The sequence below is a fragment of the Rhinoraja longicauda genome, chromosome 30, assembly GCF_053455715.1.
Source record: "Rhinoraja longicauda isolate Sanriku21f chromosome 30, sRhiLon1.1, whole genome shotgun sequence".
NCBI lineage: Eukaryota > Metazoa > Chordata > Chondrichthyes > Rajiformes > Arhynchobatidae > Rhinoraja > Rhinoraja longicauda.
Window position 1 is genome coordinate 27585833 of NC_135982.1, and position 126389 is coordinate 27712221.

At 42.8% G+C, this 126389-nt stretch overlaps 5 protein-coding genes across 15 annotated transcripts in view; 2 read left to right on the forward strand and 3 right to left on the reverse strand.

The window, feature by feature from the left end:
• The window catches only part of ccdc30 (coiled-coil domain containing 30), an 85171-nt gene extending 56036 nt beyond the window's left edge, over window positions 1-29135 (reverse strand). For 5 of the 7 annotated variants that reach the window (XM_078425682.1, XM_078425684.1, XM_078425678.1 and 2 more), the window contains exons 1-9: window positions 28616-29135; window positions 12611-12796; window positions 11781-11901; window positions 10498-10682; window positions 9783-9872; window positions 8482-8565; window positions 6022-6175; window positions 5274-5390; window positions 2910-3025 (exon numbers count right to left, since the gene is read on the reverse strand). In XM_078425682.1, coding sequence (XP_078281808.1) covers window positions 2910-3025; window positions 5274-5390; window positions 6022-6175; window positions 8482-8565; window positions 9783-9872; window positions 10498-10682; window positions 11781-11901; window positions 12611-12796; window positions 28616-28690 — 1128 coding nt within the window. In that variant the 5' untranslated portion in view covers window positions 28691-29135. The remainder of the gene's footprint in view (window positions 1-2909; window positions 3026-5273; window positions 5391-6021; window positions 6176-8481; window positions 8566-9782; window positions 9873-10497; window positions 10683-11780; window positions 11902-12610; window positions 12797-28615) is intronic. The other 2 variants (XM_078425681.1, XM_078425683.1) reach the window with 2 other exon arrangements.
• A 333-nt stretch (window positions 29136-29468) lies between these two features.
• On the forward strand, window positions 29469-47763 carry utp3 (UTP3 small subunit processome component). 3 transcript variants are annotated; one of them, XM_078425155.1, is made up of 16 exons: window positions 29469-29641; window positions 32580-32673; window positions 33398-33454; window positions 34119-34175; window positions 36214-36316; window positions 36824-36898; window positions 37403-37524; window positions 39448-39600; window positions 41038-41109; window positions 41204-41244; window positions 41661-41757; window positions 42230-42409; window positions 43780-43901; window positions 44813-44879; window positions 45899-46006; window positions 47513-47763. In XM_078425155.1, the coding sequence occupies exons 1-16, from the start codon at window positions 29634-29636 to the stop codon at window positions 47600-47602; spliced, it is 1446 nt and encodes a 481-aa protein (XP_078281281.1). In that variant the 5' UTR covers window positions 29469-29633; the 3' UTR covers window positions 47603-47763. The 3 variants fall into 3 exon arrangements, with proteins under 3 accessions (XP_078281281.1, XP_078281282.1, XP_078281280.1); XM_078425156.1 differs by having other exon boundaries at window positions 32586-32673; XM_078425154.1 differs by lacking the exon at window positions 29469-29641 and adding an exon at window positions 29763-29791.
• Window positions 47764-51127: 3364 nt separating this feature from the next.
• ppcs (phosphopantothenoylcysteine synthetase) lies at window positions 51128-55244 on the reverse strand. The gene is made up of 3 exons (XM_078425109.1): window positions 54670-55244; window positions 52714-52817; window positions 51128-52004 (listed from the first exon to the last, which is right to left on the reverse strand). The coding sequence occupies exons 1-3, from the start codon at window positions 55202-55204 to the stop codon at window positions 51672-51674; spliced, it is 972 nt and encodes a 323-aa protein (XP_078281235.1). The 5' UTR covers window positions 55205-55244; the 3' UTR covers window positions 51128-51671.
• Window positions 55245-58095: 2851 nt separating this feature from the next.
• Window positions 58096-73660, forward strand: zmynd12 (zinc finger, MYND-type containing 12). The gene is made up of 8 exons (XM_078425292.1): window positions 58096-58211; window positions 60190-60331; window positions 61643-61814; window positions 62824-62993; window positions 63747-63869; window positions 64706-64832; window positions 69734-69879; window positions 73373-73660. The coding sequence occupies exons 1-8, from the start codon at window positions 58096-58098 to the stop codon at window positions 73532-73534; spliced, it is 1158 nt and encodes a 385-aa protein (XP_078281418.1). The 3' UTR covers window positions 73535-73660.
• A 1321-nt stretch (window positions 73661-74981) lies between these two features.
• Window positions 74982-120307, reverse strand: rimkla (ribosomal modification protein rimK-like family member A). 3 transcript variants are annotated; one of them, XM_078425634.1, is made up of 6 exons: window positions 120165-120307; window positions 118266-118662; window positions 84722-84952; window positions 84026-84112; window positions 82663-82866; window positions 74982-82186 (listed from the first exon to the last, which is right to left on the reverse strand). In XM_078425634.1, exons 2-6 carry the CDS (start codon window positions 118426-118428, stop codon window positions 81690-81692), a joined length of 1182 nt encoding a protein of 393 aa, XP_078281760.1. In that variant the 5' UTR covers window positions 118429-118662; window positions 120165-120307; the 3' UTR covers window positions 74982-81689. The 3 variants fall into 3 exon arrangements, with proteins under 3 accessions (XP_078281760.1, XP_078281761.1, XP_078281759.1); XM_078425635.1 differs by lacking the exon at window positions 120165-120307 and adding an exon at window positions 119844-119861; XM_078425633.1 differs by lacking the exon at window positions 120165-120307 and adding an exon at window positions 118848-119133.
• Between the last annotated feature and the right edge of the window lie 6082 nt (window positions 120308-126389).

Here is a 126389-nt window from a genome sequence, read left to right on the forward strand (position 1 = left end):
AGATCAGCCTACTATGAGGGACCTTATCAAAAGCCTTACTAAGATCCATGGAAACAACATCCATCGCCCTACCTTCATTACCTTCTCCAAAAACTCGACCAAGTTAGTAAGATGACCTGCCGCGTGCAAAGCTGTGCTGGCTGTCCCTAATTAGCCCATTCTCTTCCAAATGGGAGTAAATCCCATCTTGAAGAATTCTCTCCAATAGCTTCCCTGCCAATTGACGTGAGACTTACTGGCTTGGAATTTGTGAATTAAAAAATATATTTTTCAGTATCAGCATCAGGGGCAAGACTGGCATTTATTGCCAGGCATACTTGTCAGGTCCATATAATGGAGCAAAGCAAGAAGCCACCTCCAATGTGTCAACCTTGCTTGTATGAAACTGGATTCAGATGTGGGCCAAACAAGTTAGGACAGAGTATCTTCATTATCAATGAACATTATGTGTAAATAAAAAAATAACTGCAGATGCTGAAGAAGGGTCTCGACCCGAAACGTCACCCATTCCTTCTCTCCCGAGATGCTGCCTGACCTGCTGAGTTACTCCAGCATTTTGTGAATAAATTATTATGTGTAAATACTTGTATATCTGGGTATATCTTAATTTACATTAAATTCAGAAACACTTTTGAATTCGATTGTGTCACTCAATTTCAAATTCCTTTGATTATTGGCCAACTGAGAGCATAACAATGCTATTATGATAATTATATCTGACGCTACAACGCCAACATTATATGCCCTAAAAATCAGCTCTATACCTCAGCCATAGGGGCTGCTCAGATTGATGAAGCCAAAAAAACAAATTCGCTGTAATTAAAATATAGTAAACCCTCATTATATTGGGCATTCGGAGAGGGAACCATGTCCGTTATTACCAGGGAACCATGCCCTGAGTAAGGGATTACCGAGTAATAGAGTCACATTGCACAAGTGGTAGAAACAAAGAACTGCAGAGTCGTTAATACACAAAGGACACATAGTTCTGGAGTGTCTGAGCATCTGTGGAGAACATGGATAGGTGACGTTTTGGGTTGAGACCCTTCTTCAGACTCTCGGTCTGGAACTGGGCCTGGAATCCAGGTGCGTTGATGGCCCCGGTCTGCTGGCAGTCAGTGGAGAGGTGAGGATCGGCGGAGTCAATGGTCGTGGCCCGCGGGTGGCTGGAGTGCAGGTAATGGTCGGCGGCGGCAGCGGCAGGCACGGCCTGGAAGCGGCCGAGGAAGCTGTGTGGGTCGGCGTTGGCGGCAGTATGACCGGCCTGGAAGCGGCTGAGGAAGCTGTTTGGGTCGGCGTTGGCGGCAGTATGACCGGCCTGGAAGCAGCCGGGGAGGCGGTGCGGGCCGGGGGTGGCCTCGGCAGCCCGGCCTGGCGGCGGTGAAGGTGGGTAGATCATCCTGGATGGTCAGCGGCAGCTTCGGTGATCCAGGTTTCAAAGAGACCGAGGAGACGTTGAACGTTGGCGCTGTGTCTCCTGACACTGCTGCAGGTGTCAGCCTTGTGATGGTCGGGTGGGTGGCACAATCCAGCAGTGGGTCTTGACCCGAAACACCTAGACATGCTCTCCCTGCTGAGTTACTCCAGCACTGTGTGTCCTATCTCGTTGCCCAAGTGTTGATAGAAACAATTGCTTGTCAATTTCAATGTCCCTGCAGTGTTACTAATTAGCGGCCTGTGTTCTTAAAATGACAGTGGTGTCTGAAAACAGTGGGGACAGTCCACCCACTATAATCAAAATCCATTATAAAAACATCCTTAATAATGAGGGCTTACTGTATTTCAAAAGGTTTCCAAGTAATAAACAGAAAAAGCAACAGGAAAAGAAACAAAACAATTTATATTTTTAAAAGTTCTTTCCTCATTTATGAATATTTGTGTCTTTAGTTAAGGAGTAGATTTTCTTCCTCATTGTTGATAGAGGAAGGAAACATTATATCTTATCTTTAAATAACTTGTCTAATATTCATTTAAGTAAAATCAGATGTTCTATTAGCAGCCAGTATTGTAGGTCACTGCCAACTACGTGGTCGAAAATCTACTCCGAATATCTATTACCTATAGGATAGTCAACACACCTTCTTACTGAAGGGTCTCAACCGGAAATGTCACCCATTCCTTCTCTCCAGAGTTACTCCAATATTTTGTGTCTATCTTGGGTTTAAACCAGCGTCTGCAGTTCCTTCCCACACCACCTCTTACTGTCTCTTCCATCTCTACAATTCAATTCCCTTTCGCATTTGCAACCTTTCTCAGGTTTCCAGGTCTTCTTCTCAAATTATGTTTTCTTATCCATTTAATATCCTCACTTTACTGATGTTAGTCATCAAACTGATTCCTACTAGAATTTCTTCTCTTTCAGAGTTTCAGAACTGAAATTCCTCGTTTCGTTCAGGTCTTTTCTCTTAAAATCATTAAAACACAAGTGTTACCTATCGCTGGTTGCTATCATTACCTCTAACTCTTGCCTCAGTGTGAAATGTGAAATGTGTGGCTTCACTTAACAATAAAAATCTTAATCTAGAGATATGTTGCTGGCATACGTGAACTCAATTTTCTAGCTTTTCTGGTAAACTTCAACTTAAGGACAATATATTGTCTTTAAGTGGCAAAAGGAATAAAATTCTCCAAACTATATAATGGTCAGGGACAATATTTTAGATCACAGCTCAGAGTATTACATACAGTACATAAAGTTTAATCAGTCATCAGTCTGAAGAAGGGTCTCAACCCGAAAAGTCACCCATTCCTTCTCTCCCGAGATGCTGCCTGACCTGCTGAGTTACTCCAGCATTTTGTGAATAAATACCTTCGATTTGTACCAGTATCTGCAGTTATTTTCTTATAAAGTTTAAAATGTTCTATTGCACTGGAAAAGGTGTTTGACTATAATGGTGCAAGTGACTTACTGTTTCTAAGAGAGATTTCCGTTCTATATCCAATGAGCGTACACGACTTCGTAACGACAGAATTTCCTGATCCAACATGATGTTTTCTTCTTTTGCTTTGTTTAGTTCCCTGGAATCTGCGATAAAAACAAGGACATTCGAATCTTTTTCAGGCCCTAACCCTTCCTCAGACACTTCCTTCACATTTGCAAGAGGTTCCTTCCCTTGATCAGACACTTCCTTCCCTACCGATGTTGATTGCCTCATTTCCTTCGACTCTTCCTTCACTTCCCCTGGTGATTTCCTCCTTTCCTTAGACTCTTCCATTGTTACCTCAGGTGGTTTATTCTCATCTGCAAGAGCTTTCTTCTCTTTCCCAGCTTTTTTCTTCTCTTTCGCAGCTGCATTTTTCCCTTTCTTCTTCCCAGACTTTTGCTTCTCGTCCGTAGTGAATATTTTCGAATCCACACCAAATTTCTTCCAATCCATATTCTCTTCTTCTGCTGGTTTCGTTCCATTAAACAGTGACCCAAATAAAGAAGGTCTATGCTTCTCAGCCATTTTTTTCTCATGTATTATCAGCCAGTTCCTGCTCTGCCATAAAACAAATTCCCTTCTGTTATACCTGAAGTCTTCAGCATTTGGCTTGATGTTGCACCTTGCTCCAAAATATAGATATTAGCGTATCAGCGGAAAAGACGTAACATTTTGGGGCAATGTTTGGGACATTATTAGCTTCATGATTGTCATTAGCTACGTAGCTGGGGGAAGTAAACACCCAGCCAGCAAAAAATTAAGACCAAAACCTTTGTGTTTAAATTAACACAGCCATCACGCTGCTGTGAGGTCATGCTTTATGATGCAAAAGTGTTCTTTCTCCTTTTCCTGAAGACTGGTGATATTTCACGTTAGGTCCTCCAAGTGTGCAGTGGCCACGTTCAGCAAGGGATAGATAAAGGTTTTGTTACATATAGTTTATGAGTACTTCCCAAAAGAAGAGTTAGCATCTGAGGCCACGAGCTAACAAATCTCCACCACCATGTAAAAACAAATGAATGGCAAATTGCCTTATAACTGGCTCAATGAAGGTCTCTGGACTCCATGAAACCACCCAGCTCTACAGACAAACAGAGGTAAGGTAGGTCTCACTTTTAAGGATTTTTTTCCAACCCAAGCAATTTTTCTTATTTCCTCTCCCTTATGGTACTGTGAATCCTGATCCATTAACACTGGTGTCTTTTCAGTGTCTTAGACAATGGGCCTTCTTCGAGTTTGAATCTAACTATCGAGTGTTATATGGGCAATTAAATCCACAACGTATCACGATCAACCTTAATCTAGTTCAGAGCTGAAGTCCATGGCTGTAAAAGAATTGTGAACCCTGGCTAGTTTTTCTCATCCTTTCCTAACCCAAATAAGCTGAGACCAACTGGAGCTCAACTAGAACAGAGGGAAAAAAACAAGCATCAGGATTTTTAAATCAGTTCAACACATTAAAAAAAATTACAAAAATATTACACAATGGACAAAAGTTTGAGATTAATTACTCTAAAATGCTTTAGAAAATGAATAATTGAATTGCCTTGAATTTTTGACGCTGTATTATGATGTAGTACAATTGTAGAATTCCACAATATTCTAAGGATAATTCCACATGGAACTGCAGGAGTAGATTCAGGCTATCCACAATAAGTTGCTGTGTGACAAAGCATTAAGGAAATGTAGTTTATGGACACTTCCATAAAAAGATTTGTCTTTCAAGGAGCCAAATCTTTTTTCAGGGCTATCAGAATAACAGCATAGAAACATAGAAAATAGGTGCATGAGTAGGCCATTCGGCGCTTTGAGCCAGCACTGCCATTCAATATGATCACGGCTGATCATCCAAAATCAGTACCCCATTCCTGCTTTCTCCGCATATCCCTAGATTCCCTTAGCCCTAAGAGCTATATCTAACTCGCCCTTGAAAACATCTGGTGAATTGGCCTCCACTGCCTTCTGTGACAGAGAATTCCACAGATTCACAACCCTCTGGGTGAAAAAGTTTTTCCTCATCTCAGTCCTAAATGGCCTACCCTTATTCTTAAACTGTGACCCCTGGTTCTGGACTCCCCCAACATCGGGAACATTTTTCTTGCATCTAGCCTGTCCAATCCCTTAAGAATTTTTATATTCTAAATTCCAGTGAATATAAGCCCTGTCGAGACATTCCTGCAGGCCTGGCTCGCCCACCGCAGAACGAGGAACTCACCCAGAGAGAGAAAATCACTGGCCCCAGCCCCTGCTCGGCCCTGAACACCGGGAATGGGAGAGGAGGATGGAGGGAGATGGTGGCGGATGCTGGACAAAAGGCCCGATGAGAAAAATCAGGGGTGGGGGTCTTACCTTCTGCGCACTCAAGGTCGGCTGTGGGGAAAAGCCCGGGGAGCTGAAGAGGGCCGTGCGAGGATTGGGACGATCGTAATGGAGGCCACCGGCCTTTGTGGCCAGCTGCAGCTGGGACTGTAAAAACGGTGCCAAAATGGTGACTCTTGCATATTGACTCAGTGGGCTGTTCTACAAACTCTGTACTAACCAGGGAATTGTGCTTAAGTATGATAATAGTCTTACTGATCTGTGTGCAATATAAAAGTGTTTCACTGTACCTTGGTACTCATGATAATAAAGATTTTTTTTTCCTCAATTGTCTCTGTCCCTTTAAAGTACCATTGCATCTCCAAATTCCTTGAGTGTCCTGTCATTTCCCAAACCTTTATTCACTTTTCCCATAACATGACATCTGAATCTTTCCAATTTAGTTCCCATGATAGCAAAAGGTCACATATGGGGCCTATAATTCGGGGGTGCAGCGGCACAATGGTAGTTGCTGCCTCACAGTGCCAGAGACCCGGGTTCGATCCCGACTACGGATGCATCTGTATGGAGATTGTACATTCTCCCTGTGACCGCGTGGGATTTCTCCAGGTGTGATTACAGTGGAAGAGAAACAATATTGCATGACAGTTCATTTGGGATATTTGGCATGATATCAATTTTTTTTAGTTTGCCTGTTAAATGTTTCACAATTTTCACATATGCTGTGGATGTCACAGAATGCAAAGATTTGAGGTCAGTGGTTTTAATTCACACCTACCACTATTGCCGTGTACTTTTTTCTCCATGTCCAATTCATCTGTTAGTCGACGTATCTCCTCATGTGCCATCTGTAACCGCTGCGCTGCCTCATCCACGTCTTGTTCTGCTCGTTCCCGTAACTTCTGCTCTTTCTGCAAGTCAACTTCATGGGTCTATGGAGTTGATCAAAGAAAACCGAGCTTCACAAGAGCCGGATAGATTTATGTGAAGAGTGATCAACATAGAGTGAAAGACAAGAAACAGAAACAAAACCCTGTAAAATCACCTGTGTACCAAATATCAGTAGCAGTCTGACAGCAAACTGATTCTACATTTGCAGTTATAACTTCTGCCATTTGGAACCTGCTCAGTTTACTATTATTTCTGAATAATTTGCTGCTTAAACTCTGAGCTCAAATAGAGATGATCAGTGTTAGAGAATCAGATGCAATGGTATTTTGGGTTAGGATTCAAAGTCTACATGTGGTGCAGTAGCTGAATGCAGGGTAATGCAGCACATGCAGCAAATGGGACCTTAGAATCAAAATGCGGTCATTTCTGGTGATTTTACACTTTAGAATAAAGCCAGTTGCCCAGTCTTAGTTGATCAGTATTGGTATTAGACGGACACCCTAGTCTGTTAAGAATGCGGAGTAGATGGAGGATTAGTAGGAGAGGATAATTCCATACATGCAGAATCTGGTTGTTACACAAGACATGCTAGGACCTGTTAAATGCTTCAAGAACATCTGGAGTTACACGGTATTCCATGTTTCAGACAGAGCAAGGCAGTAGAAAGATCACAGGATCCCTTCAAACAACATTATTGCAGGGAAGCACACAGCTGCTAACAATGGTGGACCTTAGACAACAATAAGGTTTGTTTTCTGGGAGAATGAAATCAAAGAAACACGATTTGCAGCATCAATTTTTTTTTAAATTTGGTTGTATCCTCAGACTATCTTTTATTGGACTTCACTGGCTTTATCTTGCACTGAAACAGTCTGAAGAAGGGTCTCGACCCGATACGTCACCTTGTCCTCTCCAGAGATGCTGACTGACCCGCTGAGTTACTCCAGCTTTTTGTGTCTTACATTGGTAGAGTGCAATGGAGCACCACACTGATCACACCAGCACATTTCTTTTACTTTTCTTGCCAGTGCTTAAATATGAATTTACCACATTCTAAATGAAATTATTTCTATTTCTCTAATACATTTTTTGAAACAACTGAGAATACAACCTCTTGCCTCCTTGCTCCCCATCATCCAGAGACCCAAACACTTTGTACACTTTAAGCTATGATTTATTTGTGCTGCTTTCAATTCAGCATTCACTAGTTTACACTGTGGGAGTTTACATAGGGGAGACCAAACACAGTCTGGATGACTACTTTGCTGAGCACCTCAAAGCAGTCTGGAACCAAGTTTCCAGATGCTTGTTACTGTAATTCTCTGATCCATACCCACGTTGACCTCTCTGTATTGTCTTTTCCAAAGGTTAATATAAAAATCAAGGAACACATCCCCCCAGTTTCTGACCAGTTACATTATAGTCTTCTGACAAACATTTGCAATAATTTCAAATAATTTGCTTTCCCTGCATTTCTAGCAGCCATTTCACAGTGAGCTCAGATCATTATTTGCATTTACACCTCCTTCAGACCAACGTTGCTTTAGACGCCCCTTTACCCTCTCCTTCAACTTGCACAATCTCTTTTGTCATTTGAACTCTCTGCTTTCCATCCTCCCACACGTTCCCTTTTCTCCACCTTTTCTCTGCAGCTTAACACTCATTTTATATTCATTCCTCCTTCTGCTGCAAGGTGATTGACTGAAAAGTTTAGGAATTGGTGACGTTTCGGGTCGAGACCCTCGGGTCGAGTCTGACGAAGGGTCTCGACCCGAAACGTCACCCATTCCTTCTCTCCAGAGATGCTGAATGTCCCGCTGAGTTACTCCAGTTACTTTGCGACTATCTTCGGTGTAAACCAGCATCTGCAGTTCCTTCCTGCACAACTGAAAAATTAACCCTGTTTCTCTTTTGATAGATGATGCTCAACCTGTTGCGTACACACAGCATTCTGTAGTTTTACTTCAGAGTTTTGAATACATTCATTTATGAAGGGTGGACAGTGGAGCACCAGCTCATGGAAAGGCCCAGTTCATTCTTTAATACAAAAAAAGAGTCGTCAGCAGCAGCATACTTTAAACCAACGTGCAAACTCTTATCACTGTTAGTACAAATTACGATTTTCTAGTTTTAGCACTTCAAATTAATTAACTTTAACAAAGTGCAACACAGCTGCATGTCTCTTTGCTTTCAGATATTGGAATTTATGAAGGGAGAAGATATTGATTCCATGAAAAGAATATATTAGTTGCAGCTGGTGTATGTTTTGCTGCCTTGCTCTGTGTAGACACAGCCAGTTCATTAAAAGGTATATTCTGGCTCTGGGCTGAGGGTAGGTGAGACCGACAGTTATGTCTTTGGAAACACTGTGTGCCTGCTGACGGATACCAAACAGCTTCTTCCACGGACTTGGAGGTTGAGATATAGGAGCCTTTTGAAAGAATAAGGTAAACAGTTACAATTAAAAGTGGAAAATCAAAGAAGGAAGATAGAAACAGCTTCTGATAAGAATGAAATAATAGGCAGGCATTAAAGCCATCTCTTAAATAACGAGCCAGTTGGCAATTTAGGACTGAATTTCTACTGTCCAAGTTAGAGTCATAGTCATAGAGTGATACAGTGTGGAAACGGGCCCTTCGGCCCAACTCACCCACACCGGCCAACAATGTCCCAGCTACCATAGTCCCACTTACCTGCACTAGGTCCATAACCCTCCAAACCTGTCCTATCCATGTACCTGTCCAACTGTTTTTTAAACTATGGGATAGTCCCAGCCTCAACTACCGCCTCTGGCAGCTTGTTCTATACACCCACCACCCAACAAATTGCTGGAAGTAATCATAACCTGACGCAGGGTCTCGATCCAAAACATCAACAATTCCACAGATGGTGCTCGACCCACTGGGTTCCACCAGCATTATAAGGAGACACAAGAACCTGTAGATGCTGGAATCTTGATCAAAAAACAATGTGCTGGAGTTCCTCCAGCAGTTTGTGTCACGCTTTTTCAGTTAATATTGTGTCTGAATATTTTCCTCACAAATTTGTATTCCTTTCTCTTTCCTGGGTCGGGCAATGACTCCTGCCAGAGTATATAGATCACACCTGTCCTCAGCACTTCAATACAGGGCCATCATACATGCACATAGCTAAACCTTTAGCCAGTCAATTGAAAGACCAGTGTTCTTGATGTTTCGGGGTCAGGACCCTTCAGGTCTGAAGAAGAGAACCGACCCAAAATGTCACCTATCCATTTTCTCCAGAGATGCTGCCTGACCTGCTGAGTTAATCCAGCACTCTGTGTCTGTCTTTGACAATTTGATTGTATGAATGAGCTCTGTCGGGAATTCTGCAACAGCCATTTAATTAGAGCAAACTTCAACTACGTTGACACTGTTAAAACAGCAGGTGCCAGTACCAATGGTGATATTTGTATAATAAGGGTAATGTTCACTCGGAAACACTTACTCTTCGCGGTTTAGAAAGGGCAGCGGATGACTCTCCACGCAGCACAGTACATCGCACAATATTTCCAATTTATTGATCAAAAGCCTTTTTTCATTGCCAAAAAAACGAGTGTTAATTCCACGGTAGACAAAGCGTATCAAAGGAGAATAGGGCATTGTTTTCCACAAAGGGTGAGCATACCTTTGCCATGGTTTCCTTGGTACGTTGCATGGATTCCCTTTGCTGTTTCAATTCCTCCTCCATAGTTTGCTGCATCAGGCCCAACTCTATCTACAAGACAAAATGCTTCAGATTACGGACAGATGCACAAATCGTAAGGAAGTCAATTTGCCTCCTGGTCTATTTTAAAAATTCTAAAGCATTACGTGGAAAGAAGCAAAATAAAAACATTAAAACCAGGAAATGGAGTGAAACAAAACAAGGAGAAGAGGAGGAATGTCTTTAGCCAGAGGGTGGTGAATCTGTGGAATTCATTGCCACAGGCGGCTGTGGAGGCCAAGTCAATGGATATTTTTAAGGCAGAGATAGATAGATTCTTGATTAGTGCGGGTGTTAGGAATTATGGGAAGAAGGCAGGAGAATGGGGTTGAGAGGGAGAGATAGATCAGCCATGATGGAATGGCAAAGTAGACTTGATGGGCTGAATGGCTTAATTCTGCTCCTATAACTTATGAACTTCTGAAAAGTAGATGTTGATTTCAATGTTCTTTCTGTGCTAACACTGCCTTGTTTAACTTAAGTCACTGGCTGGAAGACAACATATTCCATAGGGATCCGGAAATTAGCAGAAGACTAAATTTTTGAATTATTATTCAAAATTAGTACGCCAGAATAGGACCAAATTTCTACTTGGCTTTTACCTGCATGCCTTGGAGACAGTGTGACAACTTCTTACCTGTACCTGCATCCCCTGGTGATTTCCTGCAACGTTCTCCACTTTGCTCTCTGCTGATTCCAGTTTTTCCAGCAGTGTGGCACGCTCCACCAGGAGATAGGCCACTTGTTCACTTGGGCCACTGTGAGCGATCTCAGCTAGTCCTTCCTGATCCAACATCTCCTCCACTTCCTTGACTTGTGTTTCTGTACATGCGTCAATCCAGAAGTATTATTGTTAGTGGTGAGATTGAACAAGATCTTTCCTATGAAAATATGTATTGGGAGGGAACTGGAGGAGGGTACTGACTAAGTGCTGGCAAATAGGATTAATTTAGATCAGTCTGAAGAAGGGTCTCGACCCGAAACGTCACCCATTCCTTCTCTCCTAGATGCTGCCTGACCTGCTGAGTTACTCCAGCATTTTCTGATACCACAAATAGGATTAATGTAGAAGGTAGACACAAAAATGCTGGAGTACCTCAGTGGGTCAGGCAGCATCTCGGGAGAGAATGAATGGTGAAGTATCGGGTCGAGACCCTACTTCAGACTGATTCAGTCTGAAGAAGGGTCTCAACCTGAAATGTCACCCAGTCCTTCTCTCCCGAGATGCTGCCTGACCCGCTGAGTTACTCCAGCATTTTGTGTCTACCTTCGATTTAAACCAGCATCTGCAGTTTTTTTCCTTCCCATAGGATTAATATAGATATGTACTTAATGGTCAGCATGGATGTGGTGGGCTAAAGAGCCTTTTTCTAAGCTATATTACTCTGTAACTCTATGTATCACCTAACATTATGTTCCTATTTGCTTTGCAATCCCTCTCCACTGACAAATGAAGCATTATTGAAAATTGGCGACTTCGTGAGTTGCACCAGATCTAATGTACAAATGACTCCGAATGTTCTAGTGCACAAGTAACTCTGGATGTGCGCATTCAATGGTTTGTGTCAAATGTCTAACTTTCACAGGCATGTGCAACCATTTGTGCAAATGCAGGTTTTCGAGTTCAGAGGTCTCAGGTCCCACGATCCTTTCTACAACTGCCCACTTCTCCTGAAAGCTTTCCATTGGAATAGGTTGTCTCTTCCTTCAGTGTTTCTATCCTATCACAAACCTCTCCTGATCCCAATTTATCCTTACATTCCCAACATATTTACCAATTGAATAAGAAAAAGGAAGTGAAAAAATGAGAGCATGCTATCTAGAAGGCGACAACTGCCATTTCTAACTGTAAAACAATCACAGAAAAAAAATATTCATATTATGCGTCAAAACAAGTTGAGAAGTCACCCATATTCTGACCTAGCTCCAGCTGCAGTTGTCGTAGTTCCGCCCTCAGTATTTCATTCTCCTGCTCATACTCGGCGGTCACTGCTTCTCGCTCCACCGACAAGTTACGGATGTGTTCCACGTAATTATCCACCTACAGAAATAATTCCCATGTCATTTTGAAGGTAATCGACAATTTGTTTTGTAGCTTTCACACTTAAAATTTACCAAGCCTCATATCCCAGCTAACCACAAGAACAAATGGGATATACGTTTTAGCTGAATTTTGAAAACAGGCATTTAAAAAGAGAAAACGGGAATTTTAGTAGCAGAGGGAGATTAAGTGGTTTTGGTAGTTTGAGAGTATTCTGATAGATCAATATGACTTTGTACATGGTGAATGCTGAGGTTCAGAGAAACCTAATAAAACTTGATCTTGTAGTTGTGGCATAGGCCCTGCGTTTCAAGGCATATTTTTGTAGACAAAGTCAACTGCCCTGCCCTGCCCTCGTCAATACAATTTGTTTGCTGAGCCCAAGTGTTTTATTCTTTGTATAACTCTGCCCTCTTGGACAAATAGCTCACGCACATCTGCTTTCCAGACTTCTGGTCAGATAAAATAATAGAGGCTTGTTTAGCTTAGTTTACAGATACAGCATGGAAAAAGGCCCTTCGGCCCACCGAAAAAACTGAGCTGGAGTTGATAGCACTGCCTGAAAGAGGAACTGAGAAGTTAATCACCATAGCTAGTGCTCTCAGAAAAAGGTATGGAGATGTTGTTACAAGGCAAACGGTCACGTTTTTTCTTCTTTTTAATGTCTACCAAGAGATCAAGACTGTGTCACTCTTATGATAGATCTCACCTCTGTCATCTCGGCGTCCTGTTGTTTTTGAAACACATCCAGGTCCTGTTTGGTGGCCTGCAACATGGCCTCAGATCGCTGGTATATACCCCAGAGGTGGCACAGATGCTCAGTTCTGCTGCAAGCTTTAATGTCAATTCCATCTTCCTTCAATCTATTCAATATATCTTCCAATTCCACTTTCTCCTGAAAAGACATTGCATGAATCAGGCACAATTTGTTCATTGGAGAAGAGATATTTTATATAGTAAAGAACCTAACTCTCCCTTCAGTATAACATTATATTAAAAAGATGTAAAAGATATTATCTCTCCATGATCATAATATAATTGCCCTTCGCCAGTTAATCTTCATGTAAAATTTTACAAGATTTTCATGACCTCATTTGAAGAGCTGTACAGATACCCTAATACTATATTCCATTGTTTATATACCCAACTAGATCCTTTCCCAACAAATACTTGATTGGAACTGGAGATGCCAAATGTAATGGAATTCAGAAGAATGACATTAATTCACCACCCTTTGACTAAAGAAATTCCTCCTCATCTCCTTTCTAAAGGTATGTCCTTTTATTCTGAGGCTAGGGCCTCTGGTCCTAGACTCTCCCACTAGCGAAAATCCTCTCCACATTTACTCTATCCAGGCCTTTCACTATTCGTTAAGTCTCAATCCGTCCAAACGAGGTACAATCTGAAGTGACTCAGATTTCTTATTTCTGATTTTACTACTAAAAATGATTTGCAGTGAATAAGCCCCAGAGAACAATACTTACGGAAACAGTCTGTGACACTGCCATGCTCCAATGCAACCCCCTCTCCTGCCCAACACCTGTACCTTCTCACTACATAGCACAGTAAATCTAACACTAAACACACTGGATGGATCCTGTGTGTTACCATGGAGCAGCTTTGTTTCATCCACACTGCAGTAGTGGGGGTGCTATTTGGACTAGTAGCAACATGCTCTTCTACTTTGTTGAAATCTAAACCCTATACTTTTACAATGCTAAAATTAAATAATACATATCACTGGCAGGGTTAGTGCAGCAAGGGGCATTTCTGAGCACTTTGATTTAAGCCTGCTAACTCCCTAGCGTTGTGCCCTCAGTTTGCATTGACACTTCACATTATAGAGCCAAAGAATGGAGCTCCACACCCAATAAAATAAAGTTCTAAAAGACAGAAGAGTGGGGCAAAGGAAGAAAGATTGCTGAATCCCAGTTGCCAACAATAACAGCTTTAGAGCAGCACAGTATTTTGGAACTTTCTATAAAACAATTTTATCAAGGCTTTAAATGCATTACCATGTATCCCAAGATTCTTTCACCTCCTTTCTCTTTTATGGACTGATACAAGAAGAAATGGTGATCCTTTAATTGAAAATTACAAAAATCATCAGAACACTATTTTTCTCTTTTATATAGATAGTTGTAATTCCTCTGATTTTTTCCTTTCTTGGATATTTTCTCTCCGACTTAGTTTATTCTCTGTGGTGCCCTGCACTAATCACGTATTGTCTTTCTGCTGATTGGTTAGCACACAACAAAAGCTTTTCGCTATACCTCGGTACACGTGACAATAAACTGAACTAACTTCTATGTAGGACAATGTCTCAGCTAGATTCTCCAATATTAGTATTTAACAAATACAAAAAAAAGAATTGTTTATGTTGCACTTTTCTTACTTTTCTACACTTGCTGTAAAAGGTATCATTGTATTAAGTACCTCTGAAGTGTTGTCCACAATGTCTGCACTGATTCAGAAAATGGCTCATCACGTGCAATCAGAGTTGGACAATTAAGGCTGGTTTTGCTAACAATTACAGCCACATCCCATAAATTAATAAAATAATCTGCTCTAATGCAGGGTGCACTGCAGACCTTTTCAAAACAGCAAGATTTCACAAACCACACGAAGATAAATTGATCAAGAGTTCATAAGTTCTAGGATCAGAATTAGGCCATTCGGTCCATCAAGTCCACTCTGCCATTCAATTATGGCTGATCCCTGGTGCAGTCTTCGGAAGTGATGACCACAAGGTACAAGATCTATCTCTCCGTCCCAACCCTATTCTCCTGCCTTCTCCCCATAACCCCTGACACCAATACTAATCAAGAATTGATCAATCTCCACCTTGACTTGGCCTCCACAGCCGTCAGTGACAATGAATTCTGCAGATTCACCACCCTCTAACTAAAGAAATTCCTCCTCCTCCTCAAGAGGTCAGGTGAAATGCTTTATTTCTCCTCAAATTGTACTATGGAATCTCAGTTCAGTTTAGTTTATCTGGTATTTGTTTATTATTGTCACATGTACCGTGATACAGTGAAAAGCTTTTATTTACGAGGCATCCAATTAAATCGGCTAATACCTTCCATGAATGCAATCAGGCCATGGACAAGTACAACAGGTAGACTAAAGAGAAAAATACCAGACTGCAAAATACTGTTACTCAGCATTGTGGCACAACAGTTCCAGAGAAAAAGTCCAATATCTGCAATGAGGTAGATTGGAAAATCGGGACTGTACCCGAGTTTGGAAGAGCTGCTGATGGGAGGGGGGAAAAGAAGGAATGACCAGACTGAAAAAGTCCTCGATTATGTCGGCTGCTTTCCAGAGGCAGTGTGAAGTGTAGACGGAGTCACTGGTGAGGAGTCTGTTCTGCAAGATACACCCACAACTCTCTGGAATTTCTTGCGGTCTTAGACAATGCTGTTGCTTGGGCAAAACAATGCCACCCGACAGTTTGCTTTCTATGGCGCATCTGTGGAAGTTGTAGACATCCCAAATTTACTCAGTCTGTTGATCCTCAGTCTCAGAATCTTTTATAACTCTTTGTGTGATCAGTTTAAGATCTAATCAAAAGGCAGCAAGTCAAACAGCATCCAATTCCCTCGGTATTCTACTTCAGTATTGAGGTGAAATTACCACTTTAAATCCCTTCCTTACGAAGGCACGGCGTGTTCTCTAAAAATACATCGTAAATCTAAAAACCAGACAGCAGTACAATATTAAAATTAAAGCAGAAAATCCTGGAAACAATGACCGTGTCAATTACTGTAGAAAGAGAAAGAGTTCACCTAAAAGAGAGACCTTTTTGATCCAGGATCCTTCATCAGAAATGGGAAAGAGAGAAACAAATTATTATAGATCACAGAAAAAATAGTGAAAGGGGAACGGTAGAATAGGGAAAACTCCCTAGTGAAATAATGCAGGAGGACATAAAATGGTAGTTAAAAGACAGTTAAAATCAGATTGTGTGTTTGTGCATGTATTATGTTATTAATGGTAAGGCTGTAGGATATGCAGAGCAGAGCAGAGCAGACTATTAAAAAACATTGAAAAAGTAAAAATAGAAAAAAACTGGGCTAAAATGAAGTCAGGCAAAAATGGCCAATTCTAGTACATGGCTAAACGAAAGAACTAATTAAAGCTGGAGAGTTCGATATTGAGTCTTGCAGGCTGTAATGTGGCCAGACAACTGATGAAGTGCTGCTCCTGAAGTTTATATTTTGTGAAAACTGGCCATTTTTGCCTGCCAGCATGTTGGCTCAGCTTTTCCTTTCTTTTGTTTAGTCTGGCCTGCTGGGCAGATCCACAGAGCGTCACTCATCTTCGTGAGGTCAAAGAATGAATTGTAAATGCTGTCTTCTTTAAATAGCATGGTTGGGGGGAAAACTGAGTTAGTTAAACCTGGTTGTTCTTTGAGTTACTAAGCATTTTCATTTTTTCAGACGAGTAAAAATCGTAGTGAGGATGAATTTTGTACATTGCTGCACAACTAATGTTATTTGAGGCAACGTTATGGCAGAAGAAAGAAACTGGGCGAAATGAAAAACCTGCAAAAGGAAGTGAATTACTTAATGAGTATTAAGATACCTGGAAAATGAGCACAATATTGCTTTAGAGTAGGTCAATTATTAACAAAAGAGGAAAGGAATGTAAAGGATTATCAAGATCACAGTGATACACTTTGTGGTTTGGTGGTTGGCAAGTACACTGCTAGGGTGGTCAATGGTGGAACAAATGGACATGACAAATTAAGTATAAGACAGACTTTAATTCTGGATGGAGAGGGCGTGGCTGCGTTCTGCAGCTGTGGCTCACCGGCAGTCTCTCTGTCTTTTTTTTGTTTTTTGTCTTTGTTATCGTTTAAATGTATCTTTTGATTTATTTTTAACTCTGTATATGTGGGGGGTGGTGGGGGGGTGGGGAAACCTTTTTTTCCAATCTCCTCCTCAACGGAGATGCGACCTTTACCGTGTCGTATCTCCGTTCGCGCTACGGCCGAACACCGTGGAGTCGGCGGCCTCCAGCTGGGATCGACCTTGAAGACTCCGGTCGCAGGGCCTGGACTTACCATCTCGGAGGCTTCGGCCGTGGGCCCTGCAGACCGCAACATCAGGAGTTCGCAGGTCCCTGGCTGGCGACCGGCTTTCGGGAGCTCCAGCCGTAGTAGCTTCGACCGCCCCGAAGCGCGAGGTTTAATTGACCCGCTCGCAGGCCCTTCATCGCCCTGCGTGGTCTGGCCGCGGCACTTTCCATCGCCCGGTGGGGGCTCAGGACCTTCATCGGCCTGCTCGGCTCGGCCCTGGGACTTTCCATCGCCCGGTGGGGGCTTCAAAAGTTGGGAGCCTCGATCGCCTCGTGGCATCACTAGGTTAATTCCCGGAATGGCGGGACTGTCGTATGTTGAAAGGCTGGAGCGATTGGGCTTGTATACACTGGAATTTAGAAGGATGAGGGGGGATCTTATTGAAACATATAAGATAATTAGGGGATTGGACACATTAGAGGCAGATAACATGTTCCCAATGTTGGGGGAGTCCAGAACAAGGGGCCACAGTTTAAGAATAAGGGGTAGGCCATTTAGAACGGAGATGAGGAAGAACTTTTTCAGTCAGAGGGTGGTGAAGTTGTGGAATTCTCTGCCTCAGAAGGCAGTGGAGGCCAGTTCGTTGGATGCTTTCAAGAGAGAGCTGGATAGAGCTCTTAAGGATAGCGGAGTGAGGGGATATGGGGAGAAGGCAGGAACGGGGTACTGATTGAGAGTGATCAGCCATGATCGCATTGAATGGCGGTGCTGGCTCGAAGGGCTGAATGGCCTACTCCTGCACCTATTGTCTATTGTCTATTGTCTATTGAGGAGGAGATAAGACTTTTCTTTGCCTTCCATCACAGCGAGGGTGTGCCTGGAGCAATCACTGTGATGGCTGTTTGTGTTAAAAATTGTAATTGTGTGCCTTGTGTTCTTTAATGTCTACTGCCGGACCCTGACGTGAGAGGACGCTGGCGCTATTTGTTCGCCGCTTCTCCGTCAGGACAGTTCGTTTGTTTGTTTTTATGTCTTGACTGTGTTTGTAAAGCGTCTTTGAGCATCTGGCAAAGCGCTATAAAAAATAAATGTTTATTATTATTATTATTATAATGTAATGTTCAACTGTAACGGCTGGCAATTTTTCTCCGTTCTCACATCACTTATTGGTACCTAGATATTAAACAAACCCAGAGACAATACTAAGGAATACATGGTAAACACACAATGCTGGAGTAACTCAGCGGGTCATGCAGCATCTCTGGAGAGAAGGAATGGGTGACGTTTCGGGTCGACCGAAACATCACCCATTCCTTCTCTCCCGAGATGCTGCATGACCCGCTGAGTTACTCCAGCATTGTGTGTCTACCTTTGATTTTATTTTTAACCAGCATCTGCAGTTTTTTTCCTACACTAAGGAATACATGATTTACTTGTGAGTCAAAGTTATTGAAATCTGTCTCTGCTGGATCATATTATCACACTGCCTTAACCATCAACAGATCACTCAACTTTAGTCTCAGAAGCTCCAAGAAATACAAACAGAGCAAAATTCAGAGATCCAGCAAAACATCTCCAGAGAACACACATAATCTAACAACCCGTGTAGGAAAGAAACAAACTGTAGTATTCAAACACATTGGCAAACCATTTCAAGTGATAGAACCAGTCATGAACGAGTTGCAAGTCCTTAGACAAGTCAGGACTCGTTAATTAAAGTGGCTAAAGGATATGTTTCAATTTCTTAGCATGCTATGCAACATCTACATGAGACTAGCTTGCTCAACAATGTGCTAATATTGTCCTGTGATTCAAAACACGTACACAAACTACGCAAACAAAGGATTCTTTGAACATTCCCTTCACAGAGAAAAAAGATCAGATTCCAAATCCATTTATTGAAGGAAATATATCATCACCCACTGGTTAGCAAACACTAGCTACCAGTCATTTAAAGATTAGCAATCATGTTTAAAATTTTTTGACATTGCAATCAAATAACTCAGCATTCCTCAAAGGTTACCATGGACAATGCCTCCACTGTTAATGAGAGAAAGCCAAAAGATAGTTGGGGGGAGACAAATTTGGATCGACTAATAAGGGTAACCAAGATTCTCTGCTGCAGTTTTCACCTACCATGCCAACCATTGAGACATGAGCTCTCTTTATTCAACAGCTTTGTCTTTGAGGTCGAGTTGGATCTCTATTTGCACCATTAGCAATCCCCCCTCCCCTCCTCCTCCTAGGGTTGCCAACTTCCTCACTCCCAAATACGGGACAAGGTAATGTCACCGTCCCACGCCCCACATGACCTCACCCAGCCAGCGGCCACGTGCTCCCGCTCCACCAATGACGGCCGCCCGTCCCGGGCGGCCGCCATTGGTGGAGCGGGAGCACATGGCCGCTGGCTGGGTGAGGTCACGTGGGGCGGTGATGTCACCTACTAATATGGGGCAAGGGCGGTCCCGTACGGGACAAACCAATTTATCCCAAAATACGGGATGTCCCGGCTAATACGGGAACAGTTGGCAACCCTACCTCTTCCCCCAACCTGCCTGACCTTACTGCTGTCCAAAGTGCAGCAGTTCTCCCTCAGTATAGATCTGCAATGACAGACTACATCTATCTGTTCGTTAGAGTCAAGAGTGTTTTATTGTCATGTGTCCCAGATGGAACAATGAAATTCTTACTTGCAGCAGCACAACAGAATATGTAAACATAGTACACTGTAAACAAAATAATAAACGAGGAAAAAATGTTCAGTGTGTGTATATTTACGCCTACAGTCTCTAGATTGGGACTTAAACAGAAAACAATTGGCACTGGTTTAAATTACACACAAATTCAAACTAGACATTGGTAGGGCATGCATTTGGATATTCTTTACCCATTTACACTAAGATGGTATTCAAAAATAATTCCATCAAAGTCAAATTGACTTTGCTTATAATGCAAACTGGATAAGAGCTACTCCAGAATTTTGTGTCTATCTTCGAAGGAAACGTTTAACCCAGCTGCAAACAATATTAAGCTGTAGTTGTACATCTTCCAGGCGCATGCTGAACAAAAAGAGGGTTATGAGATCATTGTGTTCTTTAATGTCTACTGCCGGACCCTGACGTGAGAGGACGCTGGCGTTGATTATTCGCCGCTTTTCCGTCAGGATAGTTTGTCTGTTTGTCTGTTTGTTTCTATGTTAATTGTATTTGTAAAGCGCTTTGTGCATGTGTTAAGGCGCTATATAAAATAAATATATTATTATTATTATTATTATTGTGTCTTTGAGGGTATTCACAGTATCCGTCCAAATATTCTCATTCCAGAATATTTTCTACAGCCCTGTGTTTAATGTTCCTTTTCAATTCAACACCTTCTTGTGCCCATTGCCTTTGATCAACTATGCTGAAAGCTCTATCTTATCTTTTTAGGCAGTCACTCGGGATCAGCGAGAACTTGTTTTCCACTAGAGCACTTGGCATCTGTCAACCAGGTGCTTTTCAACAATCAAGAGGCAGCTATGCTACAGTTCCAGTCTCTGCATGTTTCTAACCAAGTTCTTGGTACAAGCCCTGGCCCATCTGAACCATATTCCAAATGTCTTCGGGTCATTGGATCGAACAGCAAAAACAATAAAATTCTGACAAGGTGAAAAGAGATGGAATGATGACATTCAGTAGCAGAAGTCAGAATATAATTGAGTTTTGCAATGTCTGAGGGAGAGACAAGTGGGTACAAGACTATTATTTTAAATTTCATTAAGAGCAATTATGAGGCTATGAAAACAAAGCTGGCAAAAATGAACAGGCAAATCAGTTTCAGTGATCAGTCAACAACTTATAGTGCAGATATTCAAGGGACTTTCAGAATATACAGTGTGGATGTATTGACCAACATAAATTAAACATTCCAAAGGGATATTAAATAAAAGAGTTAAAGATAGCAATAAAGTTAGACAATTTTTATAACTTTTATAATTTTGACAAAATTTTGACAAAAGTCAGAAAATTGGATGGAGCATTTAAAAAAGCAAAGGGTGGCTGAAACATTGCTAGGTATGGACAAAAAATGTAGGTTTGGGAGATACAAGAACAGATAAAAGAAATTTATATAATGATAAAAAGAAAAGTCAACAAAATGGGCATCAGTGCGAAAAAAAATCAGTTTAGGAAATTAATCATGGAAATCCAGGAGATTACAAATGATTTAAATATGTTATTTGTTAATCATTATAAATATTTTAATTAGTTTAGTTTATTGTCGAGTCTACCGAGGTACAATGAAAAGCTTGTGTTGCGTGCTAACCAGTCAGCAGAAAGACAATACATGATTACAATCGATCCATTTATAGTGTATGGATACATGATAAGGGAATAATGTTTAGTGCAAGGTAAAACCAGCAAAGTCCGATCAAGGATAATCCGAGGGTCATCAAAGAGGTAGATAGTAATTCAGCACTGCTCCCTGGTTGTGGTAGGATAATTTGGTTGCTTGCTAACTGCTGGGAAGAAACTGTCCCAAATCTGGTGGTGTGCGTTTGCAATGATGATACAAGTGACATTCCACAGAGAGCTGCAAGTCAAGAATAGGAAGGTAAGGGGGAATTCTGGAAAATTATAATCATCAGGGAAATGTCACTGAGCAGAACATTGTTCCTGCACACAGCCAACTTCCCAGGACCTGATGCCTTCATCCTCAGCTCTTAATAAAGCAGAGAGTGTTGGGTGTCTAGAATAAGCCGCTAACAGTGAGGCATTAAAGAGGCTTTTAGACAGGCCCATGGATGTGCAGGGATTGAAGGAATATGCATCAGTGCAGGAGGAGGATATTAGTTTATCATGGCATAATGTTCAGCACATAGATTATGGGCTGAAGCACTTGTTCCTGTGCTGTATTGTTCTATGGTCCACGTTGATGTCTACGGCTAAAATGGAGAAAGCATCAGAGTACGCCATCTGGTGTTTGTTAACCACAGCATGCCAGCCTAACTGTAATGTCCCGTCAGATCTGTTAGTCTTGTGTCATGTTCTGTGTTTAGATTCTCATTTCAGGTCCCTTGACCTCCTGCCATTGTAATTGTCAGCCCCGCCTTGATTGTTTCCACCTGTGTGCCCTTACCTCATGTATATATAGTCCACGCCTCCCTTTGTCCTTTGCCAGTTCGTATTGTGATTCATGTGCTCTCGGTCGTAGTATAGCTAGTAAGTAATTTTTGTAACTAATGTTTTTGTAGCTGAGTAAGTTTAGAGTTTTTGGTTCGAATCGCAGTGTTCTTTAATGTGAAAATTAAAGAACGCCTTTATTTTCTCCAAATTGACTCTTGTGTGTGAGTCGTGCGTTTGAGTCCGGTTCCTGTGTGCCCCAGAGCATAACAGAACGAACTGGCCATAATATGGACTCAGCCGACTAAGATTTGGAAATCAGCCCTTGCCAACCAGGGCACTAAGATCCAGCACCAGGAGGAGCAGCTGCGCTCAGTCAGTCACGGGGAGCGCGAGCTGAACGATAGACAAAGCGAGTTCCAGTCATCAGTGACGACCCAGATTAACCACCTCGCTGTACAACTCCATCAGGTTCTGGCTCGTCTCGACCCAACCTCGGCAGCTTCTCCACTGGCTCACGTTGAACCTTCAGCTGGCCATCTGCCTGCTGTTCTGGCCACGCCCGCGAACCCCACGCTGATTCTATGCCTGGCTTCACCAGATAAGTTCTCTGGAGACTCGGAGAATTGTAGATCATTCCTTGTACAATGTGATCTCCACTTCAAGCATAACCCTGCACACTTCCCCTCAGACCAGGCCAGGGTAGCATTTATTGTGTCCCATTTGACGGGACGAGCCGCAGCATGGGCCACTGCGGAGTGGTCTCAGGGCTCCACAGTCTGTCAGGATCTAGACCTCTTCCAAAGAACATTTAGCAGTATTTTTGATCACACTTCCTCTGCTAAGGAAGCTTCCCGAGTCTTACTGCAGCTAAAACAGAACACTCGCCCAGTGATAGACTATGCCATTGACTTCCGAACCCTTGCAACAGACAGTGGGTGGAATATGCCTGCACAAGTGGATGCATTCATGAATGGGTTGTCGGAGGCTATAAAGGACAGACTTTCACCTTTTGAGTTACCCAGTGATCTAGAGACATTAATTACCAGGGCTATTCGTGTCGATAACAGGATAAAGGAAAAGGAAAGACACCAGGCTGCTGATCGTCCTCCCAATCACCAGGGGCGCTCCTCCGGGTCAGCCGTCGGAGGAACCCATGCAGCTAGGACGAACCAGGCTGACTCCGGAGCAGCGACAGCGCCGCCTGAAGGACGGAGCCTGCTTTTACTGCGGTCAACAAGGACACCGTCTGGCCGACTGCTCGGTAAAAGGGGGTGGCTCACCAGTGAAAAGGAGGACACTGGTGAGCCAATTCCCCGTTTCGGACTTACCTCCTCGACCTCTGACACAGGCCACCCTCACTCTGAATCAGCAAATTGTGACTCGGGGGGTTTTGATCGACTCCGGAGCCGACGAGAGTCTCATGGACTGGACTCTAGCTCGATCGTATAAGGTTAAATCTGTGCCCTTGTTGCAACCTATTGTGGCGAGCGCTTTAGATGGACGTCAGTTGTTTGAGATAACTCATCGTACAGAACCTGTCAAAGTCATGTTCAATGCTAACCATGTGGAGATAATGTATTTTCACTTGTTTGACTCAGCTCAACATCCCTTGGTCTTTGGTTTCCCTTGGCTGCAGAAACACAATCCTCAGATTGATTGGCGATCTGGTAAGATCAGACGATGGGGGGTTGAGTGCACACAATCATGTCTTGTTGAACCAGTGAACAAAGGGGTGAGTTACGGGAAGATCGGGGCGGTTTTGGGAATAAATGTTCTTAAATCTGAAGAAATAAAGATTTCTAATGATGATGATGACTATCCCGATCTGTTGAAGGTTCCACCCTGTTACCATGAACTGAAGGAGGTGTTCAACAAGTCCAGGGCCACCACCCTACCTCCTCATCGACCTTTCGACTGCGCTATCAACCTGCTGCCGGGGGCCCCTATTCCCAAGGGGCGACTGTACTCCATATCCGGCCCCGAGAGGAAGGCGATGGATGAGTACATTGAGTCCTCCCTGAGGACGGGCATTATTCGCCCGTCCTCCTCGGCAGCAGGCGCGGGGTTTTTCTTTGTGGGCAAGAAAGATGGGTCACTTCGTCCCTGCATAGATTACAGCTTCCTAAACGAGATTACGATCAAGAATCGTTACCCACTTCCTTTGATGTCTTCTGCTTTTGAACTGTTGCACAAAGCCAAAGTATTCACTAAACTAGACTTAAGGAATGCATACCATCTAGTGAGAATCAGAGAGGGGGATGAGTGGAAAACTGGGTTTAACACCCCTAACGGGCACTACGAGTATTTGGTGATGCCGTTCGGGTTAACCAATGCCCCCGCAGTCTTCCAAGCTTTTATGAACGAGGTCCTCAGGGAATTTCTCAATGAGTGTGTTTTTGTCTACCTTGATGACATTCTTATCTTCTCTCCAGACATACAGTCTCATGAGCGTCATGTCAAGTGTGTGTTGCAGAAGCTCTTAGCTAACCGTCTGTATGTGAAGGCCGAGAAGTGCGACTTACACGCAGACACAATGTCCTTTCTGGGCTACATTATATCGGCCGACTACATCCAGATGGACCCTGGTAAGGTCAGTGTGGTGGCCGATTGGCCCACCCCCACTAACAGAAAGAAGGTGCAACAGTTTCTCGGATTTGCAAACTTTTACAGACGTTTTATTAGAGACTTCAGTGCTGTTGCTGCTCCTCTGCACTCTCTCACGTCTTCCAAGACCCAGTTCCAGTGGAATCCTCAGGCCGAAGCCGCCTTCCAGCGCCTCAAAACATTGTTCACCAACGCTCCTGTTCTGACCATCCCAGATCCCCAGAGACAGTTCATTGTGGAGGTGGATGCCTCCAACGAGGGGATTGGGGCGGTACTTTCCCAGAGAGCGGAGAAGGACAACCGGATTCATCCCTGCGCCTACCTGTCACGTAAGTTGACCCCCGCAGAAAAAAATTACGATGTCGGAAACAAAGAACTGCTGGCGGTCAGAGCCGCATTGGGGGAGGGGAGGCACTGGCTGGAGGGGGCCGAGCAGCCTTTTCTGGTATGGACAGATCACAAGAACCTGGAATACATCCGTAAAGCCAAGAGACTCAACTCACGTCAGGCCAGATGGACTCTGTTTTTTAGTAGGTTCAACTTTTCTCTGTCTTACAGGCCCGGTTCCCAGAACACAAAACCAGACGCCCTGTCCCGACTTTATGACCCTGAACCTGATACCAGAGAACCCGAACCCATCCTGCCACTTAACCGTGTGGTAGGAGCGGTGTCTTGGCAGATCGAAACAGATGTGAAGCAGGCTAATGATGAGACTCCAGCACCGAGTGGCTGTCCTACTAACTGTTTGTTTGTTCCTGTGACATTGCGCCCCCAGGTAATCCACTGGGCTCACACGTCCCTGCTCACATGCCATCCAGGTGCCAAGAGAACTGTTTTTGTGGTTAAACAGCGTTTTTGGTGGCCTTCACTTGAGAAGGATGTAGCTGAATATGTGGCCGCCTGCCCTGTCTGCAAGGAGCAAGCCCTCCAGACAACCCCAAGCGGGCCTGCTGCACCCACTTTCAGTCCCTCAGAGGCCCTGGTCCCACATCTCCATTGACTTTGTTACTGGGTTGCCGGCCTCCAAAGGTAACACAACTGTCCTGACGGTGGTAGACCGATTTTCAAAGATGGTACATTTTATCGCTGTGGCCAAGCTCCCCTCTGCCAAAGAGACGGCAGAGGTAATGATGTCTCACGTTTTCCGTATCCATGGTTTCCCTACAGACATTGTCTCGGACCGAGGTCCTCAGTTTGTGTCCAAGTTTTGGAGTGAGTTTTGTTCCCTCATAGGTGCCACCGTCAGCCTGTCTTCTGGTTACAATCCGCAATCCAATGGCCAGACTGAGCGGATGAACCAGGAGCTCGAGACCTGCTTGCGCTGTCTGATCGCGCAGAACCAGACCACCTGGAGCGACCATCTCATCTGGGTCGAGTACGCACGCAACACGCTTCCTACGGCTGCCACGGGACTCACACCCTTCCAGTGTGCCTACGGCTATCAGCCCCCCTTGTTCTCGGCTTATGAGGGTGAGGTGACGGTGCCTTCTGCCCACGCCATGATCCGACGCTGTCGCCGAATCTGGGACGGAGCTCGGAGGGTTCTACTCCGGGGTCAGTCCCGGATGAAAGCGGCAGCCGACCGCCACCGCAGATCCGCTCCGTATTATCGCCCAGGCCAGAAGGTATGGCTGTCTACAAAGGACTTGCCACTTCACGTCCACGCCAGAAAGCTGGCTCCAAGGTTCGTGGGTCCATTTCCCATTTCGAAAGTCATTAACCCTGTTTCGGTCCGTCTACAACTCCCCAGGTCATTAAGGGTTCACCCTACATTCCACGTCAGCAAAATAAAACCGGTCAAGGAAAGTGCACTCGTGCCCGCCTCCAAGCCCCCTCCACCCCCCCGGCTCGTCGACGGTGGTTAAGGCACTTCTTGCAGTCCGCAAGAGAGGTCGCGGTCGCCAGTTTCTGGTCGACTGGGAAGGCTACGGTCCTGAGGAGAGGTGCTGGATTCCTGCCAGCTTCATTTTGGACAAAACTTTGATCAAGGACTTTGACAAGACTCATCCTGACCAGCCTGAACTGTCGGGAGTCGGTCCTAAAGGGGGGGGGGGGGGGTACTGTAATGTCCCGTCAGATCTGTTAGTCTTGTGTCGTGTTCTGTGTTTAGATTCTCATTTCAGGTCCCTTGACTTCCTGCCATTGTAATTGTCAGCCCCGCCTTGATTGTTTCCACCTGTGTGCCCTTACCTCATGTATATATAGTCCACGCCTCCCTTTGTCCTGTGCCAGTTCGTATTGTGATTCATGTGCTCTCGGTCGTAGTATAGCTGGTAAGTAATTTTTGTAACTAATGTTTTTGTAGCTGAGTAAGTTTAGAGTTTTTGGTTCGAATCGCAGTGTTCTTTAATGTGAAAATTAAAGAACGCCTTTATTTTCTCCAAATTGACTCTTGTGTGTGAGTCGTGTGTTTGAGTCCAGTTCCTGTGTGCCCCAGAGCATAACACTAACATCTGACTGGGGTGGCATGTGGCCAGCAGTCGTGATGGTGGAAGTGAATTCTTCTGGGAGATAGGAGGCATTTTGCAGCACTTCACCGCTCGGTGTTCCAGGTGGTGTGAGCAGGAGTTGGACAAGTCTGTCATGTCCGGGCACCATGAAGAATTTAATTCAATGAAAGACTCGCTTGTTGGGCTTCCCAAATAAAAGGAACTGTCCATGGTTGAATGTTTTAGAGGAGCACATTTACAACTCCAGGCTCACATGCTGAGAGTGCAGAGGTTTGGTGCAGCCACCAGGCAGAGAAAGCCAACAAATTAAAGGGCTCCGACCATAACATACTCAGAGTTTGCAACTCTTGTGAAAACCCCCTGAGCTGTCTAGCCATGGGAATGATGTGAACAATGATGTCATGCCAATGTAATGTAAACCTTGAACATAAATGGAATGTTCTGTCTGGGACTGCGATTGAAGATTTATGAACGCACTGCACTATTCATAACATTTGTAAAGTATAAAGCATATTTTTAAAAGAAAAACGGCAATAATTACATGGATTGAATCAGCGTGCAATTAGCAATAAATTAAGTTAACCACAACTAAGAAAATGCATCTGTTTTAATGAAATGAGACACTGTCTGGAATATAAATTAATTTGGAGACACTAGAAACTGCAGTTGCTGGCATCTTGAGCAAAATACTGGGTACTGGAGGAACTCAGCAGATCGGGCAGCGTCTGTGCAGGAAATGGACAGACGACATTTCGGGCCGGGACCCTTCTTCAGATTCAACTTAAACGTCACACTTTAGTTTAACTGACAATTTAGCAAAAAGAAAACTATGACCTGATTAACAAAGTGAATTCACCAGTAGCAACGTGTATGTCCTCTCAATACCTCTACCTTAAGAGTAGGTGTTAATCAGAATTTCCATTCATTGATTCTTATCATTATTCGTGTGGGAAAATCCCGACCTGAAAAGTCACCCATCCATCCTTTTCCTCCAGAGATGCTGCCTGGCCCAGTGAGTTACTCCAGCACTTTGTGTCAATCTTTGGTATAAACCAGCATATGTAGTTCTTTGTTTCTACCTATCTGGATTGGGAGTTATGAGGCACTGAAGAATCCCAGAATATTTTATGAACCAATGTAATAAAAATGAATTGCAGATACTGGTTTATATCAAAGACAGGCACAACATGTTGGAGTACCTCAGCGGGTTTGGCAGCATCTCTGGGGGGGGGCATGGATAGGTGATGGTAGACACACAATTCGTGAACACAGTGATGAAGTACTCGTCAGGTCGAGACCCTTCCTCAGACTGTGTGGGGACTGAAGAAGGGTCTCGATCCCTCACGTCACCCATTTCTTGTTTCCAGAGATACTTCCTGACTCGCTTAGTTACTCCAACACTTTGTGTCTATCTGCACTGCAGTTCCTTCCTACACATGGATAGGTGATGTTTCGGGTTGAGACCCTTCTTCAGAACCTATCGGTTAGAACACTTTCAGTGGAAATAGGTAGAAAGGAAATTTGATGTTTACCTCGCCACCGCGCTCCATCTCCCAGCCTTCAAGCTCGGCGGCTGAAGAAGGGTCTCGACCCGAAATGTCACCCATTCCTTCTCTCCCGAGATGCTGCCTGTCCCGCTGAGTTACTCCAGTGCTTTGTGTCTGTCTTCAGCTTCTCCTCCTCCTCCGGGCGGGCGGGCGGTGGGGCGGCCTCATGGTACCGAGACACGGGCACGACAGGGCAGTCACAGCGGGGGCTGCATGTGCGCGGACAGCGCTGTATTCACACTAAGCAATTGGTGTTGCTGTTGTTGTGCGGGGCCGGGGGACAGCGCTGGCTTCACACTAGGCTGTTGTTGTTGTTGTGCGGGGCCGGGGGACAGCGCTGGCTTCACACTAGGCTGTTGTTGTTGTGCGGGGCCGGGGACAGCGTTGTCTTCACACTTATCGGGGCCGGGGCTGGGGCCGCTGCTGCTGCCGCCGTTATGCGGGCCAGGGCCGGGGTCGGGGCCAGGGACATGTCGGGCCCACCCGCGGCCGCGGCCCCGTCACCATGGCAGCCGGCACCTCCCACCCGCACACCCCGGGGGGATTCCACCTCCATGCGACATCTTCCAACTGGCACAAATCCACATCATCCCCCTTCCCTACCACCAAACAGACACAGATATCGCGTGATCACAGCAATCCTGCTTTAAATCTGTCACTTAATGTCTTAAATTCCTGCGAAATAGACAGCAGGAGAATACCTTCACCCCTCTACCAAAGGCAATGGAATCGCCCTCGGCCAACCGGAAGGGTGTCCGGTGCAAAATAATTCCGGGTAAATAAATAAACACGAAACAAAACCAATTCATCGGCTATAAATCCAACTTGTGACCATTAACAATGAACGGGGGCGATTGCCAGGTCATGTAGAATCGGGAGGAAGGTGGTGAGTGCTATTTGAAAGCCCTGGTCGAGCTCTGTGTCGCTTGTAAAAGGCGGGGAGTGATCGTTCTCCACCGGGACGTGTTAAGGAAGGGGACTGCCTGCCTGGCTGTTGGGGACCATGCGACGGTAAGAGACGGGACGGTAATAACAATATAATAAATTTATTTGTCATGTGTAAGTTGGCACAGGGTCAACGGTACAATGAATGTATTTGACAAGACAACGGGTCACCTCAGCAGTAATATTCCAAGGATTTAAAAAAATGACATTAGTAAGGTAAAAATACAATATTAAAAATAGGTAAAAAGACAATATTAAAAATAATCAACATATATGATTTGAAATGTGTTTGAGTTCAGAAGCCTGATGGCCTGATGGTAGAAACTGTTCTTAAGTCTGGCGGTACACGCAGCCTTACTGGGTGGGAAAGATAGAGTACGGAGTGGGAAAAGAGAATCGATCTGTGAGGGGAGAGGGAGAAGGAGAGGAGAGGGAGAGGGAAAGGGAGGGGGAGAGGAGCGAGGAAGGACCTGGAAAGGGGGAACTGAGGTCAGAGAGTGGCATCGTACAGGCAAGGGATAATGTTTAGGAAGGAACTGCAAGTTCTGGTTTAAACCGAAGATGAAGGATCTCGACCTGAAACATCACCCATTTCTTCTCTCCAGAGACGCTGCCTGTTCCGCTGAGTTACTCCAGCTTTTTGTGTCTATCTTCTATGTAAACCAGCATCTGCAGATCTTTCCTACAAAGCAGCCAGTTTGTGCTTAGCGCAATTCCACAGCCCTGAGTGTAATTACTATTTTTGGCGTGTTGGCACGTCTGAAGATGGACACATAGTTCTGGAGTAACTCAGCGACACAGGCAGCATCTCTGGAGAGAGGGAACAGGTGATGTTTCGGGTTGAGACCCTTCAATCTCAAGAGTCCCTACCCGAAATGTCGCCTGTCCATTCCCCTCACAGATGCTGCCCGACCCACTGAGATCCTCCAACGCTGTGTTTACTCAAATGCCAGAATATATTCCTCCCATTTTCACTTCTTTTAGTGCTCTCCCTTAAAATAGTATTGTGTAAAAACAGATGGGGCCACGTTTTATCTTCAGCTGAAAGACTGGGCAGATTTCCAAAAGTACAGCATCATATTGTTGCCTTTGATTTTTTGTGAATGAGACTTGGACCTGCATCAAAAATGTTCAGGAATTGCAGTTGATGTTCAGGAAAGAAAAGCTGATTGTGGAGCAGGATTAAGGGACATCAATCTTTCTGCCCTTTTGTGGGGAATTTCTATCCATTTATGACAGGGGTTTACGAAGGGGAAATCATGCTTGAGGATTTACGAAGGGGAAATCATGCTTGACAAATCTACTGGAATTTTTTGAGGATGTAACTAGGAAAATTGACAGGGGAGAGTCAGTGGATGTGGTGTACCTCGACTTTCAGAAAGCCTTCGACAAGGTCCCACATAGGAGATTAGTGGGCAAAATTAGAGCACATGGTATTGGGGGTAGGGTACTGACATGGATAGAAAATTGGTTGACAGACAGAAAGCAAAGAGTGGGGATAAATGGGTCCCTTTTGGAATGGCAGGCAGTGACCAGTGGGGTACCGCAAGGTTCGGTGCTGGGACCCCAGCTATTTACGATATACATTAATGACTTAGATGAAGGGATTAAAAGTACCATTAGCAAATTTGCAGATGATACCAAGCTGGGGGGTAGTGTGAATTGTGTGGAAGATGCAATAAGGCTGCAGGGTGACTTGGACAGGTTGTGTGAGTGGGCGGATACATGGCAGATGCAGTTTAATGTAGATAAGTGTGAGGTTATTCACTTTGGAAGTAAGAATAGAAAGGCAGATTATTATCTGAATGGTGTCAAGTTAGGAAGAGGGGATGTTCAACGAGATCTGGGTGTCCTAGTGCATCAGTCACTGAAAGGAAGCATGCAGGTACAGCAGGCAGTGAAGAAAGCCAATGGAATGCTGGCCTTCATAACAAGAGGAGATGAGTATAGGAGCAAAGAGGTCCTTCTACAGTTGTACCGGGCCCTGGTGAGACCGCACCTAGAGTACTGTGTGCAGTTTTGGTCTCCAAATTTGAGGAAGGATATTCTTGCTATTGAGGGCGTGCAGCGTAGGTTCACTAGGTTAATTCCCAGAATGGCGGGACTGGAGCAATTAGGCTTGTATACACTGGAATTTAGAAGGATGAGGGGGGATCTTATTGAAACATATAAGATAATTAGGGGATTGGACACATTAGAGGCAGGAAACATCTTCCCAATGTTGGGGGAGTCCAGAACAAGGGGCCACAGTTTAAGAATAAGGGGTAGGCCATTTAGAACGGAGATGAGGAAGAACTTTTTCAGTCAGAGAGTGGTGAAGGTGTGGAATTCTCTGCCTCAGAAGGCAGTGGAGGCCAGTTCGTTTGATGCTTTCAAGAGAGAGCTGGATAGAGCTCTTAAGGATAGCGGACTGAGGGGGTATGGGGAGAAGGCAGGAACGGGGTACTGATTGAGAGTGATCAGCCATGATCGCATTGAATGGCGGTGCTGGCTCGAAGGGCTGAATGGCCTACTCCTGCACCTATTGTCTATTGTCTATTGACAATCGGTTACACTGGCAGCAGCAAACAAGGCAAATGAGCTGAGACTCTTGCCTCTCTTCCTTAGAACCTTGATACACAACCAATTCAAACCAATCCATTGCAATGTTTAACTTGCGCACTGATGTAAAGAATGTCTGTAAAGTGAGTTTCAGGTAGTTTAGTTGAAGAATGGAGCATAAAAGTTGCTCCATCGGTGTTAAGAAACCTACTGACAACTATGTACTGACGACTTTATTCTGTAAATTGCTGTTGTGGTCTGTTAATAATTATGTAAATAAGTGCAAACATCTACATAAATACATTATGTGTTAGGGTTAGGTTTAACTGTACTAAAATCATTGTGCAAAGGAAGAACAGATGTTATCTATGTGTTTTAACTATATGTATTATTCTATGTAACATAACTCCAGAATTGGTAATATTGGTAATGATTATATTTTTAATTATTGGCTGCTTTGCAGATCCAGTAGAAACAAACCCCGGCTGCAGCAACAGCAGCAGGATGATGACAGCGATGACCTCCAAAAGTACAGCAACTTACCAAATCCCGATGCTGTGAGTATTAAAAACGAGAGTGTGTGGTAGGTAATCCTTCATATTATGTAGGTATGTAGGTTAATTGGCTGGGTAAATGTAAAAATTGTCCCTAGTGGGTGTAGGATAGTGTTAATGTACGGGGATCGCTGGGCGGCGCGGACTTGGTGGGCCGAAAAGGCCTGTTTCCGCTCTGTATATATATGATATGATATGATATGATTACTGCCAGTGATTTTTTACTTCATGTGTCTTTGGGTTTAAATGTGGAAGCAGTTAGTTTGGAATATGCTTGTTCAATGTAGATTTGATTCGTAAGATTTCACGATAGTGTGCGTGTATAAGCTTAGTGCAATCATGTGTACATTATCCATAGGAAAGCTTTTGCTCCAAAGCAGAAACCATCCATTTTGTCACTGCTGATGACCAAACCCAGTTATCCTCGTCTCAGGTTATGTTTTGTGAAAGACTAAAAGTGGGGTTTGGGAGTAAAATCTTAATCAGATTCAATGTAAGAGGCAGAGTGTAATTTGGAGGAGATGACAGGTAAAGACATTTTCAGAAGACTTTTGAAAATCTCATGCCTTTGAATTGCATTTTGTTTGCAAAATCATGGAGTGTGGACGGCAGTGGATATCTTCAAAACCTGAATGCAAGTTAATTTTCTGCAGTTGCGATGTTGAAATGTAAGTGGATGAGGAGCAGTTATGCTCAATGTGAAAGCATTTGTTTTTTTTTCTTGTAGAATTCCTCCGAATATTATAATGATGATGTTGACGAATTTCATGAGAAGAAACTTACGGTGAGTGTAAGACATCGCGTTTATATATAACCTTTGTAGTAAAGTAAAAATAAGTGCGGATGAAATTGTGTCAGCCAGTTTCCCATGATGTTCATTGTAACCATTAACGTTATTTATAAACTGTAGGTTAAGTAGGATTGAGGGGTTGATTTGGATAATAATTGAATTTCTGCTATAATGTTATTAAATAATGGAAGTTATAATTTGAAAGTGGGAGATATGTATGGGTCGACTATTTCTCCACAATGCTGGCTGATGTAACTGCGACAACAAGATACTACAGAGAATAAAATTATTACACGTTTATAATACAGTGCCATCATAAATGTGAGCTTACAACCTAAATTACATTTGTCACTCACAACATTGGGTATAGTTTGGAGCATATTAATAATATATGCGTGGCAGCGCAAGAAATTGATGTGCATTGTTACTGATTTTTCAGGGTGAAATATTGAGTGTATGCTAGCTTAAAAATACTCTGTATTTAGGGAATGTTGTAAGAGGAGAAGGAAGTCGGCAAGTATTCCACACAGTCATTCTTAAGGAACACCATTGCTCAGTTTGCCAAAAACAGGATTAACAACAGGAGTCCAAAGGTGCCTTGATGCTCTTGTTTGCAAGCCTTTGAAAATCTCGATAATCCTTAACTTTTTTGTTGCAGAAGCTGCTGGACGATGGAAAAGCACAAGAACATTTTAGTGATGACTCATTGGATGAGGTATGTATGCACTGTTCTGCAGGACTGATATAACACGGTTGTTAGGCATGTTTTTTGGAACGCCTTCTGATTAATTTCTAAATCCCCTGTCGATCGAGTTTTTTTTAAAAACAGAAATGTTTCTGTCTTTCCAACTCTTGGGAAAAGCACGATTTCATTGGGTAGAAAATAAGATTTGTATCGCAATTTTTACAGACTTGGAACCTGACAAAGCACTTTACTGTTGATAAAAGGTTTTAAACTCTTGTCAGTGTTGTAGGGAAACTAAAACAGACTTACACACAGCAACTGCTCGCATCCAGCAATGTGATAATGACCATATGATATGAGGGATAATAATGAGTCGGACTCTTGGGAGAATTTTCTTGCCCTTCTTCAAAATTACACTGAGGATCTTTTTTTCATTCATTTGAGAAGCCAGACAAAAATCTGAAAGATGCTATATTCTGCAACACTTCCTCCTCAATGTTATGCTGAAAAAGTAGCCAAAATTTATGTGCTTGTTTTGCAAAGGGTCTTGAGACCACTCTTGTCTCAGTAGTTTATACTTTCACTCTTTAAGGTACTATAAAGTAGTTGTTATGTTTGTTGTTAACAAAGGCTTTGATGAAATCGATTAAAATTGAACATTTCCTTTGTCACTAGAAATCTGCAGGTGTTGCGTTTCTGCATGCATTTTCAGCTGTCTGTGTGCAAAGTCGGCTGTATAATTTCTTGGCTGTCTGTAAATTACATGTAATGCAGCAAAAGTATTCTTTTCTGTTACAATTCTTTTCCCTGATGACAAATAAGATAGTGTTGCGTTAATCTTCTCTGCTTTATCTGTTTCTCGCCAGCGCCATGCACGGTGTAACCTCTTTCTTTTACTCTAGAGAGTAAAAACAAATATAGATTCAAGATTCAAGATAGCTTTATTTGTCATCCAAATTGGACGAAATTCAGTCACCCACAGTCCAACAACAAAAGCATTAAAATAGGCATTAAAATTACACAACCCCAAAAACACACAAAAAAAGAAACATCCATCAAAGAAACATCCATCACAGTGAGTCTCCTCCAGTCCTCTCCTCACCGTGATGGAAGGCCACAATGTATTTTCCCTTCTCCTGCCGTCTTCTCCCGCGGTCAGGTTGTTGTGGTTGCAGGCCGCGCCGGACGGTCCGCAGCGGGCCGAGCCTAAGGCGAGTCGCAGCCGCTCCCGCAGCCTCCGAAGACGGCCGGCTCCGCTGATGATAAGTCCGATCCGGGGCGGGCGAACACGCTGTTGCTGCACGTCGGGGCGGTCGTGGCTCCCGACATTGAAGCCCCCGCCCAGTAGAGAAAAATCCCGCGGCCTATTTTAGGCCGCGCCGGACGGTGAAATGTCCGCGACCCAAGCCCCGCAATCCGGGGCGGGCGAACACGCTGCCGCTGCTGGAGCTCCCGATGTCGGCATCCACGCGGCCCGAGTCTAAGGCGAGTCGCAGCCGCTCCCGCTGCCCCCGCCGGCTCCGCTGATGGTAAGTCCGATCCGCGGGCTCTGCGAACCGGAGCCCTGGAGGCCGCCAGCTCCAGGAGTTGGGCCGATGGTAGGCCGCAGCAGGAACGGAGACACGGCCCAGAAAACAAAGGTCGGGTCTCCGTTCGGAAGGGACACATATTTACAATTTTACAGTTTCCCCCCACACACACACACACACAGTACACAAACACAAAAACACGACATCACATCGACAATTAAGACACAAAAAAACAACAAAACACAAAGACAAATGGACCGCAGGTAAGCCGCAGCTGCTATGGCAGCGCCGCCATTTATAATAAATGAGAAAAAGTTCAGTGTTGGTGGTAGTTTTTACTGTGGAAATTGATCCTCCACTGAATTAAAAGCAAAAAACGTCTTCTGATTTTTGTGACTGATACTGTTCGCTGTATATTTCCTCCTTCCTTATTTCCCCTCGGTTATATGCAGCAAAAACGATATTGTTAGAAATTAATTTATTGACCATTAATTGGATCACATATCAGTGCTGACTACTTGCTGTGTCCTTTAAAACAGGAAGAGGTGATGCCCCTGGAGCTTTCAGATTCGGATGATGATGAGGATGAGGAGGAGGAGGAGGTTGACATGGACAGTGATCTCGAGGGCAAAAGAGAGGATGGTCAGTGCAGAGCTGTGATGTTATCAAATTCTGTATAATGCATCGTGGAACTAATTTATTTTGCAACCGTTAGCCTGGCCAGAGGCATTTGCAGAAAATTGGGAGAGAAGTATTTAGGAAAAGAAACTGCAGATGCTGGTTAAAATTGAAGGTAGACACAAAAGGTAGAGTAACTCAGCGGGTCAGGCAGCATCTCTGGAGAGAAGGAATGGGTGACGTTTCGGGTCGAGACCCTTCTTCAGACTGATGTCAGGGGAGGGGGCGGGCATCAGTCTGAAGAAGGGTCTCGACCCGAAACGTCACCCATTCCTTCTCTCCAGAGATGCTGCCTGACCCACTGAGGTACTCCACCATTTTGTGTCTACCTTCGGGAGAGAAATATTGCTATGTTGCATTACTATTTATTACTATCAATTAAAAATAATCAACGTGTGACGATACTGCTGCAAATGCTCAATCGGTTTCTTTGCAGTAAGACTGATTGTGGCTTCACTCTTTCTCCTCCAGGCCTACCCAGCGCGTTGTCCTGGGGACAGAAGAAGAAATCGTATTACCAGACCGACTACATTGATGAGATTCCGCGTAAGTTCTGTAACTTGCCATCTTCAACGGGGGAGGGAAACAGGTTTCTTCCTTGTGTTGTTTGCATGGATGTATTTCTGGTTTTGAAATGCACTGTCTCAACTGCATTTATCCCTGTCCTCAGAATTAGCACAAAATGTGACTTCCATTTTAGATGGGGTTTTTTCAAGACAGATGCCTGCCTTTGGTATTGTAGTAAGATAGTCAGACTTTTATGTTTTGTTTTAACGTGCTTTATTTGAGTCAGGCTTGTCTCTGAGTGGCACCGTGGCAATGCTCTGACCGAGTCTGAATTAACTCTTTGTTGCTGGGAGATGTGTGGAGAGATGTGAGCAGTTTAGGTATTTTTATCTCTTCCCTTTCAACATGAAAATCCACAGTGGAAAGTTTAAAGCCTTGGGCACTTTTGAACGCAACAATCTTGTGAGAAGGTCTGGGTATTTGCAAGGAGATGTAACGATGTATTGTGGTCTGACTTGACATTTGCTGTTGGCACACCTGCAGGTGGAAAGAAACAGGCAGAAGCTCTGGCAGAGGCTGAGGAGGAGGAACAAGAAGCCATAAACATTCAGAAACGACTGGCTGAGGATCTGTCCGAGGATGACTTTGGCCTCGACCTTATTCAGGTAACGATCAGGGTGCAGAAGTGGCCTTTGCACTAGATTGGAAATGCCTAGATAATCTGTGGTTATTATTACTGGGATTGTCTTCCTGCCTTTTCCTGACATTCTACTCCAATATTCCCCAGCACCGAGCTCCCTGGTGACTTATTTTTTAGATAATTCAGTAATGTTTGTCCTCTCGATGTAGCGCTGGCACACTCACTTTTAAAATTCATATTGCATTAAGGCAATCCTGGTTCTGCGTGGTTAAACGTGCTAGTTCAGCAGGAGAAGCCAGATTGTAGGCCTTTCCTGCGTTGTGTTCCTCTTACAGCTACTGATCCTCCCATTCTGAAATATACAATTATGGATATGTTGGGTATTTTCATTATTGTCTGAAGAAGGGTCTGGACCCGAAACGTCACCCATTCCTTCTCTCCTGAGATGCTGCCTGACCTGCTGAGTTACCCCAGCATTTTGAGAATAAATACCTTCATTATTGTTCCTCACATCTTATATCCGCATACCGTTGCAATATTTGAAGAGTTGTAAGTTCCGATCCATTTTACACAGGTTTTTGGCTCCAATGTGTTCTTTTAGTTTTGAACTGCAAATTAATTCTACCAAGGACTGACTGACTTCAATGATCCCTTGTATCACAAAATGCTGGAGTAACTCAGCGGGCAGGCAGCATCTCAGGAGAGAAGGAATGGGTGACGTTTTGGGTCGAGACCCTTCTTCAGACTGATGTCAGGGGAGGGGGCAGGACAAAGAAACGATGTAGTTGGAGACAGGAAGACAGTGGGAGAACTGGGAAGGGGAGGGGATGGAGATGGACAGAGGAACTATCTAAAAGTTAGAGAAATCAGTGTTCATATGGCTGGGGTGTAAGCTGCCCAAGCGAAATATGAGGTGCTGTTCCTCCAATTTGCGGTGGGCCTCACAATGACAATGGAGGAGGTCCATGACAGAAAGGTCAGACTGGGAGGGGGAGTTGAACTGCTGAGCCACCGGGAGATCAGGTTGGTTAAGGTGGACTGAGCGAATGATCCCCTGAATAATCTATCCAAAAGGGATCTTTTTTTAATCCCCCTACCCATCTTTTCTCAACTGCAATTGACATGAGCACATAACATTATGTGCTAACGCAATCAATGTCTTCACTGCTGGTTCTGACATGTCCATGACGGGGCATGCTTTTGTTTCTTGCATTTGATTTTTATTGCTGTTCCTACCATCTAATCTCAGTCAGGTCAGATTGGACTGAGAAAGACACAAAGTGCTGGCGTAACTCGGTGGGTCAGGCACATCACTGGAGAACATGGATAGGTTATGTTTTGGATCTGGACCCTTCATCAGTCTGTAGAAGGGCCCCGACATGAAATGCTGCCTATCCACATTTCCATCGATGTTAGACACAAAATGCTGAAGTAACTCAGCGGGACAGGCAGCATCTCTGGAGAGAAGGAATGGGTGAAGTTTCGGGTCAAGACCTTTCTTCAGACGCAGAATCGGAAGAAGGGGCTCGACCAGAAATGTCACCCATTCCTTCTCTCCAGAGATGCTGCCTGTCTTGCTGAGTTACTCCAGCACTCTGTGTCTTTTTCGTAAATCAGCATCTACAGTCCCTTCCTCCTAGAGATTGGACTGAGGTTGGCTTTGTGTGGGGGGATTCAGCGATGGTAGCCACTGACTGCTATCAATCCTGCAACATTTTCATGGATTTAGGTAACAATGTTTTCTATCAACTTGTGCACATTGAAACAGTGAACACTGGGGCGACGTACGGACGTTTAGGACTGCTGTTCTCCACCAAACGCCCCCACGTTTCATGTCGGGGTCCTTCTACAGACTGATGAAGGGTCTAGATCCAAACCTTCAGAAGGTCTGAATGGTTTGTTTTTTTAAAGGAAGATTTGATTCTTACTTGGAGTTTTCTCATCCTAGACATTTACCCAAGAACGGGAAACAGAGAAAGAGTCTGGAAAGGATCTGAAAATTAAAAAAGATTTGAATAAAATGTCCCAGAAAGAGAAGATGAAGCTGCTGAAGAAAGAGTCACCTGAGCTACTGGAACTCATGCAGGATTTCAGGGCGAAGGTCAGCTAAATTTCCAACATTGTTCATGTTTATTCAACTCTTTCTTGTATTTTTCTTAAGATTAGATGCCACGTAAATAAGATTGAAAATTCATAAATCACAGGCACAATAAAATAGTGCATTGTAATGTCCCAGAGGTAAAAATGTATTTTATTGGGCACTAATTTGCAAACCACAAATAATATTAGAATATTGAACAGCACAGCACGGGAAGAGGCCCTTTGGCCAAACATGACACCGAGACATGAAATGTTATTTCATTGATGGGAAACGCTTTTTCTGATCAAGATTTACTTGTATTCTGTGGTAGTAGTTCCCATTAGATCCTCGCTAGATATCAAGTCGCATCTGATGCATGAATAGAAGTTAATGTTTCCAAATTAAAAGATGTTGTTTAGCTGATCTACCACTGGATAAGAGAAGACTACTTAACATTCTGTGTATTAATGTAGGAGGATGCAATGAATTAAAGCAAAAGATTGAATTTAATGCACTGGAGCTGCCCCTTACAAACATTGGCATCAGTTAATAACTAGGGAATTGATTATTTTGTTATCAGGGAATACTTATATTAGCATTTTTCTTCGTGTTCTTTTCATAAAAATTCAGTGTTTGGCACCTTGATTTTGCATTGAAAAACTGAAGGATACAAGATGAAAATTGATTTTCTTGGCTTCAGGAAAGCAGATTTGACATCACTGCTCAGTTTATAGTTCTTCACAAAATTAAAAAATCAAATCTTGATAGTACAAAACAAAAGCTTTTCACAGTACCACAGTACACGTGATAAACTGAACTTAAATGTGAACATGGATAAGAATGAAAGATAAATGTCAACTGTCTTTACCTTTTGATTGATCGCCATAGCAATTTGCCACCATATTTCTTAACTATGAAAGTGTCCCTTAGTGATGGTTTAGACAAGTGATTTTTTCCCCCCTTTGCGCAAAAAGATTGAGGTTTGCAATTGTAGAAATATTTCCCATTGAGAGTTACCTTGGAAGAAAGAAAGTGGAACCTTTTTCTGTTTTAGTTACTTGTATTTTGCTGTTTAGTTTATTGTCACGTGTACCGAGGTACCGTGAAAAGCTTTTGGGATTAGTTTTAGTTTAGAGATACAGAAGGGAAATAGGCCCCCTCGATGCGCCGACCAGCGATCCCCGTACACTAACACTATCCTGCACACACTCGGGACAATTTACAATTTTACAGAGGCCAATTAGCCTACAAACCTGTACGTCTTTGGAGTGTGGGAGGAAACCGAAGCACCTGGAGAAAACCCACGGAGGTCACAGGGAAACGTGCAAACTCCGTACAGACAGCACGAGTAGTCGTAGTCGGGATGGAACCCAATCCTAAGGCAGCAACTCCACCGCTGCACTGCCATGCGTTTTACGTTTTTCTGCCAAGTAAAACAATTTCTGATTTATCTTGCAGCTTGTGCAATTGAGGGACGAGTTGCAGCCACTGATGGAAATGGTGCAGAGTGGTCGGATCCCAGCAGGGAAGGTATGATGAGAACATAAACATAATGTATGATCGGGCAGGGATGGGACGTGTGCAGTGTGACTTGATCATATTGTGATTTTTGTTTACTTCACAGGATGCCCAGTATGTGCAGACAAAGTACCATCTGTACATGAAGTAAGTTTATGTGCTGTAACAAGAGAATCTGCAGGAATAAAAACTGCAGATGCTGGTTAAAATCGAAGGTAGACACAGAATGTTGGAGTAACTCAGTGGGTCAGGCAGCATCCCTGGAGAGAAGGAATGGGTGATGTTTCGGGTCGAGACCCTTCTTCAGACTCGGGGTCTCGGCCCGAAACGTCACCCATTCCTTCTCTCCTGAGATGCTGCCTGTCCCGCTGAGTCATTCCAGCTTTTTGTGACTATCTTCGGTTTAAACCAGCATCTGCAGTTCCTTCTTACACAAATAGAAAATAAAAATCTCTTGTACAATATCTGAGTTTTACATTTAGTAAACAATCCAGAACTGTGAAGTACTGGACTGAAACATAAAACTATTGTTCTCTTATTAATGAAATGTGTTTGATCTATAGCTACTGCACAAACATTAGTTTTTATCTGGTATTGAAGGCAAAACGGATTCCAGTTCAGAACCATCCAGTGATCGAGAGACTACTCACCTACAGAAATGTGAGTATTGGACAACTTAATCATACCAAGTTCATTGATGTTTTTAACCTATTTGCTATTGCGTTCCTATGAAACCCTTTCCCTCGGGTTCATTTTTCCAAGGAACTGTTGTACTACATTGCTGAGAACTATATTCTGCACCCTGTATCTTCCTCTTTGCTCTTATTGTACTTGAGTTTGAACTGATTTGTATGTATGGTATGTCTGATTTGTTTGGATAGGATGAATTTCATAGCACTCTGGCTAAAGAAATTCCTCGTCTCCATTCTGGTCACTCATTAAGACGAGCCTGGAGAATTTCTTTAGCCAGAGGGCTGTGGAATATTAAATTCATGAGGTAGTTCACTCTTTTTCACCACGCTGGGTAAGATTACTGACGATCCTGATTGCTGCGGTGTGAGGTTTTCAGTTAAACAATATCTAAATGATGCTAACAACCAGAAGGTTGACAACGTGTGTTTTCTCCCTCCAGCTAATCAATGACCTGCTTGTAGTGGATACGCAACTATCATCTGATATCCAGCAGCATTTAATCCAGACTAATCAAGAGCTTAAATCTGTTACTGGTAAAGATCAAAATATCTCCAAACTGAAGAAAAAGCCGCCTCAACTGAGTAAACAACTAAAAACCGATCAAAGACCAAAAGAAAAGGCAAGTATAGAAGGGTCTGCTGTAGATTAGTACAGGTCCACCACCAGTTTTGGGTTTTTTTCTCCCTCCGGCACCCTTGGTTCCAGAGCCCTTCTGGATTATCCGTTTTGCCAGACCATCGGAGGTCTCGGTCCCTGAGAGGAGTCCAACGGTCTGCTGGGGGGCCAAGATACCGGCCTGCAAATTCAAATTCAGCATCTGAAGTCGGCTACGGGTTCCAGGAGGCAAATTCAACCCCCCTTTCCCTCCCCCCCAATCGGCCATAGATGTCCCGGTGAAGTCGAGATCAGCCGCCTCACCCCGGTCTAAGCTCCACATTTCTGCGGGGGGGGGGGGGGTTGAATTTCAAGTGCGCTCTCATAATTTTATCCAAGTTAAAGTAAGTGCTGGAAAATCGGTGGTGGACCTGTAGTTTCATAATTCTGAATGTTGGGGTGGAATGGTGGACAACTTAACAAATTATACAAAGTTTAAACATTTCCTACGTAGAATGTGATTAGCTGTGATTAGAATGGTAATCGGTGCTTTGGAGCCTGAAAATCTGATGAGTTAAATCTCAGATTTAATCCCAAATAGTTTGTGGCATTTCTGAAGTCAAAATGTCACATCAAAAAAATTCCCTCTGGGCAAATGTTTAAAGTCAGACTATACACTTGATTATTTTAAGACGCTGTAATGATTTCACTCTTCCTTCAACCCGATCATTTCTTTCTCACCTGCCATGGGGAGTGTTAGCTAAAAGTATACAATATACATAGTCTGGTCATGTTGGTATCAAGAGCAAAGAAAACTGCCATTAAAACTAATTGGACAAGATACAGTGGGAAAGTGATTGTACTAATGGGAGACTGCTTCAGGGATCTGGACCATTAATCCAGATCCTTTAGTTCTAATCACACTATTGAAATTGGGGCATTCAAATCCAGTTAATTAATTCTGAAATAAAATACATTAGCAGTAATAGTAAACTTAAAGTTGTTGGATTTTGTAGAAATGCAAGTAGTTCATTAGTGTTCCATCCTTACTCAGTTTGGCTTGTGATCCTCTAGTGGGTGATTCTCTGCTGCCCTCTGAGCTGAGCGAGCAATATTTACTTCAAGACCAATAGGGAATTAATGCCGATCTTCCCTGCAATACGCACAATCTATAATTTTAAATGGAAAAAAAATCAAAAGTTTGGATACAAGGCTAGGAAGTGCTAGTCATAATTTACAATTATAAAATGAATTGGAAATATTAAAATGATTTTCTTTATGATTTGGGAAGTTAAATGTTAAATTGGGGATCTTTCTGTAGAATTGCTTTGCAAGGATATATTCTTGTGCCTTTCCACCTGTCCCCTGAGTTGATGGATTCATGTTTTAATAAAGGTCATGGGTAAGGTGGTGTCCAAGGATTTGAAATATAATATGGTTGATAAAGCAGGCTTCCCGTATCATAAAGAAATGAAGGGGACTCTATCCCAGAAGAGAAAAAGAATGGAAGAAGACAGGTACGGCTTGTTTATGTGTGTACTCCAGCACTTTATTTTTGTAAGCCAGCACCTGCAGTTCCTGTGTCTCCCCAAGTTATTTAACGGGCAAAGCATTATACGTATAACATGAGCCTTACACAGTCCAAGCCCAAGGTAAATTGACTCCAGAGCAGATGAATGGTTATGACAGACAAACGCAGTGGTTGAAAGTGGATTTTCAAAAAGATATTAACGTGATATCAAAGGTTTCATTTAATATGGAACTCGTGTGTAATTAAAAAACTAAGTGAAAATTAGAGAGAAAAATGCTTTGAATGTTTGGCAGTAACTACCTCACAACATTCAGAACTGGGATGATTTTGTCCACTGAGTTATTAGTAGTCACAATTGTGGACAGTGCTACAAAGCGAGGCATTGTAAGCTGCAATCTTGCTTTGTTTTCTTAAATCATTTTATGAATGGAGTAAAATACAACCTGTTTCTGTTTTCTAATCTATACACAATTCTCCAGTCTGATTCCTTGGTGAGGCTGCAACTACATCACATCGGAGAAAGAACCGAGTTAGGAAAAAATGGAAAAATAGAAAAGGGAAAGAATGAATTTATTCTATTAGAATTTAGTTTCCTTTTAAATTAAAGTTTCGCATTGGTAATTGTCTCAGTTCCTTTAATTTGGAGATCCTACCTGCTTAAGTATTTTTGAGCTTGGGAAGTTTTGCTCTCATTCAATAACGTGTTGATTTGCTGCCCACATGCGGACAAAAATAACAGCCAGTTGATAAGCTACAGAATTCCAGAAACCTTTTTGCTGGGAGAGTAAATTCAGTTTTTAAATATCCTGTCCCACTAGTTTTCTCAAAGTGGCAAAGTTGGAGCTCCACGCCTAGATACTTGTGTCCCAATGCTTTAATAATGGGTTTATGTTTCAGTAATGAGAACACTGCTGTGGTACAAGAGGTGCTTGGTGCAGATGAAAAGAGAAAGATCAGTTATCAGGTATCTATCTCGTTTTGAATATCATATTATAATTTGCTATTTTTTGCTTTAGGGCTATTCTAAACATTTTTTTCTGAGTCCACCTTGACCTAATATTTAATAAAATTAAAAAATGACTAGTTCCTTAAGTTCGTTAATGGGGATTGATTATTCACGTTTTTTTAAATGTTAGTCATAATCTTGACATCTTTGTGAGAACTATTTATTTTTGTTTCGTTTCCACAATTACTGAAACTCTGATTTTTAGAACATCCAATTCCCACGGTGGGAATTGGATGTTCTAAAAATCAGAGTTTCAGTAATTGTGGAAACAAAACAAAAATAAATAGTTCTCACAAAGATGTCAAGATTATGTCAATGTTCTCAGTACCAAATGTGCATCATGACATCTGGTTCATTCCCTCCCTCTGCCCCCGACAGAATATTGAACTTGTACCCTGGCGAAACACACTATGCATTAAATGTCAGATTGACAGTACCATGAGCCCTAAAGATTCCTCCACTAGCTGCCTCTGTCTTTCACTTGAATGACCACCCATGTACTATTGTGAATAAACACTGGCTGCAGACTGACCATCTACTGAGTTTCAGTTTGATTTGCTGGAGATTGTTTTGGATAGCTTTGCACAGAATATTTTATTAAATTAAAATAATCAGTTATAAAGTCTGACAGAATGGAAACGGGCCCTTCGGCCCACACTGGCCAACATGTCCCATCTACGCTACTCCCACCTGCCTGCGTTTGGCTCATGTCCCTCTAAACCTGTCCTATCAATGTACTTGTCTAAATGTTTCTTAAACGTTGCAATGGTACCAACCTCAACTACCTCCTCCGGCAGCTCATCCCATACAACTACCATTCCTTGTGTGAAAATGTTACCCCTCCTGAATGATTCCTGTTAAATATATTCCCCCTCACCTCAAACCAATGTCCTGTGGTTCTCGATTCCCCACTTATTGCAGCATGTGTGACAAAACTTTCTCTGGCTGCTCATTAAACTTTGCATTGGCAATCACAGATGTCCAAGAATAGGGGTCTGACACCCAGGAGGAAGAAGATTGATCGTAATCCTCGCGTCAAGCACAGGGAGAAATTCAGACGAGCCAACATCAGACGGAAGGGTCAGGTAAGTGAAGTAGTTGGAGAGAGTTTGAATCCAGGGTTATCAATGTCCCCTAAACATTTGAAGTGTGGCTCTGAGTCTCCCAGCTGTGAGATAGAAACAAAGAGAATAGGTGCAGGAGTAGGCCATTTGGCCCTTCGAGCCAACAATATGATCATGGCTGATCATCCAGAATCAGTACCTCGTTGCTGATTTCTCCCCACGTCCCTTGATTCCGTTAGCCCTAAGAGCTAAATCTAATTCTCTCTTGAATAGTGAATTGGCCTCCACTGCTTTCTGTGGCAGAGAATTCCACAGATTCACAACTATCTGGGTGAAAACATTTTTCTTCATCTCAGTCCTAAATGGCCTACCCCTTATTCTTAAACTGTGACCCCTGGTTCTGGATCCTGAGCAAAAGAGGAGATATCAAATATTAAATTAATAAAACTAGTAGCTCCTTTATCATCGGCCCTCGATTAAATTTCCATTGAACACTAATGCTAAGGGAGCTAATCATGTAATACAGTGACTGTAGTTTAACATAATGTGGTATCCAATATAACTTAGCTTTAAATCTTCCACCAAAAAAATCTATCAAGTTATTAAAGCACTGTAAGTGAAAAATAAGCCAGTGCGAATATAGATCCAACACCACTAACTGATTTTTAATATCAGGGCAGGACAAAGCTGCCCAATTTATTACCTTAAACACTTCATTGTTAGTGCACAATGCACAACAAGTACAGCAACTTATAACTGGTGAACGTGCTGGGCTGGGCAGCCATGGTGAGCATGCAGCAAGTTCTCCAAATGTCTCCTTCACTGTTTCAGGCTCAAATTCCTGACTTCCTCTCCCACAGTAACTGTTCAAGGCAGCAGCTTGCTGCCATTTGAGTATTAGCGATAAATGCTCACCGGGCCATCACTGCCATGAACGTATTTATTTAATAGATTCCTTTGCCATTGAGAACAAATGATGGCCCAATTTTCACAAGGAATTTTACTCTGTGTTCTGTTGATCCTGCAGTGACAATCGTTTGTGAATGACTTTACTAATATTAGAAATTTATACTGACTTCCTGTTTCTAGGAACTAATTTGTAATTACGTCCTAAAATACTGTTCAGTTCGGAGATACAACGCGGAAACTGGCCCTTCGGCCTACCGAGTCCGTGCTGACCGGCGATCCCCGCACACTAGGGACAATTTACAATTATACCAAACCAATTAACCTACAAACCTGGACATCTTTGGAGTGTGGGAGGAAACCAGAGAAAACTTACGCAGGTCATGGGGAGAATGTAAACTCCATACAGACAGCACCTGTAGTTGGGATCGAACCAATGTCTTTAGTGCTGTAAGGCAGCAACTGTACTGCTGCGCCGCCGTGCCGTTCCGTGTTCTTGTAGAAATGTCAAAGTAGGGTTTTATTTCAGATTACCCACACATTTAAAGGCATATAAACCCACAGTATGTTTCTGACAGTGAGATCTTGCTTAATGTCACATTGTGTATGTCGCCTTGACAGGTGCGTGAGGTCCGGAGAGAGGAACACCGCTATAGTGGTGAGCTGTCGGGTATCCGGGCTGGAGTTAAGAAGAGCATCAAGCTTCATTGATCTTATCACCGAGGATCAAACATCTTCAACCTGGAAATTAATGGATCACCTACTCTGCCTCGAAAGTATTTAGTTTTTTATGAAAGACTTTGTTTTTTTACTGTTTATAAATTGTTAGTAAAACTGATGTACCAGTTAATGGATTTGCACATAATGTAATTACAAACTATTAAATTATATGTGCATTCAATTCCGTGTTCTCTTCCTTGGGAGCTAGTATCTAGGAAGGTCAATATGCTTATTTCTTAGTGTATGGGTGTTCCTGTGAACAAACTAATTTTGCTCCATCTGAATATTGCAGATATCAATCTATCCAAAGTCCCTTACAGTAAATGTCAGAAAGTTGTTTTAACTTTTTCAATTTGCACATCGTTTCATACAGCATGGAAACAGGCCCCTTGGCCCACACTGACCAGATGACCCATCTACACTTGTCCCACTTGCCTGCGTTTGGCCCATCTCATTCTAATCTTTTCCTATCCATGTAACTGCCAAAATGTATTTTAAATGTTGTGATAATACCAGCCTCAACTGGGAGCTTTTTTTCCATATACCCACCAACATTTAGAAAATAGGTGCAAGAGGCGGCCATTTGGCCCTTCGAGCCAGCATCGCCATTCGTGGTGATCATGGCTGATCATCCACAATCAGTAACATGTGCCTGCATATCCCTTTATTCCACTAGCCCTTAAAGCTCTATCTAACTCTCTTTTAAATTCATCCAGTGAATTGGCCTCCACTGCCTTCTGTGGCAGAGAATTCCACAAATTCACAACTCTCTGGGTGAAAAAGTTTTTCTTCTCACCTTAGTTTTAAATGACAGTTTTGTGTGGAAAAAGTTGCCCCTCGGGTTCATATAAAAACTTTCCTCTTTCATCTTAAACCTATGTCCTCTGGTTCTTGATTCTGCTACTCTGGGTAAACGACTGTGCATTTACCTTATCTATTCCCTCATGATCTTGTACACCTCTACAAGATCACCCTCATCCTTCAAGGAATAAAGTCCTAGCCTGCACAACCTTTCACCGTAGCTCAGGCTTTTGAGTCCTGGCAAAATTCTTGTAAATCTTCTCTGCATTCGTTCCAGCTCCCATCCTTCCTGTAACAGGGTGACTAAAACTGAACATATTGCTCCAAACGTGGGTTCACCAATGTTTGTACAACTGCAGCATAATATCCCAAAATACAACACCTCACACTTATCTGTATGAAACTTAATTAACCATTCCTCGGCCCACCTGACTAACCAATCAAGATCCTGCTGCAATTTTTGATAACCATCTTCACTATCTACGATGCTACCCACTTTTGTGTCATCTGGAAAATGTATTAATCATGCCTTGTACATTCTCATCCAAATCTTTGACATAATCCACAGCAGCAAGACCTCAGTCATAGGCCTCCAGTCACCACCCTCTGCTTAATTTCTTGAAGCCAATTCTCCCTGGATCCCATGCGATCTAACCTTCCAGAGCACCCTACCACGTGGAACCTTACCAAATACCTTCCTGAAGTCCATGTAGACAATGGCTACAGCTTTGCCCTCATCAACGTTTTTAGTTACTTCAAAAACTCATCAGATATGTAATACATGTTCTCCCACATTTTAAACAATGCTGACTATCCCTAATCAGCCTGTCTATCCAAGCCCTTCCGAAATAGAGGCACAACATTAGCCATCCTCCAGTCCTTTGGCACCTCACATGTATCTAACAATGATTCATATATCTCAGCCAGAGCACATGCAATTTCTTCTCTAGTTTCCCAGTGTCCTTAGCTATATCTGATCAGGCCCGGGAGATTTATCCACCTTTATGAGCCTTAAGATGTTTAGCGAGAGTCCACGTGACACTTCCATTAACTGCCCCAAGTCTTCACTTCTTTCTCCACAGTAAACACAGAGGAGAAATACTAATTTTGGACCTTGCCCATCTCCTGCAGCTTCGCACAGAGATGACTGCTTTGTTTTCAAAGGGGCTCTATTCTCTCTCTAGTCACCCTCTTGCCCTTATTGAAATCTTTCCCTTATAAATTCTCTTTGGGTGTTCCTGAATACCCATTAGACCCATCTCCAGTCCCCTTATTGCCCTTCTGATTTCCTTCTGTTCATCACTTGAAATACTTCAGTCTGAAGAAGGGTTTCGACCCAAAACATCACCCATTCCTTCTCTCCAGAGATGCTGCCTGACCCGCTGGGTTACTCCAGCATTTTGTGTCTACTAGAAATACTTCATTGAATACTGTATTATAAAAGAACAAAATTTAGATAATTAGAACTGGCATGATAAAATCATTCAAATTGTACTTGAGCTCTTAAAAAGTTCAGTTTTGGATATTCATTTAATAACATGGCATCTTTAAATCAATGGTTTAGGTGTGGACAGCTGTACTGTCTTGGATGGTTGAATTAAGGATACTAAACAAAATGTTATTTTCCCCCAGTCCATACCCGTCTCTGTACTATCAGAGCAATCTGTCTTGGTCAGAGATGTCCTCATTCTTCAGGAAACGGGGCTTCCCCTCCTCCATTATAGATGAGGCTCTCACTAGGGTCTCTTCTACATCCCGCAGCTTTGCTCTTGCTCCCCCTCCCCCCACTCGCAACAAGGACAGAATCCCCCTCGTTCTCACCTTCCACCCCACCAGCCAGCGGATCCAACAAATCATCCGCCAACATTTCCATCACCTACAACGGGACCCCACCACTGGCCATATCTTCCCATCCCCTCCCCTCTCTGCGTTCCACAGAGACCGTCCCCTCCGTAACTCCCTGCTCCACTCGTCCCTTCCTACCCAAACCACCCCGGGCACTTTCCCCTGCAACCGCACGAGATGCAACACCTGTCCCTTTACCTCCCCCCTCAACTCCATCCAAGGACCCAAACAGTCTTTCCAGGTGAGACAAAGGTTCACCTGCACCTCCTCCAACCTCATCTATTGCATCCGCTGCTCTAGATGTCAACTTATTTACATCGGCGAAACCAAGCGCAGGCTCGGCGATCGCTTCGCTCAACACCTGCGCTCGGTCTGCATTGACCAAACTGATCTCCCGGTGGCCGAGCACTTCAACTCCCCCTCCCATTCCCAGTCTGACCTTTCTGTCATGGGCCTCCTCCAGTGCCATAGCGAGGCCCACCGGAAATTGGAGGAACAGCACCTCATATTTCGCCTGGGCAGCTTGCAGCCCAGTGGTATGAACATCGACTTCTCCAACTTTAGATAGTTCCTCTCTCCCTCTCTTCCCCTCCTCCTTCCCAGATCTCCCTCTATCTTCCTGTCTCCACCTATATCCTTCCTTTGTCCCGCCCCCCTGACATCAGTCTGAAGAAGGGTCTCGACCCAAAACGGCACCCATTCCTTCTCTCCCGAGATGCTGCCTGACCTGCTGAGTTACTCCAGCATTTTGTGAATAAATACCTTCGATTTGTACCAGCATCTGCAGTTATTTTCTTATACTAATCTGTCTTGGTGCACTCACTTCAACTAACATAAAAACTCAAAGATGAGGAAAGATTGCAATGACTGGATAGGAATGCTTTAATTTCACCCATTTAAACTGAATGCACATTAAATACAACTGTGATATGTAATGACAATTATCATTTGAGGAAAATTAAAATGCAAAAATATACAATTGCATTCAGCGATCTACAACTTTTCTCATGTTTGAGGATTGATACTGTAAAATTCTGACTTAAGTTCATAACTTATTCACCATTGTTTCATTAACTATATTAATAGTTTTAGTCCCATCCCATTATACTGGTGCATTCTAGTAATAAAAATACCAAGATTGTGTTCCTTTTAGTCATGGAAAGCTTCACCTATTTACCAATAAAATGCCACGTTGCTTTTTATTAGGCGGAACTTTTTGAACGTGGCTTCTGATTGCTTTTAGTGTTAGCCTAGGTCACGTTAATTTTAAGTTTGTTTTTTAAAAAGCATGAAGCAGAACACCTGGTTGTCCAGACGGCTTTGTTCACATTGGCAAGATTTCATTATGCAGTTCCATCACGTCAGCAGCTTTTTTTTCGTACAGCTTTTGCATGGTAACTCATCTCCCATCTACTTATGTGGGATTTTTGCTCTTTTCCATAAAATTAGTATGGCATTCGCTCAAATGCTTCACAATTTTCTCTTCAATTTCATGGTGTTGCTGCACTTCGTTCTCCGAAAGTTTTATATCAACTTGAGAGTCCTCGGTGACTATGAGAACGTACATCCTCCGCGTTTCAAGTGTATTAGCAACAACAACCTGGTGTCTGTAGGTTGCTAAAGCTTTGCGAGCTCGAGCGAGCAGCTGTGATGAATCTGTCTCCAGTTTGAAGGACGTGACGAATGCTTGAGGAGCCCAGTCCTTCACTAGAGGAGTGAGCATCTTGGGAACCATTTGCATACTTAGCTAAAACAAAATACAAAAAAAAATGTTTAAATGTCCATGCCTTCCACTACATTACAATATTTTTCAGAAAATTGTTTGTTGCATCTCAGTGTTAATCTTTTCTTAAACTTGAGAGGTAGTCTAACTGGAAATGAAAACTAGTACAAATTCAATCCAAGTTGTCAATGTTATCAAGGTGTAACGATTTTGCATCTTGCATATGGACTCATTGGGCTGTCCTGTGCATACTGTACTGACTGGGGAGATTGTGCCTGTGTACAGCGATAGTCTGAAGAAGGGTCTCGACCCGAAACGTCGCCCATTCCTTCTCTCCTGAGATGCTGCCTGACCTGCTGAGTTACTCCAGCATTTTGTGAATAAATACCTTCGATTTGTACCAGCATCTGCAGTTATTTTCTTATACAGCGATAGTCTTGCTCAGCTGTATGGGAAAAATGTAGATCACTGTACCTGGTACACAGGACAATAACGAATCCATTGAACCATTCCTATTCATAATTAAAGCTCTCTCTTAACTGTACCAGATGTAGCAGACAAGGTTGTGCTGTGGGAACCCACCCATGGAAGACGGAACCTATCTGTATGGAGCTCAGAGATGTGTGGTGTGTCCATCACCATGCCCGTCGGAAACCAGCACCACTGCGTCGCTAATGTTTTCAACGATTTAAAATAAAATAAATAAAAAGATGTAGTCAGACGCTCACATCACCTGCAGAGGATTAGCCCCCGACTGGATCTTGTGCTCTGGCATCTCTGACGCAGGAATGAAGAAATCCGACACAGCTGCTGCGAGGTAGAACATGGCGTTTGGTCCTATAAAAAACATACAATGGCACACTACAGGTCATCCAGTAGATACTCCTGACCTAGCATATCCTTAGCAGGGTAGCTGTGGAAATTCGTCTTCATTCTACTAAATAGCTCACACAAGTTATTGATATTTGTTCTCTGTTCAGACCATTTTTTTTCAGCATCAGTTCATAAAGCTCATGGTCCAAACCAACATCAAAGGAAATACATAACAATTTTAATCACATCCGTCTGGAGGAAATGCTTTATTGTAACACTTATTAGTGCAGCAATACGTACTTTCAGTGGTAATGCATATCAAATGAAAAGTAGAATGCAATACTTCATATTCAAATCTGAATATTGCAAAAAACCTCATCAAATATTCACCTACTTTTGATCAGACTAAGTGCTATTTTCCCTCCAATATCCACCCGTTTTAATGAGTCATCAACTGGTCTATGAAAGCGTTGCAGATCTGATATCACATGAATATTACTGCCAACAGCACAAGTCCTTACTTTATTCATAAGCATATTATATGATGCTTTATATAATATTCTAGGCGTCTTGACCAAAAATGTCACCCATTCCTTTCCTCCAGAGAAGCTGTCTGACCCGCTGAGTTACTCCAGTGTTTTGTGTCTATCTTCCTTCTTACACATGCAACTGAAACATTCTATCACAACTAGAGTTGTCCTGAACTACTATCTTCCTCATTGGTGACCCTCGGATTATCTTTGATTGGACTTTACTGGCTTCATCTTACACTAAACGTCATTCCCTTATCATGTATCCTCGGTGTAAACCAGCATCTGCAGTTCCTTGTGAATGATGGGTAGGAACTGCAGATGCTGGTTCAAACCGAAGATAGACACAAAAAAATGCTGGAGTAACGCCGCGGGTCAGACAGCATCTCTAGCAAAAAGGAATAGGTGATGTTTTTGTAGTTGAGTAAAAAGGTAAAAAAAGTAAAAAGGTAGTTGAGGCCAGTTCATTGGCTATATTTAAGAGGGAGTTAGATGTGGCCCTTTTTGCTAAAGGGATCAGGGGGTATGGAGAGAAGGCAGGTACAGGCTACTGAGCTGGATGATCAGCCATGATCATATTGAATGGCGGTGCAGGCTCGAAGGGCCGAATGGCCTACTCCTGCACCTATTTTCTATGTTTTAAGTCAGGACCTTTCTTAGTGGCTCTCAGTCTGAAGAAGGATCTCGACCCAAAACGTTACCTATTCTTTTTTTCCAGAGGTGCTGCCTGACCCGCTGAGTTACTCCAGCACTTTGTGTCTATCGAGACTCTTCTTCAGACGTGAAGTTATATAGACACAAAAAGCTGGAGTAAGACGTGAAGAAGGGCCTCGACCCGAAATGTCACCCATTCCTTCTCTCCAGAGATGCTGCCTGTCCCCCTGAGTTTCTCCAGCATTTTGTGCCCATCTTAGCTCTTAGTTTCTCATGGGTTCAGAAAGCACAATCTGTTTCATTTGGCCAGAGGCGACAAGCTGCAAACTATATCATACACCTTGAATAATTCTACATGTGTTGGAAGGAACTGCAGACGCTGGTTAAACACAATAAGATAGACACAAGAAGGGTCTCGACCCATTCCTTCTCTCCAGAGATGCTGCCTGACCCGCTGTGTTTACTCCAGCATTTTGTGTCTACATCTCCTGTTTAAGAAAATAACTGCAGATGCTGGTACAAATCGAAGGTATTTATTCACAAAATGCTGGAGTAACTCAGCAGGTCAGGCAGCATCTCGGGAGAGAAGGAATGGGTCGAGACCGTTCTACAGACTGTCTAAACCAGCATCTGCTGTTCCATCCTGCAGCTTTTTGATGGGTGTATCCTTGTGGCGGATGATGTTGACCTACCGTTGTGGTTGAGGGCCTGGGCGGCCGCCCTGAGCAGGTAGAGGTAGTCGGACAAAGTGCTGAACTCGAGGGGCAGGAGGAGTCCGGCCTCCCTGACGGCCGCATAGCGCTGCAACGCCGGCACGATGCCGGGCAGCGCGGCCTGGTCGGCCTCGACCCTCCAGCAGCCGGTGCCGGCATCCAGCACGACCTTCAGCGCGTCCAGCAGGTTGAGGCCCGAGTAGCGGCGGGAGAAGGGGAAGAGGGAGCGCTGCCGGTGCAGGAAGACCACGGCGTAGCCGAGCTGGAGGAAGTGTTCGGCGGACACGGCGCCCCGCCAGCCGCTGCTGAAGTTGTCGAGGAAGCGCACGGTGCGCGACTCCAGCGGCACCTTGGTGCCCCCCGACGTGACCAGCACCAACCGCCGGCTCTGCGCCGCATGCCGCGCCGCGAACTCGCCCAGCGCCCGCAACGATGCGGCCGCGTTAAGCGGCGGCGCGTAGTCCGAGAAGAACTCGTCCCATTCCGGTCCGGCCGCTGCCGCCGCCGCCGCCATGACAACCCGTCCCACCTCAATCTCCGTCCGCCGCCATGACAGCCCGTCCCGCCTCAATCTCCGTCCGCCGAGGAAACATTCTCCCCCGCGGAACGTTCCGCCCGCCGCACGGGTTACAGGGAGGGAGAGAGTCCTGGAGTAACTCAGCAGGTCACAGAGTACACACACACACACACACGCGGCGTGGAAACGAGCCCCTATGGTTGATTACTGCGCAAACACCTCATAAGTACTTATCCCTCGCAGGCATGTGTCGCCCAACTTAAATCTTTACTTAATTCAACTCCTAGGGTGATGGTCGACAGCAAGCAATGTATGGCTATTGTGTTCCAATAAAAGTGGTTTAGTCTTGTGTGAGACATGCATGTTATGACATTTGGTTGGATTGAAGTGACTAGAGCAGTGATTAAATTTTGTAGTGTGCCTTTTTGACCAAGTTGAGGAGATCTAGTTGCTCAATCCCCTTTTTAAATGACTTAACATCAGGAGCAGCACGTGTGTTGGGTGGTAACATATTCCATTCCCTTATCGTCCTTGGGTAAAGGGAATATTGGTAACAATGTTTATTGAAATTTAGAGAGTTGATGATGTAGGGATCGGTATTTTGTCTCGTTTCATTGCAGTTGGTGCTCTGGGATTACGGAAGATTTGATGGCGTGATTTTGTGAATCTCCTTGTAAATTGCAATAAGTCTTAGCCTGATTCTGCGGAGCACTAAGGTATCCCATCCGAGAGAAGTCAGCATATTATTCACGCTTGATTTGCGCTTGTAGTCATTGTATACAAAGCGAGCTGCTCGGTGTTGTACTTTCTCCAGGGAGATCTTGTTGTTGTTGTTGAAAGGATCTCATACAGCTCCACAATACTCCAACTTGGGCCTGACCAAGGACTTGTGGGCGTTCTCTTTGATTGATGTACCACGTGCGTGAAAATCTCTTTTAAGAAGGCCGAGAGTTCTATTTGCTTTGTTAGACACTTGACTAATATGTGTCGCCCAACTTAAATCTTTGCTTAATTCGACTCCTAGATATGGATGATGGTCAACAGCAAGCAATGTATGGCTACCCATATTGTATTCCAATAAAAGTGGTTTAGTCTTGTGTGGGACATGCATGGTATGACATTTGGTTGGATTGAATGACATCTGCCGGATTTTTCCCCACTCACATAGAGCATCCAGATCCCTCTGTAAGGCCAATCTGTCTTCTGGTGTTTTAATCCCTCAATAAATTATGGCATCATCTGCGAAGAGTCGAACTCTGGACGAAACTGCATTTGGAATGTCATTGATATACAGTAGGAAGAGCAATGGACCCATGACAGTCCCCTGTGGCACACCTGATGTCACAGGAGTTTCAATAGACCTTCAAGAGAACTCGCTGATATCTCCTTGTCAAGAAGATCTCAATCCATTTTAAGAGGTTGCCATCTATTCCTACATGGTTGAGCTTGTACAGAAGCCGCTTGTGGGGAACCTTATCAAAAGCCTTACTGAAGTTTAATATAATCAGGTCAGTCTGACCCTTGTTATCGAGTGACCTGGCTAGATCATCGATGAGTGCCGCCAGTTGGGTTTCACATGATCGACCCTGTCTAAAGCCATGTTGGTGGTTTGTTAGTACCTTCTGGAAGTTAATATGGTCCATAATATGTCGGTTGATTATGTGTTCGAGAATCTTGCATGGTATGGAGGTCAGTGAAACTGGGCAGTAATTTGTAAGATTTGTTCTATCTCCTTTTTTATAGATGAGGACAATGTTAGCATTGAGACCTCTTGACCCGAAACGTCACCCATTCCTTCTCTCCAAAGATGCTGCTTAACCCGCTGAGTTACTCCAGCTTTTTGTGTCTACCTTCGATTTAAACCAACATCTGAAGTTTTTCTTTTCCTTCTTCAATCACACTGTTCATTAGAAAGAAAGGGAGGTTGTTTAGGTTATATGTGTATATATATTTACACACTTTTTTTTTCCATTTATTATATTGTTTACAGGGTACTATGTTGTGATGCTGCAAGTAAGAATTTTTGTTGTTCTATCTGGGACACATGACAGTAAAACATATGTATCCCTGTCATTAGCACATCCTCCCCAGCCAACAATAGACCATTGTGGGCTTCACCCTTCCTGAGGTCATCTGTTGCCAGCCCTGTTTTGTTCTGGCCTTCTCTATATTTCAGTATGAAGAAGGGTCTCAACCCTAAACGTCACCTATCAATGTTCTCCAGAGATGCTGCCTGACCCGCTGAGTTGCTCCAGCTCTTGGTGTCTATCTTTGGTATGAACTAACATCTGCAGTTCCTTCCTACACAGAGCTTTCAGCCCTGATTGCAATTTCTATTCAAAGTCATCACAATGACACGTTGATATCAAAACGTTTAGATTTCCCCTTTAATAGCAGCCTTGATTTGTGTTGCGTTAATTAGGTAGGTGAGGCGCTAAGGAGTGCGGCAGGCTCAGGGTCCAGCGGAAAGTCCCTGACAACGTGTCCCAACTCCCTAGCAACGTGTCCCAAATCCCTAGCAACGTGTCCCAAATCCCTAGCAACGTGTCCCATGTTCCTAGCAACGTGTAGCGTTCATAGCAACGTGTCCCAGCTTCCTACCAACGTGTCCCAAGTCCATAGCAACGCGTAGCAACTCCCTAGGAACGTGTCCCAACTCCCTAGCAACGCGTAACAACTCCTTAGCAACGTGTCCCAAGTCCCTAGCGACGTGTCTCGTCCCTAGCAACGTGTAGCAACTCCCTAGCCACGTGTCCCAACTTCCTAGCAACGTGCCCCAAATCCTTAGCAACGTGTAGCGTCCCTGGCAACGTGCCCAGTCGTCAGTAACGCCGCACTTGAGAGGCTGAGAGTGTTGCAGATAAGAGTTGACCTCCCGAGCTTTCGACATGTTAAGTACTGCTGTTTACCCGCTTGCTAATCCCAAGGGGGTCGTACTGGAGTGCGAGATATGCCAAAAAAACGCCCATGTTATGTGCTCCCGGTGCAGGGTGACTTTTTACTGGTAAGTAGAAGCTTTCTTAAACTAGGTGGGCAGCTGACCAAACAGAAGTAGCTTTGATTTGCGATGTGTTACAGTATATTTGTAACACATCTTTCTACCCTACTGCCATCAGGTTATGAAGCACTACAACCTCCAAATAGGCCCTGAACTACATGGCCTTGGGGGCATTGATTTGGTCTTTTTGCACCAAATCATTTGTATTTATATGTTTTATGAGAATGTGTGTGGGTATATATATATATATGTATATCAACGAAAATTGGAGGAACAATTAGGCCAGCAGTATAAATATTGATTCCTCTAACTTCAAGTAACCCTTGCTTTCTCTCTCTCTATGTCCCTCCCCCATCCTAGTTCTCCGACTAGTTCCACTGTCCTCCTGATTAAATGTTACTGAATGTGTGCCTCGTTGTCACCTTCCCCTCAACTAGCAATGTACCGTTCTACATTTCCTTTACCATCATCCCCTTGGATCTGTGTTTTCACACTTTACCCTTTCATAATCTCCCTCCACGCTGACTCTCAGTCTGAAGAAGGATCTCGGCACAAAATGTCCTGCTGAGTTACTCTAGCATTTTGTATTTATCTTATGTAGGAAAATCACTGCAGATGCTAGTACAAATCGAAGGTATCACAAAATGCTGGAGTAACTCAGCAGGTTAGGCAGCATCTAGGAGAGAAGGAATGGATGAGAGAAAGAATTGTATCTATCTTATGTGTGTATAGGTGCAAATACACACACTGACTTTTTTTCTCGTTTATTATATTGTTTTAGTGTGCTATGTTTACATATTCTGTTGTGCTGCTGCAGGTACGAATTTCATTGTTCTATCTGTGACATATGACAATAAGACACTCTTGACTCTTGTAGATGATGCATTAAAGAGTGCAGCTGGACTCCATTTCAATTTTGTTTCAAATTGCAATCACCAAAATGCCCATCTTACCAAGGAATAGAGTAAACAAATGCCAAATAAGATCATAAGTGATAGGAGCAGAATTAGTCCATTCGGCCCATCGTGTCTGCTCCTCCCTTCAATCATGGTTGATCTATCTCACCATCCTAACCCCATTCCCCTGCCTTCTCCCCATTACCGCTGACACCTGCACTAATCAAGAATCTATATATCCATCCCTGACTTGGCCTGCACAGCATTCTGTGGCAATGAATTCCACAGATTCACCACCACAGATACCATTATAGATAAGGCAATAAATATCATCAGATTTAATAATGTGATCACAGGTTGTGGTGTTGGTGGAGGTCTAATGTAAAAAAATATATTGCATAGCTAAAGTCAAATGTAATTATTTTTTTAGGCACTAGAAATATTTTTTTTATCTGGTAATGAATTACTGCCAAAGAATAAAAGTCTTGTTTTTGTAAAGACATGCATGAGCTTCAAATCTGATCAGATCAATTGAATGTGTACATAAATGCAAGTTTTTATTTAAAAGAAAACATTTCCAATTCTTATCCATTAAACTGGGTTGTTTTCTGACCTAAATAAAATATTAAAACTTTCTACTGATAAAGTACACATCTTTGTCACTTCCAGTCACTTCCAGTATTTATTAGCTGTGCCCACGAGTGAATGTTATATGGTCATAAGTGATAGAAGTAGAATGAGGCCATTCAGCCCATCAAGCCTACTCCACCGGTAGACACAAAATGCTGGAGTAACTCAGCGGGTCAGGCAGCATCTCTGGAGAGAAGGAATGGGTGATGTTTCAGGTCGAGACCCTTCTTCAGTCTAAAGAAGCATATTGTGTCTACCTTCAATTTAAACCAGCATCTGCAGTTTTTTTCCTAAATCTACTCCGCCATTCAATCATGGCTGATTTACCTCTCCCTCCTAACCCCATTCTCCTGCCTTCTCCCCGCAGCCTCTGACACCAGCACTAATCAAGAATCAAGAATGTTCTTTTGTTATGGATGAACTCTCAAGGTTAAACGCCTATTCCTATCTTCTCTCAGTGATATAGCTCACCAAGAGGCAGATTGGCATGGAATCCATGAGAAGATTTGCCAGCTTCTGATTCCGGTACGGACACCACTGCCTTTCCTTAGCTCAACAAAAGAACGAGAGCACGGTAAGGCACAGCTGGTGCAGAGACAGGTAAACACTGAGTACCTAGCATCTATATTTGTTTATTTTTCGATTTCCAGTTTCCTCTTGTCCTATCCACAACGTACTGACTTATGCAGGTGTGGAATATAGGTTCACTATAAACAGTAACTATTGAATGCATTTCTTCATATGTGATTGTGGACAGATTGTTCCCAAGAAATGTCAAAGTCATGTCAATTTACATATGTACCACTGCATTGACTTTTACCTCAGCGAAGTCCAAGCTGGTTGTCAGCCAATTTTGAAACAAAAACAGTCTTCCTGCTGTAGATATGGTGTTGAAGGCCATAAGACATAGAAGCAGATTTAGGCTAGTCGGCCCATCAAGTCTACTCTGCCATTCGATTCATTCTGATCTATTCCCACTCAATCCCATTCCCTTACTTTCTCTTCAAAACCTTTGAGTCCCTTACTCTTCAAGAACGTCAGTAGAAGAATAGGTCGGCCATAATCGAAGTGGCATCAAATCAATCATTGCTTCATGGATAACAGTCTCCACGCATACATGTGTCACATCCAGTGTGCACTGGGACAAATAACCTGTGTTCCCTGCTAGGAGAGCTTAAAGCAAATTTGGAAATGGAACATTCCTCGGTCTCTTAAACAAATGAACTGAGTACCACTCCTTAATGTGGACAGTAGAAAAAGTAGTCAGTGGTATTATAAGAATAATGTCCAAATTTGCTTTAAATTAAATTTTAAATCCTCTTTGAAGTTATAACTGAAGAATATATCTTAGACAATGTTCGAAGAATAGATTTAGAACATAAAAAATAATCAATTTTTCAAGCATTTTAGTTTAGAAAGAGAGTTTAGAGAGACAGGGTGGAAACGGGCCCTTTGGCCCACCGAGTCCACACCGACCATCGATCACCCGTTTACCAGTTCTATGTTACACTCCCTGCACCCTTGGGACAAATTTACAGAAGCCAATAAACCTCGAAACCGGCATATAGTTGGACTATAGGAGGAAACAGGAGACCTAGAGAAAACCATCACAGTCACAGGGCGAATGTAAAAACTCTGCTCAGACAGCGCCCATAGTCAGGGTCGAACCTGGGTCTCTGGTGCTGTGAGGCAGGGGTTCTGCCGATTGAAGATTGAATGATTGCTTTGCAGTAAACCCATGTGTAGTCCCATGCATGTAACCCTAGGCTACAGCTTGCTTGCCATCTTAATTCCCCACCCCACTCCCACCCTGACCTGCCTGTTTGTGGCCTCCTGTGCTGTTACATGGAAGCCCAACATAGAAGCTTGAGGAAGAACGCATCATCTTTCTAATGCCTTTGCTGCTTACAGAAACATCTCATTGATCTGACACGTACTGTGGCTCAGAAGCTTCTGTTTGAGGGTAAACATGAGAGGGCGATACCCGGAGCCCTGCAGTCCTTGCGCTTTGCAACCACTGTGTACGGCAGCCTCTCCGCTGAGCTAGTGCCATCTCAGTTACTGCTGGCAGAAGCTGGGATCGGTAAGAATATTTCATGTTATATGTGGTATTTATTCACAAAATGCTGGAGTAACTCAGCAGGTCAGGTTATGTGTGGGTTGATATGTCAGCTGGGAAGATCTAGAAAATTATTAAGTTGAAACAATGAACTGCAGATTCTAGTTCATACCAAAGATGAACACAGAGTGCATTTCTAGAGAAATAGGATGGGTGATATTTCGGGTCGGGGCCCTTCTTCAGACCTTTTCTCCAGAGATGCTGCCTGACCCATTGAGTTACTCCAGCACTTTGCGTATATCTTTAGAAAATCATTAAGACGTTATTAACTTGTATTAATTATTAAGGTTTTTTGACACGTTAGAAACTGGAACACTATGTTAAAGATGTCCAAGACATTAGAGAGGCACACTTGGAGTATTGTGTTCAGTTTTGCTCAAGATGCCATTCAGCTGGAAAGGGTGCAGAGAAAATGAACAGGGATGTTCCCTGGACTCAATAGACAACAGGTGCAGGAGAAGGCCATTCGGCCCTTTGAGCCAGCACCGCCATTCAATGGGATCATGGCTGATCATTCTCAATCAGTACCCCGTTCCTGCCTTCTCCCCATACCCCCTGACTTGCTATCCTTCAGAGCTCTATCTAGCTCTCTCTTGAATGCTTTCAGAGAATTGGCCTCCACTGCCTTCTGAGGCAGAGAATTCCACTCGATGGACTGAGCTATAGGGAGAGGTCGGCTAGGCTAGAACTTTATTCCTTTGAGTGTGAGAGGCTGGAGGGTGATCTTATAGCAATGTATAAAGTTATGAAGGGAACAGATAGTTGATTAGTGAGGGTGTCTGGGGTTATGGAGAGAAGGCAGGAGAATGGGGTTGAGAGGGAGAGATAGATCAGCCATGATTGAATGGCAGAGTAGACTTGATGGGCCAAATGGCCTAATTCTGCTCCTAACACTTATGAATTTATCAACTTATGAGATAGGGTGAATGTACAGTCAGTAATTTCAACATTTTGTGCACGGGATGCTGCCCAGGCCTTGGTCGACTAGATGAAGCTGAAGAATACCTCTCTCAGGCTCAGTGGACGGTGATGAAGACCAAGGAATGTATTAACGCCATTCAGTACAAGTTGTTCCGAAACATGGGCCTTTTCTACACCGCCAAGTGTGACTATGACAAAGCGCTCTGGTGCTTTGCTGACGATGTAAGTATTTGAGAAGAAACAGGTTGACAAAGACCAATGTGGCAGCACGATGGTGCAGCGGGTAGAGCTGCTGTCTCCCAGCGCCAGAGACCCAAGCTGGGGGGTAATTTACAGAGGGAGAATGAACTCACAAACCCGCACATCTTTGAGATGCGAAGGAAACCTGAGCACCCGGAGGAAACCCACACCGTCACAGGGAGAACGTGCAAACTCCACACGGACAGCACCCGAGGATAGGATCAAATACGGGTCTCTGCTGTGTGAGGCAGCAGCTCTACCTGCTGCACCACTGTGCAGCCCAAGGTAGCAAACTGAATTTTCTCTACAAGTAATAATGGTGCCTCCCGCATCATGAATTTGCAAATAACAAAGGCGTCTTTAGGAATATAACCCCTTTGTTCACCAAGCAGCCCTGGTTTACTATGTAATTAAATTATGCTTTACAGATTTCCAACGTGTATTTCCCTCATATTATAAACACTAGGAGTTCAGGGAGGGGGCAGATAATTAGCCTTAATGTAACATGCTTCCATGCACATCAAGAACAAATGGACACAGCATGGATAAATTTACAATTTAAACATCTGGCATAACGTCACAAAGATGAACTATTCTGCTGGCCCACCTCCATTTCTAGTTAATAGTCAGTCGGTAAATGTCATTGAATATGGAACACTAATGGTAGTTCATACAAGATAAGATGCCCTGTTTTCCATTTGAAAGAGACTAATTGCAGGAATTTACGTTTGACAGATCTACCATGCCACCCAGGTGTTCGGTGTGTCTGACATTCACACCGCTGGCGGCTATTACCACATGGCCAACGTGTTTTACCAACAGGAGAAGATGGATATAGCAGACTCACTGTACTCAGAGGTAAACACAGTTTAAAATTGGTCAATGCGGACCGAGCGCAGGTGTTGAGCGAAGCGATCGCTGAGCCTGCGCTTGGTTTCGCAGATGTAAATAAGTTGACATCTAGAGCAGCGGATGCAATAGATGAGGTTGGAGGAGGTGCAGGTGAACCTTTGTCTCACCTGGAAAGACTGTTTGGGTCCTTGGATGGAGTTGAGGGCGGAGGTAATTTAAAATTGATCAATGCAGACCGAGCGCAGGTTTCGGAGGTAAATGTCAGAATAATACAACCCAACACGATCAATGTGGACAAGCAAAGTGGCAACTTGTCCTGCCGACATGAGTAACTGTATAAGGCTGTACTAGTGCAGGACGAGAGCTTCACTGAGGTTATTGTCAGTATTCATTTTATTTGCAGATAGATACAAACAGCTGGAGTAACTCAGCGAGTCAGGCAGCATCTCTGGAGAAAAGGAATAGATGACGCTTCGAGACAAAACCCTTCTTCAGATTGGAGAAGGGTCTCGACCCGAAACGTCACCCCTCCTGACTCTCAGCCTGAAGGGTCTCGACCCGAAACGTCACCCATTCCTTCTCTCATCCCGCCCCCTCCCCTGACATCAGCCTGAAGAAGGGTCTCGACCCGAAACATCACCCATTTCTTTTCTCCAGATATGCTGCCTGACCCGCTGAGTTACTCCAGCTGTTTGTATCTATCTGCAAATAAAATTAATACTGGCAATAACCTGGGCCAAAAGGGCCTGTTTCCGCGCTGTATCTCTAAACTAAACTAAACTTAACTCAGTGATCAGACCGTGGCTTCTGAACAGCAGTTATGCTTCATACTTTCATTGCAGGTGACCAATATCTGGAAAACGTTTCTGGGTGTATTGGTGGAGACGGAAATACAAAAATCTTTATGGAAAGCAGGAATCAGTTCGCCAGCACCTGGCACCAGTCTCATAGACTTTACAGATGTTTTTGGTAAGTGCTCTTCACAATTGTCTGTTTCCTTAAAGTATTTGCATACCTGAGGCAGCCATGCCAGAATTAACAGTTACTGAAAGGACAATCCCTCCTACAATCTGGAAGATTTTTATTTTCAAATTCCCTCCACCTTTGATCAAAATCCCTCCATCTGTTAAGTTTAGTTTAGTTTAGTTTAGTCATCATCGGCGGTCCCTTAACACGAGTATGACTGCCCTCTGTGAGCACGCCCGTGCGTGACTTTGTTTAACGTGGGGAGACTGGAGCACAGACAGCCACCACACGGTCCTTGACAGATCTGGGTCAGGATCCAGTGGCGTGGAGTCCAAGACGACCGGGGACCCTTTCCTGCTGCAGCCTTCAGCCTCCTTCCCAGCCGTTGTGACGCTCCACTAAAGTCAGCCATCATCGCCCGCCTGTTCCGCTGTTGAGGTCTTGGTTACTTTAGTATTATGTACCGAGTTACAATGAAATTCTACTTGTTGCGTCCCATCCAGTCCCATCCATTCTACTTGATTACAATCGAGCTGTCCACAGTGCATAGATGCAGGATAAAGGGAATAACGTATAGTGCAAGATAAGTCTGATTACAGATAGTCCAAGGGCCTCCGATGAGATAGATGGTAGCTCAGGACCACTCGACAGTTGTGGATAGGATGGTTCAATTGCCTGTCTAGAACAAATGTTGAATTGGCAGTCCTATTGATGAAGACTACTCTAAAATGTCGCAGGAAAAGATAATTTAAGTTTGGTAACATTGTCAATACCATATAGCAAACAAATTAAATTGACTGACTTTGGACACTTGGCATGTAGGAGCATCAGACTCTAAGAGTGTAGGAGAACTTCAAAATGATGTGTTAAACCCCTGTCCCACTTAGGTGAATTTTTAGGCGACTACAGGTGACTAGACTGTCACCACACGGTCGCCGGGGTGTCGCCTGTACGGTCGGGAGTCGTCTCCAAAGAGTCCTAGCGTTTTTCTGGTCGCCACTGGATTTTGACAGGTTTCAAATTTTTTGGCGACTGTTGCTTTGACGCCAATGATCGTAGCTTGACGTCTCCTGACGTAGGTTGTCGCCAGGTGACGTAGGCTGTCGCCGGTGCTGACTTTGTTGAATTCCATTGGCGACTGCCTACGTCATCCGGCGACATGTACCGGTGTCAAAATGACGTGAATTGTCTTCAGTTGTCGCTGACGCGGTCGTAACTTGTCGCGGATAGATGTAGGTTGACTTCGGTTGTCGTAGGTTGCCGCCTGTGTGGTTGCAGGTTGTCGTAGGTGCGGTCGTAGGTGGACGTCCTAAGTCGCGACGATTGTGTCGCCGGTTGTCGGTAGCTTGCCGTAGCTTGACGTCGACTAGGTGGTAGGTTGTTGTAGCTTGTCGTAGACATTGTCGTGGGGGGGGGGGGGGGGGTCCAGTCGCCGGTTTTTCGGCAAACTGCTACGACTATGACAGTCGCCGGCAGTCGCCTAAATGGGACAGGGGCCTTAGTTGTTGAATAGCTAAAAAAAATCATATAGCCATATGGCACTGAGATTGGGGATTGAACCTGACCTCGGGTGCTGTCCGCATGAAGCTTGTACGTTCTCCCTGTGACCTCATGGGTTTTCTCTGGGTGCTCTGGTTTTCTCCCGCACTCCAAAGACTTGTGGATTTATAGGTCAATTGGCCTCTGTAAATTATCCCCAATGATTAGGGAGTGAATGAGAAAGTGGGATAACATTGAACTAGTGTAAACGAGTGATCGCTGGTCGGCATGGATTCTGTGGGCAGGAGAGCCTGAAGAAGGGTCTCGACCCGAAACGTCACCTATACCTTCTCTCCTGAGATGCTGCCTGTCCCGCTGAGTTACTCCAGCATTTTGTGTCTACCTGTGGGCAATAGACAATAGGTGCAGGAGTAGGCCATTCAGCCCTTCGAGCCAGCACCGCCATTCAATGCGATCATGGCTGATCACTCTCAATCAGTACCCCGTTCCTGCCTTCTCCCCATACCCCCTCACTCCGCTATCCTTAAGAGCTCTATCCAGCTCTCTCTTGAAAGCATCCAACGAACTGGCCTCCACTGCCTTCTGAGGCAGAGAATTCCACACCTTCACCACTCTCTGACTGAAAAAGTTCTTCCTCATCTCCGTTCTAAATGGCCTACCCCTTATTCTTAAACTGTGGCCCCTTGTTCTGGACTCCCCCAACATTGGGAACATGTTTCCTGCCTCTAATGTGTCCAATCCCCTAATTATCTTATATGTTTCGATAAGATCCCCTCTCATCCTTCTAAATTCCAGTGTATACAAGCCTAATTGCTCCAGCCTTTCAACATACGACAATCCCGCCATTCCGGGAATCAACCTAGTGAACCTACGCTGCACGCCCTCAATAGCAGAAGGGAAGTGTTTGCTCACCAGCAGAGGTCAGCATTGAGCAATCAGAGACAGGACCTGCGGCTGATCTTTCTAGATCTCAAAGCTAATTGTACCCTGGAACCTTCTGATCGGTTGACTCCAATGGAAAATACAAAGTGATATGTCAGGACAGCTTAACACATTACAGTGTTTCATCAATAGGCAGGATAATGTACTAAATTCTGTGTCATCCATCTACAGCCAAAAGAAGAGTCCACACTCACCAGGGTACCAGGGGTGAGAAGTTATGGCTACAATTACATATTGAGGATATTTCCACTCAAATAGTTACTTTTTAAGTCTTTATAATTTAGGTAGAGCAGTGAACCTTATGATATTAATCACGACAGTGTTTTGCTCCTTTAGCAGTTACTAAATGTAGAGGTACAGAACAAGTAGAGAGATACAGAACGGGTGGCTCGGTGGCACAACAGTAGAGTTGCTGCCTTACAGCGCTTGCAGCACCGGAGACCCGGGTTCGATCCTGACTATGGGTGCTGTCTGTACGTGACCTGCGTGGGTTTTCTCTGAGATCTTCGGTTTCCTCCCAAACTCCAAAGACGTACAGGTTTGTAGGTTAATTGGCTTGGTAAATGTAAAAATTGTCCCTAGTGTGTGTAGGATACTGTTAATATGTGGGGATCGCTGGTCAGCGCGGACCATCAAACCATGAACTAACTGACTTACACCCAAGTTTCTTGGGGCTAGTAGGCGGGTGCTTGTGTTTCGGTCACAGATCAGCTATGTGTCGGAACTAATTGCAGATGGTGGTTTAAACCGAAGATAGACACAAAATGCCGGAGTAACTCAGCGGGACAGGCAGCATCTCTGGAGAGAAGGAAAGGGTGACGTTTCGGGTCGAGACCCTTCTTCAGACTGAAAGTCACGGGAAAGGGAAACGAGAGATATAGAGATATGCAAAAAAGTAACAATGATAAAGGAAAAAGGCCATTGTTAGCCGTTTGCTAGGTGAGAACGAAAAGCTGGTGTGACGTGGGTGGGGGAGGGATTGAGAGAGGGGGAATGCAGGGTCATTTGAAGTTAGAGAAATCAATATTCATACCCCTGCCCAAGCGAAATATGGGATACTCTTCCTGCAATTTGTGTTGATCTTTCTAGCAACTGATACGGGGCTCCATGTTAATCTGCAGAGCACCGGAGCGAAGGCTAAGCAGGCAATGGCTTCATCTTCTGTGACTGATGAATTGGCGAAGAAACATAAACGCAACCAAGTCTCGATGCACAGGCATTAATATTCTTTAAAACTTTTGTGGTTCACCCATGCCATGCAATTATGCAAAAAGTATTCTTTAGACAATTATTTTCCTTCCTTTGAAGTGGCCTGTAAGATGTGGTTTTGTGTGGTTGACGGATAATGCAAACAATATCCCCTGCCCTTCCTCATACGGTCACAACTAAATTGAAGTATGCAAATTATTTATACATATTATTAATATGAACATAGGAACAAGACTCTTCTCCCGCAAGCCCACAGTTCCATTCATGTCATAACTGAACAATGACTTAACCATAAACACCTGCCTTTCTCCTTATCCCCTTAAACATAAAAAGCTGGAGTAACTCAGTGGGTCAAGCAGCACACTGGAGAAAACAAATAGGTGACATTTCGGGACAAGACCCTTCATAAAGTCATGCCAATAAGTGATAGGAGCAGAATTAGGCCATTCTGTCCATCAAGTCTACTCCGCCATTCAACCATGGCTGATCTACTGAATCTCTCTCACTCCTGATCCCATTTTCCTGGCTTCTTCCCATAACCCCAGACACCCGTACAGGCAAGAAAGGTCTCGACCCGAAATGTCACCTGTTCCTTCTCTCCAGAGATGCTGCCTGACTTGCTGAGTTACTCCAGCTTTTTGTGTCGATCTTCCGTTTGAACCAGCATCTGCAGTTTCCTCCTACACTCCTTATCGCTTAAAACAGGTTAATAATATCTATCAGGTTCAGATTCAAGGTTGCTAATTGGCATTTACAGAAGAGAACTCCAAACTTCTAGTCTTTGCGAATGGAAGTGCTACCTAACTTCTCACCTGAAAGACATGACTCACTTTTTTAGTGTATGCTCCCAAGTCCCCACCAATGGAAGCAGTCTGAAGAAAAGTCTCGACCCGAAACGTCACCTATTCCTTCTCCCTCGAGATGCTGCCTGACCCTCTGAGTTACTCCAGCATTTTGTGTCTATCCTCACCCTTAACAGTCTATACTTCAATCAATTCATTCCATCACCCTCTCAATTCTTGGGAATAAAATCCTAGTCTGTGCTATCTTTCCTGGTGATTCAACGTGCAGAGTTCAGATGTCATTTTTATATATCTTCACCATATGCTATCCTAGTCCACTGTTTACTTCCTAGGGTGTAGTGCCAATTAGAGCTTAGTTTTTGTTAGTTTAGAAAAGCCTTTCTCAGCATTTCTTCCACGAGATTCTGTTTTTAAAGACATTTATTTTTGTGTTGCTTGGTTCTCCTGAAGATGAAGCCAAGGAAGCAGAAGCAGTCAAGGTGTTGCATGCAATCTTTGACCTGCGAAACCAAGAGCTCCTAATGAAAAAGGGCAAAATTGGAAGCATTGCTCACGCCCTGGCCATGCTTTATTACCTGTTCCTGGACTTCAATAAGGTATGCTTCACATTGCTCTTTCAGGAGAATAACCCAATAGGTTGCACAAATCATTAGAAATTGATCCAAGTAGATTTGATTTGTTGAATAGAGCCAATTTTCGTTAATCTGACACAATTCATTAAACCTTCTATATGTCAGATAATCTAACATATTGAGCTATCAAATGTTATTATCTTGGAGGTAACTGACTTAGTCGACTGTCCATGAATGATGGGTATCTAACATTGTATGCACAACATATATCGATGTATATCTTTGTGATGAAAAAGCTTTCTATAACAAACACAATTTCATTATAAGATATAATGACAAAAAGCATATATATGTTAATGGAAAACACACTCTCTGTAGATGGTGAAGTGATATGAATGTTCAGCACAGACATTGTGGCTGAAGGTTCTCTTTCCGTGCTGTATTGGTCAGTGTTGTATGTTTATAGCACAATACCAGATCTATAACAGACGATCTGCCCGGTTCCCATTTTAGCAGATCCAAAACACCATCTCCTATACTCTCTGTGGATGTGTCCACTACACTATTGCAACTACTTTGGTTTACCCAGTCTATATGTAGATTAAAGTTGTTGAAGATTATTGATTTTCCCTTATTAGATGCAACTCTGGTCATGTAGTTTATTCAGTGCTCTAGGTTACTTACACCTACCCACTTAGGGCCAATATAGACAATTCCCATCAATGTTTCCTGCCCTTTGTTCTTCCTCACCTCCATCTAAAATGTTTCCACAGCTTGGTTTTCTAAGCCAAGGTCCTTTCTTCCTACTGCCTTTACCCATCCTCTATTGCCAGGGTAGCCACCTTGCTCTGCGGGCTCTCCTGGAGTGACGGAACAGTAGGTTTGACTACTGTCCTTGAGTATGGAGTTTGGGTGGCCTCCCCAATGCAACATTGAGCAGCAAACTGCTAGACACAGCAGAGATCTGCAGCAGCATGGAGCGATGCTGACGGCCATGGAACAGAAATGACCTTGACCTTGATTTCCATGGGACAAGGATCTGAGTCATTAGCATGAGGTAAAAGATGATTGATTTTGCAAAATAATCACGATTGAAATCCGTTCTGTGGTCATATTCTGCATGTTACACAGTTGCTGGCATTATTTGGGGATGCCTTACAGTGGAAAGAGAAAGGACTCGGGCAAACAAAATTCCTCCTGGAAACATTAGTTAAATTCACCAAAGAATGCTAAGTGTCTACTCCAGCTTAATCTGCTTTTCAATTGTTTTGTTGGAGTTGTGCAAAGTTGTGCTCATGTGTGGCCTAAACAAGGTTTCGTATAACAGTGGTGCAACTTTTACCTCCTTATCCTCAGTGCTCTGAATGTACTGTAAAGGACACTAACATAATGTCCCTGTTTGTGACATATTAATGATCCCAATACGTGGGTTAGTCTCTTTGAGCCAAATCTGTAAGCATTCTGTTAGCACACAAAATAGTTTTAAATAAACCATAAAGATGGGAATTTGGTTAGTGGATGGATAGATTTCATAGAGTGATCAGCAGAGAAACAGGCACCTCGACCCATCTTGCACATGCTGACCAAAATGCCCCAGTTAAGCAACTCCCATTTGCCCGCATTTAGCCCATATCGCCTCTAATCTTTTCCTATCCATGTGTAAGAAAATAACTGCAGATGCTGGTACAAATCGAAGGTATTTATTCACAAAATGCTGGAGTAACTCAGCAGGTCAGGCAGCATCTCAGGAGAGAAGGAATGGGTGACATTTCGGATCGAGACCCTTCTTCAGACTGATGTCAGGGGGCGGGACAAAGGAAGGATATAGGTGGAGACAGGAAGACAGTGGGAGATCTGGGAAGGGGGAGGGGAAGAGAGGGACAGAGGAACTATCTAAAGTTGGAGAAGTCAATGTTCATACCGCTGGGCTGCAAGTTGCCCAGGCGAAATATGAGGTGCTGTTCCTCCAATTTCCGGTGGGCCTCACTATGGCACTGGAGGCCCATGACAGAAAGGTCAGACTGGGAGTGGGAGGGGAGTTGAAGTGCTCAGCCACCGGGAGATCAGGTTGGTTAAGGCGGACTGAGGGAAGGTGTTGAGTGAAGCGATCGCCGAGCCTGCGTTTGGTTTCGCCGATGTAAAGAAGTTGACATCTAGAGCAGCGGATGCAATAGATGAGGTTGGAGGAGGTGCAGGTGAACCTCTGTCTCACCTGGAAAGACTGTTTGGGTCCTTGGATGGAGTTGAGGGGGGAGGTAAAGGGACAGGTGTTGCATCTTCTGCGGTTGCGGGGGAAAGTGCCCGGGGATGGGGTGGTTTGGGTAGGAAGGGACGAGTGGAGCAGGGAGTTACGGAGGGAACGGTCTCTGCGGAACGCAGAGTGTGTCTGTCCAAGTGTCTTTTAAATGTTGTTACAGTACCTGCCTTAACAACTTCCTCTGGTAGCTTGTTCCATACAGCCACCACCCTCTGAGTGAGTTGTGGTGCCCCTCAGATCCTTACTAAACCTGCCCCTCTCACCTTAAACTTATGTCACAATGGGTGACACAAAGGGTAGTGGGTGTATGGAACAAGCTGCCAGAGAAAGTAGTTGAGGCAGGGACAATCCCAACATTTAAGAAACAGTTAGACAGGTACATGGATAGGACAGGTTTGCGACTGTGACAAAATGCCTCAAAGCTCTTATAAAAATCCAAACAGAAAATGTTTGAATTTTTATAAGAGCTTTGAGGCATTTTGTCACAGTCACAAGAGCTAGGAGGCAAAAATAATATTACTGCTTAAATACTTAACTAAGGGGAAACTCTAAAGCAAACACTTGAAAATTCACTCTGGCACTGTTTACACAACCTGAGTTTGTTACATAACAAGTGTAATCCATCGAAAGAAGGCAAGAAATGTGGAATTGTAAATGGCTCAAAGTTGCAGCCCCGTTTCATCACTTCATTATGTTAGTGTCCTATTATATCACAACCACGAAGATGTACAAAAGTGCTTGGAATAGAATGCAATACTCCAGGTTTACTGAGGGAGGAAAACAATCCAGGAATTGAGATACAGCATGGAAACAGGCCTTTCGGCCCTCCTAGTCCACCCCGATCATTGATTACCCTTTGACACAAGTTGTATGTTATCCCACTTTTGCATCCTCTCCCAATACTAGGGGCAATTTTACAGAGGCCAACTAACCTGGAAACAAAGAATAGATGTTGGTTAATATGCAAAAGGAGTAACTCAGCAGGTCAGGCAGCATCTCTGGAGAACATGTATCGGTGACATTTCGGTGGAGACCCTTCATCAGACTGATTGTATGTGTGGTGGGGGAAGAAAGGTGGGAGAGGCAGGAGAAAGCGTGGCAGGTGGACACAAGCAAGGGTTTTTGGAATGAATAACAGCAGGTAGGTGACTGATTTTGTGATAAACTAAACTGATATTTTTCAGAGATCAGAGAAGCTTTTGTCTGCCTTAAGGGGTATTTTTGTAGGTTCTTCTAACACAGTATCTTGCCTTCATGTAGGCTACTGAATATGGAAATCTGGCTTTAGAAAATAACGAGTTGATCGCACAGGACGAAAAAGAGATCTCGACAATCCAACGGCTCCTTGAAATGGCTAAAACAGCACTTTCATATCCCGGAGGGAAAGGACCGTCCCCTTATGACTGGGCTAACACATGCTGAATGTTGTCATGTCAATGTGCCGGGATGTTCAGTTTTATTACCAAAGTGGAGAATCGGTTACACTACCAAATATTTACATGAAAGCGGCTTGAGGCAGTGCAATGTTTTAACAATATACGTATTAAAATAAACCCGAAAACTGCCGGTTTCTTTAACAAACGGATTGTAGCGTGCCAGGGGACGCAAGTTCCACCCGCGGCGGTCAAAACCGGTATCATATAACAAATGATGGCAACATACCACACAGACATGTATTTGGAAAACGCCAATATCTTTCACAGCTATCTCATAGGCACTTTTCAAGTCAGTACTTTATACAAAACTGATTTATGTATAGCAAAAAATCGCAAAGGGGGAAATACAGGAATTAACTACCTGATTTGGTTGAGGTGAAAATAGCCTTGATAACACTTTGAGATTGTACGTTCCACCCTGAATATCAACCAAAAACGGCAAACTATAATAACAAGTTTTTGTATTATAACCAATGTTGGAGTAACTCAGCGGGTCGGGCAGCATCTCTGGAGAAAATGGATAGGTGACGTTTCTCATCGGGAAAAACAGCCTGTTTCCGCGCTGTTTCTCCAAACTAAACATGGATAGGTGATGTTTCAGACAGTCTCGACCCGAAACGTCACCTATCCATGTTCGCCAGAGATGCTGCCTGGCCCGCTGAGTTACAATAGTACTTTCTGTCCTTTTGTGTATTAACCGGCATCTACAGTTTCTTGTTTCTACTGTTCATGCACTTAAAAATCATTGATAAGATTGGGGCAGCGGGGGGGGGGGGGGGCAGTGAGCTAAAATAAAACCTGGAGCTGGCTGTCTGGAGGAACGTTGGAAACAGATATAATGTTTAAACAAAGCCCCGACGAGCAAACTGAAAATCCATAACGTATAAGGTTAGAGATTAAGATCTGTAATTGGGAGGGGGAAAAAAGTAGCTAAATGTGCAGAACGGCCTGTAACGCAGAAGATTTCTATCAAATGTTTCCTAAACCGACCATTCGAGATGTCATGGCCGATCGCCGTCCAGCCCATTTTACCAATGATTCTCGACAGAGTAAGCATCTGCGGATTGTCTGCATTAATCCACAGGGTGCAGCAAGCAACAGCCCTGTAGTGATTGTTTTAAAAGAGAAACATAACCAACTTTAAGATTTAAGAAAATAAGGTAGCAGAGTTTCGCGGGGAGTTGCTTCTTTTCATCCTACCCATCTTTATAGGGATTTGCAACTCGATAGCATTGCGGGTGGTAGATGCAGATACTCTCAGTTTGACTAGCCCACATAGTTTTCCCATCCAATGTGGAACAAATTGACTGAAATTCGCCCGTGTAATCCAGTACATCGTAGATGGAATTTAAATATGGAAAACAAAGCACACTGGCTCTGAACACATTTGTGTCATACGGATCCAACGAAAATCCAAAACCAACTTCTCAGTTCAAACGTGAGTGTTTAATGTTGACATTTTACAAAAATCTTGGCGGAATGTTTTCCAAGAGGCTGTTTCATTGCAGAACACATATGATGCATCCGTATTCTACATAGCCCTTCACTTATCGTTCGATTTTTGTTAGAAAGCACAATTCAGCTTAATAAATGATTTTAGTTTCTATGAAACATTTTATTACATTCTAGAAAAAGTGAAACAGAAGTATATGTACAGTATTTACCATGATCAATGTAACTAACATCATAGCCGTGCCGTTTCAACTATATTCAAATACCACTTGAGGGAGTTTCACAAACTGCTAGATCCATAAAACATTCTATAAACTCGAATGTGATATTTGCAAAACGGCTTAGGCTAATACTTTAATAACATTCTTTAAAAAACACAAACTTGGAGTCATAGTGTTAAATATCGTTTAACAAATGTAATGTTCACAGTTTTTATTGTTGAGGTTTAACCCCACGCCTATGGATCTTTTTTATATTCGCTACTATGGGGACTTTGCATTGCATTTATTTAGTGCCATAGAGGCTGAAGGAAATACATGGTAGAGGTTGAGAATATAATCGTGCAGCATTACAAGCTGCTTCAAAAACAGGGTAGGGTGGGAGGGGTGATAAACAACCAGTAAGGTTCTCTTATCTTAATATTCTGCTTACATTCTGTATTCTTCACACATCTAAATAGATGGATCCTCAGTTGTCCTTGTATCCTTCATTGTTTGATTTCCTGCTTTTGAATCAAATCTTAAGTGAGATGAATATTTTAAAATATTAGGATAAAGGTTACCATACATTTGTATTTTCTGTTATTTGTGTAGTTCAAGTCACAACGACTTATCCATCTACAAATGTAATAAAATTCCAGTTGGTTTATTGTTACAAAATCCACAGAGGAAGGAAAGTACAATACTGATCTTAAGCATTCAGCTTACTCCCATTCAAATGATAATTAAACCATTACCAAGTATTATTGATCTCATTAGTCCTTCAAATTTTCAAACAATGCATGTCAACCATTTAACCACACTCTTAATAGCTGTACAATCACAAAGCATGCATGTGCGCTCTTCTCTCACTCTCTGACACACACACACACACACACACACTCACACAGAATAATACAAATAATACAATTGGTAGCCCTTAGCTGAATGAGATGGCTGTCCAAAAAGAAAAGATTGGCCAAGAGCTTGTTTCTTCATGGAAAAAGGAAAAGGTTGTTTGCATTAATGGACAGAGATACTCAAATCATCAGAACACAATATCTTGACATACTTCTATTGGAAAATAAGTTACCATTTGATTCATTACACCTTTGGGCTGCGGTCACTCAGGTAGGTGTCAACACAAAGCTGTACAACCAGGCTGCACATGTAGCACGTAATGTGGAACCAGAACTTTTCTATTTCAGATTCCTTTCATACCCAAATGACAATTCACCAGAGGAACAATACTAAAAAACAATTAAAAATTAATTAAAAAAGTGTTTATAAAATATCCTTCATGTGACAAAACATGAAACATTTACATAAGTTTATAAATTTTCAAATTCTAGCTGCCATTTGGACAAGATCAAAAAAAGCTACAAATTTAGGTCTATAAAAAATCATCAGCTAATGTACAAGGTCATTTTGGTGCAGTTAACTATTGCACCTTTCAGGACTGCAGCCCAAGGGAATAGCATATTATTTAGAACAAAACACATATTCCAATTATATTTTGACTATTTGCAACTCCCAATAATTTGATCCTGAAGCCAATGTAATTACACATACCACTATTGCTAGATGCTATTCACAGTCCCTGTTGTAGAATGTGTAAATACAATGTAAAGTCAGGGTTATAGATTTAGAACATAAACTGCTGGGATGAAAATGCAGCAGCCTTTAGTTCACTGTAGTTTACCTAAAGAGAAACAATCAGTAAATTATTTTCCACAAAACATGAAAATGCAGCACCTGATACTGCTTTACCCCAACAAAGGTCAGTGAAAACAAATGCAATGCACATCTTCCAAACCATCATCTTGGTAAAGGTTAGGTTGCATAAATTTCCAAGATTTGTTCTTTGAAACTGCCTCAGTTACTTTCCTAATGTTGTCAAGGATAGCTGGTTGTGCAAATGCCTTATAACCAAAACTCATTCGTGTCCTTTCGACTACTGCGTCATAATCACATGTGAACAAGGCACCCAGTCTAGCATGCACAGTCATACTTTCACAAAGAAAACTTCGCTCTAAACACAATGTTCTACAGAGAAAAGCAGTTAGTAAAACCATCAATAAATTCAAACTTCACAGCTGTACAGTTCAGTGCACCAGAACACTCACAGCTTATTCATAAAGTGTACATTTTCATACTTTTCCCTCCCATTCCTACCCCAATGTTTAAAGAACATTGTGTTTATGAAATAAGCCGTAAAAGCATAAATTCAGTTTTTAGATGTTCAAATATTTTTCTCTCTTTTAAATACAAGTTCAATTTAATTCCTACCTATATCTGCATAATATACTACTTTGGGTATATTATAATACAGGGGTTCTCCTCCTGTTCCCCCTCGATCTGGAAACACATCCAAATACCAGGGTTGGCACAGTTGCCTCCGTTTTACACTCTATGAAATGAACTGCTCTTAAGTTTACATTGGGCAAAAAGACAAGTGTTGGACTGTGATAAAACATTTACAATTAGGAATTCCAGTTGAGTTTTCTGCAAAGTGGAGAGTCTGCTTTATTTGTCAAAATTTCAGAATGTGTTTCCAAATTAATGGAAACCATTTTGCTATTGTGCTGAAGTTAGGACAACCAACATTTACAAGTTCAAGTACTATGTTTAAAAAATCCTTGCTGAAGTGGCACAAATGCCAATGGTCAGTAATAATATTGTTGTTCCAGTGTTCAAACTCCTAATCAAACTCGAATGAAAGAGAATTGTGGATGATAGGATAAAGTCTCTGCCAATGTCTAAGTATAAAAACTGTGCAACCTTTCACTATAATTATTGGGCAAGTGGATGTCATAATTAATAACAAATGTTGGCTTCTCCTAAGGGAGGGAAATGTTCAGATAACATTTCGATATGGGACCCGTCTTCAAACTGATAACTGCCTGACACTTTTTTGATATTTACATTCGGATCACAATTCGTAGAAAAAAAACATTGCACAGGTGAAGAAATGTATGTCTTAAAAGAAATTCTGCATGTGCATAACTTGAAAATTCATTGCATTTGTTTACATGTTTAAAATCACCATTAGCAGAACATAAAAAGCAAAAAACACTCAAGATTTTAGCTGTAACTATTTGGTCAATAGCTAACTGCATATCATGAATTAACTCACCGGTTTACCTAGTTTTAATATCTTACTAGAAACAAGGACACATCCAGTGCACAAAATGCTGCATTATATTAACCAACTTGTCTTGGTATTCTGAATAGTTTAAAAGTAAAAACATCAGTAAAATCTTAAATTACTGAAAGGTGAGGCAAAGCATCAAAAAACTTCCAATGCTTCTCCATTACTACGTTAAAATACTTTCTCTTTGAGCTACTGCAGTTTTAAAATTTTGTTACGCTTCAGTTAACAGCACGAAATTAATTACACAAAATTTACACGACATATTTGTGCAAATATGAAGGTTCTTCAGCCTCTTAAATTGTAAACCATCTCCAATGTCAGAATGCAATTTTCCAACAGTTCTGGAGCTCCCCAATTTCACACAAAAAGCAGCGTCTGCTTTATTAGTCACGTCTCTCCCTTGTCAACAGGAGCCTCCCACCCATTTATCACAATCTTGGACATTAACATAGATGACAGAAAGTTCAACATTTAAAGCCATCTTTGTGAAGCACAATTTTGCAGGAGATAGAAAACCATTTACAAGTTACAATAGTCAAAGAAAACAGGAATGGGGTCATTAACAGTGTCTGATAAAGCGTACCTTACTTATTCAGTTAGATTTATATCTTGATAAAAACCTTGTTATTCTTAAAATATATTTACAGGGAAAACAAATAACTTTAGAAAGAACATCGATAAGTTTTGTTGTTTGGAAAAAGAGAACGATTATGAAAGCATAACAGTTTTTGCAATGAACGTTGTTACCTGCAAATAAAAGTTACAGCCCCTTGTTGAGATTATACAAATTCTTCACAAAAGTGCTTTTAAATTTTGAATTTTCTCCCTCATCTTTACTTCCCTGAAGACAAGGTGAAGGTTCTTCCCTCCGGCAATTCATCTTCAAGCTTGATTAGCAAACATTAGTGGGCTAATTGACTTGGAGTCAAAAGCAAATTATTACATACACCAGTGGAGAAATTAGAACCAAATCTGCTTTTATCTTTTGTACTGTTCATACTTTCCTGCTGAGGTTAATTGCCTTGTCCCTCTAGCCCAGGCACAGTAAAGTCAAACGTAATGTTCTATACACATATGCTCAGTCTTATTGGTGCCATACTATCTTCTGCATTAATGCACTCAGCCGTCTAGAGATAATATGCAAAATTATTTGCATCTGGTTCGCAATTTTAGTCAACATTCAACTCAAGATATCGTTACTTCAATGTAATATTTGCTTTGAATACTACAATAATTGTCTCAGTTTCTTAAATGGGTGTATTTAATGAATTAACTATGTTAGTATGTAACTTCTCATCCGACATAGCAGCTGCCACTTAACAGAACCATTTTACTTGATTTTTCATGACACAATCGCTAGATAAGCTGATGGCTCTAGTTTAAAATTGCCAGTATTTATAAACGTATGGTTATAAATAAGCTTATGATTCAACCAAGATTGTTGAAACTTGAGTAATTTAAAATAAAATTAGTTTCAAGTTACTGCCTTGTAAATACTCGTACTTTTAAAGTGTCTGAACTTGTGCTTGCTGACATTTACACACACTGCCAAAAGTCACTCAATCTCACCAACAATTACTGACATTTGAAAAGCAGAATTTGATTGTAATGTTGTGCGAATCATACTGGAAGATATAATTCATAAATACATTTACTTTATCTCTTTATAGCAGAAGCACAATTGTTCAAGAAGTTGGAACTGACTTCTGGCATGCCTGAAATAATTCAGTCAATCCTCTGTTTTTGCACATTTTGTGGATATTACCCACCTGACGGCTAATCAATATTTTGAGATATAAACATCCAATTTGCTGTTCTGAATCATGTAAAGCGATAATTTTCTTGTTCTTATTAAACTCTATGCATTCTGCACCTTGTGCATTTCACCGATTAAATCCGCAGGTTAAATGCAGATAGGCATTTCACACTTCACCCATAACTTCAACGATATTATTCAGAGTTAAAAACACTGGGGATATAAGCTTTAAACAGGACAGTCTACGTTCATCTTAAACTGCAATGTTGGTACAAGTATTAGCAGCCAAAATTAAAATGATGGAAAGCACTGGGGCTGTAACATAATGCATTCAAACCACATTAACTTAGTCAGTCATAAACCAAAAGATTTTCTGCAACAAAGGTGAGGTTACACAACCTATTTATTTCCCTGATACTTCAATGTTATGCCTAAGATTGTTTTAATGGAACTACAAGTTAATCAACTGAGTTGACAAAAAAATGAAGATTTCATCAATCTCATAATAGAATCTCCACTCAGTAGTTCTCTCACTTTAAAACAAAGAGAAACATCTTCTGAGCAACTTGTTTTCCCTTATCCTCAAGATGCATTCTTTATCCATTAATTAGCCTGGTAGGCAACATCATATTGAAACTTTCAAAGCCCATTAAGAATATTAAATGATTAGCCATGTCATTTTTCACATTGCCAATTAATTTTTTTGTCATTCATCTTCTGCAGACATTTATTTATTTCCTCATCAGCATTTTAACCTTACAATTCAAAGATTTTCTTTTTCGAGAAAGAGGGAGAGAAGAATTGAAATTGCAGCTTATATTATTTTTGGTTCGTGCTATAATTTTACTTTAATTTAATGTACTTGCTCCATCCTTATGCTGAAGTTAGCTGAAATATCCAAGTTTGTTAGTGACTACATGCTCTGGAATACTAATTGGCTCATTTTGTTAATTAGCCCATCGGTTCAAATTGTTCCCACCAAAGTTCCTGAAAAATGCTTAAATTCTGTGCAGTCCAAGTACCACTGTTAATACAGTAGACAGAAAACAATGGATATGAGTAGCACCTAATCTAAGGAAAGGAAAATAACATGGATGGGCAGTTCATTGTAGAGAGGCTAGAGATTGATTCCAAATACAGGAAGTTCATGATATCAACCATGTCAACATAGAAAGGTGTAAAGCAAAGGCCACTCGTTTCCCAAATAGTACTGATGGGACGGTTTTCTCCACAACAATAACTGGTCTCTGCCTTCAGACATTAACCAGTTACCTTCTTATTGGCTAGGCCATGCTTTTTAACCAATCAACTGAACTCGTCCTATAGTGCTACTGAATTAAGTATACATGGTGTGCTTAATGAATACTCCCACCCACCCACCTCAATGGCATCGAGACAGCATAACCCACCTGGAGTGGATTGATGGTTGTCATCAGTCTGGGTTTTTCCACAAACTCAGATTTAACGATTAATATGGGAGAAAAAAATTAGATCATGTCCCTTCTGTTAATTCTTTTACCTTTTCCACCAGCTGAGCTGGGAAAGCACCCCTGTTTATACCTATTAGTAGAACTTCCTCATCTCACTCACTCAATAGTTTAATTTCAGTATTTATGAGATTGTTCATGTTGTAGCCTGGTTCAGGCAGTACAGTGTGCATGGACCTGGAAGCAGTAGTGTCAGAATCCCTGACCTCCACTATTTCGGGGTCACTCTCACTGGAACTCGATCCCACACTCATGGTGAATACACCTTCTGGAATGGCGCTGACTGGAGCCCCTACCTCCGGCTCACTCGTTTCACTAGCACTGGAAACTACAGAAAGAAGTGACATTTTCCTGGTCAGTCTGCTTGGCAGTAACGACAGGGCATAGTCCGCTATGATACTGCTTACATCCAGATTGCATGCTTTGTCAAAGGCTTTGAAACCCACATTTGCATTGGCTTCACATACTACAAATGAATCATCATCTTTTCTGAGAAGATCGATACCGCAAATGTCCATGCCCAAAATATTGGAAACCTGGATCGCCAACTGCTTGCCCTGTTCACTCAGCTGGTACAGCACACCAACACCTCCTAGCAAATGTAAAATAAAAATATTGGTTCAGTATTAGAGAAAATTGACATCAGCAACGTTTCAATTTTCAACACCGTCAATTGATCTACAATTACTGCTAAAAACCAGTATGCAGTTAACGGTGAAAAATTATCAATGGATAATCAGTTCATTTGGGCTGAATCCCGGCAATGTTGGTTCACAAAGGATTTGGACCACACTCTATGATTGTCTCAAATGCTCAAGCAAAAACCTCTGGTCTCCCCTCCTCTTTCTTATCACCATTTTAGTTCTATTACAAATTAAGACTTAATTGTGGACAGCTTTTAATTTGTGATAAAGTTCCATAACATTTCCTGATATACCCATCTTAACCCAAGCCTATTAAACTTGGGAATTAAGGTCTGTATAATCAAGTTTCATATTGACTTTACCACCAGATGTTGAGGGGGAACCACAAGTATTCGTACAAAAATTCTAAAGTGCAAAATCTCACCAAGTGAACAATTGCTTTGCATTCTTCCATCAGTTGAGCAGCGTAACATCGCACCAATTACACGGCCTCCCACCATCACCACACGGATATCCTTCCCATGGGATTCCTTTACATATTTCTGGAAAAGGTATGGAGCATCATGTCGTATTAGGTGAGATAAATCAGATAAATGATGCTTGTCCCGTGCCAGGAAAACTGCTTTACCTGATGGGGGGAAGACAAACAAGTAAAGCACTGTTTACAATCTATTCCACTGTGTAACAATGTATAATTTCTACCAGAACCATAAAGAATAAAGTTTAGAATTTACAAAAAATAAGTGGCACCAAGAGCCACAAGACAACTCAATATTATAATTTAAGATACAAAGTAAAGAGTAACTTAGCAGGTCAGGCAGCATCTCTGGAGAACATGGACCTATCCTTGTTCTCCAGATATGCTGCCTGACCTGCTGAGTTACTCCAGTATGTTGTCTCTTTTTCAGTAAACCAGCATCTGCAGTTCCTTGTTTCTCAATATTATAATTTGTTATGACTTACATCCTGAAACTAAAATTAAAATGAGACTTTTATGATTCCCAAAAGTTTGTTCATTTGAAACTTTGCTGCATAGCAACTAAAAAAGGATCAGTCTAAATTGTACGTATTATATAAATTATGGTATTATGGTAGAAATCTTCAACTGTACTTAAATTAATGCTCCATGCATGTGTCAGGCCAAATGTTGCAATTTCAGCATCATCTGGTAATATCTGTTAGAGTGATCTACAAGTTCTCCTTAGGATACGGCACGGATCCGTTCCCAAGGACCATTCGTAACCTGCGTAGTTTACAAGTGGGAAATATGACTGCAAACCAAGTTCCAACCAGCCAGAAGATACCTGTTGTCCTATAGGATTAGATAGTCTGGAGAAGCATTTTACATCTCATTTTCCCATTCTTAATAATAATGCTGACATTAATAAATTTAGCTTGAGCCTATCCTGGGCTAACAATGATATTCTTCTATACAATTTTCATACAGATACAATTTTAAAATGACACTGCCTCTGGCCCAGATGGCGTGTTTCTAGATAGGATTCACAAAATGGATATCAATGTATTAACTAGGATGTATTATATTTGGGTTTGATGCGGCAAAAGTCCAGTTAGTGTCAATAACAGTGCGCTGCAACCCTGTGACAGGCAGGAGGACCCGCTCTCCAACTAAAATCAAATTCTGCACAATCTGTGCTTATAAAATGGTCATCAATGATCATTTTGATGATTTGTTCTTAACATAAGTGATTAATAAAAATGATGGAATTAAAGTTAAATGTGTTTTACTGTGCTTGTTCTGAACTACAAAATGAAAGAGTTTGTACCTCGATGACCTCGTGTGTTTTTAACTACTACTGGATAACCCAAAGGCTCAGCTTCATCAATCATTTTTGAAAAGTTTTCATGGCCACCTGTTGTAAAAATAGATATAAATTTATTGTGCAAATAGGAACATGATTAGAGATGCTTTCATCCACAATTTCCCACTTTAGTTGTTTTTAAAAAAGATAAATATTTTGCCATTCTCTTCTTTCACTGTCCCAACCTTACTTAACATAAACAAAATATTATACATACATCTTAATTTGAAACAATCTTTGCCTTCCACTGGCCGCACTTCATTTAAATTACTGCACCCAGCCATTTCATACATAAGTGTAGTATTCTGGTCCCAAATGCTTCAGCTCTCAGTCTTTGATGCAAACAGCATGAAAAGTATTGGTTGGAAGTCTTCAAGGACATGCAATATTCATAATCAAAAAGAACTTGAAGATCAAGAATGGCAAAAATATTCATTTTATATATTTAGTGCAGTTTCCATGGTGAAATGTAAACTTAATAACAAGGTATGTCATCTACTGACAATACTAGAGTCACAGCATTGGATTACAGAAACCAGTGTTATCTAAACAGTAGCTTTGTCAAAAGATTTTAATTGTTTACTTGGCTACTAAATTCAACAAAAGTAAAATATTGCTTAGAAGTTTGCAGAAGGGTCAAAGTGATCCATTTATACTTGCCATAAGAGAAAGTATCAGGTAAAGGTATTCCATGACCAGCTAGCTCCTGGAAGGTCCAGAACTTGTTAACACAGTGCAATATAGCCTGAGGACGATTGGCTAGGCGACAGCCCATCTTCTCAAGGTGGCGCAGTAATGTTATATCACTGTCATTCTGTACTGAAGGGGTGGGAACTCTAACCACCACCACCTGAGGGTAACTGGTTACCAGGTCCTGTTTGATACGCAGTCCTGCAGATGGCAATATAACACATCCAACATTAAAAGCATTGTACAATCATTTAATTATAATGTAATTGTATGAGTTATAATTGAACTAATCAAACATTAACTATATCCACTTGTGAATGAATTTGATGAAACATTTAAATATTATTTGTTATGTTTCTTCATAAAAGTTATGGGAGAATTTGCATAAAGTTGGATTTCTATAAGTCACATAGCTGGGGAGCAATGCACTGCAAAATTCCCTCATTAAGATTATGTAAATGAACATTAGATTTGATAGAAAGGAAAGCAAAAAAATGTGTATTTTAATAAAATGGCAAACAGAATGTTAAATAGGAAGATAGAGTTAAAGGATGTATTTGGATGTCTGAAGAAGGGTCTTGACCTGAAACGTCACCAATTCCTTCTCTCCAGAGATGCGGGCTGTCCCGCTGAGTTACTCCAGCTTTTTGTGTCTATCTATGGTTAAGGAACTCTAAATACTATTCATGGCCATAATTTTCTATACACCCAACATCTAATGCTGAACCTCTTGTCAAGGCATAGTAGCGATTACTTAATTATGCACTGAATTGTAAGAGAAGTTGCTTCCCAGGAAAATACTCCAACAGGTCAAATAAAATTATTCTCACATTCAGCTATGGGTTAATTACACATAAAACAGTTCTCTTGCTGGCACTCATTTGTCCCACCAAAGTTCAGAAGGAAGGAGCAGAAAAACCCCCAAAGAAAGTGACAACTCTTAATAATGAAGTTGTTTGGAGTAAAAAAGATTAAGATGTAGAAGGCTCCACCTATGGTATTTTTGGAAAAATCTTCTCCAATAATTAAACATATTTTGAGGCATGAGTAATGTGGGTAACTATGCACCTAGAGCTAAATTGGTGGAGTTGTAGCCAGTGTGGAAGGCTGTCAAAGAATACCGGTGGATATAGATCAGTTACAGATAAGAGGGTAGGAATGGCAGATGGAGTTTCATCTGAGCAAGTGTGAGGTGTTGCATTTTAGGAGGTCAAATGCAAGAGGAAAGTATGCAGTTAATGACAAGACCGTTTACAGTGTTAATGTACAAAGGGATCTTGGAGTCCATGTCCATAGGATCCTGAAAGTGGCAATTTAAGTAGATAGTGGTAAAGTAGGCATATATATGTTATACAGGCCTTTATCGGTTGGGCAGAGGGTACAAGAGTCAGTAGGTCATTTTACAGCATTATAAAACTTTGTGACTAGGCCCAGTTTGGAATATTGTGTGCCGTTCTGGTCATGGATGCTTTATTGAGGGTGCAGAAGGAGTTTACCAGAATGCTGCCTGGATTAGAGGGTATTAGCCATAAAGAGTGGTTGGTCAAACTTCAATGATTTTCTCTGGAGCATCAGAGGTTGGGCGAAGGCCTGATAGAAATATATAAAATTATGAGACACATTGATAGAGTAGAAAGCCAGAACCTTTCTCCCAAATGTCAAAAACTAGAGGGCATAGTTTTATGATCACAGAGGGAATTTTTAAAGGACATGTGTGGATGTTCACTGAAAGTTTTCTGCTTACTGGGTTCTTCCCTTTCTGAACAAAAGAGTTATATTTGCTATTTTCCAAACTAATAGGTCTTTTCTGAATCTAGGGAATCATGGAAGATGAAAACTAACAGATCAACTACCTCAGTTATCACTTTTAAGCCACTGAGATAGATTCATAATGCATAGATTTTATAGTCATAGATCCTTTAATGCAACTCTTCCATGCCGACCACCTGAGATAGTTCCATTGGTCTTCATTTGGCCCATATCCCTCCAAGCCTTTATTATCCATGTACCTGTCTAAGTGATTAACTAACTAACATTATTATTGCGAATTTTAAATTATAGATTCAATTTGATAGGTTTCATTTATAAAAAAATAATCAGTAATATCAAAGTTTAGGTCACTGACTACATCATCAATTGGCTATTTCCTTTGGTTCATCCTATAACAAAAGCATAGTTGGAATATGACAGCAGTCAGATTTAGTTAAACCAACATGGATTCATGTAAATTGATGAATTATAGCAAAATATAAAGCACCTATGGAAAAAATTCTTAGATACCATTTTTGCACCAAGAGGAAAATAAGTGGTTAAAAATTCTGCCCAATTTAAAACTGAAGCTCAAAATTGAGAGATCTATAAGGATATGTTCTGTTGGAATATGGTATGCCATGACGGCCAACAATACACTTTTGAGAAAGCTGGAAATAAAACTGCTTGGTTGTAACATGAAATGGACGGTATGTCACAATGTAAATTCGTAATGAATTATGCCAATATCGAAATAAATAGATATTAATTTTAAGACTGTGTGCTTTATGAATGTAATAATAATAATAATAAACATTTATTTTTTATAGCGCTTTTCCAAGTGCTCAAAGACGCTTTACAAAAACAGTCATGACATAAAAACAAACAGACGAACTGTCCTGACGGAAAAGCGGCGAACAAATAGCGCCAGCGTCCTCTCACGTCAGGGTCCGGCAGTAGACAATAAAGAACACAAGACACACAATTACAATTTTAACACAAACAGCCATCACAGTGATTGCTCCAGGCACACCCTCACTGTGATGGAAGGCAAAGAAAAGTCTTATCTCCTCCTCATTCTTCTCCCGTGGTGCCACGAGGCGATCGAGGCTCCCGACTTTTGAAGCCCCCACCGGGCGATGGAAAGTCCCAGGGCCGAGCCGAGCAGGCCGATGAATGTGTTGGATGCATAGTTGACTGGTTGTCACAGCTGTATGTGTAATCTTTTTAATGGGATCTCCATTCAAGGGTAAGCTTTGAGAAGATACCAGGCCCGGATTTTCACTTAATTTCAGTAGATTTTCATTCCCCTCAGCCTATCTAAGAATTTAGTTGTGAGGTTACTTATTCTTGGGAAAGCTAAACAGGATAGAACATCAAATAAATCTAGACATGGAAAAAGACATGTTCTGATTGGTAGGGTCAGAATATATTTGGCTGGATTTGATTTTAAACAGAATTATCTTTGACCAGTGACAAATTGCTAGACATTGGAATAGAATAAAGCACCCAAAAACAAAGAAACTTTCAAAATGTTGACATTTAATTGTTTTTTTAAATGTTCATTGTTTTCTCCATGCCAAGAAAAAGTTCATGATCTCACAAATCAAATTAAGTTCTAACTGCAGCAAGTAGTTAATGAGGCCAAATAGGAAATTGAACTTTACTGCCAAGGAGAGGAGTTTAGAAAGTTTAAAAAATAATTATACAGGGTGTAGCTGAGGCTACACCTGGCCAACCAGTTTTGGTTCCATTGCCCATAGCAACAATGGAATTGGTCCAAAAAAAGTTTCACCGGCCTATATCCTGGATTGTCCTATCAAGCGAGGCTAGATAGCAAAGAGGAAGCAAAGAGTAGGAATTAACAGGTCCTTTTCAGAATGGCAGGCAGTGACTAGTGGGGTGCCGCAAAGGCTCAGTGCTGGGACCCTAGTTATTTACAATATATATTAACAATTTAGATGAGGGAATTAAATGTAACATCTCGAAGTTTGCAGATGACACAAAGCTGGGTGGCAGTGTGAGCTGCAAGGAGGATGCTATGAGGCTGCACTTGGATAGGTTGGGTGAGTGGGGCAGATGCAGTATAATGTGGATAAATGTGAGGTTATCCACTTTGGTGGCAAGAACAAGAAGGCAGATTATTATTTGAATGGTGTCAGATTAGGAAAAGGAGAGGTGCAACGAGACCTGGGTGTCCTTGTACATCAGTCACTGAAAGTAAGCATGCAGGTACAGCAGGCAGTGAAGAAACCTAATGGCATGTTGGCCTTCATTGTGAGAGGATTTGAATTTAGGAGCAAGGAGGTCCTACTGCAGTTGTACAAGGCCCTGGTGAGACTGCATCTGGAGGATTGTGTGCAGTTTTGGTCTAATTTGAGGAAGAATATTCTACGCTTGAGGGAGTGCAGCGTAGGTTCACCAGGTTAATTCCCGGGATGGTGGGACTGACATATGATGAATGAATGGGTCAACTGGGCTTGTATTCACTGGAATTTAGGATAAGAGGGGATCTTATAGTAACATACAAAATTCTTACGGGATTGGACAGGTTAGATGCAGGAAAAATGTTCTCGATGTTGGGGGAGTCCAGAAACAGTGGTCACAGTTTAAGAATAAGGGGTAGGCCATATACGACTGAGATGAGGAAAATCTTTTTCACCCAGAGAGTTGTGAATCTGTGGAATTCACTGCCACAGAAGGCAGTGGAGGCCAATTCACTGGATGTTTTCAAGAGAGAGTTGTAGGGACACAGGGATTGGTCCAGACCATCGAACCCTCTGATTGGTAGAAGAGGTGAGGTGGTGCGCAGGTAAAGGAACTGGGCAGTCTGGTTTAGTCCTCCGAAGGAGACAGTAAGATTTATGGTTGTCTGTCGTTTGGTGCGTTGATTGTCACGGTTGTTAATGTTACAATAAACGACTACCTCAACGTACTTCGCCTACGACTCGCCATAGTGGTGACCCCGACGTGATCACAGATCACCAAGATGTCCCATCGGGAGGCATCGACGCCAAACGCAGTCGGCGTTCATCTGCTCCCGTTCTGGGCCCACCAACCACGCCTGTGGTTCGCCCAAGCGGAGGCACAGTTCCACCTCCGGGGAATACAGGAGAACGCGACCAGGTTCTACCATCTACTGAGCGTCCTGCCGTCGGAAACGTCCGCACGGGTCGCACAGTACGTCAGACCCGCCAGAAACCGACAAGTATGCGGGCCTCAAGTCGCTGCTGCTGAAAACCTTCGGGCGCAGCCAACAACAGCGGGCCAGCACACTCCTGCACTTACCTGAGCTCGGGGACCGACCGCTGTCGGTCCTCATGACGGAGATGATGACTCTAGCGGGAGAACACACCAAATGCCTCATGTTCGAGGAGGCATTCCGTGAAAAGATGCCAGAGGACGTCCGCGTAGTCCTAGCAGACGTTACTTTCGGGGACCCGATGGATTTCGCAGAAAAGGCGGACGCACTGATCGCGGCAAAGGCGAGGCGCCCCGGGTCAGTAAATCGGGTTTCAACACAGGTGAGCGACCGACCGCGCGGCCTAGATGGCACCCATCCGCCCGCCACTTTTCTAAAAACCCGCCAAGCTGCTACGTCGACGGCGGCCATTTTGAAACAGGCCCGCGACATAGAAACACACCTGCGCGGCTGGTGTTTCTTTCACAGAAGGTGGGGAGCAGCGGCACACAACTGTAGAAGCCCCTGCACATTCTCGGGAAATGCATCGGCCGATCAAATGTAGAGGCAATTTCGATCGGCCAGAACCATCGCCTCTACCTGGCGGAGCAACATACGGGTACCGTTTTCCTCGTGGACACCGGGGCGATCGTCAGCATTGTGCCTCCATCCTGCCAAGAAGCGCAATCAGGTAAGACCGCCCCCCCACTCATTGCGGTCAACGGCAGCCCTGTCCGTACCTACGGAACACGGGACATGTCCCTGTCCTTTGGTTCCAGGACCTACAACTGGACTTTCGTCATCGCAGATGTAGGCCAGGCAATCCTGGGCGCGGATTTCCTTTGGGCTTTTTCGTTAATCCCTGACGTCCGCGGGAAGAGCCTGCAGCCGTCGTCCAGTAGCGTTGACCCCCCCGCTCCTTCGGTTTCCGTGTCATCCAGCCCGACCGTCTAGGCCGTCACTACGACCTCCGACCCGTTTGCTGCGATACTCGCTGATTTCCCGGAGCTCCTAGTCCAGCGATTCGACACATCTGCCGCCAAGCACGGAGTCGTGCACTGCATCCCTACGGAGGGACCGCCTGTTTTCGCCCGAGCCCGACGCCTACCCCCTGATAAGCTGGCAGTCGCTCGCGAAGAGTTCCTCACTTTGGAACGGCTGGGGATCATACGCCCGTCAGACAGCCCGTGGGCCTCACCGTTACACATGGTCCCAAAAGCATCTGGGGGGTGGAGACCATGTGGCGATTACCGACGTCTGAACGCCATCACCACGGCTGACCGATACCCGATCCCGCATATTCAGGATTTTTCTGCCAGCCTAGAGGGTGCCACGGTTTTCTCAAAACTGGACTTAGTCCGAGGGTATCACCAGATCCCGGTTCGCCCCGCAGACATTCCTAAGACCGCCACAGTCACCCCGTTCGGGCTTTTCAAGTGGCTGCGGATGCCTTTCGGCCTCAAAAACGCCGCCCAAGCGTTCCAACGCCTTATGGATCATGTGGGTCGGGGTATGCCTTTTGTATTCATATATCTGGACGATATTCTCGTGGCAAGTCGGTCGGCTCACGAACACCGGTCCCACCTGCGCTCCATATTCCAAAGGTTGCAGGACCACGGTCTGATCCTACACCCGTCCAAATGCCAATTCGGACTATCCTCAGTAGATTTCCTGGGCCATCGGATCACACAGGCAGGTGCCGTTCCCTTGCCCGAGAAGGTGGCTGCTATCCGCTCTTTCCCCCGCCCCGACACTATCAAAGGGTTACAAGAGTTTGTAGGCATGGTGAATTTTTACCACCGCTTCGTCCCGGCGGCAGCCCGGATCATGCGCCCCCTTTTCCAATGCCTCGCGGGTAGCCCCACCAAGCTCGTGTGGTCCCCTGCTGCCGACGCGGCTTTCGCGGCAGCTAAGCTGGCCCTCGCTAACGCCACCATGCTCGTCCACCCGCGCTCCTCTGCCCCCACTGCCCTCACTGTCGATGCCTCCGGCGTGGCGGTGGGGGGCGTCTTAGAACAGCAGGTTAACGGCCTCTGGCACCCTTTGCCCTTTTTCAGCCGCCAGCTCACTCGCCCCGAGTTAGCTTACAGTGCCTTTGATCGGGAACTCCTGGCCCTCTACCTGGCGATCCGTAATTTTCGCTATTTTTTAGAGGGTCGCTTTTTCGTGGCTTTCACTGACCACAAGCCACTGACATTTGCTTTTCGAAGGTTTCCGATCCGTGGTCGGCCCGCCAGCAGAGACACCTCACTTACGTTTCGGAATTTACCACCGACGTTCGGCACATTGCGGGAAAACTAAACGCCGTGGCGGATGCCCTGTCCAGACCGGCGGTTTCCCCGGTTGCCGAGGTAAGTTCCGGGGTGGATTTCCAGGAGCTCGCGGAGGCTCAGCGCCTGGAAGACACCCCCTCCCTGTACCCCCACACCACCTCGGGGTTGCGGTTGGCACAGGTAGCCTGTGGTCCCACGCGTACTAAACTCTGGTGCGACGTTTCCCTGCCGCGCACCCGCCCGGTAGTACCCACTTCCATGCGGCGTCAGGTTTTTGACACTATTCACGGCCTCGCACATCCGTCCATACGGGCCACTTCGGCTCTGATTGCGGCTCGATTTGTCTGGCACGGGCTGCAGAGGCAGGTGGCCGCCTGGGCCCGCTCCTGCATTCCGTGCCAAACCTCCAAGGTCCACCGGCACACTCGGCCCCCCGTCCAGCAGTTCATGGTCCCCGCAGTCCGATTCCTCCACATCCATGTGGATCTCGTCGGCCCGTTACCCCACTCCAGGGGCTACACCCACCTCCTCACGGTAGTCGAGCGGTTCACCCGGTGGCCAGAGGCGCTCCCGTTGTCCGACATCTCAGCAGCCTCCTGCGCGCGGGCTCTGGCGCTAAATTGGATTGCCCGTTTCGGCGTCCCGGACGTCATCACTACCGACCGGGGCGCCCAATTCACCTCATCCCTGTGGGTGGCTCTGACTCAGCTGTGCGGGTCCCGATTACAACAAACCACCGCCTATCACCCACAGGCCAACGGGATGGTGGAACGGTTCCACTGGCAGCTTAAAGCCTCACTCACTGCCCGCCTGTCCGGCCCCGACTGGGCCGACCAGCTCACATGGGTTCTCCTGGGTATCCGCACGGCTCCAAAGCACGATCTCGGAGCTTCCTCGGCAGACCTGGTCTATGGCTCGCCCCTGCGAGTACCAGGCGACGTTCTCCCCCAATGTTCCACCCCCCCTCCCTCCATGCCAGCACTCTTAGCTGCACTCCGAGCGCGGGTGGGGTCCCTGGCCCCGGTCCCTGCTTCTCGTCACGGGGATCCCCCTTCACACGTCCCGCCGGCTTTGGGCGACCGAGTTCGTTTTCCGGGCAGCAGGCCTAGTCTCATTCCTATTCTCCTGTGTGTTCTTGCACAAAAATCAAACTGCTAGAAGAATTCAGTGAGTAAAACTCATGAGGAACAAATGAAAAATGTCAGCATAAAAATCTCATAAAAATTAGCAATGGCTTCAGAATAACTATGGGGAAGTATTTGGCTTCACACCAATTTCGTTTGAATAAAAATTGCTTCTTACAGGTCTTTCTTTGTTTGTTCCTACAAACAAAACCATTTGGTCTGAGCAAAATTCACTAAGAATTTTATTTTATTTTCTTGAATAGTTGATGCAACTTCTGAACTATGAAGCAACATACTCTGGTGCAACAGTAGCTAGAGAATTTTCTAGCACAGTATACAATAGGGTATTCAGTGTTTTGTTAATTTTTCCCAAATACATCTGGCAATATGCATGACTAGAAAATGCCCCTAGTAATGAACAGAGACCGTCAGAGTCGTACCGCATGGAAACAGGCTCTTTGTCCCAATTCCTTTACGCCAATCAAAATGCCCATCTAAACTAGTCACATTTTCCTGCGTTTAGTCCATATCTCTCTAAATCTTTCATATCAATATATCTGCCCAAGTATCTTATAAATGCTCTTATAATACCCACCTCAATTGCCCCCTGTGGCAGTTTGGTCCATATACCCACCATCCCCTGCAAGGTGTAATATACACTCATCTCCACCAATACTCACTCCATTGACCAGACCACTAACCAATGTAAATGAAGGACATCTAGCACACTTTCCAGATGGAATACTTTACTTCTACCACTTAAGCGTTCTGCGTTCATTGCTCTGCAGTCTCCTCCACATTGGAAAATCAAATAGATTAGTGAACACCTTCATTCACCCCACAAGCATGATACCAAACTTCCAACTGGCAATCACTTTTATTCTCCACTGTTCTCATGCTGATCCTTCCTTCCTTTATTGGTACCACAAAGCTCAATGCAAATGTAAGAGTCAGTAGTTCATCTTCCAACCGGGATATCAGAATCTTCAAAACCGTCTATTTCTAGCATTTACTATGTATTTTCCCTTCTGGTAAATCTGGTTCTCCAATTTACAACCTTCTTGAGATTGACCTTCATCACTTCCATTTGTCTTCCACATATCACCCCTTTTGGGTTTTTTTCATTCTTGCCTTCCTAGGACAGACTTCCTTGTGTTGTATCCTCTCCCATTTCCTAACATTCACCAGCTTTCTAAGCATCTTAAAACTTGTTTTATTTCTTTGTTTTATAATTTTTCTCAGTTCTGATAAAAAGTTAATTCTGTTTCTCTCTCCATATATACCTGACTTATTGAGTAACTACAATATTTCTACTTCAAATTTCAAACATCTGGTGTATTTTACTTTTGGACTACAACTTTAAGAAACCCTAGAAAATTGAAATAATTGAAATGAAGACATAAAAAACTCTCCAGTGACCAACGCATATAAAGATGCTTGCTTGTGTACATTGCCGAGTATTCACCTTAGCCTCGGCAATGTATCCAGCCAACCATCCTAAGCCGTTTCATCAATCAAGGTCCTTCATCACAATGTCAGACCTTCACAGAGGATAGCACCAGATGCGCAACTCCCCAAAAAACAGTCCCTACCCATGTGCGTTCAAAGTCATGTTAAGATACTGTATACAAATTCTAAGCACAAAGCAATGACCATCTTCAACAAGAGAGTATTTCTTTAACAGGATTAATATCACTAATACCCCCATTATCAACATCCTGGGGAGGTGGGAAAATTAATTAGAGGAATCTTACAAATATCATGGCTACAGCTGCAGATCAGAGGTTGGGTACAGTGGTAGAAATCAGTTAATGGGATGCTCATCACTTCTCTGGACACCTGCATCTCCATCAATACAGAACATCACTCAAGAGGAAGCAGCCCCCTTCATTTAGGGGGTTGGTATGCAGGTACAGCAGGCAGTGAAGGAAGCTAATGGCATGTTGGCCTTTATGACAAGAGGAGTTGAGTATTGGAGCAAAGAGGTCCTTCTGCAGTTGTACAAGGCCCTAGTGAGACCGCACCTGGAGTACTGTGTGCAGTTTTGGTCTCCAAATTTGAGGAAGGACTTTCTTGCTATTGAGGGAGTGCAGCTAGGTTCACTAGGTTAATTCCCGGAATGGCGGGACTGTCATATGTTGAGCGACTAGGCTTGTATACACTGGAATTTAGAAGGATGAGAGGGGACCTTATTGAAACATATAAGATTATTAAGGGATTGGACATGCTAGAGGCAGGAAACATGTTCCCAATGTTGGGGGAGTCCAGAACCAGGGACCACAGTTTAAGAATAAGAGGTAGGCCATTTAGAACGGAGATGAGGAAAAACCTTTTCAGTCAGAGAGTTGTAAATCTGTGGAATTCTCTGCCTCAGAAGGCAGTGGAGGCCAATGCTCTGGATGCTTTGAAAAGAGAGCTAGAGCTCTTAATGATAGCGGATTCAGGGGGTATGGGGAGAGGTTAGGAACAGGGTACTGATTGTGAATGATCAGCCATTATCACATTGAATAGCGGTGCTGGCTCAAAGGGTCGAATGGCCTACTCCTGCACCTATTGTCTATTGATACCTCATCCAACAGTTTAAGCTCTCACTCCCTCTGCCCTTGGTTCATTGATGCTGCAGTTATATCACCTACTCAATACACCACAGAAACTAATCAAGATTCACAGCATCTCCCAAACCAGTAACTTCAACCAACAAGAATGACAAGGCAATCTTCTGCAAGTTCCCTTCCAAGACAAACATAACACAAAAAAGCAGGGGTCACTTGGTTCGGTGCAGTTGTTCTGGATTCAATAAGATCATGGCTGACCTTTTAACTCAGAGCCATTTTCCAGCACTAATTCCACAGCTGCCAATTCCCTTAATATTTAAAAATGTAATATAAATTTTGCAAAGTAATCGGTACCGAAACACATCTGATTATCTTCAAATATGGCAAATAAAATCTGAATTCTGAATAAACCATAGTTGGTCATAGATGAGAAAATATTCCATAGCAGTTGAATTAAAAATCCAAAATGTTTTCAAAGAGTTGCCACGTGACACAGTAACGTGACTTTTGACAAACCATACGCTGACAGACCTACCGTGACTTTGTTTCTGCACTGTTTTAATTCACATTTCTGTATCTTTTGTGTTTCCAAAATTATTTTAAGATTATTCTTTGGTTCCTAAAGGCTTAAAGTGAATATTCCAACGGCAATAAAAGTGGATATTTTCCTTCCAAACTGCTATTTTCCTTTGAACAATCCTTTTGTGAATGCATTAAAACCTGAGTACAATGGCTCCCCGAATGTTTTACTATAACCCAGCAGTCAATGATCGACACACACATATATATATATATATATATATATATTTATACATGTACCATCTATAAATTCAAAAGGACAAATTATGACTGATGGAAAGCATTAATGAGATTTCAGTGAAGATATTTTAGTTATAAAGTGATTGAATTGCCTTTGTCTGTATACATGAAGAGACAATGGAAGGAATTCCCTACGTCAGTAGAAAATGATCCATTAATTCAGCCTGCAGTTTCTGCAGTGTTGACCCCACCCCCAGTCTGCTCACATAACTATACATGTAACATTTGTCTGCCAATAGGATCTGCACTCTTAGCAACACAGGCTACACACACCTGAAAATAATCCCTCTCCAGGCTGAGGACATGCAAACGGACAAGGTATTACTTTTAAGGAACTGGCTGTGGAGACTACGACTCCCCTCTTTTGCTGCAAAGCATTTTCTGACAAGCTGCTTTGTGGGGAGACGCTGTCACCATGCCTGCACCTTAAAGTGATCTCTTTATTTTACTTCCATTAAGTCACCACGCTTTGACTCATTTACCCCCACCCCCCCCCCCCCCACACCAATTTACTCCAATGAACCCTGATCCTCAAACCCCACTCCCTTTCCCGAATCCTTTCCAAATCCATGAGTGTGTGTCCATCTCCAGAGTCTGTTGACCACTGTTGTAAAATAAAGGCAGTGGGTCACTTTGTCAGTGCGGTAAAATGGCTTGATATGAAAGAAAAACAATCCATGGAATACATCCCTTAAACATGAGAGTCAATGGGAAAAGGGTTTTCGTGTTTCAGAAAATCAGGATATGGATGGTTTTCTGGGAACACAGACACAATGCAGGGCTTTCAGTTACTACTTGGTCATTATTTAATTGGATTGCTCTCATTTAGTAGCAAGATTAATAGCAAATGCTCAAGCACTTCTTCTGAGAGGCCATTTAAATCATCCAGTCCTTCCATTGTATCTTGTTTGACAGGGAGACTCATTTTTTCAAAGCAATCGTAATATTAACAGTGAGTTTAGTGATTGAGATTCTTTATATCATAATAATAATGATGTGATGCATATACCAGATTAAATGAATAATGTGTAATGTTTAGTTACCCTTCTCATTCCCCGAATTAAAGAAAATGCCAAATCTTTTTATACCTACATTGAAAACCAGAGGGTAACCATGGAGAAGGTAGAAGGTTAAAGGAGGGAATTTGTGCGTGGAGTCAGGAGATGTAGGCAAAGTACTAAACAAATTATTTTGCTTCTATTTCAACTGAGAAGGGCATGGAGGACAGTGAGATCAGTGTGGAGAATACTAATATGCACAGGCAGTTTGAGATTAAGGAGGTGTTGGGGCTCTGGTGAATAAATCCTCAGGCCTTGATGGGATTTATCCCAGGTTATTGAGAGAGGCAAGAGAGGAGTTTGCTTGAACCTTGACAATAAATTTGGCAGCTTCTCAAGCCACTAGCGAGTCGTGGAGGACTGGAAAGTAGCGAATGTTGTTCCTCTGTTCCAGGGAATTATAGGCCAGTGAGACTCATGTCAGTGGTAGGGAAACTATTGGAGAGGATTCACAGTGCTGGAGTAACTCAGCAGGTCAGACAACATAATTGGAGAACATGGATAGATGATGTTTCGGGGTAATACCCTTATTCTGACTGATTGCGGGGGGTGGGTGGGGGGAGAAGAAAACTGAAAAGGGGGAGCAGTCAGGACAGCATGGCAGGTAATGGGTCAACACTGGCGATGGTTGTTTTTCCACAGGCAGATTGTTGGAACAAAGGCCAGTGATAAGAACAGTGGCTGTGAGACAGGTTTGAGGCTTTACGAAGCCAGAGGGAGGAAAGTACCTGGGGAGATGGGGACGGGGGGGGCGGGGAAGGGAGCTTAGTGGTAGTCCAGGTGGGGCACAAAAGAGGGGAATAGTTATGTTACCTAAAATTGGAGAATTCAATGCTCATACCGTTGGGTTGTAATATGAAGTTCTGTTCCTCCAGTTTGCATGTGGCCTTACTTTGACAATGAAGGAGGCCCAGGACAGGAAGATCAGCATGGGAATGGGAAGGGGAGTTAAAGTGGTTCGTAACTGGGAGACCCAGAAGACTGCCGAGTCTATGCTTGGTCACGCTGATGTACAGGAGTCACATCAGGAACACAGGATACCATGGATGAGTTTAGAGGAGGAGCACGTGAACCTCTGTCTCACCTGGAAGGACTGCTGGGGTCCTTGGATGGAGGCTAGGGAGGGAGAAAAGGGACAGGTATTACTTCTCCTGGGGTTGCAGGGGAAATTATCTGGGAAGGGTGTGGTTTGGGTGGGAAGGGGTGAGTAAATCAAGGAATTGTGAAGGGAGGGGTCTCCGCGGAAGAGGGTGGAGATGGAACGATGAGGTTGTCGACTGTTTTCTAAATGGGGTGAGAATCCAGAAATCGAGGGTGCAAAGGGACTTGGGAGTGCTGGGGCAGGATTCCCGAAAAGTTAATTTGCAAGTCGAATCGGTAGTAAAGAAAGCAAACTCAATGCTAGCATTTATTTCAAGAGGGCTTGTATACAAAATTGGGGATGTAATGCTGAGGCTCTATAAGGCGCTGGTAAGGCCACATTTGGAATATTGTGAGCAATTTTGGGCACCATATCTGAGGAAGGATGTGTTGGCTCTGGAGAGGGTCCAGTGGAGGTTTACTAGAATGATCCCAGGAATGAGTAGGTTAACCTACAACGAGCGTTTGTCACACTGGGCCTGTACTCGCTGTAGTTTAGAAGAATTAGGGGGGACCTCATTGAAACATACAAAATAGTGAAAGGCTTGGATAGAGAGGATGTGGAGAGGATGTTTCCACTAGTGGGAGAGTCTAGGACTAGAAGTCATAGCCTCAGAAATAAAGGACGTTCTTTTAGGAATGAGATGAGGGGACATTTCTTTAGTCAGAAGGTGGTGAAACTGTAGAATTCTTTGCCACAGAAGGCTGTGGAGACCATTGGTGGATATGTTTAAGGCAGCGATAGATAGATTATTGATTAGTACAGCAGTCAGAGGTTATGTGGAGAAGGCAGGAGAATGGGGTTAGGAGGGAGAAATAGATCAGCCATGATTAAATGGCAGAGTAGACTTGATGGGCCAATTGGCCTAATTCTACTATTCTTTATGATCTTATGAATGGATATGTTCAGCTTCAAGACAGTGCAGAGGCAGATAAAAGGAATTAGATCTTCCCAATATTTAATTGGAAGAAATCTTTATTCATCGAAAACTGGACACGAGAATAATCAACATGAAACTCAGATGCACTTAGGGAATCGGGAGAAAGTTAGTAAATTGAGACTGAATGCCATCAGTTTATATATTTTCAGATCTTCTGAGGGGCTACATATTGATGAGAAATAAGCACTGGAACCAAGGAAAGGTTTTGCATGGTTAGAAAATACATAGTAGTAGGAAATTAAATTGTTGCAGGCGATTCCCAGATATGGCTGCATACATGAGAACCAGATAAGAACATATTAATTCAGTAAGATGCATAAAAAAGGCCTGGTCAACTGTGTCAAAGGCTGCAAATGGGTTGATGAGGATGGACGAGCCAATATATCAGTGGATTGTCAGTTGGTGAGTTATGGTGCGTTTGATTTGCAAATCGACAAATAATTTACTTTAGCAGATGGGATGAATTTGGCTTTTCAGCAAAGTATATGGCACTGCACAAAATTATAATGTCCAAAAGAATAGAGAGCAATGATCTTTGTGCCCCCAAAACACTGTTAGATAAGACAATGAATAGCTTAGACAATAGCTGAATTTTACATTCAGGTTGTGCCGAAGTGGTAGAAAGAAAATATTAGTCCATTGCTGAACATAAAATGCAATTAATTTTCTGATCATAAATATGGAAGTCCAAATTTCTCTCCACCAATCCAACTAAATGAATGAATACATATAAATGAAAAGCACCCTTATTGGAGTGCAAAATGAATTTAACAATTTGATATTAGATTTTAAAACTTAATGTCTCTGCTCTGACAAGGCCCTTTAGTCTGTACCATTTAAATTCAACAGAAGTGTCTTCATTTGGCAAATAAGCTTAAAAATGCAACAACACAGTGCCAAAAGAGAAGACCCAGATTTCACTTGCACGACTCCTGCAGCACAAATGCTAATTTTCTAGTCTGAATTTTATCCACTAAAAAGATTAATCATTCCCAGGAATTATTTATTATTCGTTAATGCTTTTAGTGGTAACTAGACCAAGTGGACCCGTTGGGCCCAAACCTCTCCTGCATTGGTGCAGCACCCTGTCCTCCCCCCTCCCCTCTCCCTTCTCCCCCCTTCCCTCCTCTCATTTTAAACTTTAAAATGTGAATACCTTAAAAATGTAAGAACAATTTCAATAAAACTACTTGCATTATCACTAGTGACAATGGTGAGTAAGGTGGGCCTAAAATTGTCGCGCTATCGTGTACCGTTTTGGCTGAAGTTCAATAGACAATAGGTGCAGGAGGAGGCCATTCGGCCCTTCGAGCCAGCACCGCCATTCAATGTGATCATGGCTGATCATTCTCAATCAGTACCCCGTTCCTGCCTTCTCCCCATACCCCCTGACTCCGCTATCCTGAAGAGCTCCATCCAGCTCTCTCTTGAATGCATTCAGAGAATTGGCCTCCACTGCCTTCTGAGGCAGAGAATTCTACAGATTCACAACTCTCTGACCGAAAAAGTTTTTCCTCATCTCAGTTCTAAATGGCCTACCCCTTATTCTTAAACTGTGGCCCCTTGTTCTGGACTCCCCCAACATTGGGAACATGTTTCCTGCCTCTAACGTGTCCAACCCCTTAATAATCTTATACGTTTCGATATGATCTCCTCTCATCCTTCTAAATTCCAGTGTATACAAGCCTAGTCGCTCCAGTCTTTCAACATATGAAAGTCCCGCCATTCCGGGAATTAACCTAGTAAACCTACGCTGCACGCCCTCAATAGCAAGAATATCCTTCCTCAAATATGGAGACCAAAACTGCACACAGTTCAGTCACAAACAAGATAACAAACGAGTTTTAGTATATAGATATCTCAATCCAAGCAAAGGGCTTGCATTAACTATTACTAAAATAACCAAGAGGAAAATCTGGACCTCCATTTAGTAAAAATAATAAGTAAAGCACTATATTGTAAAATTTGCTTAGTATATAAAATGGACTGCTGAAAGCTGCTCTGCAATAAAACCAGATTTTGTTCATGTGCTGCAACAGATCATAGTACAACATGAACTTACTAAGAACTCAGTGATATTTTATCACTGGTTACCACTCAGTGGGTGAGTAACGGAAAAGAAAGGAAAGGAGCAAATCCTTGGCAACAAGAGCAACTTATAATTATAAAGCAATTCAAACTTATCAAAATATCTCAAGGCATTTCACGGGAGCTTTGATATACAAAATTTGATAGCCAAATCTTGGAGCTCTGGACAGGCAACTGAAAGGTTGGTCAAAGGTAAAAATGAGCATTGACATGGAAGCATCTCAATTCACCGGAGCTTTCAAATTTTCAATCATCTACCTTAAACCCTGCACTTGCCACAGTGCACAGCCAACCCTAATTGCCAGCTATGACATTTTAGTGCCCAATAATACCAACTTTCTTTGTCACCCTTGCCATTCCTGACATAGTCATCAATGTCACACTCTTATGTTCCCAAAATACAAATAATTAACTTAACCATTATCAAATATGATTATTCCAAATCATCATAGCATTCAAAGATGATCTCACCTTTTATTTCTCCACTCCAGTCTTAAATCCTTCCCCTTTACCCCCCTCTCCAATAACAATCTTCCAAGCAAACCGTTCAGGTTGAGACCAACCAGTCTACATTGTGTTACTTCATTTCATTCTATTGCTCACTAAGACAACATCTAATGACTCTGCCCTACCACCACCAACATTACAACTGCTTTCTTCTTTAGTTTATCTATCTCCCCACATGCCCTCTACAAATCATCCTGTTCAGCATCCTATTCATTCACATGAAGCAGTCAATCGCCCAACTTTCCTTCTTGGCTCTCATGTTGGCTGATGTTGTTAAATGTAACTCTTCCTTCAAGTTCTGCTCCCTATCCTTCATACCTGCTGTGAATCAGTATGGCCGCCCCCGCCTCTGCCAATGGATTCTCGACTTCCTGGTCCATCGACCTCAGTGAGAAGAGCTGACACCTCCTCCACAACAATTCTCCACACCGGTACCCCACGAGGATGCGTTCTCAGTCATACGACTGTGCAGTCAAATTCGGCTCCAATTCCATCCACAAGTTTGCAGATTACAGCACTATGGTGGGCCGAACCATGACAAGACAGAGTATAGGAAGGAGATAGAGAACTTAGCGACATAATGCAGGGCATTAACTTCTCCCTCAATGTAAGATGAAGGAACTAGTTATTGACTTCTGTAAGCCGGGCAGAGTACATGCTCCAATCAGCATCAATGGTGCTGAAGAGGAAATGGTTGAGTGCTTCAAGTTCCTTGCCATTAATAATATAAATGATCTGTCGTGGACCAACCACATTGATGCAACAACCAAGAAGGCACATCAACAGCTCCACTCTTACTGAGGAGACTGTGGAAATTCAGCATGTCTCCAGTGACTCTTATTTAGATTGGGATCAGCTCTAACCAAGGCCCCCCCAAAATATAGAGAGTTGTAGATGTAACCCAGTCCATCACATTGACCAGACTTCCCACCATTGATTACATCTACATTTCATGATGGGGGGGGTAAAGTTTAATAGAGATGTGCAGGGCAAATTTATTTTGGTGTGGTAAGTGCTTTGAGGTACTGGTTGAAACAGATACATTTGTGGTATTTAAAAGACTTTTGGATTTCAAGAGTTAGATTTAGCTCTTAGGGCTAACAGAATCAAGGAATAAGGGGAAAAAGCAGGAACGGGGTACTGGTTTTGGATGATCAGCCGTGATCATATTGAATGGCGGTGGTGGCTTGAGGAGCCGAATGGACTACTCCGGCACCTATTTTCTATGGATTGGCATATGGATATGTAAGGAATGGAAGGATATGGGCTATGTACAGGTAGACAAGTGATGGTCTTGACATCATGTTCGGCACAGACATTGTGACCCGAAGGGCCTGTTCTTGAGCTGTACCATTCTCTTGTTCTAAATGAATGCCAGGTGACTGTGGCAGTGTCTGAATATTATCATGGGCTGAAATCAGTGGCTGATCTTTGGCAACTGTGTGTCTTTACCAGACGAACTCAATGAATTCTATCCCTGTTCTACACAGTCAAATAAAGGTCAACCATGACATTCGCCCACTCCGCACTGGGTCTGTCCTAAACATCTCTGTGTCAGAAGTCAGATCTGCTTTCACAGAGGTAAATTCTCAGAGAGAGGTAGGTCCGGATGGAGTCTTGTGCCAATCTACAGGCCACAGTCTTCGCCGTCATCTTCAATCTCCAAGTTCAACAGTCTACTGTCCACAACTGATTCAAGAAAACCTCCAGAATTCCAGCACCCAAGAAAAATAAGTGACCTGTCTCAATGTAGTTCTAACCAGTAGTTCTAACACTGACCAAACTGAAGTGATCAATTAAAACTGATCATGACACACATCTGCGTCAGATTGACTGACCATCTAGATTCCTTGCAATTTGATTATTGGAAAAACATGTCCACGGAGAACATCATCTCTCTTGCACTACCCTCAGCTCTGGACCTACATTAGGATGCTATTCATTGATACAGCTCAGCCTTCAACACCATAATACCAAATAACCTCATCTCAAAATTCCTGGATCTTGGCCTTGAGGTTTCCATCTGCACCTAGCGTCTGGACTTCCAGATCAGTATCTATAGTTCCTTAGAAGGCTTAGAAGGTTTGGCATGCCCCCAGCAACCCTCACCAATTTCTACAGACGTGCCACAGAAAGCATTTTGGCAGGATGCATCACAGCCTGGTTTGAGAACAGTTCCATCCAAGATAAGAAATTACAGAGAGTTGTGGACGTAGCCTTGACCGTCACATAAACCAACCTCCTTTCCTTTGACTCCATCTCCACTTCATGCTGTCTCAGCAAGGCAGCAAACATAATCAAAAACCAGTCTCACCCCAGTCACTCTCTCTTCTCCCCTCTCCCATCAGGCAAGAGGTATAGAAGTCTGAAAACACACCTCCAGATTCAGGAAGTTTCTCCCCAGGTGTCATCAGGCCTCTCATCAACTCGAGTACGGACCTGACCTCCCAGGAAACCTTTGATGTCCGATAAAATCAGATTTTAAAGTAGTTCAATATTATATCTTGCACTAAATGATGTACCTTTATCCTTATCTGTGCACTTTGTGGATGGCTTGATTGTATTCATGTATAGTCTTTTCTTTGACGCAAACAAAAACTTTTCATTGTACCTCAGTACACATGACAATAATAAACTAAACTAAACAGATTATCCGATAAAAACATACATAACATTTTTCCTATTCTGACCTGGAACATTGATACTCATCAAGGTTGTACATTCAGTCCCGTGCTCTACTCCCTGTACATCTATGACTGTGTGGCCAAGTACAGCACCAACACGATCATTAAGATTGCTAATAACACTACTGTTGTCTGAGTCACACAGTCCTTCGGGCCAAATCATCGATGCTGGCCAAGATATCCCATTCAGGCTAGTTCCATTTGTTCGAGTTTGGCCCATATTCCTCTACACATTTCCTATCTAAATGTTGTATAAATGTTGTTATAGCACATGCCTCAACTACCTCTTCCGGCAGTTTGTTCCATTTACCCACCATCCTCTGAGGGAGGAGGTTGTCACTCGTGTCTTTCCCCTCTAACCTCAAATCTAAGTCGTCTGGTTTTTGATTTGATTCACCTACCCTGAGTAAAAAATTCTGTGCATCCAGCTTATTTATTCCTCTCATGATTTTATACATCTCTGTGAGTGCCTCTTGCACTCCAAGGAATGAAGTCTTAGCCTCCCCAACCACTCCCTATAACTCAGCCCCTCAAATCCTGGCAACACCTTCATAGATCTTCTCTGCACTCTTTTCCATCTTAATGACATCCTCCGTATAGCAGGGTGACCAAAACTAAATACAGTACTTGGAATGTGGCTTCACCAACATCTTGTACAACTGTAACATAACATACATCTGTCGCATAACATTGTCGGCCAGATCAACACCAATGATAAGATGGAGTACAGACAAGAAATTGGGAACCTTATGTCATGGTGTCAGGGCAATATTCTTCAGGACAAAATAATTGATCATTGAACTAAATACTATACATGATTACAATCAAGCCACCCACAGTCTACAGATACAGGATAAAGGGAATATTGTTTAGTGCATCTCAGCATGGCATGGCAACTGCTCTGCGCTAGATCGCCTTAATCTGGAGAAAATGAAGAATACAGCATAGTCCATCACTGGCTCATTGCTTCTTTCCATCCAGTCTAACATCACGGTATGTTCATATCATATCATATATATACAGCCGGAAACAGGCCTTTTCGGCCCACCAAGTCCGTGCTGCCCAGCGATCCCCGTACATTAACACTATCCTACACCCACTAGGGACAATTTTTACATTTACCCAGCCAATTAACCTACATACCTGTACGTCTTTGGAGTGTGGGAGGAAACCGAAGATCTCGGAGAAAACCCACGCAGGTCACGGGGAGAACGTACAAACTCCTTACAGTGCAGCACCCGTAGTCAGGATCGAACCTGAGTCTCCGGCGCTGCATTCGCTGTAAAGCAGCAACTCTACCGCTGCGCTACCGTGCCGCCCAGGAAATATCGTCAAGGATGTCTGCCATTCCCTTCTCTGATTCAGAGCATTCCCTTCTCTGTTCTTTCTTTTGGGAGAAGATAGAGGACCTTGAAAGTTCAGATACTAGATTTAAAAATATCTTCCCTTCTGCCATCACACTCCTGAAGCAATCTCCTCTTTCACACTCCCTTCCTGCAGGTGCTGTATGTACTCTATTTGGTTATTCTGTTATTGCACTTTAATTTTTTTTGCATTACTTCAGGCTCCACTACAACCTTTGCACTATTCTGCTATTTTGCATTTTTCGTTGTATTTACTGTAGCATCTACCATTACCATGTATACTGTTTATTCTATGAGCTTCATGTAAACAAGGGATTTAAATGCAACCTGGTGTATAAAACAATAAATTAATCTAATCAAATCTAAGTGCCCTGTTATACTTTCTTAATAACAGTTTCCAAACTTCTTCATATTACTAATTTTAGGCTGGTCTACAGTTCCCTCTTTGCTCCCTCCTTTTTCCTAAAAAGCGAGTTTGTTTCATTACATTCAATTTGTGGAAACTGTTCTAAAACCTATGACAACCAATACATCCACCATCTCCATAGCTATCTCCTTCAAAACCTGGAATCTAGATATTCAAGTCCAATGTTGGGGGAGTCCAGAACAAGGGGCCAGTTTGAGAATAAGGGGTAGGCCATTTAGAACGGAGATGAGGAAGAACTTTTTCAGTCAGAGAGTGGTGAAGGTGTGGAATTCTCTGCCTCAGAGGGCAGTGGAGGCCAGTTCGTTGGATGCTTTCAAGAGAGAGCTGGATAGAGCTCTTAAGGATAGCGGAGTGAGGGGGTATGGGGAGAAGGCAGGAACGGGGTACTGATTGAGAGTGATCAGCCATGATCGCATTGAATGGCGGTGCTGGCTCGAAGGGCTGAATGGCCTACTCCTGCACCTATTGTCTATTGGCTTCCAATCCTGGAGCCACAGAATTTTACAAACCTATTAATCACTATAATAGGATTACTACAATAGGATTACTTTTTTAAATTAATGCTAATTACTTTAGGCTGCCCTTTCTTTCTAGTTCACCTCATCATTACAGGGAAATTTCCGCATGTCCAAATATAACTTCTCCTATCTCCTGTGTGGGATTCACATTAAATGTAGCTAACATTTTCCTCTTTATAAATGCATAATGTCTGATTTTTTTTGTGGTGTTTCTCGTTTGTCTCCTCCTGCATTCTATTCTCCCTTTACTAATTAATGCCATGGTCTTCTGACATTGCAAGCCTTTACTTTTGATTGAGTCCTTTTTTTATCTTCTGCAGGACACAGCAAAAATATTTTATTTGTTGTACTGTTTAGCCTTCAGAAAGGGAGTTATGTTATTCGTAAATGAGATATTAATTATTTGGAAGTTAGCTATTGCTTTAATACTCCTTTTAATGTAGCTTCTCATCTACCAGTTAAATCACACCTAATATCCTTGTCATTTGCTTTACTCAGGTTTAAGGTGCTTGTTTTTGACTGATCATAGTTCCCTTGACATACAGATTATCAATTTAATGTTTCTAAGTGCACAGTATCATACCTAAAATAACCTGCCCATTCAATGGTTTGACAACAAACTGATGCAGAAATACATATCTTAAACCCTCGATGAATATATCCTTCACAAGATTAAAAGGCATTTGGATAAGTACATGGATTGGAAAGGTTTAGAGGGATATGGGACACAGAGGCAAAGAGGACTAGCCTAGATGAGTATCTTGGTCGGCATGAATGAGTTGGGCCAAAGTACCCATTTCCCTGCTGTCTGTCTCCATGACTTTAATTGTTAATTTGGTTTGCCCTAGTCCATAGATAGATTAAAGTCCACTACAATTATTATTTGACCCGTGTTATTATTATTTGCACCTCTGAATTCCTACTATGCAATAAGTATTCTGCTTTACCAGAATTATTTGTAGCCAACAAAAATAGGATTGTGAAAACATAACACCTGGGTCAACAACTGATTAACTGTAAAATTCTGCTCGCTTACCATTTCTACCGTCATAATTTTGAAAATTTCTCCCCTGACCAAGGCCAGAGTTCCAACTGAACTAATAGTCACCCAATACCATGCCTAGAGGCAACCGTGTGCAAACTGACAAACTACTTGACTGCAACCGCATTAGAAACTGATATCAAACATGCATTCACCCAAAATCTACAGCAAAGCATATGTAAATAAAGTGCACACAAACATTCCTGTCCAATCCATTTATCTTCCAAGCATTCCTGACATTATTCACTACATGGTCCAATATTAAATGACATGACTTAAAAATTAATAAAGAGGTCTGCTTATGTGCATGGCCCCAATAATAAAGCACATATAATCATATTGCAGAAACAAAAGCAACCACTCTTCCACTGAAGCATTCCCAAGGACTGGTTGTAACTTCAATACATCTGATACACATTAAAATCATGTGCAAATTGACTCAGCAGAGTGCTCAGATTGTACATCTGGACTCTGTTTATACAGAAACATTTCAGGCAGTACAGTAACTAATTCAAAGCTGTTTATTCCTTGCCAAGCAACAGATAAAAACAAAAATAATTTTATTCAATCACGACAATTAATTCAGACAAGATATCACTGCAGTCATCGGTCTTAATTAAACACACACGGTACATAATCAGAAAAATGTACGTCACACAATTTTAAAATAATAAATTACTACAATGATTTTGATCTTCCCAAAAGGCACATTTATTACATTTTGACCAGAAAATGCAGCATGGAAATTGAAAGGAGCACAATGCTGTAAATGCTAGGGGAATACAGGTTTGATGTCAGTTTCATATCTCATCTTATCACAAATTCCACCCATTCAAGCCTACTGCAAAACTTATCTTTTGTTTAGCCCTCCCTTTCCCATATCCTTTGCATTTAAAACTTGGCTTATTTGATAATTTCGCCCTGTTTCAATTGAAGGTCATTGATGGTAAAAATATTATTTAGCTCTTCACAGATACTGCCTTACCTGCTGTTTATTTCTAGCACTTGTTTTTATTTCAGATTTCAGTATTTTGCCTTTGCGGCTTGAAAAAAAAATCAATCCTCATTAACCAAGCTTTTGGCATGCAACTCAAGCTTTGAAAACACAAACCACAATTTTGCTCCATGAATATCACTACAGAACATTTAGAATATAATTGTTTAAATTGATAATAAATGTGGAAAAGACACAAGACCATGCAAAAGATCCAGAAGAAAACTCAAAGCCAATTTAAATGCAGCCTGCTGATTAAGTAAAGACAATAGACCAGAGAATAGTTTCAGATACATCAAAACAATCACAATCATGCTTTATTGGCCAAGTATGTTTTGAAACATACAAGGAATGTCATTTGCCTGTCAAAACCCAGCGACAATTAAAACTGTTGAAATAAACACTATTTTAGAATGAAGTATACCTAGAATAAACAGAGTTTTGCATTAAATAACTGAACAAATAAAAGTCAATACAGACAGCTTTATTTTTTTAGCCATAGGTTTTGCCATCCATTTTTTATATGTTCATTCTCACATATTAAAGAGACGTAGCTAGAGTTGGCTTACTGTCTTCAAATACTACAATGTTCCAGACTGAAAATCGGACCAGAATCAAAAGGTACATACTGCACTCACATAATTATGACAAAGGAAATAAAACGTTTCCGTACATATGATACAAGATACAAGCTATTGTAGAATTTGCCTGGATATTTTGGGTTGTTCTAATTCGGTCTTAACTGCAGCAAAATGGTAAATCAAGTCACAGAATCATGAGGGTGCAAAAAAAGTTTTAATTATTTAAGTCAATACCTGGTATACAGAAATCTCTCTCTTGTCGTTAGCACTACAGGAATGTTGAAGTACTGGCCTTCCCCGTTGTACTCTTCTCCCAACGTTGGGTTTCATTGACTTCAATGAAACCATGGCTGATACTGCAGCAGCCACTTAGCACCTTCAGAAAAAGATTGGGGTGGAATTTTGTCTTTGGTTGAATTCATATTTAGTCATAAGACTAAAATAATTCTTGGCCACAATTCCTCAGATGTGCTAATCCCAGGTTCAGATTTAGTTCCCCCTATCAATGTTTTACTATATTCTTTAGAAAAATCAAAACCAAAAAAATGTGTTAGCTACCATGTTTCAGATGCTCAAAACATGTTAAAGTGAACATATATTTAGCATACGATCTAAAATAGGAATAATCATTTCAGATTATATTACAAAGTAAATCTCCATTTAAAAAAGGTTGTTCAGACAGTAATGAACACTTAATGTCTCCTGTTAAGAGTTTGAATCTTACATGTGAGTAGATGTTTACATAGAATTAGGTGGTTCTCAGTCATCATACAAAAACTTCCAGAATGTTTATGTAACTAATCACAGATAGACTCCTCAGTAGGTTAATTTATACTAGACATGTGCTTATGGTCATTTGCATGAGAAATATATTGAAGATCATGAGAGCCTTTGTGATTCACTGCTAGGACACCAATAGAATATAGGATACATTGTTCAATACCGAGTCAACATAATTTCTCATTTTAATCAACAATATCATTTTTATTATCAAAGTAATTATGCCCTAAATATCCATACAATCAATATTAGGTCACTTTTAAAATCACAAGGCACTCTTATCGAGCTCCACTACTGAGACCAAAGCACAAACTAGATTGACATTCCTGTGCAATTGCAGGGGAATGCTGCCATGTTGATATTGCTATCTTTTAGATAAGAGATTAAATCAAGGCCTCACTTATTCTCCAATGTGAATGCAAAAGATTCCCTGGCACTAATCTGATTAAAGTGAGTAGATTACCCATAGTGCCCTGGTCTATATTTATATTTCAACTAATATTAGTTGAAATCTATTACAAAGAGGGCATCTTGTCATAATCTTGCAGTGCTCAATGTAAGCCAATATCACAATAGCAGCTGCCCTTTTTAACATAAAACTAATTGGGTGAAAGTACTTTAGAATATTCTAAATTAAAGTCTATGTTTTCCATGCTTAATGAAAAATATTTGCTCAATGAGGGTCCTAAGCGAGAATTAACAAGAGTGGAACAAGCAAGTATTATTGCAACTCAAAGTTTTCTTATTTTTCCCCTAGTAAGCAACCATACTGCACTGCAATGGCTAGAGGTTGTGATTAAGCAGAAACTTTGCACCTTTCCAACCCCCTCCGGCACTCTGACCCACTAATTTATGATAGTGATGCATAAATACCCATCTCAACAGACCAAATATACTCATCGGTACTGTATGTCCTACAATTAAATGTAGTGATATAATGCGTATGTAAAAATGAATTATCTGAAATTATAGGTTAGAAAAATGATAAACCCAATATTTAAAAAAAGATGACTGTACATCTCAAAGCTGCAGAAAGCCATGCTGCATTGATTCCATATTGGCCAATTCCATGTTATCCAATTCACAAACTTTGTTTTGTTTTGCATTAACATTGTTTTATTTATCTATTGAACTTTTGTTTGTTTGTTTATTACTTTATCTTTGACTACTGCATTTAGACCTATTATGCTGTTGCAAGTAAGAATTTTATTGTTCCATTTCGGTACATTTGACAATAAAACACCCTTGACTCCTCTCTCTCTTGACTTACTTTAATGCAATTACTACGAAAGAAACAGTCCAAATCTTAACCACTCATTGTTTAGTTTGCAAATGTTACCTTTGGGTTTTTTTTGTCAATCACATAAATTTTTTTTTCTCTCTGGTTGTCACCTTTTAACCACTGCAAACAGCTTGTCTTATTTACTCTAGATAAACTCTTAGCATTGAACACACACATATCTTGTTCATCTCCAAAGAGAACCACCCTGGTTTCTCGAGTCTATGCATTCAACCATAAAACCTTGTCCGATATCGTAATCTCTTCTGTATCCTTTTCAAAGTATTTGCATGTTTCCTGGAGGATAATGCTCAGTGTTCAATGCAATTAGATTGCAGCATTTTGTAAAATTCAGCCAAATTTCTTGGAATATTTAACATTTTTCCCTATATTTATATTGCAGAGGTGTGGCATGTAACGGGGTCTGACTAAATAGGTAAAATGTAACAGGTGCAAATGACAGACCACGGTGATCAGATGGCAAAGAACTCAGGACAATGAAAGTGGGAAAATATTTTGCATACTGGGTTATGATCCAGAATGAATTGCCTGAGAGTTGATGGAAGCAGATCCAACTACACTGTTGAAATGGAATTCCATAAAAACTTTACAAAATTAACTGTCACAGCAAGATTTTACTACCTCAGGATGTTCCAAAGTACCTCACAGCCAATGAAATATTGGATAAATGGGGGGGGGGGGGGGAATAGGAATCACTTTATGGTTCCTTCAAAAATCCAGCACAACGTCCTGTGTAACAATATTCTAGGGGTGAACTCCCCGAATTTAAAGTCATACTAAACATTCCCGAAACGAAACGTCACCCATTCCTTCTTTCCCGAGATGCTGCCTGACCTGCTGAGTTACTCCAGCATTTTGTTAATAAATACCTTCGATTTGTACCAGCATCTGCAGTTATCTTCTTATATTATTCTGACAATGTCTTCAGTTTCAGTCTGCTCTCTTCTCTTCATGCCTGAGTACTAATTTACATTTAGCCTGGCAACCTGGAAATACTCAGATTTTCATTGTAGCCATAGCCTGGAAATTTGTCTGTTCTTTTCTCAGCATTAATACAATGCTAGCAATCTCCTTAACTTGTTTCAAAAACCTCAAACAAAAGAAGGTTGTTGGTACCAGTTCAGTAAATATGGCTCACTTGTATAATGCTTTCTTGTATAATGCTACTTTATTTGAAAAAGGGAGGGCATCAGAAAATTTAATTTTCTATATTTGCACTTTTCTTCGGGATATTACCATAGACTACCTGTAAGGAATACGTTTATTTTTGAAAGCCCTAATATATAACCACAACTCCTTCGTTCACTCATCCCTCCCGAAGTACTTTCCCCTGGAACCGTAGGAGATGTAACACCTGATACCACCTCCCCTGACACCACCCAGGGGCCTCCACAGTCCTTCCAGTTGAAGCAGAGGTTCACATGCACCTCCACTAACCTCATCTACTGCATCCAGTGTTCCCAATGTGGATTCCTGTACATTGGATAGACCAAGTGTAGACTCGGTGACCGTTTCACGGAACACTTACAGGCCTACTAGATCATCCAGTTACTAACGACTTTAACTCCCCATCACATTTCTGCACTGACTTCTCTGCCCTGGGCCTCCTCCATTGACAGAATGAGGCCACACACAAAGTGGAGGAATTGCACTTCATATCGAGCTTGGGTAGCTTACACCCCAACGGTATGAACATTGAACTCTCCAATTTTAGGTAAGTTGAAACCAGGCAAGTGATAGAAATGTGTATGTCAGTGGAGAAAAACACTTTGGGGCAGTGACCATAATTCTGTAGGTTTCAAGTTAGTAGCAGAAATGAATAGGTTGGTCTTCAAATTAAGGTCCTAAATTGGGGTGGGGGGGGGAGGAGGAGAAGGCTGATTGTAATAGCATAAAGGAGGACCTGGCAAAAATAGATTGACAGCAGATACTGGTGAGTAAAACAACATAAAAAAACATCTTTTAAAAGTGAATTTGTAAGAGTTCAGGGTCAGCAAGGGTGAAGATGGCAAAAGATATTGAAGGAAACCCAAAGGAAGCACTTGACACGTATAGGCAACTGGAATCAACTGCGTTTCCTTGGGAATAGAGGGATCATAGAGTCATAGTGTGATGCAGCGTGGAAACAGGCCCATCCCAAAATGCAACCCTCACATTTCTCTGTATTAAATTTCATCAACCATTCCTCAGTACACCTCGCCAATTGATCAGTTGAATAGAGGCACACATTTGCCGCCTTCCAGTACCTCTCCTGTATTTAAAGACGACTCGTAATTTTCAACCAGGGCTCCTGCAATTTCCTCTCTCGTTTTCCACAATGTACTCAGATATATCTGATCAGCCCCTGGAGATTTGTCTACCTGCATACACGATAGTACCTTCAGCACCATTTCGACTGTTACACTGACTGCTCTCATTGACTACACTGACTGACTTCCATTGGCTGCCCCAAGTTCCTCCATCCTGTGTTTCTCCTCGGTAAGTACAGAGGAGAAATACTCATTGAGGACCTTGCCCATCTCCTATGGCTCCGCACAGAGGTGACTGCTTTGATACCCGAGGGGTCTCTCTAGTTACCCTTTTCCCCCTTATGTATTTATAAAATCTCTTGGGATTGTCCTTAATGCTATCTGCCAGAGCTATCTCCTGGCCACTTTTTGCCCATCCGATTTCCTTTTTCAGTTTACTCCTTAGTTCCCGAATCTCCTCCAAGGATGCACTTTATCCCAGCTACCTATACCTGTCCCAAGCGTCCTTCTTATTTTTGACCAATGCCTGAATTTCTCTTGTCAGCCAAGCATTTGCCTCCCTTACCCTTCACTCTAACAGGATCGTGCAAATCCTGAGCTTTTGTCAGGAATAGGAGAGAGTTCAAGAAATTGAGAGGGCTAAAGGGGCCATCAAATATCCATGGCAAATAAGATCAAGGAGAACCCCCAAACATTCTACAAGTGTATTAGGAGCAAGAGGGTAGCCAGTGAAAGAATGGGACTCCTTAGGGACAACATGGGCAGTCTGTGTGCAATCAGGTAATGTGGGCAATGTCCTAAATGGATACTTCTCCGAGCAGATGGACATGGAAGGTAGTTACAAAATGCTGGAGTAACTCAGTGGGCCAGGCAGCACCTCTGGAGAGAAGGAATGGGTGACATTTCGGGTCAAGACCCTTATTGGAAGGTAGTTAGTTCAGAGAAGGAAATGCTATTTGTTCTGGAGCAGGTCAGTATTAAGAAGAAGAGATACAAGTTGTTTATGAAATGGATAGGATAGGAAATAGCTGGAGATTTTTGCATCTTCACTTGACATGCCACAAAGCAGAGGATAGCTAATTAAGAAAAGCAGCAGGAAAAAAATAGGTAACTACAAGTCAGAGAGACAGGTGTCAGTGATAGGAAAACTATTTGACAAAATTCTAATGGATTTATGTACATTTGGAAAGCTGGAGACTGGTTAGAGACAATCAGCATGGCTTTCTGCAGCAGAAACAAAGCCATGCTCATTAACTTGATTGAGTTATTTGAGGAAGTAACAAAAAAAATAACGAAGGCAGGGCTGTAGACAATGTCTTTACGTGCTTTAGGAAGCCATTTGACAAGGTCCCGCTTGGAAAGCGGGTTCAGATGGTTAAGGCACATAGGATCCAAGGTAAACTGGCTAACTAGATACAAAAATGGCTTAGTAATAGAAGGCAGAAGTTGGTGCTGGAAGAGTCCTTTCCTGGTTGGAAATCTGTAAACATTTGTGTATCAGTGATAGCACCCTTGTTGTTTGTGATGTTTATATAAACGACAGATGGGAATTTAGACAGAATGATTAGCAGGATGAGACATAAATTGATGGTGTTGTGGATAGCGAGGAAGGTTGTCTAGGGGTACAACTGGATATAGATCAGATAGAGAGTAGGGTGGTATGTTGGCAGATGGAATCTCATCCTGATAAGAGCGAGGCAATATATTTGGGGAAGTCAATAATGAATAGGACATATACTGTAAATGGGAAGGCACGAAGGGATTTAGAAAAACAGAGGGACGTTGGGGGTCACGTCCACGAGCACCCTTAAAGTGGTAACACCGGTACAACACATGGTGAGGAAGGCAAATAGTGCCTTGCCTTCATAGGTCAGAACGTATTCTTTACCAAACCTTCTATTCACTGTTAGAATGCTGGTTGCCAGAGGTGACTCCTCAAAGGGACACTTTGTAAAGTCAGACATGAAGGAAAGGTGGATTTTATTTTTGGTGCCTCCTCTTTTATCAGATGTTATTTTCCATTATTTTCTAATAATTTTGACTTAATCAACGTGGAGCTTTTTTTTTTGCATAGTTGTTTCTGAAGGCCACATAATTCTAAGGAGGAATCTGTTGAAACCATCTTATGGAAAGATGGCTGGGATCTCGGTTTGGATCAATCTACTTGTAACTAGTGCAACACACTGCCTATGAGCTCAATCCTTTAAATAACATTCAATTTAAATCTTCAGCGCCATTAAAAGTTGTTTTTTATACGATTTGTAATTCCATTTAGTTTTCAACGACTTTGGTGCAAAACTAATTTTGGATATACACAATCCTGAAAAATAACCTATCTTTATTTACAACAGGTGTCATCTCGTTGTTGCTGTCATTGCACCAATCATGCCTAAAAAGAATGCACTATATGTGAAATGCAATATGTGTATCAATTTTGCCATTATAATACTAGCTTGTTAAAAAAAAAATCAAACTCTAATTGAGTGCTCCACCTACAGTTATGTAATTATGTAACATTTGTAGATTTGCAAAATTATAAGAAAACTATTACAGTACACAGTACATTAAATCTGTACCTTCTTACATCTAAAGGCTGCATTAATAATTTTTACTTTCTGACCCACAGGCATTCACCATTTCACGTAAAGGTTTAATTAACTTCTGCAAAAAAAAGCACCAAAATCCGTTGCTTGCATGTCCTTTCAGTCAGTTTGAAAATATTAAATAACTTCATAAGAATGGATACTTTGCAAAAAATATAATCATAATCATAAGTGTGCTCCATCTAGATTTTGTGTAACATAGATAGCAATATGCTTTATTTGAGCCATGTAGTCAAGAGGTAGCACTATGAAGAGTAAACAAAGCAAAATATTTTTTAACAACGTGGGATATAAATATTTGAAAAATCCTGTTTTAATATTAACATATTATGCCAAACAAGGCTCCCACCCACTTCACAATACACATGTGCCAAGCCTAGCTAATAGCCTCTTCCAATAACTGTTGAAGAAATATCTGAAAAAAATCTGGACATTGCACTACAGCTCGAATTACTGGTGTATTCATGGCTCACAATGCAGTCTCCTTTACCTTAGAGATGATTAATTAAATGCAGATTGGACGACTACTCTGCAGAACACTAATTCATTTTGTAAATGGGATCTCAAGCTTCTGGTTAACCAATGCTTTCATTCTCTGTCCAATTTCCAGAGACCAATAGGATTAGCACCTCATCTTTTGAGCAAATATATTAGAGTATCTCATGGTTAATTTTGAGGACAACAATAATTTTGCTATCGAAGGTAGACACAAAATGCTGGAGTAACTCAACGGGACAGGCAGCATCTCTGGAGAGAAGGAATGGGTGACGATTCCTGCCACCGGAGGGAAATGTGGAGCAAAAGGCAAGAAGATATGAAAAAAGAGACATTCAACTTTCAGAAAAGGGACTGGCGGCCTATCTGGAAAGATGCCAGAAGGAGAGAGACAAGCTGTGGATGATTCGCCCGAAATGTCACCCATTCTCTCCAGAGATGCTGCCTGACCCGCTGAGATACTCCAGCATTTTGTGTCTACCTTCGATTTAAACCAGCATCTGCAGTTCTTTCCTACTAATAATTTTGCTATTCTCATTTTCATCTTCCATTGACACAACATTTTACTCCTTCGTTTGAACATTAATGTTTGCCGTACATTAACATTCCCTTTGTCATTCTCTCTTCTCCAGTCTGTTCTCATCCCCGTTTTAAAGCTTGTACATGTAACTACTTTTCCAGTTTTGATGAAGGTCACAGGCCTGAAATGTCAACTTTCTCTGTCTCTCCCCCCTCGCTTTCCCCTTCCCTTGTTAACCCTCCCCTCCCCCAACTGCTACTGACAGGTACTTTCACCATTTTCGCGTTTCACTTCAATCGGGTTTAATTATGAGACCGGTAATGAGACATGATCTGCTTGAAAATGTCAACATGTTTGGAAATTACGGTTACAGCTGAAACGAGCTGAAATGGGAGGAACATAAACCTGTTCATACTGGACAGCGGTGTGGATACAGGTGAAATATGATCAACATTTCGAAGAATGGAAAAAAAATGAGTGCAAGTGACCAGTTTATTTTGAAACACAGCTGGTGTTACATACCCAAAGCTCCTTGTTCGATGGTGATGACGATCTCGTCCATCAAGACCATGCGAAACTCGACCTCCTCGTCGACGCATTTCTGTCGGAGGGCGCGTTCGATCTCCTGCTGGGGGTAATCCTGCAGGATCCTGCAATCTGTCAGGAACCAGACGCGGGCCGACATGATTCGTACCGTCGAAGAAAGGAGAGAGCCAGCGAGCGAGGAAATAATGGCCAGAGAGAGAGAGAGAGAGAGAGAGAGGGAGCGGGGAGTGATTGATGAGGAGCGGAGCCCAGCCAGAGGCAGCCAGCCAGTCGTCTGGGATGGAGGGGAGGGGAGGGGAGGGGAGGGGAGGGCGCCACTTCTCCGCCCGCGGGCTCCGATCCTCCTCAGTCGCCCAGGGCGAGCCAGGCAAGCCTGTGGAAGAGAGAGAGAGAGAGAGAGAGAGAGAGAGAGAGAGAGAGAGAGAAAAAACACACGTTATCCTTAAACCGGGTGTAAAGTGTCACTCCCGACTATGATCGATAACGGACGGCGTTCGACGAGAGTAGAGTAGCGGAACGGGTGGGGATATGGGGATAAAGAAAACGGTTTCTACTCACTCTCTCCCCTCACGCAATTGTCATTAAAGAGAAAAAAAATCTCCAACCGCCTGAAGGGAAGGGTCGCCCCCTCCCTCCCTCCCTCCCTCCTCCTCCGATGTCTTTTAATCGGACGGATAACGGTTATTTCCTTTGTTCGACAGTGTTGAAGCGATTTTTCTTTCTTTCTTTTTTCCTCCCCCCCCTCTCTCCCTCTGCCGGCTCCGTGTGTATGTGGACAGCACCAGGCTCCTGCCCCCGCTCGCCTTGCTGTGGTTTTGTTGTGAGTTATCGAGGCGGCCCGGGGGAGAGGGGAGGGGGGCGGGGCGCGACAGCGCGGGCTGGAGAGGGGGGGGGGGGGGGGCGGCAGCAGCCACCCCTCTGCGCAGGCGCTCGGCGTTCCCCGTGTGGGTGGGGGGGTGTGTGTGTGTGTGAGGGGGGGGTGGGTGTGTGTGAGGGGGGGGGTGGGTGTGTGTGAGGGGGGTGTGTGGGTGTGTGTGAGGGGGGGGTGGGTGTGTGTGAGGGGGGGGTGGGTGTGTGTGAGGGGGGTGTGTGGGTGTGTGTGAGGGGGGTGGGTGTGTGTGTGTGAGGGGGGCTCTCTCTCTCTCTCCCCCCTTGTCCGTCTGTCGCGCGCGGAATCACACCTTACACACGCGCGCGCGCGCGCCCGCCCGCCTCTTCGCTCGAGACCCAGACCCCCGCGCCCGCGCGCACCCGCCAGTGTTGTCCGCTGAGTCGCCCAACCCCCCTGACTGACTCCCTCCCGCCCAAGTCCGCCGCGGGCGGGGGTGGGAAGCCTCGCGCCACAAACTCCGTTCGAGACGCCCGCGCGCGTGCCCGAGTGTTGGGCCGCTGGTGGCTGAAGCTCGAGACGCCCGAAAGCCCCCTGCCTCCAGCGCGCGCGCGCGCGCCCACCCGCCAAGTGTTGTCCGCTGCGGGGAAACTCACGCGCGCCCCTCCCCTCCCGCCCGCGCCGTGTTGTCCGCTACGGGAGCGCGAGAATCCTCGACCGCTTACCCCCACACACACCCTCCTCACACACACATATACCTTACGCACTCCACACTCATCACACACGTACACTCGCACGTCAACCTCTTTTAAAAAAATGTCAGTCACACACAGCCAAAGGCTGACACAAAATGCTGGAGTAAACTCAGCGGGTCAGGCAGCATCTCTGGAGGGGAACAAAAATAAAGGATCAATAGGGTCGAGACCCTTCTTCACACGTCCACCCCTCTCGTGGCTGTGCTTCGTGAACGTGCGCCCCTCCCTTCGTTCATCACATCGGCATTCATCATGCACCATACTCGAGGTACTTGCATGTCGACCACGTACCGGTTAATTTAATGCACTGTGGTAAACTGGAATGTGTCGGTGCATCTCTCTCTCTCTCTCTCTCTCTCTCTCTCTGCTTTAAACAAAAAAAAGTAAAGTGGGTCTGCGACTCACTGCTGGCACCTGATCGACGCTGACACGTCTGGATGACAATTCAATTGGCGCGATGGCAGCTTCCACATGTGGGCGGGACGTCCATGGGTATGCGTTGGCTGTGGAAGAGAAAAGTAGTCCTTACTCGATGATGGTGGGGATTGTGCATGTTGTGTGTGTTTGGTGTGGAGGCAGTGAATGCGGCGTCTGGTCGTGGGAACTGGACAGAACGAGTTATAGCCGGAGTCAGGGAGAGATGTGATGCATTCTGCAGAATATGACAGCAGAATGATGCAAACTCAGGACATCCGAAACAAACACGTATTACTGTGTAAGAAGGAACTGCAGATGCTGGGTCAAAAGCGAAGATAGACACACAAAAAAAGCTGGAGTAACTCAGCGAGACAGGCAGCACCTCTGGAGAATGTGGTGGATACGTCCTTTTAGTTGCACGCGAATCCTCCCGATTGAAAAACTTTTACAGCCTTTTGTTTTAACTTGACATTGCTTCACTGTTGGTCGATGCGATTTATGCTCCTGGGTCATTAAAACCCGGCCACGTGAGGAAATTATTCGCTCTTCACCCATGCGAAGCGTTCAGTTAAAATAAAACAATCCTTTCATTTACCTCGATCCCACTTCAAAAAATAACACGATTTCAGCCCGCTTTCCATCAAAACAGTTACTGTCTGTCGTTGGTTATCTCAGCAAAATCAAGTTACTGGGACGCAGCCAAAGGAGATGTTAGCACGGATGACAATAAAAGGTAGCATTTTAGAATGTAGAGTTCTGTGAAGGTCAATCGACCTGAAATATTAACCCCACCCTAGGACTCGTCCTGTTAGTTCCACTGTTTGCAGCCAAATATCCCTTCGTTATCACCTCTTCCACAACCAGCAATGGACCATTGTAGGCTCCACCTTTCCTTCGTCATCGGTGCTGGCTCTGATTTGTTCTGAACCTTTTCATACCTCTAATTTACCTCTCCCCTGACTCTCAGTCTGAAGGGGTCTTGACCCAAAACATCGGCCATTCCTTTTCTCCAGAGATGATGAGTTGCTCCAGCATTTTGTGTCTATCATACTGTTTCTCCACAAGAGTTGCTTGACCTGCCAATTGTCTCTCATTTCACTTAGGATGGGGAAGTATTGAGGTCTGTAAACAGTGACCACCAAGTTCCAGAATAGCTTCTTTCCAACAACCATCAGGCTCTTGAATGTTACCCAACACTCACCCCAACTATGAACAATGGGCAGCCTTTGGTTTCACGAAGGACTTGTTTTTTGGGAGGTTATTATTTTATTGAATTTGTGTTTATAATCTGTATGTATTGTGTTGACAGGCCTGTTATGCTACAAGTTTTAAAAATGTTCTTCCATTGTCGGTACATATGACAATTAAACACCTTTTGACTCTTGAATCATTGCAGATGCTGGAGAGGAGGTGTCGTGCAAAGCAGGCCCAGATGCCTGAAAACATTAAAATAAAAAAAGAAAATGCTGGAAAATTTCATGGAAAGAGAAACCTAGGTAATGTTTGAAGTTATTTGTCAGAACTGGAAACACTGGTGAAAGATGATTTTTCAAGGCTGGATAAAGTTACCAGAAAAAGGGCCAGGAAGGTTTGAACAGGCTAAGAATTTTGCATATAAACAAATGTTGAAAATATTCAATCAGTCAGGCAGCATCTGTGTAGAGTTAAACAGAGTGAATGTTTCATGTCAATAACTTTCATTGATAATTGGATAGGTTAGCAGAGTGGATGGTAGAGAAGACACGGATAACAAATTAGCTATTTGTGATGGGTTGGAAATAAATGGTAACTCACTGATGCAAGCATGTTGATGCTGGCCGAGAAAGGGGGGTGATGAATTGTTGTTTGTAGGACAACCAGTCTGAAGGGGATACAGGTAGAAGGAAAGGAATGAGTAGGAGAGGGAAAATGTGTGGCCAAGATATGATACAAACTGGAAAGGCTATAAGTGAGTTCGGTATTACAACTGTGCATGCCCAGGTCATAGGTCATTCGGGATAAACATTCTCGCCAGCTGAGCTACTGTGTGTACACAGACCTGCGTTTCATACTTATTTTCCAGTTTTGCTCCTTCGAGGTAAGAAAATACTACTTTCAAAACTATTAACTAGGTGTATTTATGGTTCATTTTACAAAACTATGATGATTTTGATGGTTTAATTGGCTTTTCCTTGGTTGCTTGCTGGCCTGCTTCGGTGAGCGAGCGAGATCATGACGATTAATAACAAACAGTTTTTATTGTTTTTGTTTTGGGGGGAATGAAATGAAATGTATGATTTCTATAACTATCAATAGATAATATGAAAAGTATTTGTGGGGTTTTCACCTCTTATTATATTAGTCCACGGCCACGGGCTGTATGCACGTTTGTTGACTTCCAAAGGAGTTCTTTCTGCATGTACATGTGTAAGTAAACTTCTGTAGTAAAAAACTTCATCACGAGTCTCCTGACTAATCATGTCTCTTATGATTCCCATTACATTGGATAATTTTAATCAGTATTTAACATTCTAATTTTCAGTTATAATCTCGTGATTGTATAAATTAGTTCAATGTACTTGCACCATTTTCCTTTGCATTGTAACTTGCACCAGTATAATGGACATGCTTACAGATCGTGATTTGATAAGGCCCATGCAGCAAAAACAGATAATAAATAAATGCCCAGCACTGAGATATTTATAGAACGACCACGGCATCTACAGTTGCAGTCTTTGACATGGTCCGACTACAAGTCAAGTCAAGTCAAGTCAATTTATTTGTATAGCACATTTAAAAACAACCCATGTTGACCAAAGTGCTGCACATCTGACCAGGAAAAAAAAGAAACATACAGTGGCAAGAAACACAACACTGGGGTGGGCGATCATCTGATACACACATTGTTAGGAAGAGTGGATTTTTAAACTTAGTTGATCCTGGGGATTGCATAATGGCGGATAGAGGATTTCCCATTCACATTTTCAGTCAGAGAGTTGTGAATCTGTGGAATTCTCTGTGTCAGAAGGCCAATTCTCTGAATGCATTCAAGAGAGAGCTAGATAGAGCTCTTAAGGATAGCGGAGTCAGGGGGTATGGGGAGAAGGCAGGAATGGGGTACTGATTGAGAATGATCAGCCATGATCATATTGAATGGCGGTGCTGGGTCAAAGGGCCGAATGGCCTACTCCTGCACCTATTGTCTATTGATGTTTCGCGAAGCCTATTTAGAGATTCCCCCTCCCTCCCAGCGGTGGTTATCAGTAAATGACCAGAGAAAAAGTACACAAAACCACGAAGCTTGCCAATGTCTGCATTCATAGGTCGTCTAAAGTGGTTTACCATCCTGAGAAATACTTTGCCCATCACTTTAGTTCCACATATTGCTGATATTTTCACTGTCTGTGCAGCATTATGTAATTTACTGCCTCCATTGGTGTGTTAATGAGATGTTGTTGCACTTGCAGATCATTTTGATCAAAAGTTCAACTTTATGTTCAACCAGATTTGATATGAACTGAAATCCAGAACTCAATCAATAAATGTACAGAAAGTTCATACAACTCTTAATTTCTTTAATTTCATTTAATCATTTATCAACCGTTGTTTCAGTGTACGTTACCATTAAGTTCACTAGCAATGCCCTTTGTTTATCCCAAATGACCGTTGACAATTCCCATGATTCCTTGCATTTATCGAGATACCGAACTCGCGTATTTATATGAAAAGTGTTGAATTCATTGTTTAGTCATGAGGGTTGTGTTCCTTGTCTCTATTGTTCAATAGGCTCCTCAAATACCACATCTGCCAGAGAATTTAAATCAAATTATTAGGATAATTTATAATTAAAAGCAAAACTCCATCTTGTTCACTAACATGCCTCAGGAAATAAATGTTCTACCTTCTAGCCCATTTGACCTGTCTGTGACTATAGACCCATTCTTACTTGCCCTCTAAACTGTCTAAAACAACGTAGCACTAAATTTAAACATAACAAAGTCAGTTCCAGGTTTTGTAAAGCCATTGTCAACAGTATTTTGAGATGTGTCAAAGTTATGAGATTCCCACAAGCAGATCAAACCTGATGTAGTTATAATCATAGAACCATGCCCAAAGTGCTAGATTCCTCATCACAATAAGGATAATTCCACCAATGACATCTGGTCAGGAAAGAGTGGCCCTGGAAATACTCAGATTGACTCCAAATGCCATGAAATCGCATGACATCAAGTCAGAAAAAAATCCTGATTGCTGCCTTCTATCCTCTCTCAGTTGATGAAACTATGCTCCTCCATGTTGGACAATACATAAAAGAAGCACTGAGAGTAGGTAGGCCCCAGAATGTACCCTGGGTGAAAGTCGTCAATAATCATAGCAAAGAGAAGTTCAGTACACATCAGCTTAACATATCCTTTTAAACTATCTATGGCAGATACATCTGACCACTAAACCATTGATAGGAATGAACATTGATAGTCCATGTAAGGAAAGCTTATCTTTACACAAGGACTCTTCAATAATGTTGTATGGTTTAATCCTTAAACACAGATATGGCCGTTCAAATGGAGTCATAAGGAACTGCAGATGTGGAAATTGAGAGCAAACCACAAAGTGCTGAAAGAACTAGCAGGTCAGACAGCATCTGTGGAGCAAATAGACAGGCGACATTTCTGGTCTGAAGAGGGTTCCTCACCCAATACGTGACCTGTCCATTCCTTCCACAGATGTTGCCTTATCCGCTGAGTTTCTCCAGTACTTTGTGTACTGTAATTCAAAGTTGGGCAGCCATGAGAGATTGTAGATCATCGTACTCAAACATAATCTGTAACCCTGTGGCAGACAAACTCTTGCTCTGCCACTATTATCGAGCCAAAGATTAACCTATGTTCCATAAGAAGTGCAGGCATGCATAACAGTGAGGCACCAAGCATGGTGAATCTGCAACACAGGACATCATGCTTGCTAAACAGCATTAACTGCTAAATCAGAGTCCAGCAATCCACAACTGACAGATCAGATCAGAGCTCTTGTAGCCATATCCAGTCACAAAAGGCGACAGACAATTAAACAGCTAATAATGCGGAAAAGGCTCTAAGAAAACGCTGTCCTTGTGGAGTTTAATCGTGGCAAAACAAAAGCAGATAGCAGGTCTGCACACTATATTCCAGATGCAATCTCACCAATGTGTCTCAAGCTGTAACTTGACATCCGATGAAGGCAAACATGCCATCTACTTCAGCACTGTCTACCTGTTTTACCCTTTTGCAGAATTATATCCTTGTACCCCTAGGTTTCTGTTCTACAGTAGTCCTCAGGGCCTTGTCATTTTCTGTGAAAAATCCTGCCCTGGTTTAACTTCACAAAATGCAACACCTCACACTTGTCTTAGTTGAATTCATCAGCCATTTCTTGGTCCACTTTCCCAGTTCATCAAGGTTCTGTAGTAATCTCAGATCATCTTTTTCACTGTCCACTATACCACTAATTTTGGTGTCATCTGCAAACTTACTCATCATGTCACCAATATGATATATCATATATATACAGCCGGAAACAGGCCTTTTCGGCCCTCCAAGTCCGTGCCGCCCAGTGATCCCCGTACATTAACACTATCCTACACCCACTAGGGACAATTTTTTAACATTTACCCAGCCAATTAACCTACATACCTGTACGTCTTTGGAGTGTGGGAGGAAACCGAAGATCTCGGAGAAAACCCACGCAGGTCACGGGGAGAACGTACAAATATATATTGTTATATATATATAACAAATAACAGGGGACTCAGCACTATCCCTGCAGCACACCACTGGTTACAGGCCACTAAACTGAAAAATAGCCCTCCACTGCCATCCTCTGACTCCTTCTACAAAGCCAATTTTGTATCCATCTGGCTAGCTTATACTGGATCCCACGTGATCTCATCTGGACTAACCTACCATGCCTGACGGCACGGTAGCGCAGCGGTAGAGTTGCTGCTTTACAGCGAATGCAGCGCCGGAGACTCAGGTTCGATCCTGACTACGGGTGCTGCACTGTAAGGAGTTTGTACGATCTCCCCGTGACCTGCATGGGTTTTCTCCGAGATCTTCGGTTTCCTCCCACACTCCAAAGACATAC

Coding starts and splice junctions, on each gene's coding strand:
- utp3 (XM_078425154.1), top strand. Junction 41,245..41,660: donor AAGTACCATCTGTACATGAA/GTAAGTTTATGT, acceptor TTTGATCTATAG/CTACTGCACAAACATTAGTT. Junction 41,758..42,229: donor GACTACTCACCTACAGAAAT/GTGAGTATTGGA, acceptor TTCTCCCTCCAG/CTAATCAATGACCTGCTTGT.
- ppcs (XM_078425109.1), bottom strand. CDS start 55,204: ATGGCGGCGGCGGCGGCAGCGGCCGGACCGGAATGGGACGAGTTCTTC. Junction 52,818..54,669: donor CCAGGCCCTCAACCACAACG/GTAGGTCAACAT, acceptor TGTTTTTTATAG/GACCAAACGCCATGTTCTAC. Junction 52,005..52,713: donor CGGGGGCTAATCCTCTGCAG/GTGATGTGAGCG, acceptor ATTTTGTTTTAG/CTAAGTATGCAAATGGTTCC.
- zmynd12 (XM_078425292.1), top strand. CDS start 58,096: ATGTTAAGTACTGCTGTTTACCCGCTTGCTAATCCCAAGGGGGTCGTA. Junction 58,212..60,189: donor TGCAGGGTGACTTTTTACTG/GTAAGTAGAAGC, acceptor ATCTTCTCTCAG/TGATATAGCTCACCAAGAGG. Junction 61,815..62,823: donor GCTGGCAGAAGCTGGGATCG/GTAAGAATATTT, acceptor GATGCTGCCCAG/GCCTTGGTCGACTAGATGAA.
- rimkla (XM_078425634.1), bottom strand. CDS start 118,428: ATGTCGGCCCGCGTCTGGTTCCTGACAGATTGCAGGATCCTGCAGGAT. Junction 84,953..118,265: donor CATCGAACAAGGAGCTTTGG/GTATGTAACACC, acceptor TGCCATCTGCAG/GACTGCGTATCAAACAGGAC. Junction 82,187..82,662: donor GCAAAGCAATTGTTCACTTG/GTGAGATTTTGC, acceptor TACATTTGCTAG/GAGGTGTTGGTGTGCTGTAC.